The 115,783-nt window shown below is 32.4% G+C and overlaps 2 protein-coding genes and 1 long non-coding RNA gene across 17 annotated transcripts; 1 reads left to right on the top strand and 2 right to left on the bottom strand.

Annotated features, from left to right (window-relative positions):
- Window positions 1–36,842: 36,842 nt before the first annotated feature.
- LOC127240924 (SNF2 domain-containing protein CLASSY 4-like) lies at window positions 36,843–102,059 on the bottom strand. Of its 13 annotated transcripts, none has more exons than XM_051259780.1 (3): window positions 101,946–102,059; window positions 100,669–100,835; window positions 36,843–38,261 (listed from the first exon to the last, which is right to left on the bottom strand). In XM_051259780.1, the coding sequence occupies exon 3, from the start codon at window positions 37,576–37,578 to the stop codon at window positions 36,997–36,999; it is 582 nt and encodes a 193-aa protein (XP_051115737.1). In that variant the 5' UTR covers window positions 37,579–38,261; window positions 100,669–100,835; window positions 101,946–102,059; the 3' UTR covers window positions 36,843–36,996. The 13 variants fall into 13 exon arrangements, with proteins under 13 accessions (XP_051115737.1, XP_051115738.1, XP_051115735.1 ...); XM_051259781.1 differs by lacking the exon at window positions 100,669–100,835 and adding an exon at window positions 49,719–49,885 and having other exon boundaries at window positions 101,737–102,048; XM_051259778.1 differs by having other exon boundaries at window positions 101,737–102,048.
- Window positions 63,778–77,517, bottom strand: LOC127240925 (uncharacterized). Its single transcript, XM_051259793.1, has 4 exons — window positions 77,410–77,517; window positions 76,940–77,069; window positions 75,748–75,913; window positions 63,778–65,556 (listed from the first exon to the last, which is right to left on the bottom strand). The coding sequence occupies exons 1-4, from the start codon at window positions 77,415–77,417 to the stop codon at window positions 65,363–65,365; spliced, it is 498 nt and encodes a 165-aa protein (XP_051115750.1). The 5' UTR covers window positions 77,418–77,517; the 3' UTR covers window positions 63,778–65,362.
- Window positions 102,060–104,987: 2,928 nt separating the features above from the next.
- Window positions 104,988–112,155, top strand: LOC127240865 (uncharacterized). Of its 3 annotated transcripts, none has more exons than XR_007836396.1 (4): window positions 104,988–105,386; window positions 107,361–107,449; window positions 109,568–109,703; window positions 112,061–112,155. It is a non-coding gene; the product is annotated as an uncharacterized LOC127240865 (long non-coding RNA). The 3 variants fall into 3 exon arrangements; XR_007836395.1 differs by lacking the exon at window positions 112,061–112,155 and adding an exon at window positions 109,786–109,997; XR_007836394.1 differs by lacking the exon at window positions 112,061–112,155 and having other exon boundaries at window positions 109,568–109,995.
- Window positions 112,156–115,783: the final 3,628 nt, after the last annotated feature.

A 115,783-nucleotide genomic window follows, 5' to 3' on the forward strand; every position in this document is an offset into this window, starting at 1 on the left:
GAAACTTGGAGATGTCAAATCGTTTTGGCCCGTCATCTCCATCACCACTGTTTCTGCTGGTCCGTGGAGCTTTCAAGCGCTGTGCCTTTGAGACTGCACTCTCCTGCTCCAATCTGTGTTCTTCGACTATACAGATTTCCGACAGCCTCCTCCGCTTCGTGATCCACAGGCGCGCTGTCCTCTGCAGTGTCAACTATTTTGTCGTTTTTCAGTTTTCGGCTCTTTTTCAGAGTGAAGTCTTCATCGCCAGACAGCTCATCCACAACATAAATTATCGAACCTTTGGTAACAGTATCCACTGAATTGGAGGGCCTATCCGAAGGGCTGTCAGAATTATTCTGGTTGGTGTGGTCATAAGAAAGTTTGCATGGTCGACGTGGCCTATAAGAATGGCGGCTGTGAAGCGACTAGCAATGGATTGTGAAAACCAAAGAATGGACAATGCGAGTGTGGGCATGAAGGATCCGAATTTTAAACTATTCGACAATTATCCTCTTGCAGGTGTCGGGGCAGCTACAGAGAGTGTCTCGAGTTTTAAACTATTTGGTGTGACGGCATCTACTACTGTTTCGGGCAACAATGGTGTTGAGACACCTCTGGAAAATTGCCCGAGTTTCAAAGTCTTTGGTACGGATGTAGCTACTGATGCTTATGGGGGCATGAAGGGGCCTGTGGAAAATGGGTTGGGTTTTCGACTGTTTGGGGTGACGACACCAATTGTTGCAGACAACAATTCTCTTGGGGGGATGAATGTACCCATAGAAAATGGGTCCGGTTTTAAGCTGTTTGGCGTGAAGGCCATGCAAATCAATCCTCGGCTACCTATATAGGACAGGCCATGGTTTTGGCCGGTGTGTCCTTCATTTTGAGCTGCTTGGAGCTCTTCATCGACCTGCAGTTCATGGAAGTTCAAAATTTCAGTATCAAATAAAAGATTAAAACTGCATATTTAGTGAAGATATTGTTCACAGGAGGCATTCAATAACAAATGGGAACTAACAGAATTATTGGAACCTTATCATAAAATCCAGTTGTCTTGGGAAGTTCATCTCCTGTTTCAGGTTGGTCATCCCATCATGTCGTGTCAAGAACATGACGGCTCTCCATTTCTGAATCTACAACCATGTTGGAGAAATCATAATGTTACATTTTTCCTCCCTTGAAGTTTTTATTGATAAGCAAACCAAAAAGAAAAAAGGTAAATATAAAAACATCACCACTTCCAAATATATGCTTGATCATTGCAGACATCTTATTTTGTGTTTCTTCAGTCAGTACAGGTGCTGCCTCCAGCAACGGCACATCTCTTACAGGCTCAACCCGCTCGAGCATTGGTGGTGTCAGGTTGTCATGTGCCACCTCATCCCTGTCGAGCAGCTCAATGCTCATCAGTCCAATAGAGATTTTTCTCTCGACCACATCTCGGCTGCACTAACCCTTCCAATGCCCCTGAAGGAATCTCCAGTATATCCAGTGTTATCTCCGACAGAAGAACTCTACCAATCCTTAGTGAAGGAGACGCCAATTCCCTTCTCTCATCTCTTAGTAAGATGGCTCCGTCATTCCCCTCAGCCTCGACGGAGAATACCTTCACTCGTCTCTAATCAAATTAACTCCGTTGTACATTCCCATGGTTGATACTGAGCTAATGATGTTGTGTTCGTTCAAATGTATCATTCTTTTTAGCTAATTTGAACTCAATTGGAATGTTCTCAATGCATACTTTAATTATAATCATTGCAAAATTTAGAAAGTAGTGAGATAAAAAAATAATTTTCTTTATGGGAATAGTGGTGTTGGGCATTTTATTTAGTAATAAATAAATTATAACAGAGAATTTTTGTAAAACTAATTATGCTAGCATTCTATTTTGTTTTTATATAAATAATGGTTATGACATTTAGTTTTATAAGGGATGATTGCGAAAAAGAACAAACAAAAAAAAAAAAAAAAAAAAAGAAAGCAAAATACAATATAGACAAATGTGCACTAACTTTATAAATTAAATAAAATAAAAAATGACATCAAGAGTATATTTATATAGAAATTTGGAACAAAAATTAATTAAAATTTAATTTTATACTTACAAAACATATAAATTGGAAGTCAATTCAAATTCTTCACAAAAGACAAATAGAATATTTGACATAGGAATATTCTTAACTTTAATTTATACCAAACATATATCTAATAGACCTAATAAGTTATCTGATTCATATAAAAGCTATGACAAAAAAAAAATATTTAATCTTTGTCTACATAAGACTAAGTTAGGCAAATAATAAATATCTAAACTAACTTGATAAATTTTCACAGTATATTACTAAAAAACAAATATTTGTATTTTCTCTTCAAATAACATCGCAATGTATTCTTTTTGACAATGCTATACTAATTGAATGCAAAACTTCAACCCGATACAAATATTCAAATATAGATATATTTGATGTTCAATAATCTCCTTAAATAATTAGTCCCCACCCATTACAATAGGTGCGTTAAACCCATCGAAAGCAATATTATTTCAAGAAATTGTAAATAAAAATAAATATTTAAAAAATAAAGAAAATAAAAAATCTTACCATTTTGTAGAAATTGAAATCTTACCAAATAATAAGAATTTGTTTTGTCTTTCTCTGACCTTCAAACTTGCCTCAAGAATACTACATATATAGAGTATTTTAAAACATCGAGTTGATAAAAATAACATTAACAATTCATAAAATATTTCCTTTATTTCCAAAATATCATTGATTTGAGTTTTTTGTTAAGCATAGAAAAAAACTAATTGAATAACAATGACAAAATTTCATGAATATATTGAAACAATTTGTAGAAATTGTCCAGCCTATCTTGTTTCTATATAGCAACTCTCTCCCATGTAAAACATGTAGAAGCAAAGTGAGAATACCAAGTTTTAGTAAATCTCAACAATGGTTTCAAAAGAAAAATAAAAATTTTAATATGCATCTTGAATCAAGATTAAGGATTTCTTAAAACCCTTCTCCTCCCTTCTCTTTTTATGATCTCAAACTAATTTTTTCTGCAAATTATGAAAATTCCATTATAGAATTCTTTTTTTTTTCTTAAGATTTATTAGGGCATACCCTTTTTTTCGTCAATTTTGATACTACAAAACTAATCCAACTAAATGCTCTTACCCTATGTCCTCAAAACTAATGCAATTAAAGCAGTTTTGATGTTTTGAACATCATCATCCTTATAACTTACCAAAACCCACAATTAATGAAAATGGAACTCTAAACTTCAGTTATGATCACTCTGGACAAATTGTCAAAAACTGGAATCAATCTAGTAGGCATAAAGAAATGAAACATAAAGCTAATCTTTCCAGACATATATATCACCAAAATGAATGCAAAAAAGTCATTGTTTTATAAATGATGAACATATGCTTTAATGCTAGAAGTTGTTGCAAAGTCAAGAGAAAGATGTAATGATTGAAATCAAGAGAGCAATATGTTTCTTTTATTTTCTGATTAAATTTTTGGATATTAAATAAGTTTTCCTCGAGAAAATATCATCATCGAATCTAATTTTTAATTAAAGTTTATAACCTAATAATTATTTAAAAATTCAAAATTTGTTAATATTTATAAAATAGCAAACAAAAAAAAAAACTTCAAAAAAAAAAGTACATATGCCACGAATTATTGATTTAGTGCAATAATTGCAACTATAATTATTACAAGTCATTTCTTAACAATGATTTTTTATCATCACCATCTAATAATTAATTATTTTATAAAATGATATGTTCTGATTGAGAAAAAACAGAAAGACATATATGAAAAATGAACCAACCATCGAAAAAAACTACATCATGGACCATATTTTAAGAAATTGCAAAGAAAAATAAGAGTTTTTTCACTGAACCCAAAATATTTGGACACACTTTCAAATTAATATTATAAAAATACCATGTGTAAATGTATTTACACAAATTATATAATATATTATATCTAATAAAAAAAATCAATAATTCAATATAAAATATTATATTTTATTTTACTATGCACTTTGTTCTATCTAACATTAAAAATGCATCAAACACAAAACAAACACACTCAAATATACCAAACAAAAAAGAAAATACTTACAGTTTTGTAAAAATTGGACAAAGGATAATTAATTCCTTTCTTCTTCAGTTTCCAAAATTGCATCGATTAAATTTCACAAATGTTAGATTTATATGTAATCATGGAACATTTATTTTTTATTTTTATTTTAGTGTTTATTTTTATCCATGTTCGACTATGTCTATAAATAGGTCTTTGCTTTATTATTAATGCAATTAATTATTTTCCTCTCAAATTTTTATATGATATGAGAGCCAATAGATCAAAATTATGTTTGTCGACTTCTGGCCATCACTGACTCTCACCTCCAGCACCACTGTGTTCCTCGTCGTCCGGCGACCTTCCCAGAAAAATCTCGCCCATCAGCGGTGCATGTAGGTCATATGCGCCGCTCAACTCTCACGCTACCAGAACTTTGACCGGTGCGTGAGAGCCACCCCAACATCAATCGCCGCCATCTTTTGTTTGCCACCTCATCTCGTCCTCCTCTACATCATACTGTCATTGGATTTTATTTTTGTGACAATTTTATTTTTTGGAATTTTCTGTCATATTTCTGTAATCTACCGGTTGTTGTATTATATCAGAGGAGTATTGTTACTGTCATCATCAAGGTCATGCCATTCAGAATTATCATGTTAGACCACTTCCGACTGCGTGAAATATTCGGTCTTCTTATCACCCTCCATCTGCAACCCTTCATAATATCATGACTCTCACGCATCAAGTTCTTGCTTTATGTTTCTCTCATGTCATGGCCATTTCATGTAGTCCTTTGATTTTGGTTGTTGCAATCATATGACACTTACACTTGGTCTCTTGACTAGTGCATACTTTGTGTCATCTTCATCACCTATACAGACTACTAATAGGAGCCGCATGGATATCACTCATTCAGGATCTGTATCTTTACAATTTACTCATCTTCCTGATACTTATTGCATTCTCTAGTTGACTCTAAATCATGTATCAATTGACCAATTAATTGACTAGAGACTTACTGTTACTTTCTCTTCTACATGTGTGCAGGTTCATGATCAATGTACGAGCCAAATTTTTGAGACAGGTCTAAAGGTAGGTCATCGATTTCTGGTACAATCTTTGAAAATTGCTCTCCGTAATTTTTCTGTTGTTGCTACTAATACTCCCTTTACTATCCTTCATTCCCCTAGTCTTGTTCATGCATCTTCATCTTACATTCTATCTCTGTTTAGTAAAGGTCATTTCGGTTCTACTAGTTTTGAGTCATTTGACTGCTTACACTGTCGTTTGGAAAATTAATCAGCCTCATCCTTTTCAGAAATATGTTGATCGTAAGTAAACTATTTTCTTTGGTTCATTTTGATAGTTCGAGTCCTTCACTTGTTCCATATATAAGTGAGTGTCATTATTATGTCATATTCATAGATGATTACTCCCACTTTATATGGATATATTTTTTGAAACACATCAAAATTACCTCAAATATGGTATCCTCCGTCCATTCAGTGGTGTTGTTTTTATCCTTATTCCTTTGCATGAACGTTTCAAATTGGAACCTCGAGCATGTTTACATTGTCTTCTCGGTTATGGGATAGTGCACAAAGGTTATAGGATTTGGGATTTGATCTCTAAATGGTTGTGTATCTATCATCATTTACATTTTGAGAGAGTGTAATACTTTCTATCATGTCTAAATTCCATGTCTTATCTCTTTTTGGTTCACCTTCATTCATGTCATATCTCATCGACCACATCAAGTCACCCACCTCCTCATTCGCATGATTATCATTATTTTTTGCCATGCTAACTCTACATGAGCCTAGTTCATCTCACGAAGCAAATTATGATCTGTTGTGCCGAAAAATGATGTCTCAACAATTGCAAACTTTAGAGAAGACTCATTCATAGGTCTTTGTTGATTTACCTTCAGAGAAAACACCTATTGGCTGCAAATAGATTTTCAATATTAAAACTATGTTTGATGGGTCAGTTGAGCGTTACAAGGCTCGTTTAGTTGTGAAAGGCTAATAATAGGAACATGACGTTAATTACGAGGAAACCTTTGCTCTAGCGGCACGTCTTACCTCTTTTCGTTGTTTAATTGTAATTGCAGTTGTTCGTAAGTGGTCTGTTTTGCAGTTAGACGTCAAGAATGACCTTCTCCATGGTGATCTCTTTGAGAATGTTTATATGGCATTGTCAGTTGGTTCTCCACCTTCTTCTAAAGTATTCAAGTTACAATGTGCTCTTTATGGCTTGATACAGACTCCTAGTGCTTGGTTTTCCAAGTTAAGTTCAGCTCTTCTTCAGTTTGGCATCACTTCTAGTTCGCACGACTCTGCCATTTGTTCAACGAAGTATTTATGGTATCATTGTGTTACTTCTCTATGTTGATGATATGATCCTCATTGGGGATGATTAGTCTAGCATATTTCATTTACAAATAACTACCTCTGGAAGCATTTTTATATGAAAAGTCTTGTCCACCTTTGGTATTTCTTGGGTCTTGAGTTTTTTGATGGTCCTAATGTATTACATGTCTCAAACTATGTATGCTTTTGATATGTTGTATCGTTCCAGTCTCACTAATTTCTAGATAGATTTGACACCCCTCGATGTTGGATGTTTTCTTACATCAATGGATGGGACTCTTCTTGAAGAGTTTTCTCTTTATCGCCAACTTATTGGCATATTGATTTACTTGAAAGTCACTTATTCTAATATTGCTTACACTGTCCATCTGGCTAGTCAATTCATGTATGCACCTCGCACTACTCACTACTCTGTCGTTCTGAATATTCTTCGTTGTGTTAAGGGAACACTATTGCATAAATTAAACCTCTCAAATCAGTCTCTCTTAACTTTATCTCGTTACTCTGATGCTGATTGGGCAACTGATCCTACGGATCGTCGCCCCACCGCTGGTTTTTGCTTCTTTATTGATGATTCTTTTGTCTTCTGGTTTATAAAAAAACAAATAGTTGTCTCTCATTCCAGCACTAAATTTTAATATCGTGCCTTTGCTGATGCTACTTTTCAGCTCTTGTGGTTTTGTTGATTACTTGATGACCTTGGAGTACTGCAGTCATCTCTTATTCCTTTGCATTGCGACAATAGAAGTATTATCTTGATTTTTCACAATGATATTTTTCACGAGTGCACCAAATACATCGAGATATATTGACATCTAGTTAATCATCATATTACTTATGAAAACGTCAAGTTATGCCCCGTATATTCCAACGATCAAACTGCAGATGTTTTTACCAAGTCACATTGTAATACCTCCGGAGTTGGATCGGTGCTAGGCTAACTCCCGTGGATGAGCCGGTGCCAGGCCACCTGAAATTGAATATTAATTAAATAGATTGAATAGACTACTCATGTAAAAAATGTACACATTCCTTTTCGGGAGCCGTATTGACGATGGGTGACCCACTAAGAAGTCTCATAAGGTGCATGTTAGTGAGGATAGAAGTACGCTGAAATGACTCGTGTTGACCTGTGGGGCCAGTCTATGATCTGGCATGCCTGGCTTTGCGGGGCTTACGAGCCGGGGTGTCACAATTGGTATCAAAGCTTACTTGTAACTGCCCAAAGGCATCCGTGACACAATTCCCGTCATCTATAAAGATATCTGCCAAGTTGCATCCCTAAGCCGCAGTCGAATACACATATGTTGGAGAGTCAAGTAGCTCGTCTCGGAGGAGATCAGAGAGTTGCATGTTGTCGAATCTATCTCAATAGATAGTGGCATCAGTCCTTGATCAATCGCTATCCAAAATCCAGTCTGAATCGCTGTCAGCTCTGCCAAAGTTTTCGTCGCCTACGGAATCAGGGTCTAAAACACGATAAGTATTGCTCTTGCCGAATCTCGGATAATATCTGCCGCTCCGAGATTGCCAAGCGAATCACCATCTGTTTTAAGCTTGAACCATCCCGGAGACGATGCCTCCCAATGCACCATAATCGGAGGCCAAGGAATCACAGCGGGATATGAAAATCCAAGCCCATCAGCTTTATTAAAATCGCTCTCCTAATGTCGACATAGAATAATCCTAGCACACCAAAGAGTCAGCAAGTGTGAATGAATCCGCCAGATGATCCTCTCGGAAGACACGCAAAGCCCCCTGTTCTTTGCATCGTTCCTAGCAATCCAAATGAACCATAGTATCAACAACAGAACATAAGCTCTAATACTCTGAGAATGTGCCGAAGAAAGCCTCCATGAGGACACAAATAAATGCAGTGTATGTATCTCCGGCAAAGATAGCCTGAAAAGCACCGCAAAATGCTCCAACACTCCAGGCAATCGCCAAACCAATAAAAAGATATGGAATAATCTCCACCTGTATATGACAACAATGGCATCATGATGCAATCGAGACCCCATAGTGCTGAAGGATCTCGTCCGTCGGAATCTGTCACTGAAATAATCTCAATAGTAATACTGAAATCGTCGCAGTCAGGATACGTGACCATAATATCCCCATAGAGGCCTAGCGGTTGATAGATCATTGGGGTGCAACATGGATGTTGCATTCTTAAGTGGGGGAGGATGTAATACACCCAAAGTTGGGCTGGTGCTAGCCCAACTCCCGTGGATGAGCCGGTGCCAGGCCATCCATCCAAGATTGAATAGTAAATTAATTGGTTAAATATACTACTCATGTTAGCAATGTGCATATTTTTTTTCAGAAGCCCTACTGAAAGAACTCTAGAGTTAAGCGTGTTTATCTTAGAGTAATTTAAGGATGGGTGACCCCCTGAAAAGTCTCCCAGGGTGCACGTGAGTAAGGACAGAACTCTGCTAGAATGACTCGTGTTGACTTGTAGGCCACTCTATGATCCGGGCAAGCCCGGCTTTGCGGGGCATGCGGGCCGGGGTGACACACACATTATCTTGCTTGGTTTTTTTCTCTCTTACACAAACTCAAGTTGACATTTACGGCTTGGAATATTTATTTGTTTATCTTATTATTCATTTTTATCCATTTTAGACTATGCCTATAAATAGGCATTGGATTTCTTTTTGATGTACTTAATTATTTTCCTCCAAAAATATTACAGTAATGAGAACAACACTTCATGTAACCTTTAATTTCCTATGATCTAGTTTATTATAAAGGTTTTTCCATCTTCACCAATTTTGGTTTTTAAGTTTGGCAAATTATTTTAAGTTTTAGTCAAACTTGGGGTGTATTGAAATAAACTTAAATGCATATATATACATATGTGTGTGTAAAGGCTAGATCTAGTCAAATAACAGTTAATGCATAAAAACATCAAAAAGAGAAAAGGAAAACATATACAAAAAATATATTGAAAATGAAACATCATATTTAGTTTTTATTCAACGCTCCAAATAATAGATGTAAAGTATGAATAACAATACCAACAATGTACAAAGCAAAAAGAAAATACATGTATAAAAATAGATTGAAAAAGAAAAACAGCCTTGTGTTTAGATGCCACTGTGCAACTAATGGATCTAAAAAAATCTAAAACATAAAATCTTTAAACTCTCAACTACTTAATTATCCGGAATTAGTTTTGAGTTTTTTCCAACATCAAGTATATAGAAAAAATATCAAGTGTATCGAAAATTGAGATGCAGTTGAATCGTACCTAAAAAGTAAATGAATGGCAATATCAACAAGGAATCAAATCTAGACTAGTCAATTCTCCAAATTAATTTTTAGTTTTTGTCCAACCTCAAGTATATAAAAAATCTTGAATACATCAAAAGCATAGATCCGGTCGAACAGTAGCTAAACGTTGAATGAATAACAATACCATTAGTATATCAAAGGAGAAATGAAAATGCATGAATAAAAATAGATTGAAAAAGCAGCATAACCTTGTGTTTAGATGCCACTCTGAGAATAATAGATCACAAATGCGTAATCTCCAAATTCTCGACTACTTAATTTTCTGAAATAATTTTGAGTTTTGTCCAACTTTTAGTTGAATCGTACCTAAAAACTAAATGAATATTAATATCAACAACGTATTGAGTTCTCAATTACGCAATTTTCCAAATTAATTAGGAGTTTTTGTCCAACCTTAAGTATATCGAAAAAAATCTTGAGTATATCAAAAACTTAGATCCGGTTGAATCAAAGCTAGAAATTGAATGAATAACAATACCGACAATGTATCAAATGAGAGATGAAAATGCATGTATAAGAATAGATTGTAACAAAAACATAAATTTAATTTTAAATTCCACTCTCCAAATAATGGATCTAAAATGTGAAATCTCCAATTTCTCGACTACTTAATTATCCGAAATAATTTTGATTTTTATCCAACCTTGAGTATATTGAAAATATCTTGACCTCATAAAAAACATAGATCCAACTAAATCATACCTAAAAACTAGATGAATAGCAATATCAACAATGCTTTTAATTTTTACCATCTTAATTCTCCAAATTAATTTTGAGGTTTTATCCAACCTCGAGTATTTCGGAAAAAAAATAAAAATTGATTACATAGAAGACCTAGATTTAGTCGAATCGTACCAAAGAATTGAATGAATAAAAATTCTAACAATGTACAAAGCAACAAGTAAAATGCATGTATAAGAATAAATAAAGAAAAAAACATAGACGTGTTTAGATGCCACTCTGCAAATAATGGATCTAAAACGATCTAAAACATAAAATCTTTAAATTTTTGACTACTTAATTCTCCGGAATTAGTTTTTAGTTTTTTCCAACCTCAAGTACATTGAAAAAATCTCGAGTGTATCAAAAAGTGAGATGCAGTTAAGTCGTACCTAAAAAGTAAATAAATGGAAATATCAATAATGAATCTAATCTAGACTTGTCAATTCTCCAAATTAATTTTTAGTTTTTGTCCGACCTCAAGTATATAAAAAAAATCTTGAGTATATAAAAAACATAAATCTAGTCGAATAGTAGCTAAAACTTAATGAATAACAAAAACCATTAGTATATCAAATGAGAAATGAAAACGCATGAACAAGAATAGATTGAAAGAGCAACATAAGCTTCTGTTTAGATGCCACTCTACGACTAATGGATCACAAATGCGTAATCTCCAAATTCTCGACTTCTTAATTCTCCGAAATAATTTTTAGTTTCGTCCAACTTTGAGTATATTGAACAATTCTCGAGTGTATCAAAAACTTATATCCAGTTGAATTGTACCTAAAAACTAAATGAATAGTAATATCAACAATGTATTGAGTTCTCAATAACGTAATTCTCCAAATTAGTTTGGAGTTTTTGTCCAACCTCAAGTATATCGAAAAGAATCTTGAGTATATCAAAAACTTAGATCCGGTTGAATTGTAGCTAAAAATTTTATGAATCACAATACCGACAATGTATCAAACCAGAGACGAAAATTCATGTATGAGAATAGATTGTAACAGAAACATAACTTCATTTTTAAATTCCACTCTCCAAATAATGGATCTAAAATGTGAAATCTCCAATTTCTTGACTACTTAATTATCCGAAATTATTTTGATTTTTGTCCAACCTTGAGTATATTGAAAATATCTTGACGTCATAAAAAACTTAGATCCAACTGAATCATACCTAAAAACTAAATGAATAGTAATATCAACAATGCTTTTAATTTTCGCATTAATTTTGAGGTTTTATCCAACTTCGAGTATATTGAAAAAAAATCTTGATTGCATAAAAAACTTAGATTTAGTCGAATTGTAGCAAAGAATTGAATAAATAACAATACCACCAATGTACAAAGCAAAAAGGAAAATGCATGTATAAGAGTAGATTGAAAAAGAAACTTAGAATTGTGTTTAGAATCCACTATGCAAATAATGGAGCTAAAACGATCTGAATCATAAAATCTTTAAATACTCGACTACTTAATTCTCCGGAATTAGTTTTTAGTTTTGTCCAACCTCAAGTACATTGAAAAAATCTTGAGTGTATCGAAAAGTGAAATGCAGGTAAGTCGTACCTAAAAAGTAAATGAATGAAAATATCAACAATGAATCTAATCTAGACTTGTCAATTCTCCAAATTGATTTTTAGTTTTTGTCCGAATAGTAGCTAAAAGTTTAATGAATAACAATACCATTAGTATATCAAATGAGAAATGAAAATGCATGAATAAGAATAAATTTAAAAAGCAACATAACCTTGTGTTTAGATGCCACTCTGCAAATAATGGATCACAAATGCGTAATCTCCAAATTCTTGACTTCTTAATTCTCCGAAATAATTTTGAGTTTTGTCCATCTTTGAGTATATTGAACAATTCTTGAGTGTATCAAAAACTTAAATCCAGTTGCATCGTACCTAAAAACTAAATGAATAATAATATCAACAACGTATTGAGTTCTCAATTACGCAATTCTCCAAATTAGTTTGGAGTTTTTGTCCAACCTCAAGTATATCGAAAAAAATCTTGAGTATATCAAAAACTTAGATCCGGTTGAATCGTAGCTAAAAAATGAATGAAACCAGAAACAAAAATGCATGTATAAGAATATATTAAAACAGAAACATAACTTTATTTTTAAATTCCACTCTACAAATAATGGATCTAAAATGTGAAATCTCCAATTTCTCGACTACTTAATTATCCGAAATAATTTTGATTTTTGTCCAACCTTGAGTATATTGAAAATATCTTGACCTCATAAAAAACATAGATCCAACTGAATCATACCTAAAAACTAGATGAATAGCAATATCAACAATGCTTTTAATTCTTGCCATCTTAATTCTCCAAATTAATTTTGTGGTTTTATCCAACCTCGAGTATTTCGAAAAAAAAAAACTTGATTACATCAAAAAGTTAGATCTAGTCGAATCGTAGTGAAGAATTGAATAAATAACAATACTAACAATGTACAAAGCAAAAAGGAAAATGCATGTATAAGAATAGATTGAAAAAGAAACATAACATAGTGTTTAGAAGCCACTCTGCATATCATGGATCTAAATAGATCTAAAACATAAAATCTTGAAATTCTCGAGTACTTAATTCTCCGGAATTAGTTTTGAGTTTTTTCCAACCTCAAGTATATTGAAAAAATCTCGAGTGTATTGAAAAGCGAGATGCAGTTGAGTCGTACCTAAAATGTAAATGAATGTAAATATCAACAATGAATCAAATCTAGCTTAGTCAATTCTCCGAATTAATTTTTAGTTTATGTCTGACCTCGAGTATTTAAGAAAAATCTTGTCTATAAAAAACATAGATCCGGTCGAATAGTAGCTAAAAGTTGAATGAATAACAATACCATAAGTATATCAAATGAGAAATGAAAACGCATGAATAAGAGTAGATTGAAAAAGAAACATAACCTTGTGTTTAGACGTCACTTTGCGAATAATGGATCACAAATGTGAAATCTCCAAATTCTCGACTTCTTAATTCTTCGAAATAATTTTGAGTTTTGTCCAACTTTGAGTATATTGAACAATTCTCTATTGTATCTAAAGTTTAGATCTATTTGAATCGTACCTAAAAACTAAATTTAAAACAAGATAAAATAAACTAAATAGAACTTTTATTAGAAACGAAAAAATCCAAGAACACAGTAGTAACACAAAAGCACAAACTATTGTAGCTCAGATTTTACAAGGTATACTCTTATAGATGAAGAGCAACCAAAAACAGTAGTACAACGGTCGACGGCTAACGGACACCCACCAAAAACCTAGTCTACAACCCCAAAGCTAGAAACCCTAACACTCTGTTGGAAAAGAATTTGATTTAAGGAGAATTGAACCGTAGAAATCCTCACCAAACACTCCCCTAGGCACACAAAAGAATGACCACTCCATTCAATTGTAAATCAGCCAGAAAGAACCAACTTCGAACACAAGGCAACTCGAGAATAGAGATTTGCTAGAGGGAGACAAAATTTTAGAGAGAGAGAGAGATTTCAGCAGTTGCACATCTATACTTCTGTATAATGAGGGACAACACTATATATATAACTCCAGATGAACGGCTCAGATGTGATCCCTAAAATGAATGGTTGGGATTTACTCCTGAGGAGACAGGGGTCAGCAACAGTTGGTTGGGCCATCTGAACTGGGTCAGAGATGCAGGTCGCGCACCAAACAGACACTGGAGTGGGTCGGAAAGGCTGGAGGAAAATTCGGCCAAAATAAATCCCAACAATAATTTAATTCATTAAAATTAAGGATTATTAATTTACCTAAATCACAACTATGAAAAATCACAAGATCAAATTAACAATAAATAAGTATATTGTGACACCCCGGCTCGCAAGCTATGCGAAGCCAAGCATGTCACCATCGTAGACTGGCCCCACATGTTAACACGAGTCCTTCCAGCGCGCTTAATTCTAGATTTCTTTCAGTAAGACTTCCGAAAAGGAATGTGCACATTGTTGACATGAGTAGTCTATTCAATCCATTTTTAATCTATATTCAACCTTGGATGGCCTGGCACCGGCTTATCCGTGGGAGTTGGTCTAGCACCTCCCCAACTCCGGGTATTACATATACAATGCAGGAAATATAAGAGGCACTTTCTTTTGTATCTACTTTTACGCTATGCAACATTTAGTATACATATATTTATGTTAAAAATCTCAAACTCAAACTCAACATCTTCATTTTCTTTTAACATAAAATTCAAAATTTATTTTTCATAAGGATCATTATATTTGTTAAAGATATGAAAAGAATTAATTATTGATAGATGAACCATTTTAAGGTGTGTCTTGAATTTTGTTGTGAAGTTCTAAATTTTATATTTTGAGATGAAAATAGTTAGTGTATGTATATTTTGAATAAAAAATAGAGATTGTATACTATATATATTCCATTTAATAAGAGTACATTGGAAAGTACGAAAATAAGTTTTATAAAAATAAGTAAACAAACACTAAATTGTCCATTATTTTAAAATTTACCCATTTTGGATTTTTTCAACATTCTTGGCCCAACCCAATTCAATCTGTAGTACCGACTTTGAACATTCATAATAAAATTTCTATATAATTATCTACAGAGAGTGAACTTGCACATTTCTCAAATCTTGAATAGAGTAATTGAGAGTTCAAAGATTGAATTTCTACCTCTAAGTATTTGGAGAGTCGCATTCAAACTCAAGGTGATGACTATTTTCAATATATTATCATATTCTTCATTTTCTCTTTTGATAGATTGTTGATGCAATTATCATTTGGTTTTAACTAAAGTGCGAGTAAACCTACTTTTTCGATGCACTTGAGGTTAGATTTTATGACACACTCTAGGTTCGAGAAAAAGCTCAAACCTCTTCCCTTCTCATTATCCCATAGAAAATTTAGTCATATGTTTGTCATAATCTAAAATAAACTTATAGGAATACTATTTTGTTTAATTATATAAATCAAACCACACACATGTCCTAAATCTATAATTGGGTCATAAGGAATTAATAGATTTTACATTCTACATCTATTATTTGGAGAGCCGAATCTAGACTTAAGGTGATGTTTGTTTTTTAATCTATCCTCATATTCCTTCTCTCTTTCTCTTTTGATAAATTTTCGATGTTGTTAATCATTTAGATTTAACTACAATGAGATTGAATTTCCATTTTTGAAACACTTTCGATTCTTTCGATACACTCGAAGTTTGACAAAAACTTGAAATTTTTTATCTCCTTCTCGATAAGATGATATTGTGGATTTCCAATCAAAATTTATAACTAAGTGATATAATATTTTGTTTTTCCCTCTCTATAATTGAGTAATCAAGAATTCGGAGATGTAGCATTTTAAATCCATTATTTGGTGAGTGGCATCTAAAGTAAAGGTTATGTTTTTTTTATCAATCTATTCTTATATGCACTCTCTCTGTTATTACTGTTATTCATTCATTTTTTTAAGCTACACTTCAACTAGATTTGGGTTTCCGATACACTCGAAGTTTTATGATACACTCGATCTTCATAGAAAAATCAAAATTATTTCTTCTGATTTGATACACTAAAAGTTTTATCAATATATTTGAGGTTCGATAAAAACTCAAAATTATTTATCTTTTTCTCAGCCAAATGATGTTATCATATATTGGTCGTATTTTAAATAAATCTATATACTATCATTCATTCCTTTATAAATTTGAGTAGTTAAATCTAAACTCAAGGTGATTTTTATTATATTTTCTATCTGTTATCATAGTTGTTCTACTTCCTTTTCCGGCGCATTGTCAGATGTGAACATTTCTCAAATCTAATTGAGTGGTCATGAGAATTCAAAGTTATCATACTTTATATTTGCTCAATTTTTCTTCTTTGAGATGAAAAATATATTTGGATGTAATCTTTTGGATAAAAAATAGAGACAAAATAAGATATGCATATATATAATACATGGAAATGTGTGAAAATGACTTAAACAATATAAGTAAACAAACAATTAATAATACAATGATTTTAAAATTTTAGCCATTTTGAATTTATTCAATGTTCTTAAGCCAGACTCCACTCAATTAATAGTATCGTCTTGTCCCGTAAGGGATGGCCTGATGGTGAAGGCGTTGGACTTGTGACCGTGAGGTCATGGGTTCAAACTGCCGACGCCTCAGGTCACCTGCCACACATGGTTCGCCTAGTGCGACTTTCCCATCGGGTCTGGTTTGCAGGGTATTAGGTTCGGCCGGGGGTTTACCCAGTGCGCACTTTCGGGTATAAAGTGAATCATGTACATTTCTTAAATCTAGAAGTGAGTAGTTGAGAATTTGGACTGGATCTACTTTTTTGATAACGAATTATTCTGCTCCTTTATATAAAGAAGACATACATGTTTTAAATCAAGAATTTAGAAGTCAAGTATTAAGAGATTTCAGATTCTACATCTATTATTTGGCGAGCCGAACCTAAACTCAAGGCGACCTTCATGTTGTTAACTTTCAACACTCAAGCATATTAAATGGAATATAAAGGGAATATTTAGATGTTCATTTAATATTTTCATATTTCTCGAGGAGTATGAATTTTTTCATACTTTATATAAATTGTTCATCATGATGACATACATGGCTTGCAGTAAGACTATTGGTATTTTGTTACGAAGAATTCAATTATTTTTAACCATCTATACCTTATTATATAAGATAATCACCAATCAATGAATTACCAAGGACTGAAAAGAGCATCATTGGTGCTCAAAGTGAACAAAGTTGGTTGTATATGTTGTGTAACTTTCCCATGTCCCACGTCGGAAGTGTGATTAAAAAGTGGGGCATTGGCTCCTATAAATGGACCCCTTTGGGTCCTATTTTAAAACACGACAACAAACTTTTTTCCTTTAGTAACTAGAGAGAGTTAAATTGAGATTTGGTGAGTTGTTGTGAAGAGAGTTTTACAATTAACTCAATCACATTGTTTGGGTAGAGGTAGGTGGTACCATTTTAATTATTTCATTATTACTAAGTATAATCTTGAATGCAACTCCCAAGATCTATTTTATATTCTTCCATATGCATTATATGTTATGTTAATGGGTATTATCCAATAATCATCATTTCAGTTGCATGATGTCCCCCCTCATTTTGATTGCTTACACTAGAAATTGTAAATCCTTGAACGGATGACAATATGGTTCTAATATATGGTACATCTAATTTGTACTTTAATATTTTGATTGGGGCTTGGTGTTAAAATACTTGAAATCTAAACTGAAGCTACTATTGTTGGTTATCAAAATGTAAATTTTGAATTTATATTTAATTTTTTATAATTTTTTTTTGAAAAAAATTAAAATATTAAGTCGGTCAGGTCTACATTGGGGTCCAAATCTTGATCTAACTTTAGAATTATAATTTTAAATGTCCATACAGATATGCTCAATATTCTTCTGGTTTTCTCGGATCTATCTCGGGTCTGATCAAATTATAGTCAAACTTAAAGAAAATTTTGGATTTAAATATTTGTATTCAGTTTAAGTTCTGTATTTATTCATACTTGATTTATATACTACCAATTAATATAGTATTTTGAAAAAGAATACATTGTATTTTTATGTAGGAATTATTTCAAGGGAAAATACAAATATTTTTTCTTTTAGTAATATATTGTGAAAATTTGTAAAATAATTTTAGATATTTATTATTTATGTAGCTTAATTTTATGAGGACAAAGAATAAATATTGTTTTGTAAATAATATGTGGTTGCTTTTATATGAAATCTGATCTGATAACTTGTTCCGCCTATCAGATATATGCTTCGTATAAATTAAAATTAGAATATTCCTATGACAAAATATTCTATTCCTTGGTGGTGTATTGGAAGGGTTCGTGCAGCAGAGATGAGGATCGAGAGAAATATCTCTATTGAAGTGATGAGCATGGGGCTGCTCGACAGGGATGAAGTGGCACATGACTACCCGACACCAACGATGTTCGAGTGCGTTGAGCCTGTGAGATATGTGCCGTTTCTGGAGGTGGAACCTGTAGTGACTGAAGATACACTAAATAAGATATCTGCAATGATTAAGCATATATATGGAAGCAGTAATGTTTTCTTTACTTGTTTGTTCGCTTATTAGTGAAAACTTCAAGGGAGAAAAATATAACGTTAGGATTTCTCCAACATGGTGAAACATATCTTCAATAAATATGCATTTGTAATCTTTTATTTGATACTCAAATTGAATTTCCATGAGATGCAGGTCGATGGAGGGCTCCAGGCAGCTCAAAATGAAGGACGCACCTACAAAAAACATGACCTGTCCTATATGGGTAGCCAAGGATTGATTTGCACGTCCTGTGGTCATTTGGAGCTTGATGCATACCAGGTTTTGAGTAAATGGGTAATTGCTTTCGCCTTTATAGGTGGACAACTTGTTTCGATAGGTTAGAACAAGTAGATGATCAAGAAGGCAATGGTTGACTAAAGAAAATTCTAACATTTGAAAATTATCACTGATTGACAATCACATATAGTCTCTTTATTCAGGGACAGAAACTGAAAATGAGAGAAAAATATTGCAGAAGAAAGGCAGTATGCGTAAAATGCAGTCTTTGGTGATAGTTTAATCCATTGTAAAAAATAAATAAAAATCAAAGCATACTTCATTTGATTAAGGCCAAAATCTATGCTAGGCATAATTTTTTAGCACATTTCATGGCTTTGACTTGGACTAGCATTAGTTTAGGATTAATTCTTATTGTTTTTTTTTTCATTTCTTATCTTATTTGGTTGTATATAAATAGGTGTTAATTCATTGTTTGTATCATCACTTGAAGAAGTATAGCAATACAAAGTCCTTTGAGTTATTCTCTAGCCATGTTTGCTTTCTCGTTTATTTTTTGGATTTTGCCTTCATTCAGAAGGAGATTTAAATGAAATTTTGGAGTATTTGAGGAATTGCGCTCATACTTATGCTCCAATTTTTGGCGATGAGTGTATAGTCCATGAACTAGACTGCCACTCCAATCAGGATTGTTGAGATATTTTAGATTTAAATTTAATTTAATATTTGTTTAAATTAGTTTTGATTGGTCTATTTTAGATTTGGTAAATTTAGATTACAATTTGATTTTATCCATAGGTTGAGTTGTTCTGATTACAGTTTGTCGAGTCTCTTCCAAACTATATATAGGCTCTCCAATACGTGTCTCCCCTTGAAATTGACGATTTGGAACGAGATTCGGGGGATAGTTTCAGCAGCAGCAGTGCCGATAGGCCCTCTAATTCGATGGCTTCAGCTGAAGAAGTAACTGGTATAGATGGAGATTCAGTGGATGCTGCCAGCGGAGGCGTTGCTGATACCCCCTGATGTATCAGAAGAGTGCAAAGGAGTCAGAGAATTGCGGAATGCTGTCTGCAGAGGATCAATATGCACTCTGTGGAGGCTTCAGGTCAGTGCAGAATCGGAACGGAAGGCTGCAGTGAACTCCCCTCAGAGGAAGACAAAGAAGCGGAGGAGGCTGTCTGAGATTTGTGAAATTGAATAACACAGATTGGAGCAGGCGGGTACAGTCTCAAAAGCACAGCATTTGAAAGCTCCACGGACTGGGACAAACAGCCGTGATGGAGATGACATCCCTTATTGGCTTAAGGAGATGACGAAGTTCATGACAGGGGCCAAAACGACTTGACATCTCCAAGTTCCTAGAAGAATCCATTCTCGTACCACCATCTGGGACAATGCATACAGGTGAAGCTGAAGACTGCTCTGCTATTCCGAAGAAGTTCAGGTTTGAAGACCATTTTGTTTCAATAGAGAATAACTGATTCGACACTGACTGAGAACTAATACAGCACTATTTTAATTCAGAAAACAATATGACAACTAGCGTTGCATTCACAGCCTGCAGGCTGTTCACGTGGATGAGGAGGAGGAAGACACTCAGGAGCGCAGATGTGCTCCAGGGCTGCATGAATAGACATTCGAAGGTGATAAAGGATTGTATTATCACTACTGTCAACATATGGCGATTCATCCGAAGGATATACTTCCTCCATGGGAAGTATATATCGATTGCTTCCTTTACAGAACTAAAATCAGAAAATCAGCCAACTGTTGTTAACATAAAAATTTGTTCCTTTTAATTTATCTGTTCTCCCTAATTTATGACTTCTTTCTCGTTTTGCAGGCAATCAAAGCTCATCGTGCACTGGGAAAGAAGAAGAAGCAGGAGAATGGGGAGGGTCTGCATCTCGGCGCCATTAATTTCCCAGTAGCGGATGCAGCTGAGGTAAGCTGCTGGACAAGCGGCTCAGTTTGGAGCATCAAGGCTGGTGTACAAGAAACTATGTACGAACACCAGCGAGAAGGACTTGAGTTACCCACCGGAAGAACTTGGCGGGGAGTACTGATATTAGCTACAATCTTTTTGAGAAGTTAACGGTGCAGAAGCACATGGAGGAAACAAATGCAGGCAAGGAGGGGCAGAGGACAGGTGCTGAACAGAACTTGCAAGTTCTAAGGTCGACAGTTCTTGAGATGCCTGGACTAGTGATTCTTGATGAAGGCCATACTCCTCGTAACCACACAAGTAAGATTTGGACTGCACTAGTTCAGCTCAAGAGAGAAAAGCGTGTCATATTTTCCGGGATGCCATTCCGAAACAACTTCGAAGAGCTGTTCAACACCCTGAAGATCGTAAGGCCGACAGTGGAAGGAAAGATTAAGCAGGATCGGACATTTGCTGAAAATTCAGAATTCAGATAAGAAAGCCCAAAGCTCTCGGCCTGCTTTGCAACCTGAAGCAATCAATCATACAATGGAGAGGCTTAAAGTCTCCATGTCACCGTTTGTGCACGTGCACAAGGGAGCTGTCCTGCAAAAGAATCTCCCAGATTAAGAGACTGTGTCATCCTCCTGAAACCAAATGGATTGCAAAGAATCTGATGGACAGGTCGGAAGGGCAATAGTTAAGGAAAACGCTAAAGAGTGAATTTGAATTTTCTTTGGTATCTGTTCATCCTTACCTCACCCAGAATTACAAGTAGCAAGTCAACCAATGGAATTGATATGCAAGCAGTCAAGGAGTCAAAGCTCATTCCTGGCGAAGGAGTCAAAACAAAATTCATCCTCGACTTTGTCCGCCTCAGTATGATGCTGAATGAAAAACTGCTCATCTTCAGCCAATAAATTCCGCCCTTGGAACTGATCAAAGAGCATCTGACCGCGACCTTTCAGTGGAACACCGGGAAGGAAATTATGATGCTGGAAGGAAAGCTACAGAAGAAGCAACACCAGAATGTGTTCAAGGCATTCAATGATTCAGAAAATGATTAAAAAATCTTGCAGGTGCCAACGAGGTGCTGCTCTGAGGGCATAAGTCTGGTTTGGGCTTCCAGGGTCATTCTGCTGGAATCCTTCAGTCAAAAAGCAAAAAACGTTTGTCCATACCTACCATCTAATGACTGCTGGAATGTTTGAGGCCGACAAATATTGCCGTCAACAGGCTATTAGAATTCGTCTTCTGCTCTTCTTCGAACGAGAAGGATATATCAAAGCAGCTGATGCCGGAGATTGAGGACAGGATTCTGGAATTTATGATCCAGCACCCGAAGACAAAAGATATATTTGAAAAGGTCATCCACCAACCGAAGAACGATGACTTGATCCAGTCCATGGACGTCAGAGGTTGAGAATATTCCCAGGAGTATAAAGGTACTTATTGAGTTAAAAAGATTGATGAGTTGATTGATCGTTTTTGTTTGGGAATTGTTTGGTCGAATTGTTGCAAGAAACAGAATGTGATGGGATTTATAGTTTTTTAAGAAGTTTGGAATTTATTTTTCTTCCCTCTTATCATTTGGAAGTTTTAGCTTGTTCTATGCCATAAACAAAATATGATCTATTGCCGTCCATATAGGTTTTCGATGATTTTGAAATGTAGAAACATGTAGTATGGGTTGTGATTTATATAGATTTATGATGAATTTTGGAAGTTTTTAATTTTTTTTTTTTTTAATCGTAGTTTTAATTTGAAATTGCTCTAGGTTTGTACTAAATGTGTGATTGGATAGATTAAGTTAAAAGATTTTAAGAATATTCTCTTAATATTTTGATAGTGATTTTTGTATCATTGTACTTTGTGATCCTTCTATTATATAAATAACCACTGAAATCTTGAAAATGACTATTATCTTTTAGTTGTCTGTTATGTTTTTGTACAATACTTTTAGTGATTTGAAAAAGGTAATGTATTGCAAATGGAAAAAGAGATGATGCATAGATAAAGAGGAGATGATGAATTGGGTAAAATAGAGTTTTAGTGAAATGAGTATTCGTAAGGAAATATTTTTGACCTAATCAATTGGTGATTTGTGTTTTTCTTTTTTTTTTTTTTTTGGAATAATAATTTGAAGGCGATGATTTGTAAAATTCAAATAGTGTGTTTTTAAAGAAATTTGTGAGAGTTTAACAGTAAAAATTAAAAAAAGAGATTTAGAAATTGTTGATTAATATAAATATCATGAAAACAGAAATTAAGAAATCATCCATTTCTCATATTAGAATGATCTTATTCAAACAAACAAGGAAATATGACAATTAGTCTACATAACAATGATGCAGAGATAGATAAAGAGAATTGAATGCTTCAAAAAATATTGGCAATCTTACTACAAAGTACAAAGTTTGCACGACTCATCATTTGTATAAGATATCACGAATTCATACTGCTTGACAGCATGCAATAATAATATTAAATATATAACATATCAATCTTTTCTTTAAGTCCCATTCAATATACTTGAGTCAAAATAGTTATCAATTTCAATTCTTCTTAACAACATGATAATGTATACGAACATTCTTTCAGAAAAAATAAAATTATACTCTCTAATCACAAAATCCCTATGGACAACACAGACAAAACAATGTATTCAAGATTCCTTAAAACACTTTTTGTACTTTCACTTTTATGATTTGACACTATAGTTTTCGCAGAATATAAATGTAATAACAAAATTTCAAAAACAGAAGTGCATCATTTCTAATTTCAATTTTCCAAAGCAATCCAATCAAAGTAGTTGTTTAATGCTCCGAACATTCTTTAATTTTCACACCAATATATTAATCTAAGTAAACAGAGTTGTAGAAAAACAATCCAATGAAAACATTTCATCATTTTGAATATTCTTTAACTTATACAACAAACAAATTAAATCATACCTGAATTTCTGTTAGACGTCAGAACTTGAAACTAACTTATCCATTTAATTTTTCACATTAACCGAAAAAATCCGTGCAAGATGTCAGGGAAAGCATAAATAACAATGACTTTCATTTATTATATATAATTATTGAATTTAACATATCCAACAAAAAAGGATTTCTATTAGACATAAGCAATCCATTGAATATTTCACATATACCGAAAAATCCGTGCAAGATGTCAGGGAAAGAATGGATAACGATGACTTTTATTTATTATATATAATGATTGAATTTAACATATCCAACAAAAAAATAAAATCGTAACTGGATTTCTGTTAGACATAAGCAGTTGGAACTAACTTATCCATTTAATATTTTGCATACACCCAAAAAATACGAGCAAGATGTCAGGGAAATAATGGATGACAATGAATTTTATTTATTATATATAATTATTAATTTTAATATATACAAAAAAAAGATTTAAATCATATCTAGATTTATGTTAGACATAAGAAGTTGGAATTAACTTATCTATTGAATTTTTCAGATACACAACAAAAAAAATCGTTATAAGATGTTAGGAAAAGCATAAATAACAATAAATTTTATTTATTATATATAATGATTGAATTTAACATATCCAACAAAAAAATTAAATCATAACTGGATTTCTGTTAGACATAAGCAGTTGGAACTAACTTATCCATTTAATATTTCACATATACCGAAAAACCCGTGCAAGATGTCAAGGAAAGAATGGATAACGATGAATTTTATTTATTATATATAACGATTGAATTTAACTTATCCAGAAAAAAGAATTAAATCGTACCTGGATTTCTATTAGACGTCAGAAATTGGAACTAACTTATCCATTGAATTTTTCACATTCACCGAGAAAATCCGTGGAAGATGTCATGGTAAGAATGGATAACAATGACTTTTATTTATTATATATAATGATTGAATTTAACTTATCCAACAAAAATAATAAAATAATACCTGGATTTCTGTTAGACGTCAGAAGTTGAAACTATTTCATACATTAAATTTTTCACATGCACCAAAAAACTCCGTGCAAGAGGTCAGAGAATAAATGGATAACAATAAATTTTGTTTACAATATATAATGATTGAATTTAATATATTCAACAAAAATAATTAAATCATACCTAGAGTTATGTTAGACGTCAAAAGTTGGAATTAACTTATCCATTGGATTTTTCACATACCCAAAATAAATCCGTGCAAGATGTCAGGTAAAGAATGAATAACAATGAAATTTATTTATTATATATAATGATTGAATTTAACTTATCCAACAAAAGGTATTAAATTACACTTAGATTTCTGTCAGACGTCATAAGTTGCAACTAAAGAATCCATTGAATTTTTCACATACACCAAAAAAATTCATGCAAGATGTCAGCGAAAGAATGGATAACAATTACTTTTATTTATTATATATAATGATTGAATTTAACTTATCCAACAATAAGAAATAAATCATACCTGGATTTCTGTTAAACGTCAGAGGTTGAAACTATTTTATGCATTGAATTTTTCGTATACACCCAAAAAATCCGTGCAAGATGTCGGGAAAATAATGGATGACAATGAATTTTATTTATTATATATAATTATTGAATTTAATATATACAACAAAAAGATTTAAATCATACCTAGACATAAGAAGTTAGAATTAACTTATCCATTGAATTTTTCAGAGACACAACAAAAAAATAGTTATAAGATGTCAGGAAAAACATAAATAACAATGACTTTTACTTATTATATAAAATGATTGAATTAAACTTATCTAACAAAAAGATTTAAATCATACCTAGATTTCTGTTTAACATGAGTGGAACTAACTTATCCATTGAATTTTTCACATACACCAAAAAAATCCGTGCAAGATGTCAGGGAAATAATGGATGACAACGAATTTTATTTATTATATATAATGATTAAATTTAATATATACAACAAAAAGATTTAAATCGTACCTTGATTTCTATTAGACATCAGAAGTTTGAATTTTTCACATACACCAAAAAAACATCCATGCAAAATGTGAGGTAAAGACAATGAATTTTATTTATTATACATAAATATTGAATTTAACTTATCCAACAAAAAGTATTAAATAATATCTAGATTTATGTTAGACATTAGAAGTTGGAACTAACTTATCAATTGATTTTTTCACATACACCGAAAAAATCCGTGCAAAATGTCAGGGAAAGAATGGACAACAATGATTTTTATTTATTATATTTAATAATTGAATTTAACTTATCCAACAAAAAGAATAAAATCGTACCTGGGTTTCTGTTAGACGTCAAAATTTGAAACTAATTTATCCATTGAATTTTTCACATACACTGAAAAAAACCGTGCAAGATGTCAGGGATAGAATGGATAACAATGACTTTTATCTATTATATATAATGATTTAATTTAGATTATCCAACTAAAAGAATAAAATCATACATGGATTTCTGTTGGACGTCAAAAGTTGGAACTATTTTATACATTGAATTTTTTACATACACCAAAAAAACTCCGTGCAAGAGATCAGAGAATAAATGGATAACAATAAAAATTTTTTTATAATATATAATGATTGAATTTAATATATTCAAAAAAAAATAATCAAATCATACCTAGAGTTATGTTAGACGTCAAAAGTTGGAACTAACTTATCCATTTAATTCTTCACAAACACAAAAAAAATCCGTGCAAGATGTTAGGGAAAGAATAGATAACAATGAATTTTATTTATTATATATAGTGATTATTTTTGTTAGACATGAAAAGATAGAACAAACTTATCCATTGAATTTTTCAGATACACCAAAAAATCCGTTCAAGATGCCAGGTAAACAATGGATAACAATGAATTTTATTTATTATATATAATGATTGAATTTATATTATCCAACAAAAAGTATTAAATTATACTTAGATTTATGTTAGACGTCATAAGTTTCAACTAACTTATCCATTAAATTTTTCACATACACCAAAAAAATCTGTGCAAGATGTCATGGAAATAATGGATAACAGTTACTTTTATTTATTATATATAATGATTGAATTTGACTTATCCAACAAAAGGAAGTATGGAACTATTTTATGCATTGAATTTTTCGCATACACCAAAAAAGTCTGTGCAAGATATCATAGAAAAATGGATAATAACGAATTTTATTAATAATATATAATGATTGAATTTAATATATTCAACAAAAAGAATTAAATCATACCTAGATTTATGTTAGACGTCAGAAATTTGAACTAACTTATCCGATTAATTCTTCACATACACCAAAAAAAAAAAATCCGTGCAAAATGTCAGATAAAGAATGAATAACAATGAATCTTGTTTATTATATATAATGATTTAACTTCTCCAACAAAAAGTATTAAATTATAACTAGATTTTTGTTAGATGTCAGAAGTTGAAACTAACTTATCCATTGAATTTTTCATATTCACTGAAAAAATCCGTGCAAGATTTCAGGGATAGAATAGATAACAATGACTTTTATCTATTATATATAATATGTAATGATTGAATTTAACTTATCCAACAAAAAGAATAAAATCATACCTGGATTTCTGTTGGATGTTAGAAGTTGGAACTATTTTATACATTGAATTTTTCAAATACACCAAAAAACTCCGTGGAAGAGGTCAGAGAATAAATGGACAACAATAATTTTTTTTACAATATATAATGATTGAATTTAATATATACAACAAAAATAATTAAATCATACCTAGAGTTATGTTAGACGTCAAAAGTTGGAACTTACTTATCCATTGAATTTTTCGCATACACATAAAAAAATCCATGTAAGATGTCAGCGAATGAATAGATAACAATGAATTTTATTTATTATATATAGTGATTGAATATAATATATCCAACAAAAATATTTAAATCATACCTAGATTTTTGTTAGACATCAAAAGTTGGAACTAACTTATCCATTGAATTTTTTAACTTACACCAAAATAATCCGTGCAAGATGCCAGGTAAAGAATGGATAACAATGAATTTTATTTATTATATATAGTGATTAAATTTAACTTATCCAACAAAAAGTATTAAATTATACTTATATTTTTGTTAGACGTCATTAGTTGCAACTAATTTAATTCATTGAATTTTTCACAAGCACCAAAAAAATCTGTGCTAGATGTCAGGAAATTAATACATAACAATTACTTTTATTTATTATATATAAGGATTAAATTTGACTTATCCAAAAAAAAAAAGAAGTATGGAACTATTTTATGCATTGAATTTTTCGCATACACCAAAAAAGTCCGTGCAAGATGTCATAGAAAAATGGATAACAATGAATTTTATTTTTAATATATAATGATTGAATTTCATATATTCAACAAAAAGAATTAAATCATATCTAGATTTATGTTAGACGTCATAAATTTGAACTAACTTATCCAATTACTTCTTCACATACACCAAAAAAAATCCGTGCAAAATGTCAAGTAAATATTGAATAAAAATGAATCTTGTTTATTATATATAATTATAGAATTTAACATATGCAACAAAAAGTATTAAATCATAACTAGATTTCTGTTAGAGGTTAGAAGTTGGAACTAACTTATCCATTAAATTTTTCACTGAAAAAATCCGTGCAAGATTTTAGGGATAGAATGGATAACAATGACTTTTATCTATTATATATAATGATTGAATTTAACTTATACAACAAAAAGAATAAAATCATACCTGGATTTCTGTTGGACGTAAGAAGTTGGAACTATTTTATACATTGAATTTTTCACATACACAAAAAAACTCTGTGCAAGAGGTCAAAGAATAAATGGATAACAATAAATTTTATTTACGATATATAATAATTGAATTTAATATATTCAACAAAAATAATTAAATCATACGTAGAGTTATGTTAGACGTCAAAAGTTGGAACTTACTTATCCATTGAATTTTTCACATACACATAAAAAAATCCGTGTAAGATGTCAGCGAATGAATATATAACAATGAATTTTATTTATTATATATAGCGATTGAATATAATATATCCAACAAAAATATTTAAATCATACATAGATTTTTGTTAGACATCAAAAGTTGGAACTAACTTATCCATTGAATTTTTAACATACACCAAAATAATCCGTGCAAGATGCCAGGTAAAGAATGGATAACAATGAATTTTATTTATTATATATAGTGATTGAATTTAACTTATCCAACAAAAAGTATTAAATTATACATTGATTTTTCTTAGACATCATTAGTTGCAACTAACTTATTCATTGTATTTTTCACAAACACCAAAAAAATGTGTAAAAGATGTCAAAGAAATAATGGATAACAATTACTTTTATTTATTATATATAATGATTGAATTTGACTTATCCAACAAAAAGAAGTATGGAACTATTTTATGCATTGAATTTTTCGCATACACCAAAAAAGTCTGTGCAAGATGTCAGAGAAAAATGGATAACAATGGATTTTGATTTATAATATATAATGATTGAATTTAATATATTCAACAAAAAGAATTAAATCATACCTAGATTTATGTAAGACGTCATAAATTTGAACAAACTTATCCAATTAATTCTTCACATACAACAAAAAAAATCCGTGCAAAATGTAAGTAAAGAATGAATAACATTGAATCTTGTTTAATATATATAATTATAGAATTTAACTTATCCAACAAAAAGTATTAAAGAATAACTAGATTTTTGTTAGATGTGACAAGTTGAAACTAACTTATCCTTCCATTGAATTTTTCATATTCACTGAAAAAATCCATACAAAATTTCAGGGATAGAATGGATAACAATGACTTTTATCTATTATATATAAAGATTGAATTTAACTTATCCAACAAACAGAATAAAATCATACCTGGATTTCTGTTGGACGTCAGAAGTTGGAACTATTTTATACATGGAATTTTTCACATACACCAAAAAACTCCGTGCAAGAGATCAGAGAATAAATGGATAACAATAAATTCTTTTTATAATATATAATGATTGAATTTAATATATTCAAAAAAAAATAATCAAATCATACCTAGAGTTATGTTAGACGTCAAAAGTTGGAACTAACTTATTCATTTAATTTTACACAAACACAAAAAAAATCCGTGCAAGATGTTAGGGAAAGAATAGATAACAATGAATTTTATTTATTATATATAGTGATTATTTTTGTTAAACATCAAAAGATAGAGCAAACTTATCCATTGAATTTTTCAGATACAACAAAATATCCGTTCAAGAGGCCAGGTAAACAATGGATAACAATGAATTTTATTTATTATATATAATGATTGAATTTATATTATTCAACAAAAAGTATTAAATTATACTTAGATTTATGTTAGACGTCATAAGTTTCAACTAACTTATCCATTAAATTTTTCACATACACCAAAAAAATATGTGCAAGATGTCATGGAAATAATGGATAACAATTACTTTTATTTATTATATATAATGATTGAATTTGACTTCTCCAAAAAAAAAAAGTATGGAACTATTTTATACATTGAATTTTTCGCATACACCAAAAAAGTCCGTACAAGATGTAATAGAAAAATGGATAACAATGAATTTTATTTTTAATATATAATGATTGAATTTAATATATTCAACAAAAAGAATTAAATCATACCTAGATTTATGTTAGACGTCATAAATTTGAACTAACTTATCCAATTACTTCTTCATATACACCAAAAAAAATCCGTGCAAAATGTCAAGTAAAGAATGAATAACAATGAATCTTGTTTATTATATATAATTATAGAATTTAACTTATGCAACAAAAAGTATTAAATCATAACTAGATTTCTGTTAGATATTAGAAGTTGGAACTAACTTATCCATTAAATTTTTCACTGAAAAAATCCGTGCAAGATTTTAGGGATAGAATGGATAACAATGACTTTTATCTATTATATATAATGATTGAATTTAACTTATCCAGCAAAAAGAATAAAATCATACTTGGATTTCTGTTGGACGTCAGAAGTTGGAACTATTTTATATATTGAATTTTTCACATACACCAAAAAATTCTGTGCAAGAGGTCAGATAATAAATGGATAACAATAAATTTTGTTTACGATATATAATGATTGAATTTGATATATTCAAAAAAAATAATTAAATCATACATAGAGTTATGTTAGACGTCAAAAGTTGGAAATTACTTATCCATTGAATTATTCACATACACATAAAAAATTCCGTGTAAGATGTCAACGAATGAATAGATAACGATGAATTTTATATATTATATATAGTGATTGTATATAATATATCCAACAAAAATATTTAAATCATACCTAGATTTTTGTTAGACATCAAAAGTTGGAACTAACTTATCCATTGAATTTTTCACATACACCAAAAAAATCCGTGAAAGATGCCAGGTAAAGAATGGATAACAATGAATTTTATTTATTATATATAATGATTGAATTTAACTTATCCAACAAAGAGTATTAAATTATACTTTGATTTTTCTTAGACGTCATTAGTTGCAACTAACTTATTCATTGAATTTTTCACAAACACCAAAAAAATGTGTGAAAGATGTCAAAGAAATAATGGATAACAATTACTTTTATTTATTATATATAATGATTGAATTTGACTTATCCAACAAAAAGAAGTATAAACTATTTTATGCATTGAATTTTTCGCATACACCGAAAAAGTCCGTGCAAGATGTCAGAGAAAAATGGATAACAATGGATTTTGATTTATAATATATAATGATTGAATTTAATATATTCAACAAAAAGAATTAAATCATACCTAGATTTATGTTAGACGTCATAAATTTGAACTAACTTATCCAATTAATTCTTCACATACAACAAAGAAAATCCGTGCAAAATGTCAGGTAAAGAATGAATAACAATGAATCTTGTTTGTTATATATAATTATAGAAAATAACTTATGCAACAAAAAGCATTAAATCATAACTAGATTTCTGTTAGATGTCAGAAGTTGGAACTAACTTCTCCATTAAATTTTTCACATATACTGAAAAAATCCGTGCAAGATTTCAGGGATAGAATGGATAACAATGACTTTTAACTATTATATATAATGATTGAATTTAACTTATCCAACAAAAAGGATAAAGTCATATATGGATTTCTGTTGGACGTCAGAAGTTGGAACTATTTTATACATTGAATTTTTCACATACACCAAAAAACTTCATGCAAGAGGTCAGAGAATAATTGGATAACAATAAATTTTGTTTACAATATATAATGACTGAGTTTAATATATTCAACAAAAATAATTAAATCATACCTAGAGTTATGTTAGACATCAAAAGTTGGAACTTACTTATCCATTGAATTTTTCACATACTCATAAAAAAATCCATGCAAGATGTCAGTGAATGAATAGATAACAATGAATTTTATTTATTATATATAGTGATTGAATATAATATATCCAACAAAAATATTTAAATCATACCTAGATTTTTCTTAGACATCAAAAGTTGGAACTGACTTATCCACTGGATTTTTCACATACCCCAAATAAATTTGTACAAGATGTCAGGTAAAGAATGGATTTTATTTATTATGTATAATCATTGAATTTAACTTATACAACAAAAAGTATCAAATTATACTTAGATTTATGTTAGACGTCATTAGTTGCAACTAACTTATTCATTGAATTTTTCAATACACAAAAAAAATATGTGCCAGATGTCAGGGAAATAATGGATAACAATTACTTTTATTTATTATATATAGTGATTGAATTTAACTTATCCAACAAAAAGTATTAAATTATACTTTGATTTTTCTTAGACGTCATTAGTTGCAATTAACTTATTCATTGAATTTTTCACAAACACCAAAAAAATGTGTGAAACATGTCAAAGAAATAATGGATAACAATTACTTTTATTTATTATATATAATGATTGAATTTGACTTATCCAACAAAAAGAAGTATGGAACTATTTTATGCATTGAATTTTTCGCATACACCAAAAAAGTCCGTGCAAGATGTCAGAGAAAAATGGATAACAATGGATTTTGATTTATAATATATAATGATTGAATTTAATATATTCAACAAAAAGAATTAAATCAAACCTAGATTTATGTAAGACGTCATAAAGTTGAACTAACTTATCCAATTAATTCTTCACATACACCAAAAAACTCCGTGCAAGAGGTCAGAGAATAAATGGATAACAATAAATTTTGTTTACAATATATAATGATTGAATTTAATATATTCAACCAAAATAATTAAATCATACCTAGAGTTATGTTAGACGTCAAAAGTTGGAACTATTTTATCCATTGAATGTTTCACATACACATAATAAAATACGTGCAAGATGTCAGCGAATGAATAGATAAGAATGAATTTTATTTATTATATATAGTGATTGAATATAATATATCCAACAAAAATATTTATATCATACCTAGATTTTTGTTAGACATCAAAAGTTGGAACTAACTTATCCATTGAATTTTTCACATACACCAAAAAACTTCATGCAAGAGGTCAGAGAATAATTGGATAACAATAAATTTTGTTTACAATATATAATGACTGAATTTAATATATTCAGCAAAAATAATTAAATCATACCTAGAGTTATGTTAGACATCAAAAGTTGGAACTTACTTATCCATTGAATTTTTCACATACACATAAAAAAATCCATGCAAGATGTCAGTGAATGAATAGATAACAATGAATTTTATTTATTATATATAGTGATTGAATATAATATATCCAACAAAAATATTTATATCATACCTAGATTTTTATTAGACATCAAAAGTTGGAACTAACTTATCCATTGAATTTTTCACATACACCAAAAAACTTCATACAAGAGGTCAGAGAATAATTGGATAACAATAAATTTTGTTTACAATATATAATGACTGAATTTAATATATTCAACAAAAATAATTAAATCATACCTAGAGTTATGTTAGACATCAAAAGTTGGAACTTACTTATCCATTGAATTTTTCACATACACATAAAAAAATCCATGCAAGATGTCAGTGAATGAATAGATAACAATGAATTTTATTTATTATATATAGTGATTGGATATAATATATCCAACAAAAATATTTAAATCATACCTAGATTTTTCTTAGACATCAAAAATTGGAACTAACTTATCCACTGGATTTTTCACATACCCCAAATAAATTGGTACAAGATGTCAGGTAAAGAATGAATTTTATTTATTATATATAATCATTGAATTTAACTTATACAACAAAAAGTATCAAATTATACTTAGATTTATGTTAGACGTCATTAGTTGCAACTAACTTATTCATTGAATTTTTCAATACACCAAAAAAATATGTGCCAGATGTCAGGGAAATAATGGATAACAATTACTTTTATTTATTATATATGATGATTGAATTTGACTTATCCCACAAAAAGAAGTATGGAACTATTTTATGCATTGAATTTTTCGTATACACCAAAAAAGTCCGTGCTAGATGTCAGAGAAAATTGGATAACAATGAATTTTATTTATAATATATAATGATTGAATTTAATATATTCAACAAAAAGAATTAAATCATACCTAGATTTATGTTAGCGTCAGAAATTTGAACTAACTTATCCAATTAATTCTTCACATACACCAAAAAAAATCCTTGCAAAATGTCAGGTAAAGAATGAATAACAATGAATCTTGTTTATTATATATAATTATAGAATTTTACTTATCCAACAAGAAGTATTAAATAATAACTAGATTTTTGTTAGATGTCAGAAGTTGAAACTAACTTATCCATTGAATTTTTGAAAAAATCCGTGGAATCTGTCAGGGATAGAATGGATAACAATGACTTTTATCTATTATATATAATGATTGAATTTAACTTATCCAACAAAAAGAATAAAATCATACCTGGATTTCTGTTGGAACTAACTTATCTATTAAATTTTTCACATATACCAAAAAAATCCGTGCAAGATGTCAGGTAAAGAATGGATAATAATGAATTTTATTTATTATATATAATGATTGAATTTAACTTATCCAACAAAAAGTATTAAATTATAATTAGATTTTTGTGACGTCATTAGTTGCAATTAACTTATTCATTGAATTTTTCACATACACCAAAAAAATCCGTGCAAGATGTCAGAGAAAAATGGATAACAATGAATTTTATTTATAATATATAATGATTGAATTTAATATATTCAACAAAAAGAATTAAATCATACCTAGATTTATGTTAGACGTCAGAAATTTGAACTAACTTATCCAATTAATTCTTTACATACACCAAAAATATCCGTGCAAAATTTCAGGTAAAAAATGAATAACAATGAATCTGTCAGAAGTTGGAACTAACTTATCTATTGAATTTTTCACATACACTCAAAAAATTTGTGCAGGATGTCAGATAAAGAATGAATAACAATGAACTTTATTTATTATATATAATGATTGAATTCAACAAAAAGTATTAAATCATACCTAGATTTGTGTTATATGTCAGAAGTTCCATTGAATTTTTCAGATACACCAAAAAAATCCGTGCAAGATGTTAGGTAAAGAATTGATAACAATTAATTTTATTTATTATATATAATGATTGAATTTAACTTATCCAGCTAAAAGAATTAAATCATACCTGAATTTCTGTTATACGTCAGAAGTTGGAACTAATATATCCATTGAATTTCACATACACCGAAAAGATCCGTGCAAGATGGGAAAGAATGGACAACAATGACTTTTATTTATTATATATAATTATTGAATTTAACTTATCCAACAAAAAGAATTAAATCATAACTAGATTTCTGTTAGACGTCAGAAGTTGGAACTAATTTATCTATAGAATTTTTCACATATACTAAAAAATCCGTGCAAGATGTCAGGAAAAGAATGGATAAGAATGACTTTTATTTATTATATATAATGATTGAATTTATCTTATCCTACAAAAAGAATTAAATCATACATGGATTTCGGTTAGACCTGAGAAGTTGGAACTAACTCATGTATTCAATTTTTCACAAACACAAAAAAAAAATCCGTGCAAGATGTCAGGGAAAGAATGGACAACAATGACTTTTATATATTAGATAATGATTGAATTTAACTTATCCGACAAAAAGAATTAAATCATACTTGGATTTGTGTTTGACGTAAGAAGTTCGAACTTACTTATCCATTCAACTTTTCACATACACTAAAAAAATCCGTGCAAGATGTTAGGCAAAAAATGGATCACAACCATTTATGAGAAAATGTCAACGGTGTGTTTGTTCTGTTTTTTTTATTTTTTTATTTTTTTTTTGTGAATTATAGTATGCTGGTAAATATATATATAATTTTAAGAAAAAAAACTATATATTATTAAATACTTAAGTTTTTTCTTTTGGACTTTTTATTTGTAATATGGTTATTTTTATTATTTTTTCTTAAATTATATTTATGAGCCAAGACATAGAACGTAGTTACATAGAGTAAATCCAGAAGTTAACTTAATAGTTCCCATCCCTCAAAAAAGTTCATCAAAAAAAAAAAGAAAACACAATTTGATTTCCTGCCTTGCACTCTGTTCCAACTCTCTACTTTCACAAGATCATGTAGTATTTGTTAGAATTTGTTTCACACAACGGTAGCTTTGCTTTGTATGGAGTTGAGCACTAGTTCGCCCATTTCAACCCCGCCAACAAATTTCTCTGCAATCAGAACCAAATAATAATTACACATGAAAATCGAGGACAGAAAATAATAAGAGAGCGAACAACTGATGATTGATTGTGTTGTTCTTACAATTTGGGACCAGAATATATCGCCACTGCGATATCCTCTACTTAGAACATCCAACATGGATGTCGTTACGAGGAGTACGGCCTTCATCAAGAATCACTAGCTCAGGGATCTGAAGAAGTGTCGTCCTCAGAACTTCCAAGTTCTGTTCAGCACCGGTCCTCTGCCCCTCCACGTGCTTCTGCGCCGTTAACTTCTCCAGAAGATCATAGCTAATCTCCGAAAGGCCTCCCCCTCTCTTCCACGAATATATTTTGACCATGCGATATCAAAATATTAAGAAAACATTCTTAAAACCTTATAACTTAAGCTATCCAATCAAACACATTTAGTGCAAATATAGAGCAATTGCAAAATTAACAATCGGTCAAAATAATTAAAAAGGTTACAAAATTCATCATAAATCTTTACAAATCACAACCTATTCTACAAGTGTCTGCATTTTGACTCTTCGCCAGGAATGAGCTTTGATGCCTCGACTGCTTGCATATCAATTCGATTGGTTGGCACTTGCGACTTGCATTTTTGGGTGAGGTAAGGATGAACAGTTACCAACGAGAATCCAAATTCACTCTTAAATGGTTTCCTCAACAGTTCCTCTTCCAGCCTGTCGATCAGTCTCTTTTGCAATCCAGTCGGTTTCAGGAGGATTACAGAGTCTCTTAATCCAGGGAGATTATTTTGTAGGACAGTTCCCAAATGCAAGATGGAGACTTTAAGCCTCTCCACTACACGATTGGCTGCTCCGGGAAGTAAAGCAGGCCGAGAGCTTTGGGCTTTCTTGTCTGAATGCATAATTTCAGCGAATTTCCGATCCTGCTTAATCTTTCCTGCCACTGTCGGCCTTACGATCTTCAGGGTATTGAACAGCTCTTCGAAGTTGTTTTGGAACGGCATCCTGGACAATATGACACACTTTTCTGTCTTGAGCTGAACTAGGGATGTCCAAATCTTACTCCTGTTGTTTCTAGGAGTATGGCCTTCATCAAGAATCACTAGTTCAGGCATCGCAAGAAGTGTCGACCTTAGAACTTCCAAGTTCTCTTCAGCACCTGTCCTCGCCTACATTTTCTTCCTCCACGTGCTTCTTTGCCGTTAACTTCTCGAAAGAATTGTAGCTAATCCCCAAAAGGACTCCCCCCCCTCTTCCACGCATATATTATGACCATGCAGGTAGCCTCCATATCGCGGCATCTGATCTTTGGCCCTTTAAAGAGATGGTCAGCAGCCGCCCTCTCGTCGCCGATGAATGCTGGATTGTTCAGGTTGCGGAAATGAAACACAGCCCTCCACATTCTGAACTCTAATTCCCAAGTACATAGTATGTTTTGCTGGTATGATAATCATGGAAGACAGTTTGAAACATCTTTAGATACGTCTCAAGGAATACAATCGTCAGATGTGTCTTTCCAGTACCTGGTGCATGAGAAATGATGCATTCGCCCACCCCAGGTAGATTTGAGTTCTTTAACTCCGAAATATCAGTACTTCCTGCCAAGTTCTTCAAGAGGAACTCAAATCCTTCTTGCTGGTGTTCATAGATAGTTTCTCGTACACCAGCCTTGATGCTCCAAACAAAGCCGCTAGTCTAGCAGCATCACTACCGGGAGATAAATGGCGCCAAGATCCAGACCCTCCCGTTTCTCCTGCTTCTTCTTCCTGTTTTGCGGAGCATGTTGAGCTTTGATCACCTGCAAAAGGAGAAAGAAGAAGTCATATAAACAGGGGTAGCTGCACAAATTTTAAATCAACCTAAAATTGCACTCACCTAGTTTCGGATAACAGAATAGTGCAGAATTAGTGAGAATAGATATAAATTAAGTGGAACAATTTTGATGTTACCAACAGTTGGATGATTTTCGGATTTAGTTCTTTAGAGGAAGCAATTGATATATACTTACCCATGGAGGAAGTACATCCTTCGGATGAATCGTTACATGATCACAGTCGATACAATACAGTCCTGAGTGTCTATTCATGCAACCCTCGAGCACATCTGGGCTCCTGAGTGTCTTCCTCCTCCTCATCCACTTGAACAGCCTGCAGGCCGGGAATGCAGCGCTAGTTATCATATTTGCTTTCTGAATTAAAATAGTGCTGAATTAACTCTGAATCTGTGTCGAATCAATTATTCTCTGTTGAAACTAAATGACATACCTCACGGCTGGTAATCGTCCCCATTTCTTCCACAGCGCAGTTAAAGTTCAACTCTTCAATAAAAATCGCCCGCCTCCTTCGTCAACTCAGCTTCTCTCTGCTCCTCTTCTGTCAGTGGCACCACATCATCCTCAAAACTGAACTTCTTTAGAAGAGCAGGGTAGTCTTCAGCTTCGCCTGTATGCATTATCCCAGATGGTCGTCCGAGATGGATTCTTCTAGGAACTTGGAGATGTCAAATTGTTTTGGCCTCGTCTTCTTCTCTTTGGCCCTTGTTATGAACTTCGTCATTTCCTTAAGCCAATAGGGAATGTCATCTCCATCACTGCTGTTTCTGCTAGTCCGTGGAGCTTTTTGAAACGCTGTGCTTTTAAGATTTCTTCGACTTCACAAATTTCTGACCGCCTCCTCCACTTCGTCTTCCTCTGAGGAGAGTTCACTGCAGCCTTCCATTTTGGATTTCCAATTCCGTGCTGCTCTGAAGACTCCACAGGAGCGCCTTCCTCTGCTGCTCGTTATGCTGACACTATCCCCTGAATCTCCTTCCAAATCGCCAATTTCATGGCATTCTTCAAGGGGAGCCACGAATTTTAAATCAACCTAAAATTGCACTGACATACTTTCGGATGACAGAGTAGTGCAGAATTAGTGAGAATAGATAAATTAAATCGAACAATTTTGATGTTACCAACAGTTGGATGATATTCGGAGTTTAGTTCTTTAGAGGAAGCAATCGATATATACTTACCCACGGAGGAAGTACATTCTTCGGATGAATAGCCACATGTTGACTACCTCACGGAAGGTAATCATTTCCATTTCTTCCATAGCACAGTTAAAGTTCAACTCATCAATCGAATTGTCCACCTCCTTCATCAACTCAGCTTTTCTCTGCTCCACGTCTGTCAGTGGCACGACATCGTCCTCATAACTGAACTTCTTCGGAAGTGCATTGTCCCAGATGTCAACTCTTTCGTCATTTTTCACTTTTCGGCTCTTTGTCAGAGTGAAGTCTTCATTGCCAGACAGCTCATCCACAACATAAATTATCGAACCTTTGGTAACAGTATCCACCGAATTGGAGGGCCTATCGGAAGGGCTGTCAGAATTATCCTGGTTGGTGCGGCGATAAGAAAGTTTGCATGATCGACATGGCCAGCGACTAGCAATGGGAATTGTGAAAACCAAAGAATGGACAATGCTAGCGTGGGCATGAAGGCTCTGAATTTTAAACTATTTGGCAATGATCCTCTTGCAGGTGTTGGGGCAGCTACAGAGAGTGTCTCGAGTTTCAAACTATTTGGTGTGATGGCATCTACTACTGTTTCGGGCAACAATGGTGTTGAGAAAACTCTGGAAAATTGCTCGAGTTTGAAACTCTTTGGTACGGACGTAGCTACTGATGCTTATGGGGGCATGAAGGGGCCTCTGGAAAATGGGTTGGATTTTCGACTGTTTGGGGTGACGACACCAAATGTTGCAGACAACAGTTCTCTTGGGGGAATGAATGTACCCGAAGAAAATGGGTCGGGTTTTAAGCTGTTTGGCGTGAAGGCATGTATTGGCAGCAACAATGTGATGGAAAATGAGGAGGGGGTTTTAAGCTCTTTGGGGTGAATGTACCTTCTTCATCATCTACCTCTTCAAAGCTATCGAAAATGGAGTTGTCCACCTACAAAAGTGAAAAGCAATTGCAAATATGACGATGATTGCAGTTATTGAAATAGAAGCAGTATAGCTTCAAGAACATTATACTTACCACGAGCTCAAAACCTGGTATGCATCAAGCTGCACATGATCACGGGCCGTGCAAATCAATCCTCGGCTACCCATATATGACAGGCCATGGTTTCCGCCGGTGCGTCCTTCATTTTGAGCTGCTTGGCGTGCTTGTGTTGAAAGGCTTCAGCGTCAGAAATCCCAGGGAAACAATAGTGAAACTGCACTACCTTCCCGGCCAGGTATCTTAAACAGCACTGTTACATCTGCTTTGTCATTGGCTGTTGGTTGATGATTGTGTATTGATTCCAAAACTTCAGGTGTTAAAACTCCAGATCAAACTAATAGACAGAGTTCCAATGAAGGTAAAGTTATTCCCTCTGTGACTAGTCGAGGAGGCACAAAGGCCATCCCATCTCCTGTTGTTAATCCCTTGATGCCTCTCTCATCGCCCCTGTGGAATATGGCAACCCCATCTTGTGAGGGACTGCCATTGAGCAGGATGACCAAAAGCTCCACTTTCGATTATCAGGCTCTTTCACCCTTGAATCCGAGCCAAATTCCACCTATAAGGAATTATGTAGCACATTCCTCTGGGCCCTTGCAGGCTTCCTTTCCAGTACCCTGGCTTGCCTCGTCGCTAAGTTCTCCTTTTGATATCACTACTAGCTATCCTAATTTTACAATCATGGAGCCAGTAAAATTAACTCAAGCCAAGGAAACATTCTTGCCAATCGGCACGGGCACAAAGCACATCTCTCCCATTCCTGCTACGCTGACTGCACTAATCCTTCCAATGGACCACAGAGGAATTCCAGCATCTCCGGTGTTATTTCGGACAGAAGAACTCTACCAATCCTTAGTGAAGGAGACGTCAATTCCCTTCTCTCATCTCTTAGTAAGATGGCTTTGTCATTCCCCTCGAGCCTCGACCGAGAATACCTTCTCTCGTCTCTAATCATAATAACGCTGTTGTACATTCCCATTGATGATATTGAGCTCGTGATGTGTTGGTTCAAATGTATCATTCTGTTTAGCTAATTTGAACTCAATTGGAATGTTCTCAATGCATACTTTGACTATAATCAGTGCAGAATTTAAAGAATAGTGGAATATTTTTAATGCATACTTTTATTATAATCAGTGCAGAATATAGACAAATGTGCACTAAATAAAATGATCATTTTCATATAAAGTTAGTGCCCATCTATCTATATTGTATGTTGGTTCTAGATTTAATAAACATAAGTGTCCAAAAAATAAAATAAAGTTTTAGTTTAATTTAAATTGCGGCAGACATTCAACAAAAAAAAAATTAATTATATGGCCAGGAAAGATAAAGAAATTAATTAAGTATATAAAAATCCTATTTTATTTGTGACTTTAAATTCAATTTTAATATTATTTTACCCTCAAAACTATTTAGATAGGAAACATCAAAACTATTTTAATAAATCTCATACGTAACACCAATGGTTACAAAAGAAAAATAAAATTTTTAATATAGTTGTTAAATCAAGATTAAGGTTTCCTTAAAACCCTTCTCCCCCCTTCTCTTTTTATGATCTCAAACTAATTTTTTCTGCAAATTATGAAAATTCCATTATAGAATTTTTTTTTTCTTAAGATTTATTAGGGCATACCCTTTTTTTTTTTTTTTTTATACTACAAAACTAATCTAACCAAATGCTCTTATCCTATGGAACTCTAAACTTCAGTTATGATCACTCTAGAAAAATTGGCAAAAACTGGGATCAATCTAGTAGGCAAAAAGAAATCAAACATAAAGCTAATCTTCCCAGACATATAAATCACCAAAATGAATACGAAAAAAAATTGTCAAAGTCAAGAGAAAGCAAAAAAACCTAGCGATCTTTATTATACGTAATGATTGAAATCAAGAGAGCAATATGTTTCTTTTCCTTCCCGATTAAATTTTTGGATATTAAATAAGTTTTCCTCGGAGAAAATATCATCATCGAATCTAATTTTTAATTAAAATTTATAATCTAATAATTATTTTAAAATTCAAAATTTGTTAATATTTATAAAATAGAAAAAAAAAAAACTTCAAAAAACAAATACATACGCCACAAATTATTGATTTAGTGCAATAACTGCAACTATAATTATTACAAATGATATTTTCGGATTGAGAAAAACGAAAGACATATATGAAAAATGAAGCAACCATGGAAAACAATTACATCATGGACCATATTTTAAGAAATTGCAAAGAAAAATAACGAGTTTTTTTGCTGAACCCAAAATGTTTGGACATTCTTTCCAATTAATATTATAAAAACTACCATGTATAAATGTATTTACACAAATTACATAATATATTATATCTACTAAAAAAATCAATAATTCAATATAAAATATTATATTTTATATTACTGACGCACTTCCTTACATTTAACATTAAAAATGCATCAAACACAAAACAAACACACTCAAATATACCAAACAAAACAAAAAAATACTTACAGTTTTGTAATGGACAAAGGATGATGAATTCCTATCTTCTTCATGGCTTCTAAAAAAATTGCATAGGTTGAATAAATAGGTCTTTGCTTTATTATTAATGCAATTAATTATTTTTCTCTCAAATTTTTATATGACATGAGAGCCAATAGATCAAAATTATGTTCTCGACTTCCGGCCATCACCGACTCTCACCTCCGGCACCACTATGTTCCTCGTCGTTTGGCGACCCTTCTTCAGAAAAATCTCACCGATCAGCGGCGCACATGTAGGTCACATGCAATGGTCAACTCTCACGCTACCAGAAATTTGACCGGTGCGTGAGAACCACCTAGACATCAATCGCCGTTATCTTTTGTTTGCCGCCTCATCTCGTCCTCCCCTACATGATGCTGTCATTGGATTTTTTTTGGTGACAGTTTTATTTTTTGGATTTTTCTGTCATGTTTCTGTAATCTACCGGTTGTTGTATTATATCGGTGGAGTATTGTTACTGTCATCATCAAGGTCATGTCATTCAGAATTATCATGTTAGAGCACTTCGGAATACGTGAAATATTTGGTCTTTTTATCACCTTCTAGAATATCATGGCTCTCACGCATCAAGTTCTTACTTCTAGTTTCTCTCATGTCATGGCCATTTCATGTAGTCCTTTGATTTTGGTTGTTGCAATCATATGACACCTACACTTGGTCTCTTGATCGATGCGTACCTTGTGTCATCTTCATCACCTATACAGACTTTTAACGGGAGCCACATGGATATCACTAATTCAGAATCTGTATCTTTACAATTTACACATTTTCCTGATACTTACTGCATTCTCTAGTTGACTATAAATCATGTAACAGTTAACCAATTAATTGACTAGAGACTTACTGTTACTTTCTCCTCTACAGTTGTGCAAGTTCACGATCAATGTACGAGTCAAATTCTTAAGACAGGTCTAAAGGTGGGTCATCAATTTCTGGTACAATCTTTGAAAATTGCTCTCCGTAATTTTTTGTTGTTGCTACTCATACTTCCCTTATTATCCTTCCTTCCCCTAGTCTCTAGTGGCCCATTTGTCTTGGTCATGCATCTTCATCTAAAATTCAGTCTCTGTTTAGTAAAGGTCATTTGGGTTCTACTAGTTTTGAGTCATTTGACTGCTTACACTGTCGTTTGAAAATTTAATCAGTTTTATCCTTCTAAAAAATGTATCGATCGTAAGTAAACTATTTTCTTTGGTTCATTTTGATATTTTGAGTCCTTTTCTTGTTCCCTATATAAGTGAATGTCATTATTATGTTATATTTATAGATGATTACTCCCACTTTATATGGATATATTTTTTGAAACACATCAAAATTACCTCAAATATGATATCCCCGTCCATTCAGTGGTGTTGGTTTTATCCTTATTCCTCTGCGTGAACATTTCAAATTGGAACCTCGTGCATGTTTATATTGTCTTCTCGGTTATGGGATAGTGCCCAAAGGTAATAGGCTTTGCGATATGATCTCTAAATGGGTGCGTATTTATCATCATTTAAATTTTGAGATAGTGTAATACTTTCTATCATGTCTAAATTCCATGTCTTATCTCTTTTTGGTTCACCTTCATTCATGTCATATCTCATCGACCACATAAAGTAAGTCATACATCTACTCATTTACGTGATTATCATTATTTTCTGCTATGCTAACTCTATATGAGCCTAGTTCATTTAATGAAGCAAATTATGATCCGTTGTGGCGACAAATGACATCTCAACAATTGCAAACTTTGAGAAGACTCATTCATAGGTCTATGTTGATTTACCTCCAGAGAAAACACCCATTGGCTGCAAATGGATTTTCAATATTAAAACTATGTTTGATGGGTCAGTTGAGCATTACAAGGCTTGTTTAGTTGTGAAAGGATAATAATAGGAACATGAAATTAATTATGAGGAAACCTTTGCTCTGGTGGCACGTCTTACCTTTTTCGTTCTTTAATTGTAATTGCAATTGTTCGTAAGTGGTCTCTTTTGCAGTTAGACTTTAAGAATGACCTTCTCCATGGTGATCTCTTTGAGAATGTTTATATGGCATTGTCTGTTGGTTCTTTACCTTATTCTAAAGTTTTCAAATGATGACGTGCTCTTTATGGCTTAATACAGACTCCTAGTGCTTGGTTTTCCAAGTTAAGTTCAGCTTTTCCTTCAGTTTGGCATCACTTCTAGTTCGCACGACTCTGCTGTTTTTGTTCAACGAAGTATTTATGGTATCATTGTGTTACTTCTCTATGTTGATGACATGATCCTCATTGGGGATGATCACTCTACCATATTTGATTTACATAACTACCTTTGGAAGCATTTTGATATGAAAATTCTTCTCCACCTTCGGTATTTCTTGGATCTTGAGTTTCTTTATTGTCCTAATGTATATTACATGTCTCAAGCTAAGTATGATTTTGATATGTTGTATCGTTCCGGTCTCACCAATTGCAAGATAGATTTGACACCCCTCGATGTTGGATGTTGTCTTACATTAATGGATAGGACTCTTCTTGAAGAGCCTTCTCTTTATCGTCAGCTTATTGGGAGATTGATTAATTGACAGTCACTCATTCTAATATTGTTTACACTGTCCATCTGGTTAGTCAATTCATGTATGCACCTTGCACTACTCGCTACTCTGCAGTTCTGCGTATTCTTCGTTGTGTTAAGGGAACACTATTGCATATATTAAACTTCTCAAATCAGTATCTCGTAACTTTATTTGGTTACTCTGATGCTGATTGGGCAAGTTATCCTACGGATCATTGTCCCACCACTGGTTTTTGTTTCTTTATTGGTGATTCTTTTGTCTTCTGACGTAGAAAGAAACAAATAGTTGTATCTCATTCCAACACTAAATTCGAATATTATGCCCTTGTTGATGCTACTTCTTGACCTTAGAGTACCACAGTCATCTCTTATTTCTTTGCATTACGACAATAGAAGTGCTATTCTGATTTTTCACAATGATATTTTTCACGAGCGCACAAAATACATCGAGATTGATTGGAATCTTGTCAATCATCATATTACTTATGGAAACGTCAAGTTATGACCCGTATATTCCAACGATCAAACTACAGATATTTTTACCAAGTCACATTGTAATACCTCTGGAGTTGGATCGGTGCTAGAGCAACTTCCGTGGATAAGCTGGTGTCAGACCATCCAAAATTAAATACTAATTAAATGGATTGAATAGACAACTCATGTAAAGATTGTGCACATTCCTTTTCGGGAGCCGCATTGACGATGGGTGACCCACTGCGTGTTAGTGAGGACAGAAGCGCGCTCGAATGACTCGTTTTGACCTGTGGGGCCAGTCTATGATCCTGGCACGCCCAGCTTTGCGGGGCTTGTGAGCAAGGTGTCACAGTTGGTATCAGAGCCGACCTGTGATAGCCCAAAGTCGTTAACCTGACTGTTGAGAGGCCTAGAAGTTTTGTTTTATATATAGCAAAGGCTGCGCCCAAATTGGGCTGCCTACGTACCCGAATGGGATACAAGCTATACGTAGTTCTGCTGATACAAGCTATACAGTCCAAGCCAAGCAAGCAGACCAGACAAGCCTAGGTATGCCTAAGGCATCAACACCAACAAGCCTATCAAGTCTAAGTATAAGTCTCCTAAAGACAAGTAAGAAGGTGAAGCTTACTACCTGAAATGGAAAGTTGGGAGACCATCTGCATCCGCTCAAAAAAGGCATCAAGGGATATCTGTCGGGAGAAGTTTCCGTCCAATTAGAAGATAAACTGCTAAAGTCGCTAAGGCATCCGCCACACAGTTCCCCTCCATATATATACAAGACATCTGCCAAGTTGCATCCCTAAGTCACAGTCAAATACACATAAGGCATTGCTGGAGAGTCCAGTGGCTCGTCTCTAAGGAGATCAGAGAGATGCATATTGTCGAATCTGTCTCAATCCATAGTAGCATCAGTCCTTGACCAATCGCTATCCAAACTTTAGTTTGCATCGCCATCAGCTCTGCCAAAGTGTTTGTCGCATACAGAATCAGGGTCTGAAACACTATGAGTAATTCTCCTGCCGAATCTCGGATAATACTTGCCACTCCGGGATTGCCAAGCGAAGCACCATCTGTATTAAACTTGAACCATCCCGGAGACAAAGCCTCCCAATGCACCATAATCGGAAGCCAAGGAATCAGAGCGGGAGATCAAAATCCAAGCCCATTAGCTATATGAAAGTCACCCTCCCAATGTCGACGTAGAACAATCCTAGCATGCCAAAGAGTGTGCAAGTGTGAATGAATTTGCTAGATGATCCTCTCGGAAGACACGCGAAGCCCTCTATGCTTCGCATCGTTCCGAGCAATCCAAATGAACCATTGTATCAACAACGGAACATAAGCTCTAATACTCTGAGAATGTGCCGAAGAAAGCCTCCATGAGGACACAAATAGATACAGTGTATGTATCTCAAGCAAAGATAGCCTGAAAAGCGCCGCAAAATGCTCCAACAATCGCCAGGCAACCGCCGAACCAATAAAGAGATGTGGAATAGTCTCCACCTCTATATAACAACAATGACATCGTGATGCAATCGAGACCCCATAGTGCTGAAGGATCTTGTCCGTTAGAATCCATCGCCGAAATAATCTCCATAGGAATACGGACATCGTTGCAGTCAAGATATGTGACCATAGTATCCCCATAGAGGCTTAGCAATTGATAGATCAATAGGGTGCAACATGAACGTTGCGTTTTTACGTGGGGGAGGATGTAATACCCCCGAAGTTGGGCCTGTGCTAGCCCAACTTCCGTGGATGAGCCGGTGTCAGGCCATGCAAGATTGAATAGTAAATAAATTGGTTGAATATACTACTCATGTCAACAATGTGCATATTTCTTTTCAGAAGCCCTACAGAAAAAACTCTATAGAGTTAAGCGTGCTTATCTTAGAAGTAATTTAACGATGGGTGACCCCCTGAAAAGTCTACCAGGGTGCAGGTGAGTAAGGACAGAACTCTGCTAGAAGGACTCGTGTTGACTTGTGGGCTAGTCTATGATCTGGGCAATCCCGGCTTTGCGGGGCTTGCTCAGTTTTGTTCTCACTTACACAAACTCGAGTTGACATTTACGGCTTGGAATATTTATTTGTTCATCTTATTATTCATTTTTATCCATTTTAGACTATGCCTATAAATAGGCATTGGCTTTCGTTTTAATGTACTTAATTATTTTCCTACCAAAATATTACAGTAACGAGAACAACAATACATGTAACCTTTACTTTATTTCTATGATCTAGTTTATTATAAAGGTTTTTCCATCTTCACCAATTTTGGTTTTTAATTTTAGCAAATTATTTTAAGTTTTAGTCAAACTTGGGGTGTATTGATATAATCTTTAATATATATATATATATGTAAAGGCTAGATCTAATCAAATAACAGTTAATGTATAACAACATCAAAAGAGAAAAGGAAAACATATACAAAAAATATATTGAAAATGAAACATCACCTTGAGTTTTTATTCAATGCTCCAAATAATAGATATGAAGTATGAAATCTTTGAATTATCAACTACTTAATTAAGGATTTAAGTAACATATGACATAAACATTTGCACAAGAAAGAAAGAAAATAATTTTGAATTATCACTACAAGAAAATATCATTTTGTAACGAAGTCTTTTTGTCCCTAAATTCACTTTTTCCGTTACTAATGACATTAGAGAAGGAATTAGGGATGTAATTATATTAGCTATGTGAACTTTAGGGACGGAATTCCGTTACAAATATACAATTTGTTTTGTAGTGAATAGTCTGACCTTGAGTATATAAAAACCTTAGATCAAGTTGAATCGTAGCCTAAACTGAATGAATAACAATATCAACAATCAATCAAATGAGTAACAAGAATGCATATAAGAATAGATTGAAACAGCAACGTAACATTTCACTACAAAAAAAATAGTATATTCGTAACGAAATTCCGTCTCTAAAGTTTACGTAGCTAACGTAATTTCATCTTAAATTTTATCTCTATTGTCATTAGTAATGGAAAACATGGATTTAGAGACAAAAAAACCTCGTTACAAAAATAATATTTTCTTGTAGTGTTTGTATAGATTCTACTCTCCAATTGAATCATACCTAAAAACTAAATGAATAGCAATATAAACAATGCATTGAATTCTCACCATACCACTTCTCTGAGTTAATTTTGAGGTTTTATCCAACCTCGAGTATGTGAAAAAAATTCTTGATTACTTCAAAAACATTGATCTAGTCGAATTGTAGTGAATAATTGAATGAATAACAATACCAACAATGTACAAAGCAAAAAGGAAAATGCATGTATAAGAATAGATTGAAAAAGAAAAACAATCTTGTGTTGAGATGTCACTCTGCAAATAATGGATCTAAAACGATCTAAAACATAAAATCTTTAAACTCTCAACTACTTACTTAGCTGGATTTAGTTTTGAGTTTTTTCCACCCTCAAGTATATTGAAAAATCTCGAGTGTATCGAAAAGTTAGATGTAGTTGAGTCGTAGCTAAAAAGTAAATGAATGGAACTATCAACAATAAATTGAATCTAGACTAATCAATTCTCCAAATTAGTTTTTACTTTTTGTCCGACTTAAAGTATATAAAAAAAAATCTTGAGTATATCATAAACATAAATCCGGTCGAATAGTAGCTAAAAGTTGAATGAATAAAAATACCATAAGTATATCCAACGAGAAATGAAAACGCATGACTAAGAATAGATTGAGAAAGCAACATAACCTTGTGTTTAGATGACACTCTGCGAATAATTGATAACAAATGTGTAATCTCTGAATTCTCGACTTCTTAATTCTCCGAAATAATTTTGAGTTTTGTCCAACTTTGAGTATATTGAACAATTCTCAAGTGTATCAAAAACTTAGAGCCAGTTGAATCGTACCTAAAAACTAAATGAATAGTAATATCAACAATGTATCGAGTTCTCAATTATGCACTTTTTCAAATTAGTTTGGAGTTTTTATACAACCTCAAGTATATCGAAAAAAATCTTGAGTATATCAAAAACTTAGATCCAGTTAAATTGCAGCTAAAAATTGAATGAATAACAAAACCAACAATGTATGAAACCAGAAACAAAAATGCATGTATAAGAATAAATTGTAATAGAAACATAACTTTATTTTAAAATTCTACTCTTCAAAAAATGGATCTAAAATGTGACATCTCCAATTTCTCGAGTACTTAATTATCCAAAATTATTTTGATTTTTGTCCAACCTTGAGTATATTGGAAATATTTTGACCTCATCAAAAACTTAGATCCAAGTGAATCATACCAAAAAACTAAATGAATAGCAATATCAACAATGCTTTAAGTTCTTGCCATCTTAGTTCTCTGAATTAATTTTGAGGTTTTATCCAACCTCGAGTATACAAAAAAAAATCTTAATTACATCAAAATCTTAGATCTAGTCGAATCATCGCGAAGAATTGAATGAATAACAATATCAACAATGTCCAAAGCAAAAAGGAAAATGCATGTATAAGAATAGTTTGAAAAAGAAACATAACATTGTGTTTAGAAGCTACTATGCAAATAATCAATCTAAAACGATATAAAACATAAAATCTTTAAATTCTTGACTACTTAATTCTCCGGAATTGGTTTTTAGTTTTGTCCAGCGTCAAGTATATTGAAAAAATCTCGAGTGTATCGAAAAGTAAGATGTAGTTGAGTCGTACGTAAAAAGTAAATGAATGGCAATATAAACAATGACTCGAATCTAGACTAGTCAATTCTCTGAATTTATTTTTAGTTTTTGTCCGACCTCGAGTATATAAAAAAATCTTAAGTATATCAAAAACATAGATCCGGTCGGATAGTAGCTAAAAGTTGAATGAATAACAATAACATAAGTATATCCAAGTAGAATTGAAAATGCATGAAAAAGAATAGATTGAGAAAGCAACATAACCTTGTGTTTAGATGGCACTCTGTGAATAATGGATCACAAATGCGTAATCTCCAAATTCTCGACTTCTTAATACTCTGAAATAATTTTGAGTTTTGTCCAACTTTGAGTATATTGAACAATTCTCGAGTGTATCGAAAACTTAGATCAAGTTGAATCGTACGTAAAACTAAATGAATAGTAATATCAACAATGTATCGAGTTCTCAATTACGCAATTTTTCAAATTAGTTTGGAGTTTTTTACAACCTCAAGTATATCGAAAAAAATCTTGAGTATATCAAAAACTTAGATCCGGTTAAATTGCAGCTAAAAATTGAATGAATAACAAAAACAACAATGTATGAAACCAGAAATGAAAATACATGTATAAGAATTGATTTTAACAGAAACATAACTTTATTTTCAAATCCCACTTTTCAAATAATGGATCTAAAATGTGAAATCCCTAATTTCACGACTACTTAATTATCCGAAATAATTTTGATTTTTGTCCAGCCTTGAGTATATTGAAAATATCTTGACCTCATCGAAAACTTAGATCCAAGTGAATCATGCCTAAAAACTAAATGAATAGCAATATCAACATTGCTTTAAATTCTCGCCATCTTAATTATCCGAATTAATTTTGAGGTTTTATCCAACCTTGAGTATATCGAAAAAAATCTTGATTATATCAAAAACATAGATCTAGTCGAATCATCGTGAAGAATTGAATGAATAACAATATCAACAATGTCCAAAGCAAAAAGGAATATACATGTATAAGAATAGTTTAAAAAGAAACATAACATTGTGTTTACAAACTAGTCTGCAAATAATCAATCTAAAACGATCTAAAACATAAAATCTTTAAATTCTCGACTACTTAATTCTCCAGAATTAGTTTTTAGTTTTGTCCAGCCTCAAGTATATTGAAAAAATCTCGAGTCTATCGAAAAGTGAGATGCAATTGAGTCGTACCTAAAAAGTAAATGAATGGCAATATAAACAATGAATCGAATCTAGACAAGTCAATTCTCCAAATTAATTTTTAGTTTTTGTCCGACCTCGAGTATAGAAATAAAATCTTGAGTATATTAAAAACATAGATCCGTTTTGATAGTAGCTAAAATTTGAATATATAATAATACCATAAGTATATCCAAGGAGAAATGAAAACTCATGAATAAGAATAGATTGAGAAAGCAACATAACCTCGTGTTTAGATGCCACTCTGCGAATAATGGATCGCACACGCGTAATCTCCAAATTCTCGTCTTCTTAATTCTCCAAAATAATTTTGAGTTTTGTCCAACTTTGAGTATATTGAACAATTCTCGAGTATATCGAAAACTTAGATCCAGTTGAATCGTACCAAAAAAACTAAATAAATAGTGATGTCAACAATATATCGAGTTCTCAATTACCCAATTCTCCGAATTAGTTTGGATTTTTTGTCCAACCTCAAGTATATCGAAAAAAAATCTTGAGTATACGAAAAACTTAGATCCGGTGGAATTGTAGCTAAAAATTGAATGAATAGCAATACCAACAATGTATCAAACCAGAAACGAAAATGCATGTATAAGAATAGATTGTAACAGAAACATAACTTTATTTTGAAATTCCACTCTCCAAATAATGGATCTAAAATGTGAAATATCCAATTTCTCGACTACTTAATTATCCGAAATAATTTTGATTTTTGTCCAACCTTGAGTATATTGAAAATATCTTGACATCATCGAAATCTTATATCCAAGTGAATCATACCTAAAAACTAAATGAATAACAATATCATCAATGTTTTTAATTCTCGTCATCTTAATTCTCCGAATTAATTTTGAGGTTTTATCCAACCTCGAGTATATCGAAAAAAATCTTGATTACATCAAAAACTTAGATCTAGTTGAATCGTAAAGAAGAATTGAATAAATAACATTACCAATAATGTACAAAGCAAAAAGGAAAATACATGTATAAGAATAGATTGAAAAAGAAACATAGACTTGTGTTTAGATGCCACTCTGCAAATAATGGATCTAAAACGATCTAAGACATAGAATCTTTCAATTCTCGACTACCTATTTCTCCGGAATTAGTTTTTAGTTTTGTCCAACCTCAAGTACATTGAAAAAATCTTGAGTGTATCAAAAAGTAAGATGCAATTAACTCGTACCTAAAAAGTAAATGAATGTAAATATCAACAAAGAATCTAATCTAGACTAGTCAATTCTCCAAATTAAATTTTAGTTTTTGTCCGACCTCAAGTATATAAAAAAAAATTAAAAAAAATCTTTAGCATATAAAAAACATAAATTCGTTCAAATAGTAGTTAAAAGTTGAATGCATAACAATACCATTAGTATATCAAATGAGAAATGAAAACGCATGAATAAGAATAGACTGCAAAAGCAACATAACCTTGTGTTTAGATGCCACCCTGCGATAATAGATCACAAATGCGTAATCCAAATTCTCGAGTTCTTAATTCTCCGAAATAATTTTGAGTTTTGTCCAAATTTGAGTATATTGAACAATTCTCGAGTGTAACGAAAACTTAGATCCAGTTGAATCGTACCTAAAAACTAAATAAATAGTGATATCAACAATGTATCAAGTTCTCAATTATGCAATTCTCCGAATTAGTTTGGAGTTTTTGTCCAACAGCAAGGATATCGAAAAAAATCTTGAGTATATGAAAAACTTAGATCCGGTGGAATCGTAGCTAAAAATTGAATGAATAACAATACCAACAATGTATCAAACAAGAAACAAAAATGCTTGTATAAGAATATATTCTAACAGAAACATAAATTTATTTTTAAATTCGACTCTCCAAATAATGGATCTAAAATGTGAAATCTCGAATTTCTCGACTGCTAAATTATCTGAAATAATTTTGATTTTTGTCCAACCATTAGTATATTGAAAATATCTTGACCTCATCAAAAACTTAGATCCAAGTTAATCATACCTAAAAACTAAATGAATAGCAATATCAACAATATTTTTAACTCTCACCATCTTAATTCTCCGAATTAATTTTGAGGTTTTATCCAACCTCGAGTATATCGAAAAAAATCTTGATTAGATCAAAAACATAGATCTAGTCGAATCGTTGTGAAGAATTGAATGAATAACAATACCAACAATGTCCAAACCAAAAGGAAAATGCATGTATAAGAATAGACTGAAAAAGAAACATAACATTGTGGTTAGAAGCCACTCTACAAATAATCGATCTAAAACGATGTAAAACATAAAATCTTGAAATTCTCGACTACTTAATTCTCCGGAATTAGTATTTAGTTTTTTTTTTTTAACCTCAACTATATTGAAAAAATCTCAAGTGTATCGAAAAGTGAGATGAAGTTGAGTCGTACCTAAAAAGTAAATGAATGGCAATATCAACAATGAATCGAATCTAGACTAGTCAATTCTCTGAATTAATTTTTAGTTTATGTCCGACCTTGAGCATATAAAAAAAATCTTGAGTATATCAAAAACATAGATCCGGTCGGATATTAGCTAAAAGTTGAATGAATAACAATACCATAAGTATATCGAAGGAGAAATGAAAACGCATGAATAAGAATAGATTGAGAAAGCAACATAACCTTGTGTTTAGATGCCACTCTGCGAATAATGGATCACAAACGCGTAATCTCCATATTCTCGACTTCTTAATTCTCCAAAATAATTTTGAGTTTTGCCCAACTTTGAGTATATTGAACAACTCTCGAGTGTATCGAAAACTTAGATCCAGTTGAATCGTACCTAAAAACTAAATAAATAGTGATATCAACAATGTATCAAGTTCTCATTATGCAATTCTCCGAATTAGTTTGGAGTTTTTGTCCAACAGCAAGTATATCAAAAAAATCTTGAGTATATGAAAAACTTAGATCCGGTGGAATCGTAGCTAAAAATTGAATGAATAACAATACCAACAATGCATCAAACCAGAAACGAAAATGCATGCATAAGAACAGATTGTAACAGAAACGTAACTTTTTTAAAAAATTCCACTCTCCAAATAATGGAACTAAAATGTGAAATCTCCAATTTCTCGACTACTTAATTATCCGAAATAATTTTGATTTTTTTCCAACATTGAGTATATTGAAAATATCTTGACCTCATCAAAAACTTAGATCCAACTTAATCATACCTAAAAACTAAATGAATAGCAATATCAACAATGCTTTTATTATCGCCATCTCAATTCTCCGAATTAATATTTTGGATTTTTCTAACCATGAGTATATCGAAAAAAATCTTGATTATATCAAAAACTTAGATCTAGTCGAATCGTAGCAAAGAATTATATGAATAACAATACCAACAATGTACAAAGCAAAAGGAAAATGCATGTATAAGAATAGATTGAAAAAGAAACACAACATACTGTTTAGAAGCCACTCTGCAAATCATATATCTAAAATGATCTAAAACATAAAATCTTGAAATTCTTGACTACTTAATTCTCCGGAATTAGTTTTTAGTTTTTTCCAACCTCAAGTATATTGAAAAAATCTCGAGTGTATCGAAAAGTGAGATGCAATTGAGTCGTACCTAAAAAGTAAATGAATGGAAATATCAACAATGAATTGAATCTAGACTAGTCAATTCTCCAACTTAATTTTTAGTTTATGTCCGACCTCGAGTATATAAGAAAAATCTTGACTATCAAAAACATAGATCCGACCAAATAGTAGCTAAAATTTGAATGAATAACAATACCATAAGTATATCAAAGGAGAAATGAAAACGCATGAATAAGAGTAGATTGAAAAAGCAACATAACCTTGTGTTTAGATGCCACTGCGAATAATGGATCACAAATGCGAAATCTCCAAATTCTTGACTTCTTAATTCTCCGAAATAATTTTAAGTTTTGCCCAACTTTGAGTATATGGAACAATTCTCGAGTGTATCTAAAATTTAGATCCAGTTGAATCGTACCTAATAACTAAATCGAAAACAAGATTAAAGAAACTAAATAGAACTTTTATTAGAATAAAAAAAAACCCAAGAACACAGTAGGAACACAAAAGCACAAACTATTGTACCTCAGATTTTACGAGGTATACTCTTATAGATGAAGAGCAACCAAAAACAGTTTTGCAACGGTCGACGGCTAACGGACACCCACCGAAAACCTAGTCTACAACCCCAAAGCAAGAAACCCTAACACTCTATTATAAAACAAGTTGATTTAAGGAGAATTGAACTGTAGAAATCCTCACCAAACACTCCCCTAGGCACACAAAAGAATCACGTCTCCATTCAATGGTAAATCGGCCGGAAAGAACCAACTTCGAACACAAGGCAACCGGAGAAGAGAGACTTGCTAGATGTAGGCAAAATTTTAGAGAGAGAGATTTCAGCAGTGGCACATCTATACTTCTGTATAATGAGGGTTAATACTATATATATAACTCAAGATGGACAGCTCAGATGTGATCCCTAAAATGAATGGCCGGGATCCACTCCTGAGGAGACAGGGGTCAACCACATTTAGTTGGGCCATCTGAACTGGGTCGGAGATGCAGGTCGCGCACCAAACAGACACTGGAGTGGGTCGGAAAGGCCCGAGGGCAATTCGGCCCAAATAAATCCCAACATTAATTTTAGTCATAAAAATTAAGAATTATTAATTTACCTAAATCACAACTAAGAAAAATCACAAGATCAAATTAATAATAAATTAGAATACAATGCAAGAAATATAAGAGACACTTTCTTTTGTATCTATTTTTATGCTATGCAATATTTAGTATACATATATTTATGTTAAAAAATGGCAAATTCAACATGTCCATTTTCTTTTAACATAACATTTAAATTTAATTTTCATAAGGATCATTATATTTGTTAAAGATATAAAAATAATTAATTATTGATAGATGAACCATTTTAAGGTGTCTCGTGAATTTTGTTGTAAAGTTCTAAATTTTATATTTTGAGATGAAATTAGTGTATGTATATTTTAAATGAAAATTAGAGGTTGTATATGATATGTATATTCTTTTTAATAAGATTACATTGAAAAATGTGAAAATAAGTTTTAAAAGATAAGTAAGCAAACACTATAATCCATTATTTATAAATTTACCCATTTCGGGATTTTTCAACGTTTTTGGCCCAACCCAATTCAATTGGTAGTACCGACCTCGAACATAAATGGTAATAATAAAATTTCTATATAATTATCTACAGATAGTGACTCACATATCTCAAATCTTGAATTCAATAGTTGAGAGTTCGAAGATTGAAGCTCTACCTCTAAGCATTTGGAGAGTCGCATTCAAGCTCAACGTGATGTCTCTTTTTCAATATATTATCATATTCTTCAATTTCTCGTTTGATAGATTTTTTATGCAATTATCATTTGGTTTTAGCTAAAATGAGAGTGAACCTATTTTTTTATGCACTTGAGGTTTGGTTCTATGATACACTCTAGGTACGAGAAAAAGCTCAAACCTCTTTCTCTTATTATTATTCCATTGAAAATTCAGTCGTATGTTTGTCATAATCTAAAATAAATTCATAGAAATATTGTTCTTTTAATTATATAAAGAAAACCACACACATTTCCTAAATCTAGAATTGGCTCTTTAAGGAATTAAAAATTTTACTTTCTACATCTATTATTTGGAGAGCCGAATCTAAACTTAAGGCGATGTTTGTTTTTTACTCTATCATCATCTTCCTTCTCTCTTTCTCTTTTGATACATTGTTGGAGTTTTTAGTCATTTAGATTTAACTACAATTAGATTGAATTTCTATTTTGGAAACACTCGTGATTCTTTCGATACACTCGAAGTTTGACAAAAACTTGAAATTATTTATCTCCTTCTCAATAAGATGATATTGTGGATTTCTAATAAAAGTTTATAATAAAATGATATAATATTGTTTTTTTCCCACTCCTTAATTGAGTACTCGAGAATTCGGAGATCTCACTTTTTAAATCCATTATTTTCGTGAGTGGCATCTAAAGATGGCTTTTTGTCAATCTTTTCTTATATGCACTCTCTCATTTTCCTTTGATGCATTTTGGATACTGTTATTCATTCATTTTTTTAAGCTACACTTCAACTAGATCTAGGTTTTCGATACACTCAGAATTTTATCAATATACTCTAGGTTCGACAAAAACTCAAAATCATTTATCTCTTTCTCAGCCAAATGATGTTATCATACAGTGGCGGAACCAGAAATAGTACGTAGGAGGGGCTGAATGTTATAAAAATAAAAAAAAGGGGGCTGAATGTTATAAAAATAAAATAATTAAAATAATTAAAATATTTTTTAAAAGTTGAATATATATTAAATAGTGTAAAATTTACAAAGAAGCAATAACAAACTAAAGTCTTCTTGTATAAATGAAAATAAGAGGGGATTTTACTACAATAATAGAATAACGACTGTGAAGTATAATAAAGAAATCAACCAAACCTGAGACATTGCAACTCCAGCCAAAATGGAATCCAAATTCAGCTACGTAAACCAAAAAAAAATATTACTTATTCAACCCGACAAAAAAATATTACTTATTCAACCTGACAAAAGAATAAACTATAAAAAAAAAAAAAAGATACAGTACCTTAGTATTGTCACGATATTTGTATTCTTCGAGTAGCCATGTTTTGAAACTCTTGTAAAATTGCTTCAGTTTCAATAATTACAAAAAATTCCTTTTTCAAGATAACACACTAGACAATTGGTAAGATATTCATCTCCCATTATGTTCCGCAAATCATATTTGACAATATTCATTGCCGAGAAAGATCTTTCAACAATTGTGACCGGTAAAACTAATGCCAACTTGATCAGTCGATAAATCCAATAGACAGTACTCTTACAATTCATTTGAATCATCTATGTAAGATCTCCAATATCACAAAGGCCAATAAAAGTTGGTTCTGATCTCACATAACGTAGAAATGTTTGAAGTTGTGGTCTTAATTATGATAAATTATGCATAGAAAAATCCTTCAAATATAACTAAGCAAGAAGAATAATCTGGTCTTCATCAAAAGTAGCAAACAAATTGGTGGGATTAAGACATGCTATTCCCATCAACAGCTTCGAGTTTAATTAAGTGAACCGATGATTTATTTCTTGAGAGATAATATCGATCACCTAACATTGTTAAAAAAAAATAAAATTAATATTTCATAATATAAACTAATACTGCAATAATTTTTATAATAAATAAAGAAGAATAAAATACCTGTATGAAAGCGTCCACTCGAAAATAATGAAGATGTGTTTTTCTTTGGGCGTCAACAAGTATTCTCAATAGTCTGGGAATGATATCATTCATATCGGGGACAATTTCCATAACCCAAACAAAACTTAGTTACTTCATCCAAAAAGTCCTCCCAACCACTTGTTCTAAATTCTTGCAATTCATCATATGTTGGTTATATTTAAATAAAGCTATGTACTATCAGTTGTTCCTTTATAGAATTAATTTTGTATAAATTAATTTCTGAAGGATTGATTCGCAATTCTTTTACGAGAATTGGTCATTAGTGATTACTTGATAACCACTTGGGCACACTTTAAGAATAGCCAAATATATTTTGACTGCAATTAAATGTGGAGTGCGTCAAATGCTTTGACTACAATAATAATTTTTGGAAATATTACTTGTGCACAAGGCTGAGAGTAATATTTTTATGGCTCTTGAGGATGACAGTATGCGGTTAGGCGTGAGGGTGTTGTTTATCATTTTTAAAATATTAGCGCTGTTTGAATTATCATAAAGTCGACACTTTGTATGTCGAATTGTATAGAGTGGAATTACTCACATCCATTGGCCAAGAAACTGACATACAATATGTTTTTGGGAATGTTAAAGTCCACTAAATTGTCTTAGCATGAGACATCCAATTCCCTCCTAGTACAACGCTGAGAGCTGAATTCAATGTGGAAAGCTCACATTTAGAGGATTGGAACATACGTGATTTATTCATCTCAAAGAGTATGTTCGAACTTGCAAGAAAGTTCGGATGAGGTTTAGCCATATAAGTTTCAACTAACTTATCCATTGAATTTTTCACATACACAAAAAAAAATCTGTGCAAGATGTCACGGAAATAATGCATAACAATTATTTTTATTTATTATATATAATGATTGAATTTAACTTATGCAAGACGTCATTAGTTGCAACTAACTTATTCATTGAATTTTTTCCCATACACCAAAAAAATCCGTGCAAGATGTCAAATAAAAATGGATAACAATGAATAACAATGAATCTTGTTCATTATATATAATGATAGAATTTTACTTATCCAACAAAAAGTATTAAATAATAACTAGATTTTTGTTAGATGTCAGAAGTTGAAACTAACTTATCCATTGAATTTTTGAAAAAATCTGTGCAAGCTGTCAGGGATAGAATGGATAACAATGACTTTTATCTATTATATATAATGATTGAATTTAACTTATCCAACAAAAAGAATAAAATCATACCTGGATTTCTGTTAGACGTCAGAAGTTGGAACTATTTTATACATTAAATTTTTCACATACACCAAAAAACTCCGTGCAAGAGGTCAGAGAGTAAATGGATAACAATAAATTCTGTTTACAATATATAATGATTGAATTTAATATATTCAACAAAAATAATTAAATCATACCTAGAGTTATGTTAGACGTCAAAAGTTGGAACTTACTTATCCATTGAATTTTTCACATACACATAAAAAAAATCCGTGTAAGATGCCAGCGAATGAATAGATAACAATGAATTTTATTTATTATATATAGTGATTGAATATAATATATCCAACAAAAATATTGAAATCATACCTAGATTTTTGTTAGACATCAAAAGTTGGAACTAACTTATCCATTGAATTTTTCACATACACCAAAATAATCCGTGCAAGATGCCAGGTAAAGAATGAATAACAATGAATTTTATTTATTATATATAATGATTGAATTTAACTTATCGAACAAAAAGTATTAAATTATACTTAGATTTCTGTTAGACGTCATAAATTTCAACTAACTTATCCATTGAATTTTTCACATACACTAAAAAAATCTGTGCAAGATGTCACGGAAATAATGGATAACAATAACTTTTAGTTATTTTATATAATGATTAAATTTGACTTATCCAACAAAAACAAGTATGAAACTATTTTATGCATTAAATTTTCGTATACACGAAAAAAGTCCGTGGAAGATATCAGAGAAAAATGGATAACAATGAATTTTATTAATAATATATAATGATTGAATTTAATATATTCAACAACAAAAAAAATTAAATCATACTAGATTTATGTTAGACGTCAGAAATTTGAACTAACTTATCCAATTAATTCTTCACATACACCAAAAAAAAATCCGTGCAAAATGTCAGGTAAAGAATGAATAACAATGAATCTTGTTCACTATATATAATGATAGAATTTTACTTATCCAACAAAAAGTATTAAATAATAACTAGATTTTTGTTAGATGTCAGAAGTTGAAACTAACTTATCCATTGAATTTTTGAAAAAATCCGTGGAAGCTGTCAGGGATAGAATGGATAACAATGACTTTTATCTATTATATATAATGATTGAATTTAACTTATCGAACAAAAAGAATAAGATCATACCTGGATTTCTGTTAGACGTCAGAAGTTGGAACTATTTTATACATTAAATTTTTTACATACACCAAAAAACTCCGTGCAAGAGGTCAGAGAATAAATGAATAACAATAAATTCTGTTTACAATATATAATGATTGAATTTAATATATTCAACAAAAATAATTAAATCATACCTAGAGTTATGTTAGACGTCAAAAGTTGGAACTTACTTATCCATTGAATTTTTTACAAACACATAAAAAAATCCGTGCAAGATGCCAGCGAATGAATAGATAACAATGAATTTTATTTATTATATATAGTGATTGAATATAATATATCCAACAAAAATATTGAAATCATACCTAGATTTTTGTTAGACATCAAAAGTTGGAACTAACTTATCTATTGAATTTTTTACATACAGCAAAAAAATCCGTGCAAAATGTCAAGTAAAGTATGGATAACAATGAATTTTATTTATTATATATAATGATTGAATTTAACTTATCCAACAAAAAGTATTAAATTATAATTAGATTTCTGTTAGACGTCATTAGTTGCAACTAACTTATTCATTGAATTTTTTCACATACACCAAAAAAATCCGTGCAAGATGTCAAATAAAAATGGATAACAATGAATTTTATTTATTATATATAATGATTGAATTTAATATATTCAACAAAAAGAATTAAATCATACCTAGATTTATGTTAGACGTCAGAAATGTGAACTAACTTATCCTATTAATTCTTCATATACACCAAAAGTATCCGTGCAAAATTTCAGGTAAAAAATGAATAACAATGAATCTGTCAGAAGTTGGAACTAACTTATCTATTGAATTTTTCACATACACTCAAAAAATTTGTGCAGGATGTCAGGTAAAGAATGAATAACAATGAACTTTATTTATTATATATAATGATTGAATTCAAAAAGTATTAAATCATACCTAGATTTCTGTTATATGTCAGAAGTTCCATTGAATTTTTTAGATACACCAAAAAAATCCGTGCAAGATGTTAGGTAAAGAATTGATAACAATTAATTTTATTTATTATATATAATGATTGAATTTAACTTATCCAGCTAAAAGAATTAAATCATACCTGGATTTCTATTATACGTCAAAAGTTGGAACTAAGATATCCATTGAATTTTTCACATACACCGAAAAGATCCGTGCAACATGTCAGGGAAAGAATGGACAACAATGACTTTTATTTATTATATATAATTATTGAATTTAACTTATCCAACAAAAATACTTAAATCATAACTAGATTTCTGTTAGAAGTCAGAAGTTGGAACTAATTTATCTATAGAATTTTTCACATATACTAAAAAATCCGTGCAAGATGTCAGGAAAAGAATGGATAAGAATGACTTTTATTTATTATATATAATGATTGAATTTAACTTATCCTACAAAAAGAATTAAATCATACATGGATTTCGGTTAGACCTGAGAAGTTGGAACTAACTCATGTATTCAATTTTTCACATACACAAAAAAAATCCGTACAAGATGTCAGGGAAAGAATGGAAAACAATGACTTTTATTTATTAGATAATGATTGAATTTAACTTATCCAAAAAAAAGAATTAAATCATACTTGGATTTGTGTTTGACGTCAGAAGTTCGAACTTACTTATCCATTCAACTTTTCACATACACTAAAAAAATCCGTACAAGATGTTAGGCAAAAAATGGATTACAACTATTTATGAGAAAATGTCAACAGTGTGTTTGTTTTTTTTTTTTTTTTTTTTTTTTTTTTTGAATTATAGTATGCTCGTAAATATATATATATAATTTTAAGAAAAAAAACTATATATTATTAAATACTGGAGTTTTTTTCTTTTGGACTTTTTATTTGTAATATGGTTATTTTGATTATTTTTTCTTAAATTATAGTTTAATTTAATGTGATTTTTTGAGAAGAAAATATGTATTTGAAAAAAAAGTTAGGAAAGTTGCATAATAAAAATATTTATGAGCCAAGACATAGAACGTAGTTACGTAGAGTAAATCCAGAAGTTAACTTAATAGTTCCCATCCCTCAAAAAAGTTCAGCAAAAAAAAAAAGAAAACACAATTTGATTTCCTGCCTTGCACTCTGTTCCAACTCTCTACTTTCACAAGATCATGTAGTATTTGTTAGAATTTGTTTCACACAACGGTAGCTTTGCTTTGTATGGAGTTGAGCACTAGTTCGCCCATTTCAACCCCGCCAACAAATTTCTCTGCAATCAGAACCAAATAATAATTACACATGAAAATCGAGGACAGAAAATAATAAGAGAGCGAACAACTGATGATTGATTGTGTTGTTCTTACAATTTGGGACCAGAATATATCGCCACTGCGATATCCTCTACTTAGAACATCCAACATGGATGTCGTTACGAGGAGTACGGCCTTCATCAAGAATCACTAGCTCAGGGATCTGAAGAAGTGTCGTCCTCAGAACTTCCAAGTTCTGTTCAGCACCGGTCCTCTGCCCCTCCACGTGCTTCTGCGCCGTTAACTTCTCCAGAAGATCATAGCTAATCTCCGAAAGGCCTCCCCCTCTCTTCCACGAATATATTTTGACCATGCGATATCAAAATATTAAAAAAACATTCTTAAAACCTTATAACTTAAGCTATCCAATCAAACACATTTAGTGCAAATATAGAGCAATTGCAAATTAATAATCGGTCAAAATAATTAAAAAGGATACAAAATTCATCATAAATCTTTACAAATCACAACCTATTCTACACGTGTCTGCATTTTGACCCTTCGCCAGGAATGAGCTTTGATGCCTCGACTGCTTGCATATCAATTCGATTGGTTGGCACTTGCGACTTGCATTTGGGTGAGGTAAGGATGAACAGATACCATAGAGAATCCAAATTCACTCTTAAATGGTTTCCTTAACAGTTCCTGTTCCAGCCTGTCGATCAGTTTCTTTTGCATTCCAGTCGGTTTCAGGAGGATTACACAGTCTCTTAATCCAGGGAGATTCTTTTGTAGGACAGTTCCCAAACGTTAGATGGAGACTTTAAGCCTCTCCACTACACGATTGACTGCTCCGGGAAGTAAAGCAGGCCGAGAGATTTGGGCTTCCTTGTCTGAATGCATAATTTCAGCGAATTTCCGATCCTGCTTAATCTTTTCTGCCACTGTCGGCCTTACGATCTTCAGGGTATTGAACAGCTCTTCGAAGTTGTTTTGGAACGGCATCCTGGACAATATGACACACTTTTCTGTCTTGAGCTGAACTACGGATGTCCAAATTTTATTCCTGTTGTTTCGAGGAGTATGGCCTTCATCAAGAATCACTAGTTCAGGCATCTCAAGAAGTGTTGACCTCAGAACTTCCAAGTTCTCTTCAGCACCTGTCCTCGCCTACATTTGCTTCCTCCACGTGCTTCTTTGCCGTTAACTTCTCGAAACGATTGTAGCTAATCCCCAAAAGGACTCCCCCCCTCTTCCACGAATATATAATGACCATGCGGGTAGCCTCCATATCGCGGCATCTGATCTTCGGCCCTTTAAAGAGATGGTCAGCGGCCGCCCTCTCATTGCCGATGAATGCCGGATTGTTCAGGTTGCGGAAATGAAGCCCAGCCCTCCACATTCTGAACTCTGATTCCCAAGTACATAGTATGTTTGCTGGGATGATAATCATCGGAAGACAGTTTGAAACATCTTTAGATACGTCTCAAGGAATACAATCGTCAGATGTGTCTTTCCAGTACCTGGTGTATGAGAAATGATGCATTCACCCACCCCAGGTAGATTTGAGTTCTTTAACTCGGAAATATAAGTACTTCCTGCGAAGTTCTTCTAGAGGAACTCAAATCCTTCTTCTTGCTGGTGTTCATAGATAGTTTCTCGTACACCAGCCTTGATGCTCCAAACAAAGCCGCTAGTCCAGCAGCATCCACCACCGGGAGATAAATGGCGCCAAGATCCAGACCCTGCCCATTCTCCTGCTTCTTCTTCTGCCTGTTTTGCGGAGCATTTTGAGCTTTGATCACCTGCAAACGGAGAAAGAAGAAGACATATAAACAGGGGTAGCTGCACAAATTTTAAATCAACCTAAAATTGCACTCACCTAGTTTCGGATAACAGAATAGTGCAGAATTAGTGAGAATAGATATAAATTAAATGGAACAATTTTGATGTTACCAACAGTTGGATGATTTTCGGATTTTAGTTCTTTAGAGGAAGCAATTGATATATAATTACCCACTAAGGAAGTACATCCTTCGGATGAATCGCTACATGATCACAGTCGATACAATACAGTCCTGAGTGTCTATTCATTTAACCCTCGAGCACATCTGGGCTCCTGAGTGTCTTCCTCCTCCTCATCCACTTGAACAGCCTGCAGGCCGGGAATGCAACGCTAGTTATCATATTTGCTTTCTGAATTAAAATAGTGCTGAATTAACTCTGAATCTGTGTCGAATCAATTATTCTCTGTTGAAACTAAATGACATACCTCACGGTTGGTAATCGTCCCCATTTCTTCCACAGCGCAGTTAAAGTTCAACTCTTCAATAAAAATCGCCCGCCTCCTTCGTCAACTCAGCTTCTCTCTGCTCCTCTTCTGTCAGTGGCACCACATCATCCTCAAAACTGAACTTCTTTAGAAGAGCAGGGTAGTCTTCAGCTTCGCCTGTATGCATTATCCCAGATGGTGGTCCGAGATGGATTCTTCTAGGAACTTGGAGATTTCAAATTGTTTTTGCCTCGTCTTCTTCTCTTTGGCCCTTGTTATGAACTTCGTCATTTCCTTAAGCCAATAGGGAATGTCATCTCCATCACCGCTGTTTCTGCTAGTCCGTGGAGCTTTTCAAAACGCTGTGCTGTTAAGATTTCTTCGACTTCACAAATTTCTGACCGCCTCCTCCACTTCGTCTTCCTCTGAGGAGAGTTCACTGCAGCCTTCCATTTTGGATTTCCAATTCTGTGCTGCTCTGAAGACTCCACAGGAGCGCCTTCCTCTGCTGCTCGTGATGCTGACACTATCCCCTGAATCTCCTTCCAAATCGCCAATTTCATGGCATTCTTCAAGGGGAGCCATGAATTTTATATCAACCTAAAATTGCACTGACCTACTTTCGAATGACAGAGTAGTGCAGAATTAGTGAGAATAGATAAATTAAATTGAACAATTTTGACGTTACCAACAGTTGGATGATATTCGGAGTTTAGTTCTTTTGAGGAAGCAATCCATATATACTTACCCACGGAGGAAGTACGTTCGTCCGATGAATAGCCACATGTTGACTACCTCACGGCAGGTAATCGTTTCCATTTCTTCCATAGCACAGTTAAAGTTCAACTCATCAATCGAATCGTCCACCTCCTTCAACAACTCAGCTTTTCTCTGCTCTACGTCTGTCAGTGGCACGACTTCGTCCTCATAACTGAACTTCTTTGGAAGTGCATTGTCCCAGATGTCAACTCTTTCGTCGTTTTTCACTTTTCGGCTCTTTGTCAGAGTGAAGTCTTCATCGCCAGACAGCTCATCCACAACATAAATTATCGAACCTTTGGTAACAGTATCCACCGAATTGGAGGGCCTATCGGAAGGGCTGTCAGAATTATCCTGGTTGGTGCGGTGATAAGAAAGTTTGCATGATCGACGTGGCCTATAAGAACGGCGGCTGTGCAGCGACTAGCAATGGGAATTGTGAAAACCAAAGAATGGACAATGCTAGTGTGGGCATGAAGGCTCCGAATTTTAAACTATTCGGCAATGATCCTCTTGCAGGTGTTGGGGCAGCTACAGAGAGTGTCTCGAGTTTTAAACTATTTGGTGTGACGGCATCTACTACTGTTTCGGGCAACAATGGTGTTGAGACAACTCTGGAAAATTGCCCGAGTTTCAAACTCTTTGGTACGGACGTAGCTACTGATGCTTATGGGGGCATGAAGGGGCCTCTGGAAAATGGGTTGGATTTTCGACTGTTTGGGGTGACGACACCAAATGTTGCAGACAACAGTTCTCTTGAGGGAATGAATGTACCCGAAGAAAATGGGTCGGGTTTTAAGCTGTTTGGCGTGAAGGCATGTATTGGCAGCAACAATGTGATGGAAAATGAGGAGGGGGTTTTAAGCTCTTTGGGGTGAATGTACCTTCTTCATCATCTACCTCTTCAAAGCTATCGAAAATGGAGTTGTCCACCTACAAAAGCGAAAAGCAATTGCAAATATGACGATGATTGCAGTTATTGAAATAGAAGCAGTATAGCTTCAAGAACATTATACTTACCACGAGCTCAAAACCTGGTATGCATCAAGCTGCACATGATCACGGGCCGTGCAAATCAATCCTCAGCTACCCATATATGACAGGCCATGGTTTTCGCCGGTGCGTCCTTCATTTTGAGCTGCTTGGCGTGCTTGTGTTGAAAGGCTTCAGAATCAGAAATCCCAGGGAAACAATAGTGAAACTGCACTACCTTCGTGGCCAGGTATCTTATACAGCACTGTTACATCTGCTTTGTCATTGGCTGTTGGTTGATGATTGTGTATTGATTCCAAAACTTCAGGTATTAAAACTCCAGATCAAACTAATAGACAGAGCTCCAATGAAAGTAAAGTTATTCCCTCTGTGACTAGTCGAGGAGGCACAAAGGCCATCCCATCTACTGTTGTTAATCCCTTGATGCCTCTCTCATCGCCCTTGTGGAATACCCCATCTTGTGAGGGACTGCCATTGAGCAGCATGACCAAAAGCTCCACTTTCGATTATCAGGCTCTTTCACCCTTGAATCCGAGCCAAATTCCACCTATAAGGAATTATGTAGCACATTCCTATGGGCCCTTGCAGGCTTCCTTTCCAGTACCCTGGCTTGCCTCGTCGCTAAGTTCTCCTTTTGATATCACTACTAGCTATCCTAATTTTACAATCATGGAGCCAGTAAAATTAACTCCAGCCAAGGAAACATTCTTGCCAATCAGCACGGGCACAAAGCACATCTCTCCCATTCCTGCTACACTGACTGCACCAATCCTTCCAATGCACCACAGAGAAATTCCAGCATCTCCGGTGTTATTTCGGACAGAAGAACTCTACCAATCCTTAGTGAAGGAGACGTCAATTCCCTTCTCTCATCTCTTAGTAAGATGGCTCTGTCATTCCCCTCGAGCCTCGACCGAGAATACCTTCTCTCGTCTCTAATCATAGTAACTCCATTGTATATTCCCATTGTTGATACTGAGCTCGTGATGTGTTGGTTCAAATGTATCATTCTTTTTAGCTAATTTGAACTCAATTGGAATGTTCTCAATGCATACTTTGATTATAATCAGTGCAGAATTTAAAGAATAGTGGAATATTTTTAATGCATACTTTTATTATAATTAGTGCATAATATAGGCAAATGTGCACTAAATAAAATGATTTATTTTCATATAAAGTTAGTGCCCATTTGTCTATATTGTACGTTGGTTCTAGATTTAATAAACATAAGTGTCCAAAAAATAATTTAAATTGTGCCAGACATTCATAAAAAAAAAAAAAAAAAAAAAAAAAAGAAGATTAATCATATGGCCAGGAAAGATAAAGAAATTAATTAAGTATATAAAAATCCTATTTTATTTGTGGCTTTAAATTCAATTTTAATATTATTTTACCCTCAAAACTATTTAGATAGGAAACATCAAAATCAAATCAAATCACAAGTAAACACACCCTAAAATTCATCTATCAAATAGATAAATAAAATTTCATGAATATAAATGAATAAATAAATTTATAGTATGCTATTTTAACAAAATTTCATGAATATATGGAAACAATTTGTGAAAATTGTCAAGCCTATCTTGTTTCTATATAGCAACTCCCTCCCATGTAAAACATGTAGAAGCAAAGTGAGAATACCAAGTTTTAATAAATCTCATATGTAACAACAATGGTTTCAAAAGAAAAATAAAAATTTTAATATAGCTCTTAAATCAAGATTAAGGTTTCCTTAAAACCCTTCTCCCCCCTTCTCTTTTAATGATCTCAAACTAATTTTTTCTGCAAATTATGAAAATTCCATTATAGAAATTTTTTTTTCTTAAGATTTATTAGGGCATACCCTTTTTTCTTTGATACTACAAAACTAATCTAACCAAATGCTCTTACCCTATGTCCGCGAAACTATTGCAATTAAAGCAGTTTTGATGTTTTGAACATCATCATCCTTGTAACTTACCAAAACCCACAAATAATGAAAATAGAACTCTAACCTTCAGTTATGATCACTCTAGAAAAATTGTCAAAAACTGGGATCAATCTAGTAGGCAAAAAGAAATCAAACATAAAGCTAATCTTTCCGGACATATATATATCACCAAAATGAATACAATTTGTCATTGTTTTATAAACGATGAACATATTCTTTCAATGCTAGAAGTGGTTGCGAAGTCAAGAGAAAGAAAAAAAACCTAGCGATCTTTATTATATGTAATGATTGAAATCAAGAGAGCAGTATGTTTCTTTTCTTTTCCGATTAAATTTTTGGATATTAAATAAGTTTTTCTCGATAAAATATCATCATCGAATCTAATTTTTAATTAAAATTTATAATCTAATAATTATTTTAAAATTCAAAATTTGTTAATATTTATAAAATAGCAAAAAAAAAAACTTCGAAAAAACAAATACATACCCCACAAATTATTGATTTAGTGCAATAACTGCAACTATAATTATTACAAATGATATTTTCAGATTGAGAAAAAAGAAAGACATATATGAAAAATGAACCAACCATGGAAAACAATTACATCATGGACCATATTTTAAGAAATTGCAAAGAAAAATAACGAGTTTTTTCGCTGAACCCAAAATGTTTGGACACTTTTTCCAATTAATATTATAAAAATTACCATGTATAAATGTATTTACACAAATTACATAATATATTATATCTACTAAAAAAATCAATAATTCAATATAAAATATTATATTTTATATTACTGATGCACTTCCTTACATTTAACATTAAAAATGCATCAAACACAAAACAAACACACTCAAATATACCAAACAAAACAAAAAAATACTTACAGTTTTGTAATGGACAAGGATGATCCTGTCTTCTTCAGTTTAAAAAATGGCTTCTAAAAAAATTGCATAGGTTGAATAAATTTCACAAATGTTAGATTTTTGTGTAATCATTGGAACATATCAAAAAGTTAGATGTAGTTGAGTCGTAGCTAAAAAGTAAATGAATGGAAATATCAACAATAAATTGAATCTAGACTAATCAATTCTCCAAATTAGTTTTTACTTTTTGCCCGACTTAAAGTATATAAAAAAAAATCTTGAGTATATCATAAACATAAATCCGGTCGAATAGTAGCTAAAAGTTGAATGAATAACAATACCATAAGTATATCCAAGGAGAAATGAAAACACATGAATAAGAATAGATTGAGAAAGCAACATAACCTTGTGTTTAGATGGCACTCTGCGAATAATGGATAACAAATGTGTAATCTCTGAATTCTCGACTTCTTAATTCTCCGAAATAATTTTGATTTTTGTCCAACTTTGAGTATATTGAACAATTCTCGAGTGTATCAAAAACTTAGAGCCAGTTGAATCGTACCTAAAAACTAAATAACTAGTAATATCAACAATGAATCGAGTTCTAAATTATGCACTTTTTCAAATTAGTTTGGAGTTTTTATACAACCTCAAGTATATCGAAAAAAATCTTGAGTATATCAAAAACTTAGATCCAATTAAATTGCAGCTAAAAATTGAATGAATAACAAAACCAACAATGTATGAAACCAGAAATAAAAATGCATGTATAAGAATAGATTGTAATAGAAACATAACTTTATTTTTAAATTCTACTCTTCAAAAAATGGATCTAAAATGTGACATCTCCAATTTCTCGAGTACTTAATTATCCAAAATTATTTTGATTTTTGTCCAACCTTGAGTATATTGGAAATATTTTGACCTTATCAAAAACTTAGATCCAAGTGAATCATACCTAAAAACTAAATGAATAGCAATATCAAAAATGCTTTAAGTTCTTGCCATCTTAGTTCTCTGAATTAATTTTGAGGTTTTATCCAACCTCGAGTATATCAAAAAAAATCTTAATTACATCAAAATCTTAGATCTAGTCGACTCATCGTGAAGAATTGAATGAATAACAATATCAACAATGTCCAAAGCAAAAAGGAAAATGCATGTATAAGAATAGTTTGAAAAAGAAACATAACATTGTGTTTAGAAGCTACTATGCAAATAATCAATCTAAAACGATCTAAAACATAAAATCTTTAAATTCTCGACTACTTAATTCTCCGGAATTGGTTTTTAGTATTGTCCAGCCTCAAGTATATTGAAAAAATCTCGAGTGTATCGAAAAGTAAGATGCAGTTGAGTCATACATAAAAAGTAAATGAATGGCAATATAAACAATGAATCGAATCTAGACTAGTCAATTCTCCGAATTTATTTTTAGTTTTTGTCAGACCTCGAGTATATAAAAAAAATCTTAAGTATATCAAAAACATAGATCCGGTCGGATAGTAGCTAAAAGTTGAATGAATAACAATAACATAAGTATATCCAAGTAGAAATGAAAATGCATGAAAAAGAATAGATTGAGAAAGCAACATAACCTTGTGTTTAGATGGCACTCTGCGAAAAATGGATCACAAATGCGTAATCTCCAAATTCTCGACTTCTTAATACTTTGAAATAATTTTGAGTTTTGTCCAACTTTGAGTATATTGAACAATTCTCGAGTGTATCGAAAACTTAGATCAAGTTGAATCGTACGTAAAACTAAATGAATAGTAATATCAACAATGTATCGAGTTCTCAATTACGCAATTTTTCAAATTAGTTTGGAGTTTTTTACAACCTCAAGTATATCGAAAAAAATCTTGAGTATATCAAAAACTTAGATCCGGTTAAATTGCAGCTAAAAATTGAATGAATAACAAAAACAACAATGTATGAAACCAGAAATACATGTATAAGAATAGATTTTAACAGAAACATAACTTTATTTTTAAATTACACTTTTCAAATAATGGATCTAAAATGTGAAATCCCTAATTTCACGACTACTTAATTATCCAAAATAATTTTGATTTTTGTCCAGCCTTGAGTATATTGAAAATATCTTGACCTCATCAAAAACTTAGATCCAAGTGAATCATGCCTAAAAACTAAATGAATAGCAATATCAACATTGCTTTAAATTCTCGCCATCTTAATTCTCCGAATTAATTTTGAGGTTTTATCCAACCTTGAGTATATTGAAAAAAATCTTGATTATATCAAAAACATAGATCTAGTCGAATCATCATGAAGAATTGAATGAATAACAATATCAACAATGTCCAAAGCAAAAAGGAATATACATGTATAAGAATAGTTTAAAAAGAAACATAACATTGTGTTTACAAACTACTCTGCAAATACTCAATCTAAAACGATCTAAAACATAAAATCTTTAAATTCTCGACTACTTAATTCTCCAGAATTAGTTTTTAGTTTTGTCCAGCCTCAAGTATATTGAAAAAATCTCGAGCCTATCGAAAAGTGAGATGCAGTTGAGTCGTACCTAAAAAGTAAATGAATGGCAATATAAGCAATGAATCGAATCTAGACAAGTCAATTCTCCGAATTAATTTTTAGTTTTTGTCCGACCTCGAGTATATAAATAAAATCTTGAGTATATTAAAAACATAGATCCGGTTTGATAGTAGCTAAAATTTGAATATATAATAATACCATAAGTATATCCAAGGAGAAATGAAAACGCATGAATAAGAATAGATTGAGAAAGCAACATAACCTCGTGTTTAGATGCCACTCTGCGAATAATGGATCACAAACGCGTAATCTCCAAATTCTCGACTTCTTAATTCTCCAAAATAATTTTGAGTTTTGTCCAAGTTTGAGTATATTGAACAATTTTCGAGTATATCGAAAACTTAGATCCAGTTGAATCGTACCAAAAAACTAAATAAATAGTGATATCAACAATATATCGAGTTCTCAATTACCCAATTCTCCGAATTAGTTTGGATTTTTTGTCCAACCTCAAGTATATCGAAAAAAATCTTGAGTATATGAAAAACTTAGATCCGGTGGAATCGTAGCTAAAAATTGAATGAATAACAATACCAATAATGTATCAAACCAAAAACGAAAATGCATGTATAAGAATAGATTGTAACAGAAACATAACTTTATTTTGAAATTCCACTCTCCAAATAATGGATCTAAAATGTGAAGTATCCAATTTCTCGACTACTTAATTATCCGAAATAATTTTGATTTTTGTCTAACCTTGAGTATATTGAAAATATCTTGACATCATCAAAATCTTAGATCCAAGTGAATCATACCTAAAAACTAAATGAATAACAATATCAACAATGCTTTTAATTCTCGTCATCTTAATTCTCCGAAATTTTTAGGTTTTATCCAACCTCTAGTATATCAAAAAAAATCTTGATTACATCAAAAACTTAGATCTAGTTGAATCATAAAGAAGAATTGAATAAATAACATTACCAACAATGTACAAAGCAAAAAGGAAAATACATGTATAAGAATAGTTTAAAAAGAAACATAACATTGTGTTTACAAACTACTCTGCAAATACTCAATCTAAAACGATCTAAGACATAGAATCTTTCAATTCTCGACTATCTAATTCTCCGGAATTAGTTTTTAGTTTTGTCCAATCTCAAGTACATTGAAAAAATCTTGAGTGTATCGAAAAGTAAGATGCAATTAACTCGTACCTAAAAAGTAAATGAATGTAAATATCAACAAAGAATCTAATCTAGACTAGTAAATTCTCCAAATTAAATTTTAGTTTTTGTCCGACCTCAAGTATATAAAAAAAAAATCTTGAGCATATAAAAAACATAAATTCGTTCAAATAGTAGTTAAAAGTTGAATGCATAACAATACCATTAGTATATCAAATGAGAAATGAAAACGCATGAATAAGAATAGACTGCAAAAGCAACATAACCTTGTGTTTAGATGCCACTCTGCGAATAATAGATCACAAATGCGTAATCTCCAAATTCTCGAGTTCTTAATTCTCCGAAATAATTTTGAGTTTTGTCCAAATTTGAGTATATTGAACAATTCTCAAGTGTAACGAAAACTTAGATCCAGTTGAATCGTACCTAAAAACTAAATAAATAGTGATATCAACAATGTATCAAGTTCTCAATTATGCAATTCTCCGAATTAGTTTGGAGTTTTTGTCCAACAGCAAGTATATCGAAAAAAATCTTGAGTATATGAAAAACTTAGATCCGGTGGAATCGTAGCTAAAAATTGAATGAATAACAATACCAACAATGTATCAAACAAGAAAAAAAATGCTTGTATAAGAATATATTCTAACAGAAACATAAATTTATTTTTAAATTCGACTCTCCAAATTATGGATCTAAAATGTGAAATCTCGAATTTCTCGACTGCTTAATTATCTGAAATAATTTTGATTTTTGTCCAACCTTTAGTATATTGAAAATATCTTGACCTCATCAAAAACTTAGATCCAAGTTAATCATACCTAAAAACTAAATGAATAGCAATATCAACAATATTTTTAACTCTCACCATCTTAATTCTCCGAATTAATTTTGAGGTTTTATCCAACCTCGAGTATATCGAAAAAATCTTGATTACATCAAAAACATAGATCTAGTCGAATCGTCATGAAGAATTGAATGAATAAAAATACCAACAATGTCCAAACCAAAAGGAAAATGCATGTATAAGAATAGATTGAAAAGAAACATAACATTGTGGTTAGAAGCCACTCTACAAATAATCGATCTAAAACGATGTAAAACATAAAATCTTGAAATTCTCGACTACTTAATTCTCCGGAATTAGTATTTAGTTTTTTTTTTAACCTCAACTATATTGAAAAAATCTCAAGTGTATCGAAAAGTGAGATGAAGTTGAGTCGTACCTAAAAAGTAAATGAATGGCAATATCAACAATGAATCGAATCTAGACTAGTCAATTCTCTGAATTAATTTTTGGTTTATGTCCGACCTTGAGCATATAAAAAAAATCTTGAGTATATCAAAAACATAGATCCGGTCGGATATTAGCTAAAACTTGAATGAATAACAATACCATAAGTATATCGAAGGAGAAATGAAAACGCATGAATAAGAATAGATTGAGAAAGCAACATAACCTTGTGTTAGATGCCACTCTGCGAATAATGGATCACAAACGCGTAATCTCCATATTCTCGACTTCTTAATTCTCCAAAATAATTTTGAGCTTTGTCCAACTTTGAGTATATTGAACAATTCTCGAGTGTATCGGAAATTTAGATCCAGTTGAATCGTACCTAAAAACTAAATAAATAGTGATATCAACAATGTATCAAGTTCTCATTATGCAATTCTCCGAATTAGTTTGGAAGTTTTGTCCAACAGCAAGTATATCAAAAAAAATCTTGAGTATATGAAAAACTTAGATCCGGTGGAATCGTAGCTAAAAATTGAATGAATATCAATACCAACAATGCATCAAACCAGAAACGAAAATGCATGCATAAGAACAGATTGTAACAGAAACATAACTTTTTTAAAAAATTCCACTCTCCAAATAATGGATCTAAAATGTGAAATCTCCAATTTCTCGACTACTTAATTATCCGAAATAATTTTGATTTTTTTCCAACCTTGAGTATATTGAAAATATCTTGACCTCATCAAAAACTTAGATCCAACTTAATCATACCTAAAAACTAAATGAATAGCAATATCAACAATGCTTTTATTCTCGCCATCTCAATTCTCCGAATTAATATTTTAGATTTTTCTAACCATGAGTATATCGAAAAAAATCTTGATTATATCAAAAACATAGATCTAGTCGAATCGTAGCGAAGAATTATATGAATAACAATACCAACAATGTACAAAGCAAAAGGAAAATGCATGTATAAGAATAGATTGAAAAAGAAACACAACATACTGTTTAGAAGCCACTCTGCAAATCATATATCTAAAACGATCTAAAACATAAAATCTTGAAATTCCTGACTACTTAATTCTCCGGAATTAGTTTTGAGTTTTTTCCAACCTCAAGTATATTGAAAAAATCTCGAGTGTATCGAAATGTGAGATGCAATTGAGTCGTAACTAAAAAGTAAATGAATGGAAATATCAACAATGAATTGAATCTAGACTAGTCAATTCTCTCCAACTTAATTTTTAGTTTATGTCCGACCTCGAGTATATAAGAAAAATCTTGACTATAAAAAACATAGATCCGACCAAATAGTAGCTAAAATTTGAATGAATAACAATACCATAAGTATATCAAAGGAGAAATGAAAACGCATGAATAAGAGTAGATTGAAAAAGCAACATAACCTTGTGTTTATATGCCACTGCGAATAATGGATCACAAATGCGAAATCTCCAAATTCTTGACTTCTTAATTCTCCGAAATAATTTTAAGTTTTGTCCACCTTTGAGTATATGGAACAGTTCTCGAGTGTATCTAAAATTTAGATCCAGTTGAATCGTACCTTAAAACTAAATCGAAAACAAGATTAAAGAAACTAAATAGAACTTTTATTAGAATAAAAAAACCCAAGAACACAGTAGGAACACAAAAGCACAAACTATTGAACCTCAGATTTTACAAGGTATACTCATAGATGAAGAGCAACCAAAAACAGTTATGCAACGGTCGACGGCTAACGGACACCCACCGAAAACCTAGTCTACAACCCCAAAGCAAGAAACCCTAACACTCTATTATAAAACAAGTTGATTTAAGGAGAATTGAACCGTAGAAATCCTCACCAAACACTCCCCTACGCACACAAAAGAATCACCTCTCCATTCAATGGTAAATCGGCCGGAAAGAACCAACTTCGAACACAAGGCAACTGGAGAAGAGAGACTTGCTAGATGTAGACGAAATTTTAGAGAGAGAGATTTCAGCAGTGGCACATCTATACTTCTTTACAATGAGGGTTAATACTATATATATAACTCAAGATGGACAGCTCAGATGTGATCCCTAAAATGAATGGCCGGGATTCACTCCTGAGGGGACAGGGGTCAACCACATTTAGTTGGGCCATCTGAACTGGGTCGGAGATGCAGGTCGCGCACCAAACAGACACTGGAGTGGGTCGGAAAGGCCGGAGGGCAATTCGGCCCAAATAAATCCCAACATTAATTTTAGTCATGAAAATTAAGAATTATTAATTTACCTAAATCACAACTAAGAAAAATCACAAGATCAAATTAATAATAAATTAGAATACAATGCAAGAAATATAAGAGGCACTTTCTGTTGTATCTATTTTTATGCTATGCAATATTTAGTATACATATATTTATGTAAAAAATGGCAAATTCAACATGTCCATTTTCTTTTAACATAACATTTAAATTTAATTTTCATAAGGATCATTATATTTGTTAAAGATATAAAAAGAATTAATTATTGATAGATGAACCATTTTAAGGTGTCTCGTGAATTTTGTTGTAAAGTTCTAAATTCTATATTTTGAGATGAAATTAGTGTATGTACATTTTAAATGAAAATTTGAGGTTGTATATGATATGTATATTCTTTTTAATAAGATTACATTTTAAAATGTGAAAATAATTTTTAAAAGATAAGTAAACAAACACTATAATCCATTATTTATAAATTTACCCATTTCGGGATTTTTCAACGTTTTTGGCCCAACCCAATTCAATTGGTAGTACCGACCTCGAACATAAATGGTAATAATAAAATTTCTATATAATTATCTACAGATAGTGAACTTTCACATATCTCAAATCTTGAATTCAATAGTTGAGAGTTCGAAGATTGAAGCTCTACCTCTAAGCATTTGGAGAGTCGCATTCAAGCTCAACGTGATGTCTCTTTTTCAATATATTATCATATTATTCAATTTCTCGTTTGATAGATTTTTTATGCAATTATCATTTGGTTTTAGCTAAAATAATAGTGAACCTATTTTTTTATGCACTTGAGGTTTGGTTCTATGATACACTCTAGGTTCGAGAAAAAGCTCAAACCTCTTTCACTTATCATTATTCCATTGAAAATTCAGTCGTATGTTTGTCATAATCTAAAATAAATTCAGAGAAATATTTTTTTTTAATTATATAAAGAAAACCACACACATTTCCTAAATTTAGAATTGGCTCATAAGGAATTAAAAATTCTACTTTCTACATCTATTATTTGGAGAGCCGAATCTAAACTTAAGGCGATGTTTGATTTTTACTCTATCATCATCTTCCTTCTCTCTTTCTCTTTTCATACATTGTTGAAGTTTTTAGTCATTTAGATTTAACTACAATTAGATTGAATTTCCATTTTGGAAACACTCACGATTCTTTCGATACACTCGAAGTTTGACAAAAACTTGAAATTATTTATCTCCTTCTCGATAAGATGATATTGTGGATTTCTAATAAAAGTTTATAATAAAATGATATAATATTGTTTTTCTCCCTCTCCATAATTGAGTACTCGAGAATTCGGAGATCTCACTTTTTAAATCCATTATTTTCGTGAGTGGCATCTAAAGATGGCTTTTTGTCAATCTTTTCTTATATGCACTCTCTCATTTTCCTTTGATGCATTTTGGATACTGTTATTCATTCATTTTTTTAAGCTACATTTCAACTAGATCTAGGTTTTCGATACACTCAGAATTTTATCAATATACTCTAGGTTCGACAAAAACTCAAAATCATTTATCTCTTTCTCAGCCAAATGATGTTATCATACAGTGGCGGAACCAGAAATAGTACGTAGGAGGGGCTGAATGTTATAAAAATAAAAAAAAAGGGGGCTGAATGTTATAAAAATAAAATAATTAAAATAATTAAAATATTTTTTAAAAGTTGAATATATATTAAATAGTGTAAAATTTACAAAGAAGCAATAACAAACTAAAGTCTTCTTGTATAAATGAAAATAAGAGGGGATTTTACTACAATAATAGAATAACGACTGTGAAGTATAATAAAGAAATCAACCAAACCTGAGACATTGCAACTCCAGCCAAAATGGAATCCAAATTCAGCTACGTAAACCAAAAAAAAATATTACTTATTCAACCTGACAAAAAAATAAACTATAAAAAAAAAAAAGATACAGTACCTTAGTTTTGTCACGATATTTGTATTCTTCGAGTAGCCATGTTTTGAAACTCTTGTAAAATTGCTTCAGTTTCAATAATTACAAAAAATTCCTTTTTCAAGATAACACACTAGACAATTGGTAAGATATTCATCTCCCATTATGTTCCGCAAATCATTTTTGACAATATTCATTGCTGAGAAAGATCTTTCAACAATCGTGACCGGTAAAACTAATGCCAACTTGATCAGTCGATAAATCCAATAGAAAGTACTCTTACAATTCATTTGAATCATCTGTGTAAGATCTCCAATATCAAAAAGGCCAATAAAATTTGGTTCTGATCTCACATAACGTAGAAATGTTTGAAGTTGTGGTCTTAATTATGATAAATTATGCATAGAAAAATCCTTCGAATATAACTAAGCAAGATGAATAATCTGGTCATCATCAAAAGTAGCAAACAAATTGGTGGGATTAAGACATGCTATTCCCATCAACAGCTTCGAGTTTAATTAAGTGAACCGATGATTTATTTCTTGAGAGATAATATCGATCACCTAACATTGTAAAAAAAAATAAAATTAATATTTCATAATATAAACTAATACTGCAATAATTTTTATAATAAATAAAGAAGAATAAAATACCTGTATGAAAGTGTCCACCCGAAAATAATGAAAATGTGTTTTTCTTTGGACGTCAACAAGTATTCTCAATAGTTCGGGAATGATATCATTCATATCGGGGACAATTTCCATGACCCAAACAAAACTTAGTTACTTCATCCAAAAAGTCCTCCCAACCACTTGTTCTAAATTCTTGCAATTCATCGTATGTTGGTTATATTTAAATAAAGCTATGTACTATCATTTGTTCCTTTATAGAATTAATTTTGTATAAATTAATTTCTGAATGATTGATTCGCAATTCTTTTACGAGAATTGGTCATTAGTGATTACTTGATAACCACTTGGGCACACTTTAAGAATAGTCAAATATATTTTGACTGCAATTAAATGTGGAGTGCGTCAAATGCTTTGACTACAATAATAATTTTTGGAAATATTTCTTGTGCACAAAGGCTGAGAGTAATATTTTTATGGCTCTTGAGGATGATAGTATGCGGTTAGGCGTGAGGGTGTTGTTTATCATTTGTAAAATGTTAGCGCTGTTTGAATTATTATAAAGTCGACACTTTGTATGTCGAATTGTATAGAGTGGAATTACTCACATCCATTGGCCAAGAAACTGACATACAATATGTTTATGGGAAGGTTAAAGTCCACTAAATTGTCTTAGCATGAGACATCCAATTCCCTCCTAGTACAATGCTGAGAGCTGAATTCAATGTGGAAAGCTCACACTTAGAGGATTGGAACGTGATTTATTCATCTCAAAGAGTATGTTCGAACTTGCAAGAAAGTTCGGTTGAGGTTTAGCCATATAAGTTTCAACTAACTTATCTATTGAATTTTTCACATACACCAAAAAAATCTGTGCAAGATGTCACGGAAATAATGGATAACAATTACTTTTATTTATTATATATAATGATTGAATTTGACTTATCCAACAAAAAGAAGTATGAAACTATTTTATGCATTAAATTTAATTTTTCGCATACACCAAAAAAGTCCGTGCAAGATATAGAGAAAAATGGATAACAAGGAATTTTATTAATAATATATAATGATTGAATTTAATATATTCAACAAAAAAAATTAAATCATACCTAGATTTATGTTACACGTCAGAATTTTGAACTAACTTATCCAATTAATTCTTCACATACACAAAAAAAATATCCGTGCAAAATGTCAGGTAAAGAATGAATAACAATGAATCTTGTTTATTATATATAATGATAGAATTTTACTTATCCAACAAAAAGTATTAGATAATAACTAGATTTTTGTTAGATGTCAGAAGTTGAAATAACTTATCCATTGAATTTTAGAAAAAATCCGTGCAAGCTGTCAGGGATAGAATGGATAACAATTACTTTTATCTATTATATATAATAATTGAATTTAACTTATCCAACAAAAAGAATAAAATCATACCTGGATTTCTGTTGGTCGTCAGAAGTTGGAACTTATGTATTAAATTTTTTGCATGCACCAAAAAAGTCCGTGCAAGATATCAGAGAAATATGGATAACAAGGAATTATATTAATAATATATAATGATTGAATTTAATATATTCAACGCAAAAATTAAATCATACTTAGATTTATGTTAGACGTCAGAAATTTGAACTAACTTATCCAATTAATTCTTCACATACACCAAAAAAAAAATCCGTTGCAAAATGTTAGGTAAAGAATAAATAACATGAATCTTGTTTATTATATATAATATTAGAATTTTACTTATCCAACAAAAAGTATTAAATAATAACTAGATTTTTGTTAGATGTCAGAAGTTGAAACTAACTTATCCATTGAATTTTTGAAAAAATCTGTGCAAGCTGTCAGGGATAGAATGGATAACAATGACTTTTATCTATTATATATAATGATTGAATTTAACTTATCCAACAAAAAGAATAAAATCATACCTGGATTTCTGTTGGACGTCAGAAGTTGGAACTATTTTATACATTAAATTTTTCACATACACCAAAAAAACTCCGTGCAAGAGGTCAGAGAATAAATGGATAACAATATTTTTTTTTTACAATATATAATGATTGAATTTAATATATTCAACAAAAATAATTAAATCATACATAGAGTTATGTTAGACGTCAAAAGTTGGAACTTACTTATCCATTGAATTTTTCACATACACATAAAAAAATCCGTGCAAGATGCCAGCGAATGAATAGATAACAATGAATTTTATTTATTATATATAGTGATTGAATATAATATATCCAACAAAAATATTTAAATCAAACCTAGATTTTTGTTAGACATCAAAAGTTGCACTACAAAAAAAATTGTATATTTGTAACAGAATTCTGTTCATAAAGTTCACGTAGCTAACGTAATTCCATCTCTAATTCCGTCTCTAATATCATTAGTAACTGAAAAAGTTGATTTAAGAACGAAAAAATCTCGTTACAAAATTGATATTTTTTTGTAGTGTTGGAACTAACTTATCCATTGAATTTTTCACATACACCAAAATAATCCGTGCAAGATGCCAGGTAAAGAATGGATAACAATGAATTTTATTTATTATATATGGTTATTGAATTTAACTTATCCAACAAAAAGTATTAAATTATACTTTGATTTTTCTTAGACGTCATTAGTTGCAACTAACTTATTCATTGAATTTTTTCACAAACACCAAAAAAATCTGTGAAAGATGTCAAAGAAATAATGGATAACAATTACTTTTATTTATTATATATAATGATTGAATTTGACTTATCCAACAAAAAGAAGTATGAAACTATTTTATGTATTGAATTTTTAGCATACACCAAAAAAGTCCGTGCAAGATAATAGAGACAAATGGATAACAAGGAATTTTATTAATAATATATAATGATTGAATTTAATATATTCAACAAAAAAAAAATTAAATCACACCTAGATTTATGTTACACGTCAGAATTTTGAACTAACTTATCCAATTAATTCTTCACATACACCAAAAAAAATCCGTGCAAAATGTCAGGTAAAGAATGAATAACAATGAATCTTGTTTATTATATATAATGATAGAATTTTACTTATCCAACAAAAAGTGTTAAATAATAACTAGATTTTTGTTAGATGTCAGAAGTTGAAACTAACTTATCCATTGAATTCTTAAAAAAATCTGTGCAAGCTGTCAGAGATAGAATGGATAACAATTGACTTTTATCTATTATATATAATGATTGAATTTAACTTATCCAACAAAAAGAATAAAATCATATTTGGATTTCTGTTAAACGTCAGAAGTTGAAAATATTTCATACATTAAATTTTTCACATACACGAAAAAACTCCGTGCAAGAGGTCAGAGAATAAATGGATAACAATAAATTTTGTTTAGAATATATAATGATTGAATTTAATATATTCAACAAAAATAATTAAATCATACCTAGAGTTATGTTAGACATCAAAAGTTGGAACTTACTTATCCATTAAATTTTTCACATACACATAAAAAAATCCCTACAAGATGTCAACGAATGAATAGATAACAATGAATTTTATTTATAATATATAGTGATTGAATATAATATATCCAACAAAAATATTTAAATCATACATAGATTTTTGTTAGACATCAAAAGTTGGAACTAACTTATCCATTGAATTTTACACATACACCAGCAAGATGTCAGGTAAAGAATGGATAACAATTAATTTTATTTATTATATATAATGATTGAATTTTACTTATCCAAAAAAAAGTATTAAATTATACTTAGATTTCTGTTAGACGTCATTAGTTGCAACTAACTTATTCATTGAATTTTTCACATACACCAAAAAAATCTGTGCCAGATGTCAGGGAAATAATTGATAACAATTACTTTTATTTATTATATATGATGATTGAATTTGACTTATCCCACAAAAAGAAGTATGGAACTATTTTATGCATTGAATTTTTCGTATACACCAAAAAAATCCATGCAAGATGTCAGAGAAAAATGGATAACAATGAATTTTATTTATAATATATAATGATTGAATTTAATATATTCAACAAAAAGAATTAAATCATACATATATTTATGTTAGACGTCAGAAATTTGAACTAACTTATCAAATTAATTCTTCACATACACCAAAAATATCCGTGCAAAATTTCAGGTAAAAAATGAATAACAATAAATCTGTCAGAAGTCGGAACTAACTTATCTATTGAATTTTTCACATACACTCAAAAAATTTGTGCAGGATGTCAAGTAAAGAATGAATAACAATGACTTTTATTTATTATATATAATTATTGAATTTAACTTATCCAACAAAAAGAATTAAATCATAACTAGATTTCTGTTAGACGTCAGAAGTTGGAACTAATTTATCTATAGAATTTTTCACATATACTAAAAAATCCGTGCAAGATGTCAGGAAAAGAATGGATAAGAATGACTTTTATTTATTATATATGATGATTGAATTTAACTTATCCTACAAAAAGAATTAAATCATACATGGATTTCGGTTAGACCTGAGAAGTTGGAACTAACTCATGTATTCAATTTTTCACATAGACAGAAAAAATCCGTACAAGATGTCAGGGAAAGAATGGACAACAATGACTTTTATTTATTAGATAATGATTGAATTTAACTTATCCAACACAAAAAATTAAATCATACTTGGATTTGTGTTTGACGTCAGAAGTTCGAACTTACTTATCCATTCAACTTTTCACATACACTAAAAAAAATTCGTGCAAGATGTTAGGCAAAAAATGGATTACAACCATTTATGAGAAAATGTCAACGGTGTGTTTGTTCTGTTTTTTTTTTTTTTGAATTATAGTATGCGCGTAAATATATATATAATTTTAAGAAAAAAAACTATATATTATTAAATACTTAAGTTTTTTTCTTTTGGACTTTTTATTTGTAATATGGTTATTTTGATTATTTTTTCTTAAATTATAGTTTAATTTAATGCGATTTTTTGAGAAGAAAATATGTATTTGAAAAAAAAGTTAGGAAAGTTGCATAATAAAAGTATTTATGAGCCAAGACATAGAACGTAGTTACGCTAGAGTAAATCCAGAAGTTAACTTAATAGTTCCCATCCCTCAAAAAAGTTCAGCAAAAAAAAAAAAGAAAACACAATTTGATTTCCTGCCTTGCACTCTTTTCCAACTCTCTACTTTCACAAGATCATGTAGTATTTGTTAGAATTTGTTTCACACAACGGTAGCTTTGCTTTGTATGGAGTTGAGCACTAGTTCGCCCATTTCAACCCCACCAACAAAATTCTCTGCAATCAGAACCAAATAATAATTACACATGAAAATCGAGGACAGAAAATAATAAGAGAGCGAACAACTGATGATTGATTGTGTTGTTCTTACAATTTGGGACCAGAATATATCGCCACTGCGATATCCTCTACTTTGAACATCCAACATGGATGTCGTTACGAGGAGTACGGCCTTCATCAAGAATCACTAGCTCAGGGATCTAAAGAAGTGTCGTCCTCAGAACTTCCAAGTTCTGTTCAGCACCTGTCCTCTGCCCCTCCACGTGCTTCTGCGCCGTTAACTTCTCGAAAAGTTCATAGCTAATCTCCGAAAGGCCTCCCCCTCTCTTCCACGAATATATTTTGACCATGCGGATAGCCTCCATATCCCGGCATCTGATTCTCGGCCCTTTAAAGAGATGGTCAGCAGCCGCCCTCTCGTCGCCGATGAATGCTGGATTGTTCAGGTTGCGGAAATGAAACCTAGCCTTTCACATTCTGAACCCTTGACATTGTTTGGTAAATGGTAAAATTCAATTATTGTATGTAATAAACAAAAGCTCAGTGTTGACCATTCTTTCCCTGGCATCTTGCACGGAATTTTGAGATGTATGTGAAAAATTCAATGGATAAGTTAGTCCCTACTTCTAACGTCAAACAAAATTCGAGGTATGATTCGATTCTTTTTGTTGGATAAGTTAAAGAGTAAGATGGATGAACTGTGATTGGTTGTCTGCAATTCTTTCAGTTAGATTAGTTTAGTCAGTGAAAATTAAATTTCTTTTTTGCACATCCAATATTTGATGCATACATTACTTCCCAATTTCGAGAACTTTTAACTGCTAACTGAAAGGTAGGGTTTCATTCATTTCTTTGACTTGGATAAGTTGAATAATGTTTAGAACAACAAATAACTACTTTTATTGGATTGGTTTGAAAATTTGAAATTAGAAATGATGTATTTTTGTTTTTGGAATTTTGTTATTGCAGTCATATTGCCCAATAACATTTTGCATGAAATCATACAAGTTAAAAGGAGAAAAGGGTTTCAATGAATATTAAATTTGGATTCCAAAGGATACTATGTTTTCAATATAAATTTTGGGATCAAAGAGTATAGTAGTTGTTTTTTTTTTTTTTTTGAAAGATTTTTTTTGTGGTTATCATGTTGTTAAGGGGAATTCGAATTGATAAGTATTTGAATCAAGTATATTGAATGAAAAGTACGAAGATAATATCAAAATATTGTACTTTTAATATTTTTATTGCATGCAGTCAAATACTATGAAGACTAATTGATTTCTAAATCTATTTAAATATCTGTGCCTCAATGTTATGTAGATTAATTAGTTTTTAAATCTCTTTAAAAAAAACAAAGTATTTTTTTTTAAAAAAAATCATCACCTTCAAATTATTATTCCATAAAAAAACTAAAAATAAAAATAAAAAAAAAAACACAAATTACCAAGTAAATACGGAAATATTTCTTTAACGATTCTCATTTCACTAACACTCGTTTTAGTCAATTCTTCATGTCCTCTTAATGGATGCATCATCTCTTTTTCCATTCTAATTGTCTTTTTCAGATCACTAAATAACAAAAGTATTGTTTGTACAAAAAACTTTAACAAGAGACAACTAAAAGATAAAAAGTATTTCAAAATTTTGTTATATATAATATACTTATCTAATAGAACGATAACAAAGCACAATGACAAACAATCAATATCAAAATATTAAGAAAACATTCTTAAAATCTTATAACTTAATCTATCCAATAAAACACATTTAGTGCAAATATAAAGCAATTGCAAATTAACAATCGGTCGAAATAATTAAAAACGTTACAAAATTCATTATAAATCTTTACAAATCACAACCTATTCTACACGTGTCTGCATTTTGACCCTTCGCCAGGAATGAGCTTTGATGCCCCTCGACTGCTTGCATATCAATTCGATTGGTTGGCACTTGCGACTTGCATTTTTGGGTGAGGTAAGAATGAACAGATACCAAAGAGAATCCAAATTCACTCTTAAATGGTTTCCTTAACAGTTCCTCTTCCAGCCTGTCGATCAGTTTCTTTTGCAATCCAGTCGGTTTCAGGAGGATTATACAGTCTCTTAATCCAGGGAGATTCTTTTGTAGGACAGTTCCCAAACGGTAGATGGAGACTTTAAGCCTCTCCACTACACGATTGACTGCTCCGGGAAGTAAAGCAGGCCGAGAGCATTTGGGCTTTCTTGTCTGAATGCATAATTTCAGTGAATCTCCGATCCTGCTTAATCTTTCCTGCCACTGTCGGCCTTACGATCTTCAGGGTATTGAACAGCTCTTCGAAGTTGTTTTGGAACGGCATCCTGGACAATATGACACACTTTTCTGTCTTGAGCTGAACTAGGGATGTCCAAATCTTATGCCTGTTGTTTCGAGGAGTATGGCCTTCATCAAGAATCACTAGTTCAGGCATCTCAAGAAGTGTTGACCTCAGAACTTCCAAGTTCTCTTCAGCACCTGTCCTCGCCTACATTTGCTTCCTCCACGTGCTTCTTTGCCGTTAACTTCTCGAAACGATTGTAGCTAATCCCCAAAAGGACTCCCCCCCTCTTCCACGAATATATTACGACCATGCGGGTAGCCTCCATATCGCGGCATCTGATCTTCGGCCCTTTAAAGAGATGGTCAGCAGCCGCCCTCTCATTGCCGATGAATGCCGGATTGTTCAGGTTGCGGAAATGAAGCCCAGCCCTCCACATTCTGAACTCTGATTCCCAAGTACATAGTATGTTTGCTGGGATGATAATCATCGGAAGACAGTTTGAAACATTTTTAGATACGTCTCAAGGAATACAATCATCAGATGTGTCTTTCCAGTACCTGGTGTATGAGAAATGATGCATTCACCCACCCCAGGTAGATTTGAGTTCTTTAACTCGGAAATATCAGTACTTCCTGCCAAGTTCTTCTAGAGGAACTCAAATCCTTCTTGCTGGTGTTCATAGATAGTTTCTCGTACGCCAGCCTTGATGCTCCAAACAAAGCCGCTAGTCCAGCAGCATCCACTACCGGGAGATAAATGGCGCCAAGATCCAGACCCTGCCCATTCTCCTGCTTCTTCTTCTCCCTGTTTTGCGGAGCATTTTGAGCTTTGATCACCTGCAAACGGAGAAAGAAGAAGACATATAAACAGGGGTAGCTGCACAAATTTTAAATCAACCTAAAATTGCACTGACCTAGTTTCGGATAACAGAATAGTGCAGAATTAGTGAGAATAGATATAAATTAAATGGAACACTTTTGATGTTACCAACAGTTGGATGATTTTCGGATTTTAGTTCTTTAGAGGAAGCAATTGATATATAATTACCCACTAAGGAAGTACATCCTTCGGATGAATCGCTACATGATCACAGTCGATACAATACAGTCCTGAGTGTCTATTCATTCAACCCTCGAGCACATCTGGGCTCCTGAGTGTCTTCCTCCTCCTCATCCACTTGAACAGCCTGCAGGCCGGGAATGCAACGCTAGTTATCATATTTGCTTTCTGAATTAAAATAGTGCTGAATTAACTCTGAATCTGTGTCGAATCAATTATTCTCTGTTGAAACTAAATGACATACCTCACGGCTGGTAATCGTCCCCATTTCTTCCACAGCTCAGTTAAAGTTCAACTCTTCAATAAAAATCGCCCCGCCTCCTTCGTCAACTCAGCTTCTCTCTGCTCCTCTTCTGTCAGTGGCACCACATCATCCTCAAAACTGAACTTCTTTAGAAGAGCAGGGTAGTCTTCAGCTTCGCCTGTATGCATTATCTCAGATGGTGGTCCGAGAATGGATTCTTCTAGGAACTTGGAGATGTTGAATTGTTTTGGCCTCGTCTTCTTCTCTTTGGCCCTTGTTATGAACTTGGTCATTTCCTTAAGCCAATAGGGAATGTCATCTCCATCACCGCTGTTTCTGCTAGTCCGTGGAGCTTTTCAAAACGCTGTGCTGTTAAGATTTCTTCGACTTCACAATTTCTGACCGCCTCCTCCACTTCGTCTTCCTCTGAGGAGAGTTCACTGCAGCCTTCCATTTTGGATTTCCAATTCTGTGCTGCTCTGAAGACTCCACAGGAGCGCCTTCCTCTGCTGCTCGTGATGCTGACACTATCCCCTGAATCTCCTTCCAAATCGCCAATTTCATGGCATTCTTCAAGGGGAGCCACGAATTTTAAATCAACCTAAAATTGCACTGACCTACTTTCGGATGACAGAGTAGTGCAGAATTAGTGAGAATAGATAAATTAAACCGAACAATTTTGATGTTACCAACAGTTGGATGATATTGGGAGTTTAGTTTTTTAGAGGAAGCAATCGATATATACTTACCCACGGAGGAAGTACATTCGTCAGATGAATAGCCACATGTTGACTACCTCACGGCAGGTAATCGTTTCCATTTCTTCCATAGCACAGTTAAAGTTCAACTCATCAATCGAATCGTCCACCTCCTTCATCAACTCAGCTTTTCTCTGCTCCACGTCTGTCAGTGGCACGACATCGTCCTCATAACTGAACTTCTTCGGAAGTGCATTGTCCCAGATGTCAACTCTTTCGTATTTTTCACTTTTCGGCTCTTTGTCAGAGTGAAGTCTTCATTGCCAGACAGCTCATCCACAACATAAATTATCGAACCTTTGGTAACAGTATCCACCGAATTGGAGGGCCTATGTCAGAATTATCCTGGTTGGTGCGGCGATAAGAAAGTTTGCATGATCGACATGGCCAGCGACTAGCAATGGGAATTGTGAAAACCAAAGAATGGACAATGCTAGCGTGGGCATGAAGGCTCTGAATTTTAAACTATTTGGCAATGATCCTCTTGCAGGTGTTGGGGCAGCTACAGAGAGTGTCTCGAGTTTAAAACTATTTGGTGTGACGGCATCTACTACTGTTTCGGGCAACAATGGTGTTGAGAAAACTCTGGAAAATTGCTCGAGTTTGAAACTCTTTGGTACGGACGTAGCTACTGATGCTTATGGGGGCATGAAGGGGCCTCTGGAAAATGGGTTGGATTTTCGACTGTTTGGGGTGACGACACCAAATGTTGCAGACAACAGTTCTCTTGGGGGAATGAATGTACCCGAAGAAAATGGGTCGGGTTTTAAGCTGTTTGGCGTGAAGGCATGTATTGGCAGCAACAATGTGATGGAAAATGAGGAGGGGGTTTTAAGCTCTTTGGGGTGAATGTACCTTCTTCATCATCTACCCCTTCAAAGCTATCGAAAATGGAGTTGTCCACCTACAAAAGCGAAAAGCAATTGCAAATATGACGATGATTGCAGTTATTGAAATAGAAGCAGTATAGCTTCAAGAACATTATACTTACCACGAGCTGAAAACCTGGTATGCATCAAGCTGCACATGATCACGGGCCGGGCAAATCAATCCTCGGCTACCCATATATGACAGGCCATGGTTTCCGCCGGTGCGTCCTTCATTTTGAGCTGCTTGGCGTGCTTGTGTTGAAAGGCTTCAGCGTCAGAAATCCCAGGGAAACAATAGTGAAACTGCACTACCTTCCCGGCCAGGTATCTTAAACAGCACTGTTACATCTGCTTTGTCATTGGCTGTTGGTTGATGATTGTGTATTGATTCCAAAACTTCAGGTGTTAAAACTCCAGATCAAACTAATAGACAGAGTTCCAATGAAAGTAAAGTTATTCCCTCTGTGACTAGTCGAGGAGGCACAAAGGCCATCCCATCTCCTGTTGTTAATCCCTTGATGCCTCTCTCATCGCCCCTGTGGAATATGGCAACCCCATCTTGTGAGGGACTGCCATTGAGCAGCATGACCAAAAGCTCCACTTTCGATTATCAGGCTCTTTCACCCTTGAATCCGAGCCAAATTCCACCTATAAGGAATTATGTAGCACATTCCTCTGGGCCCTTGCAGGCTTCCTTTCCAGTACCCTGGCTTGCCTCGTCGCTAAGTTCTCCTTTTGATATCACTACTAGCTATCCTAATTTTACAATCATGGAGCCAGTAAAATTAACTCAAGCCAAGGAAACATTCTTGCCAATTGGCACGGGCACAAAGCACATCTCTCCCATTCCTGCTACGCTGACTGCACTAATCCTTCCAATGGACCACAGAGGAATTCCAGCATCTCCGGTGTTATTTCGGACAGAAGAACTCTACCAATCCTTAGTGAAGGAGACGTCAATTCCCTTCTCTCATCTCTTAGTAAGATGGCTTTGTCATTCCCCTCGAGCCTCGACCGAGAATACCTTCTCTCGTCTCTAATCATAGTAACTCCGTTGTACATTCCCATTGTTGATACTGATCTCGTGATGTGTTGGTTCAAATGTATCATTCTTTTTAGCTAATTTGAACTCAATTAAAATGTTCTCAATGCATACTTTGATTATAATCAGTGCAGAATTTAAAGAATAGTGAAATATTTTTAATGCATACTTTTATTATAATCAGTGCAGAATATAGACAAATGTGCACTAAATAAAATGATCATTTTCATATAAAGTTAGTACCCATTTGTCTATATTGTATGTTGGTTCTAGATTTAATAAACATAAGTGTCCAAAAAATAAAATAAAGTTTTAGTTTAATTGAAATTGTGCCAAGACATTCATAAAAAAAAAAAATTAATCATATGGCCAGGAAAGATAAAGAAATTAATTAAGTATATAAAAATTCTATTTATTTGTGACTTTAAATTCAATTTTAATATTATTTTACCCTCAAAACTATTTAGATAGGAAACATCAAAATCAAATCAAATCACAAGTAAACACACCCTAAAATTCATCTATCAAATAGATAAATAAAATTTCATGAATATAAATGAATAAATAAATTTATAGTATGCTATTTTAACAAAATTTCATGAATATATGGAAACAATTTGTGAAAATTGTCAAGCCTATCTTGTTTCTATATAGCAACTCCCTCCCATGTAAAACATGTAGAAGCAAAGTGAGAATACCAAGTTTTAATAAATCTCATATGTAACAACAATGGTTTCAAAAGAAAAATAAAAATTTTAATATAGCTCTTAAATCAAGATTAAGGTTTCCTTAAAACCCTTCTCCCCCCTTCTCTTTTAATGATCTCAAACTAATTTTTTCTGCAAATTATGAAAATTCCATTATAGAAATTTTTTTTTCTTAAGATTTATTAGGGCATACCCTTTTTTCTTTGATACTACAAAACTAATCTAACCAAATGCTCTTACCCTATGTCCGCGAAACTATTGCAATTAAAGCAGTTTTGATGTTTTGAACATCATCATCCTTATAACTTACCAAAACCCACAAATAATGAAAATGGAATTCTAAACTTCAGTTATGATCACTCTAGAAAAATTGTCAAAAACTGGGATCAATCTAGTAGGCAAAAAGAAATCAAACATAAAGCTAATCTTTCCGGACATATATATATCACCAAAATGAATACGAAAAAAAATTGTCATTGTTTTATAAACGATGAACATATTCTTTCAATGCTAGAAGTGGTTGCGAAGTCAAGAGAAAGAAAAAAAACCTAGCGATCTTTATTATATGTAACGATTGAAATCGAGAGAGCAATATGTTTCTTTTCTTTTCCGATTAAATTTTTGGATATTAAATAAGTTTTTCTCGATAAAATATCATCATCGAATCTAATTTTTAATTAAAATTTATAATCTAATAATTATTTTAAAATTCAAAATTTGTTAATATTTATAAAATAGCAAAAAAAAAAAAAACTTAAAAAAACAAATACATACGCCACAAATTATTGATTTAGTGCAATAACTGCAACTATAATTATTACCAATGATATTTTCAGATTGAGAAAAAAGAAAGACATATATGAAAAATGAACCAACCATGGAAAACAATTACATCATAGACCATATTTTAAGAAATTGCAAAGAAAAATAACGAGTTTTTTCGCTGAACCCAAAATGTTTGGACACTTTTTCCAATTAATATTATAAAAATTACCATGTATAAATGTATTTACACAAATTACATAATATATTATATCTACTAAAAAAATCAATAATTCAATATAAAATATTATATTTTATATTACTGATGCACTTCCTTACATTTAACATTAAAAATGCATCAAACACAAAGCAAACACACTCAAATATACCAAATAAAACAAAAAAATACTTACAGTTTTTGTAATGGACAAAGGATGATGAATTCCTGTCTTCTTCAGTTTAAAAAATGGCTTCTAAAAAAATTGCATAGGTTGAATAAATTTCACAAATGTTAGATTTTTGTGTAATCATTGGAACATTTATTTTTTTTAATTTTATTATTTATTTTTATCCATGTTGGACTATGTCTATAAATAGGTATTTGCTTTATTATTAATGCAATTAATTATTTCTCTCAAATTTTTATATGACATGAGAGCCAATAGATCAAAATTATGTTCTCGACTTCCGTCCATCACCGACTCTCACCTCCAGCACCACTATGTTCCTCGTCATTTGGCGACCCTTCTTCAGAAAAATCTCACCGATCAGCGGCGCACATGTAGGTCACATGCGATGGTCAACTCTCACGCTACCAGAACTTTGACCGGTGCGTGAGAACCACCCAGACATCAATCGCCGTTATCTTTTGTTTGCCGCCTCATCTCATCCTCCACTACATGATGCTGTCATTGGATTTTTTTGGTGACAGTTTTATTTTTTGGATTTTTCTATCTTGTTTATGTAATCTACCGGTTGTTGTATTATATCGGTGGAGTATTGATACTGTCATCATCAAGGTCATGTCATTCAAAATTATCATGTTAGAGCACTTCGGAATGCGTGAAATATTTGGTCTTTTTATCACCCTCTAGAATATCATGGCTCTCACGCATCAAGTTCTTACTTCTAGTTTCTCTCATGTCATGGCCATTTCATGTAGTCCTTTGATTTTTGTTGTCGCAATCATATGACACCTATACTTGGTCTCCTGATTGATGCGTACCTTGTGTCATCTTCATCACCTAAACAGACTACTAATGGGAGTCACATGGATATCACTAATTCAGAATCTGTATCTTTACAATTTACACATCTTTCTGATACTTATTGCATCCTCTAGTTGACTATAAATCATGTATCAGTTAACCAATTAATTGACTAGAGACTTACTGTTACTTTCTCCTCTACAGATGTGCAAGTTCACGATAAATGTACGAGTCAGATTCTTAAGACAGGTCTAAAGGTGGGTCATCGATTTCTGGTACAATCTTTGAAAATTGCTCTCCGTAATTTTTTTGTTGTTGCTACTCATACTCCCCTTATTATCCTTCCTTCCCCTAGTCTCTAGTGGCCCGTTCGTCATGCATCTTCATCTAAAATTCAGTCTCTGTTTAGTAAAGGTCATTTGGGTTCTACTAGTTTTGAGTCATTTGACTGCTTACACTGTCGTTTGGAAAATTATTCAGTTTTATTCTTTTCAAAAATGTATCGATCGTAAGTAAACTATTTTCTTCGGTTCATTTTGATATTTTGAGTCATTCTCTTGTTCCCTATATAAGTGAGTGTCATTATTATGTCATATTTATAGATGATTACTTCCACTTTATATGGATATATTTTTTGAAACACATCAAAATTACCTCAAATATGATATCCCCCGTCCATTCAGTGGTGTTGGTTTTATCCTTATTACTCTGCGTGAACATTTCAAATTGGAACCTCGTGCATCTTTATATTGTCTTCTCGGTTATGGGATAGTGCCCAAAGGTAATAGGCTTTGAGATATGATCTCTAAATGGTTGCTTATATATCATCATTTACATTTTGAGATAGTGTAATACTTTCTATCATGTCTAAATTCCATGTCTTATCTCTTTTTGGTTCACCTTCATTCATGTCATATCTCATCGACCACATAAAGTAAGTCATACACCTACTCATTTACGTGATTATCATTATTTTCTACTATGCTAACACTATATGAACCTAGTTCATTTAATGAAGCAAATTATGATCCGTTGTTGCGAAAAATGACATCTCAACAATTGCAAACTTTGAGAAGACTCATTCATAGGTCTTTGTTGATTTACCTAAAGAGGAAACACCTATTGGCTGCAAATGGATTTTCAATATTAAAACTATGTTTGATGGGTCAATTGAGCGTTACAAGGCTTGTTTAGTTGTGAAAGGATAATAATAGGAACATGACATTAATTATGAGAAAACCTTTGCTCTGGTGGCACGTCTTACCTTTTTTCGTTCTTTAATTGTAATTGCATTTGTTCGTAAGTGGTCTCTTTTGCAGTTAGACGTCAAGAATGACCTTCTCCATGGTGATCTCTTTGAGAATGTTTATATGGTATTTTCTGTTGGTTCTTTACCTTATTCTAAAGTTTTCAAGTTATGACGTGCTCTTTATGGCTTAATACAGACTCCTAGTGCTTGGTTTTCCAAGTTAAGTTCAGCTTTTTCTTCGATTTGGCATCACTTCTAGTTCGCACGACTCTGTTGTTTTTGTTCAACGAAGTATTTATGGTATCATTGTGTTACTTCTCTATGTTGATGACATGATCCTCATTGGGGATGATCAGTCTACCGTATTTGATTTACATAACTACCTTTGGAAGTATTTTGATATGAAAACTCTTGTCCACCTTCGGTATTTCTTGGGCCTTGAGTTTTTTGATTGTCCTAATGTATATTACATGTCTCAAGCTAAGAATGATTTAGATATGTTGTATCGTTCTGGTCTCACCAATTGCAAGATAGATTTGACACCCCTCGATGTTGGATGTTGTCTTACATTAATGGATAGGACTCTTCTTGAAGAGCCTTCTCTTTATCGTCAGCTTATTGGGAGATTGATTTAATTGACAGTCACTCATTCTAATATTGTTTACACTGTCCATTTGGTTAGTCAATTCATGTATGCACCTTGCACTACTCGCTACTCTGTAGTTCTGCGTATTCTTCGTTGTGTTAAGGGAACACTATTGCATAGATTAAACTTCTCAAATCAGTATCTCGTAACTTTATTTGGTTACTCTGATGCTGATTGGGCAAGTTATCCTACAGATCGTTGTCCCACCACTGGTTTTTGTTTCTTTCTTGGTGATTCTTTTGTCTTCTGACGTAGAAAGAAACAAATAGTTGTATCTCATTCCAACACTAAATTCAAATATTGTGCCCTTGTTGATGCTACTTGTTGACCTTAGAGTACCGCAATCATCTTTTATTTCTTTGCATTGCGACTATAGAAGTGCTATTCTGATTTTTCACAATGATATTTTTCACGATTGCACAAAATACATCGAGATTGATTGGAATCTTGTTAATCATCATATTACTTATGGAAACGTCAAGTTATGCCCCGTATATTCCAACGATCAAACTGCAGATATATTTACCAAGTCATATTGTAATACCTCCGGAGTTGGATTGGTGCTAGGCCAACTTCCATGGATGAGCCGGTGCCAGACCATCCAAAATTAAGTACTAATTAAATGGATTGAATAGAAAACTCATGGAAAAATTGTGCACATTCCTTTTCGGAAGCCGTATTGACGATGGGTGACGTACTAAGAAGTCTCCCAGGGTGCGTGTTAGTGAGGACAGAAGCGCGCTCGAATGACTCGTTTTAACCTGTGGGGCCAGTCTATGATCCTGGCATGCCCGGCTTTGCGGGGCTTGCGAGCCAGGGTGTCACAGTTGGTATCAGAGCCGACCTGTGATAGCCCAAAGTCGTTAACCTGACTGTTTAGAGGCCTAGAAGTTTTTATATATATATAGCAAAGGTTGCGCCCAAATTAGGCTGCCTACGTACCCGAATGGGATCAAGCCATACGTAGTTCTGCTGATACAAGCTATACAGTCCAAGCCAAGCAAGCAGACCAGACAAGCCTAGGTATGCCTAAGGCATCAACACCAACAAGCCTATCAAGTCTAAGCATAAGTGTCCCAAAGACAAGTAAGAAGGTGAAGCCTGCTATCTGAAATGGAAAGTGGGGAGACTGTCTGCATCCTCTCAAAAGAAGCCTCTACTCGATGAAGGAATATTTGTCGGGAGAAGTGTTCGTCCAATTAGTACATAAACTGCTAAAGTTTCTAAGGCAACCGTGACACAGTTCCCCTCACATATATAAAATATCTGCCAAGTCGCATCCCTAAGCCGCAGTCAAATACACATAAAGCATTGTTGGAGAGTCCAGTGGCTCGTCTCTGAGGAGGTCAGAGAGATGCATATTTTCGAATCTGTCTCAATCCATAGTGGAATCAGTCCTTGATCAATCGCTATCCAAACTTTAGTTTGCATCGCCATCAGCTCTGCCAAAGTGTTTGTCGCCTACAGAATCAGGGTCTGAAACATTATGAGTAAATCTCCTGCCGAATCTCGGATAATACTTGCCACTCCGGGATTGCCAAGCGAAGCACCATCTATGTTAAGCTTGAACCATCCCGGAGACAAAGCCTCCCAATGCACCATAATCGGAAGCCAAGGAGTCAGAGCGGGATATCAAAATCCAAGCCCATCAGCTATATGAAAGTCACCCTCCCAATGTCGACGTAGAAGAATCCTAGCACGCCAAAGAGTCTGCAAGTGTGAATGAATCTGCTAGATGATACTCTCTGAAGACACGTGAAGCCCTCTATGCTTCGCATCGTTCCGAGCAATCCAAATGAATCATAGTATCAACAACGGAACATAAACTCTAATACTCTGAGTATGTGTCGAAGAAAGCCTCCATAAGGACTCAAATAGATACAGTGTATGTATCTCCAGCAAAGATAGCCTGAAAAGTGCCGCAAAATGCTCCAACAATTGCCAGGCAACCGCCGAACCAATAAAGAGATGTGGAATAGTCTCCACCTCTATATAACAACAATGACATCGTGATGCAATCGAGACCCCATAGTGCTGAAGGATCTTGTCCGTTGTAATCCATCGCCGAAATAATCTCCATAGGAATACTGACATCGTTGCAGTCAGGATATGTGACCATAGTATCCCCATAGAGGCTTAGCAATTGATAGATCAATAGGGTGCAACATGAACGTTGCATTTTTATGTGGGGGAGGATGTAATACCCCCGAAGTTGGGCCTGTGCTAGCCCAACTTCCGTGGATGAGCCGGTGTCAGGCCATGCAAGATTGAATAGTAAATAAATTGGTTGAATATACTACTCATGTCAACAATGTACATATTTCTTTTCAAAAGCCCTACAGAAAAAACTCTAGAGTTAAGCGTGCTTATCTTAGAAGTAATTTGACAATAGGTGACCCCCTGAAAAGTCTATCAGGGTGCACATGAGTAACGACAGAACTCTGCTAGAAGGACTCATGTTGACATGTGGACTAGTCTATAATTCGGGCAATCCCGGCTTTGCGGGGCTTGCTCAGTTTTGTTCTCTCTTACACAAACTCGAGTTGACATTTACGGCTTGGAATATTTATTTGTTCATCTTATTATTCATTTTTATCCATTTTAGACTATGCCTATAAATAGGCATTGGCTTTAGTTTTAATGTACTTAATTATTTTCCTCCCAAAATATTACAGTAATGAGAACAACAATTCATCTAACCTTTACTTTATTTCTATGATCTAGTTTATTATAAAGGTTTTTCCATCTTCACCAATTTTGGTTTTTAATTTTGGCAAATTATTTTAAGTTTTAGTCAAACTTGGGGTGTATTAATATAATCTTTAATATATATATCTATATATATATATATGTAAAGGCTAGATCTAATCAAATAACAGTTAATGCATAACAATATCAAAAGAGAAAAGGAAAACACATACAAAAAATATATTGAAAATGAAACATCACCATGAGTTTTTATTCAATGCTCCAAATAATAGATGTGAAGTATGAAATCTTTGAATTATCGACTACTTAATTAAGGATTTAAGAAACATATGACATAAACATTTGCGCAAGAAAAAGAGAAAATAATTTTGAATTATCACTACAAGAAAATATCATTTTGTAACGAAGTTTTTTTGTCCCTAAATTCACTTTTTCCGTTACTAATGACATTAGAGAAGGAATTAGGGATGTAATTATATTAGCTACGTGAACTTTAAGGATGGAATTCCGTTACAAATATACAATTTTTTTTGTAGTGTATAGTCCGACGTTGAGTATATAAAAACCTTAGATCAAGTTGAATTGTAGCCTAAAACTGAATTAATAACAATATCAACAATTAATCAAATGAGTAACAAGAATGCATATAAGAATAGATTGAAAAAGCAACGTAACATTTCACTACAAAAAAATAGTATATTCGTAACGGAATTCCGTCTCTAAAGTTTACGTAGCTAACGTAATTTCATCTTAAATTTTATCTCTATTGTCAATAGTAATGGAAAACGTGGATTTAGAGAAAAAAAAAAAAAAAAACCTCGTTACAAAAGTAATATTTTATTGTAGTGTTTGTATAGATTCTACTCTCCAATTGAATCATACCTAAAAACTAAATGAATAGCAATATAAACAATGCATTGAATTCTCACCATATCACTTTTCTGAATTAATTTTGAGGTTTTATCCAACCTCGAGTATGTGAAAAAAATTATTGATTACTTCAAAAACATAGATCTAGTCGAATTGTAGTGAATAATTGAATGAATAACAATACCAACAATGTACAAAGCAAAAAGGAAAAAGCATGTATTAGAATAGATTGAAAAAGAAAAACAACCTTGTGTTTAGATGTCACTCTGCAAATAATGGATCTAAAACATAAAATCTTTAAACTCTCAACTACTTACTTATCTGGATTTAGTTTTGAGTTTTTTCCACCCTCAAGTATATTGAAAAATCTTGAGTGTATCGAAAAGTTAGATGTAGTTGAGTCGTAGCTAAAAAGTAAATGAATGGAAATATCAACAATAAATTGAATCTAGACTAGTCAATTCTTCAAATTAGTTTTTACTTTTTGTCCGACTTCAAGTATATAAAAAAAACATCTTGAGTGTATCATAAACATAAATCTGGTCGAATAGTAGCTAAAAGTTGAATGAATAACAATACCAGAAGTATATCCAAGGAGAAATGAAAACACATGAATAAGAATAGATTGAGAAAGCAACATAACCTTGTGTTTAGATGGCACTCTGCGAATAATGGATAACAAATGTGTAATCTCTGAATTCTCGACTTCTTAATTCTCCGAAAAAATTTTGACTTTTGTCCAACTTTGAGTATATTGAACAATTCTCGAGTGTATCGAAAACTTAGAGCCAGTTGAATCGTACCTAAAAACTAAATGAATAGTAATATCAACAATGTATCGAGTTCTCAATTATGCACTTTTTCAAATTAGTTTGGAGTTTTTATACAACCGCAAGTATATCAAGAAAAATCTTGAGTATATCAAAAACTTAGATCCAGTTAAATTGCAGCTAAAAATTGAATGAATAACAAAACCAACAATGTATGAAACCAGAAACAAAAATGTATGTATAAGAATATATTGTAATAGAAACATAACTTTATTTTTAAATTCTACTCTTCAAACAATGGATCTAAAATGTAACATCTCCAATTTCTCGAGTACTTAATTATCCAAAATTATTTTGATTTTTGTCCAACCTTGAGTATATTGGAAATATTTTGACCTCATCAAAAACTTATATCCAAGTGAATCATACCTAAAAACTAAATGAATAGCAATATCAACAGTGCTTTAAGTTTTTGCCATCTTAATTCTCTGAATTACTTTTCAGGTTTTATCCAACCTCGAGTATATCGAGAAAAATCTTAATTACATCAAAATCTTAGATCTAGTCGAGTCATCGCGAAGAATTGAATGAATAACAATATCAACAATGTCCAAAGCAAAAAGGAAAATGCATGTATAAGAATAGTTTGAAAAAAAAAACATAACATTGTGTTTAGAAGCTACTCTGCAAATAATCAATCTAAAACGATCTAATACATAAAATCTTTAAATTTTCGACTACTTAATTCTCCGGAATTAGTTTTTAGTTTTGTCCAGCCTCAAGTATATTGAAAAAATCTCGAGTGTATCGAAATGTGAGATGCAATTGAATCGTACCTAAAAACTAAATCGAAAACAAGATTAAAGAAACTAAATAGAACTTTTATTAGAATGAAAAAAACCAAGAACACAGTAGGAACACAAAAGCACAAACTATTGTACCTCAGATTTTACAAGGTATAATCTTATAGATGAAGAGCAACCAAAAACAGTTATGCAACGGTCGACGGCTAACGGACACCCACCGAAAACCTAGTCTACAACCCCAAAGCAAGAAACCCTAACACTCTATTATTAAACAAGTTGATTTAAGGAGAATTGAACCGTAGAAATCCTCACTAAACACTCCCCTAGGCACACAAAAGAATCACCTCTCCATTCAATGGTAAATCGGCCGGAAAGAACCAACTTCGAACACAAGGCAACTGGAGAAGAGAGACTTGCTAGATGTAGACGAAATTTTAGAGAGAGAAATTTCAGCAGTGGCACATCTATACTTCTGTATAATGAGGGATAATACTATATATATAACTCAAGATGGACGGCTCAGATGTGATCCCTAAAATGAATGGCCGGGATTCACTCCTGAGGAGACAGGGGTCAACCACATTTAGTTGGGCCATCTGAACTGGGTTGGAGATGCAGGTCGTGCACCAAACAGACACTGGAGTGGGTCGGAAAGGCCGGAGGGCAATTCGGCCAAAATAAATCCCAACATTAATTTTAGTCATGGAAATTAAGAATTATTAATTTACCTAAATCACAACTAAGAAAAATCACAAGATCAAATTAATAATAAATTAGAATACAATGCAAGAAATATAAGAGGCACTTTCTTTTGTATCTATTTTTATGCTATGCAATATTTAGTATACATATATTTATGTTAAAAATGGCAAATTCAACATCTCCATTTTCTTTTAACATAACATTTAAATTTAATTTTCATAAGGATCATTATATTTGTTAAAGACATAAAAAGAATTAATTATTGATACATGAACCATTTTAAGGTGTCTCGTGAATTTTGTTGTAAAGTTCTAAATTTTATATTTTGAGATGAAATTAGTGGGGAAAATTGCAAAAAATATCCCACACGTATATCTCATTATCACTTTTGTCCTATATTTATCTCTCTGACAAAATATATCCCACATGTTTTCAAAAGTCGCTATTTCTATCCTTTGACCGCGCGTGGCCGCGCGTGATTGCGCGTAAGGACGCGTGGTGTGAATTTCACGCGCAAGAAAAGGACATAAATAACGACTTTTGTAAACATGTGGGATATATTTTGCCAGGGAGATAAATACAGGACAAAAGTGATAATAGGGTATAAGTGTGGGATATTTTTTGCAATTTACTCAAAATTAGTGTATGTATATTTTAAATGAAAATTAGAGGTTGTATATGATATGTAAACAAACACTATAATCCATTATTTATAAATTTACCCATTTCGGGATTTTTCAACGTTTTTGGCCCAACCCAATTCAATTGGTAGTACCGACCTCGAACATAAATGGTAATAATAAAATTTCTATATAATTATCTACAGATAGTAAACTTGCACATATCTCAAATCTTGAATTGAGTAGTTGAGAGTTCGAAGATTGAAGTTCTACCTCTAAGCATTTGGAGAGTCGCATTCAAGCTCAACGTGATGTCTCTTTTTCAATATATTATCATATTCTTCAATTTATCGTTTGATAGATTTTTTATGCAATTATCATTTGGTTTTAGCTAAAACGAACCTATTTTTTTATGCACTTGAGGTTTGGTTCTATGATACACTCTAGGTTCGAGAAAAAGCTCAAACCTCTTTCTCCTATCATTATTCCATTGAAAATTCAGTAGTATATTTGTCATAATCTAAAATAAATTTATAGAAATTTTTTTTTTAATTATATAAGAAAACCACACACATTTCCTAAATCTAGAATTGGGTCATAAGGAATTAAAAATTTTACTTTCTACATATATTATTTGGAGAGCCGAATCTAAACTTAAGGCGATGTTTGTTTTTTACTCTATCATCATCTTCCTTCTCTCTTTCTCTTTTGATACATTGTTGAAGTTTTTAGTCATTTAGATTTAACTACAATTAGATTGAATTTCCATTTTTGAAACACTCGTGATTCTTTCGATACACTCGAAGTTTGACAAAAACTTGAAATTATTTATCTCCTTCTCGATAAGATGATATTGTGGATTTCTAATCAAATTTTATAATAAAATGATATAATATTGTTTTTTTCCCTCTCCATAATTGAGTACTCGAGAATTCGGAGATCTCACTTTTTAAATCCATTAATATCGTGAGTGGCATCTAAAGATGGCTTTTTGGCAATCTTTTCTTATATGCACTCTCTCATTTTCCTTTGATGCATTTTGGATATTGTTATTCATTCATTTTTTTAAGCTACACTTCAACTAGATCTAGGTTTTCGATACACTCAAAGTTTTATCAATATACTCTAGGTTCGACCAAAACTCAAAATCATTTATCTCTTTCTCAGCCAAATGATGTTATCATACAGTGGCGGAACCAGAAATAGTGCGTAGGAGAGGCTGAATGTTATAAAAATAAAAAAAGGGGGCTGAATGTTATAAAAATAAAATAATTAAAATATTTTTTAAAAGTTGAATATATATTAAATAGTGTAAAATTTACAAAGAAGCAATAACAAACTAAAGTCTTCTTGTATAAATGAAAATAAGAGGGTATTTTACTACAATAATAGAATAACGACTGTGAAGTATAATAAAGAAATCAACCAAACCTGAGATATTGCAACTCCAGCCAAAATGGAATCCAAATTCAGCTAAGTAAACCCAAAAAAAAATATTACTTATTCAACCCGACAAAAAAATATTACTTACTCAACCTGACAAAAAAATAAACTATAAAAAAAAAAAGATACATTACCTTAGTATTGTCGCGATATTTGTATTCTTCGAGTAGCCATGTTTTGAAACTCTTGTAAAATTGCTTCAGTTTCAATAATTACAAAAATTCCTTTTTCAAGATAACACACTAGACAATTGGTAAGATATTTATCTCCCCCTTATGTCACTACTAAAAAATTGCTCTTTTGTAGCACTTATTGTTCGCAACAATAACTCTGTAACAAAAAGTACTTTTAGTTACCAAAAATATTGTAATAAAAAATATTATGTTTAGTCAACTTTTATTTTTTATTTGTTTCAATAATTCAACCGTAACAATCACAATGATAACGAAATATCGCTGTAAATACATTTGTTACGCCTGTAAACCGTAACTAAATGATAATTATGATAATTATAAATTAAAATATAAAAAAATTAATAAAATTATTTTTAAAAAAATTTAAAAAATAATAATAAAAGTATTTTACAGTTAGGGTTTTAACCAAAATTGAATCGATCTCAATTTCTCTCGCCTAACTCTCCTTCTATTATCGAACCCTCGTCGAAGCAAGCTCCGCCGTCTCCGGCGGTGAACTTCCGTTCACCAGGTCCGGTCCACTGCCAGTCCCCACATCCTATCCTAGCCCCCGCTTCTATCTCTTGCCTCATTATCTATCTCGTGTCTATATGGTAGGTCGAGTCCGTTTAGTTACCATCGCAAGCTTGTGGTCGTTCTCTGACCATTTGCTACAGGTAATGGCATCCCATCTTCGGCCCCCTAGGTTTACCATCAGCCATTGCTTAGATTAAGCTATTCCCCGCTCAATCTCAGGTTGTCCCCATTGTTCTCCCTGTTTCATGGTTATCTCTCTTCTTCATTGTCGATGGTTTCTCGATGTGGGGGTGGAGATGGATCAATTTTGGTAACATGTGGCTTATCTTTTTCTGTGTTCTTTCTTGATTATTGTGGATTCTTCATTGTTTGATTGTGGCTCGGTGTGATTTCAATTTCTGCTCTATTTGGTGGTGTTTTGTTTCGATGCTTCTGTGTTGGTATTGTAGTTGGTTTGTGTATGGTTTGTCATTATAGAAAGAGGTGTTCTAGCCATTGATGAATCATAAGGTTCACCTCGACCAAGCTTTGCCAATTTGTTCTAACCTCCACCACGCACACAAGCAGTTCAACTAGTTGCATGTTTGAAATCGTGTGTTTGTTTGCTATTTTGTGGTTAGAAGAATGCTACAAAACTGTGTTTTGTTAATTGAGGTTAATAAATGGATGAATAAGATGAAGAGGATGATAACACTCTTGATTTTGAAAGATAATTGAATTTGTGAATTAACATATTTGGTTTTTTAGTGTTGTTTAATCAATCCATCTATGAATCTAGGTCTTGAATATGTAGTTCAATGCTCTCAATGTACTATACACTATAGTGTGAGTGAAAGAAATCTAGATAAAACGAAGAGTTTACTTGCAGTGTTTATTTAGCACTAAAGTAAAACTATTGGGCATCAATTTTGAAATAAAAACTGCTTTTCTTTTAATTTGATTTTCTAAATCTTGATGGGGGTTAGAGATTAAAACATAAGATTGGAATGAAGAATTACTGTTTTATGGGGGGCATATTTTAGAATTATGTTGCTGCTGGTAAGTGAAGGTTATTCATATTTGTGTAATTGTGTTATTACGGTATATAGTTGGAGGAAATAAAGTAGTTGTTGTTCCTTGCTCGCTAATATCAACATCGTGTGCAACCTCACTCAACCTCTCTCTTTTCTTAACAATCATGGCCATGATAGATGATCATAAGTTCATCAGCTTACCTCTGATCCAAAAACTGAATTATTTAGCACACAATTAGAGGTATACGGTGTATGTATATACATATACATATGTAATGGGTTTCTATGTACGTATGTATCTGTATTCATTAAAATGGTAGCATATATAGCGATCTATATCTATGTAACTAGCAACGATATTTATTGGATTATGAATGAGCTTCATGGAAATCATCACTTCCTCTTGTATCAATGAAGATATCATTTTGAAACTTTCTTTTCATGTTCTAAAATAAGCTTTTCTTTCTGATGTCCCACTATGTCATAATGTTCATAAGCTTATACTCTTGTCTGATTGTTAGATTTTGTTCTTTTTTAATGACTAATCACTGCGTTTCTGTGAGCCCTATGTTTTATTAATTGAAAAACCTTGGGCAATGTTCTGGCAACTTCTCTGTATTTGATTGATTATTGTATCTTATGTGGTTAGATTATTCCTTTGATGAATGAGGTACTCCATCCTCCGGTAGCATGATGGCAGTTGGTTTCGTCCTCCGTATATTTATACTTTTGTCTTATATCCTTACCATTTTGTCCCCCATGTTTTACTATCAATTGAATCGTAAGTTCACGCATCATCATGATTATTATTGTTTATTATTTGACCATGTTTGCTTGTTTGAACTAGTTTATGTAGGCAACCAATACTTATAGTAGTCTTTGTTTTGATCACTTGTTCATCATATCAAGCCTTACAAATCTTTAGTTTATTATAAGATAGATATTGGATTTACTTTTTGTGTAGAATTTGCTTATGCCTGGTATCAAACTTACATTTCAAATAGTTTGCAATGGAACAATTGTAAGGACAAAGATATGAAGGGTTTATATTTGTTCTCCCACAATCTAGAAAACTTGCCAATACGAATGGTCATAGGAATTTAGTCATACTACCTTCAAGAGATTTTCCTACATGGAAAATATCTAAACCAATTACGTATATACATACAGCTGTACATATAAGCATTGCAATAAAGTTATACATATATATATGTAAATACTTCACTCTATTCCTGCTGAATCATGTTCCCCTCTCTCTTTTCCTCTTTCAGACTTGTGAGTTAAGGGGCAAAAGGGAAAGGAGAAAGGACAAGTTGTACGACACTGCTACCATAACATACCAATCTAGGTGATCCGACAGGTACTTCTTAAGAAGATTTCTTTTTTTTAATAGTTGGTTTAATTTGGTATTCGCTTATTTTTCTTTATTTAATACTTCTGAAAAAATAACATATTGTTCTTAGTGTCCTCTATTTTTGTTTGGTTCTTTTTTTTATCACGGATAATTTTATATTCAAGTGAAATAATTGATGCTATGGTTTGGTAGAATGAAACAAGCCCATTACATTATATTGATGAAAAATTATAATTTGGTCAATGTTTCTTTGAGTTTCCTATTTCAAGGAGTTTAAGAATAATTAATCGGTGAGGCACTTATAAAGAATTACATGTTTGTAGCCTTAAGATGTTGGATGCTTCTTTGATTGCAATTTACTGTAATTGTTTTGCTTTTGGATATCTTTCATGATGGCCCCTTCTCTTCTTGTGATTTGTCCAGTCCCACAGTTTCCCTTTTTGCACTTTGGCCTCCAAGAATGAAGACATAACTTGTGTAGAGTACAAAATTCTTCGTGACATTGAAATCTTAATATTTGTTCTGTGTGTTGTGTGTGTTTTAAGTTTAGATAAGTTTTGATTGTGGAAATTTCAAATTCTCATCTGCTTTGGTACACCTGCTTAGGTACATTGGTAGCAATTTTTTTTTTTTTTTGAGCTATCTAGATATATGTCTTAATCATGGTTGCCAACGAAATAAATATCAATCAAAATGGAATGTGATTTTCTTTTGGTTTGGTCCCACCATGTTTATTGATTTATATATGCATATTCATCCCACTTCAAAGTGCAGAGAAGAATTGCAAGTGGTGATTAATTTCTTTCTTTTTACTGTTATACACAAAAGTGATATAGATATTATCAATATTTATCTATATATCCAATGTCAAAGCTAGGTTGGGGTTAAACTAACTTATTGAATCGAATTATCATCCAACCGCCAGTCTTGGTCCTATCAACAATAAAATCTTTGTAATCCACAACAACTGCCACAATCAAACTTATTTATGCCGCATCATCTGCAGCCTACAATATTTATACATAGATTGTTAGATAAGGTTGTCCTAATGAATAAGCTATTTCAAGAATATATATTATGATGATGGTGTGTTTAAAGGGTTAGTTAACTACTAACCATAGAGGTAGGTTTTCTGCTTCTTGCTTGCTTTGTTGTGTGCAATAGATTTTGGTTTCTTTGGATTAGACTCAGTTCAACTTAAGTGGGAAAGAGATGATGAAGAAGAGAGAAGATGGAGCAGTTTTAGTTGCATGCTGGTTCAGTAAATATTATTGTTGGAGGTTGTTCTCTACTTGATTATATTATATTAATATAGTCGTAATTATGTAACTACTATATTGTTAATTGCGTCTAGTTAGTCTAAATTAGCATGTTGCCATTAATTGTTAAATTGCAATTTTTGTTACTACAATATTGATTATCTTTGTTATTGTTGTTTGTTTAAATTATATTAGGATAAGTGCTCATTGATTAATTATTTTGCTAGATAGATTAGTCTTGTTTTCATTTATATTAGTGTAGGGGCTGTTCGTGGATATTTATTTTATTATTTGGCGTAACTTAATAGTGGTAAGTAGTTGGATGGCACATATTGGGATTGAGATTGGTATTGGATGGCATCGGAAAATTTGTTGGCATCTGCTGATATTGTTGTAGGGACTTTAATTCGGGTATCAAGTAGTTGTATGGTCGAATTTTCTATGTAGAGCTTGATTGGTGGTTATTTGTTGCCATAGGAGATGTTATCTTATTTTTCTTGCTGAAGGATTTTCCCCGTATTGTATAATTTTAGTTGTACGGACTGATACAAATTATGATTGTGGTGGTTTATAAATGTTGTTTTATCAGTGTTGGGAGAGTTGTTTCGTAGTTTATTGTTGTGTGGTTTATCTTCCTAATGTTTGGTGGTCAGTCTTCTTGACTAATGCTTTCGGTTGTAGACATTGCTATATTCATATTTAAGATAGTGTCCATAGATCAAACTAAAGGATAACTTTTATTTTATTATGAAGTTTCCATTGCTATCATTTACTTGATGTATTTATATCTTTTATTATATTCATTCATGTTGCTTAGAGATATTATATTTCCTAATATTGGCTTTGGTTCTACATTTTTATATAGGTGATACCCTAGCCATTGTCAAGGCATTTTTTACCGCTGTTACAGTCCCGATGACCGTACTTATTCTCCCAAGTAATGCCGGAGTGAAATGCTCGATGAGGTACTCGACGAAGAAAACATCAAGTGGACTTACAAGGTTGTACAATTTCTTTAAAAATGTTTATTCTTTTGGGAATTAAATTATTTTAGTTGCTGATATAATTCTTATATATCATTAGAAACACATTGCAGTTGGTTGACCGATTGCTTTATTTGTGATTTTGCACTCGATGAGCTTGGTCGTTCATAGTTGTGTTTGTTAGTCGACCTTAGGATTGTATTTCAATTTGATACCATATTTATTTATTTCACGTATTACTTTTGGATATGGGGATCAAGTGTTAGCAAGTTGTTAGTTGGTTGTTATGGTGTATGGCATGGTGACTTTTGAAGATGTTTTAAAGTACGGTTAATGTCTAGTATTCTATTTTTGACATGAACATAAATATTGTTGGATTGATGTCATTGTGCATTTATGAATAAGGATTTCAGATTAATTACGATAATATTATGTTTTAAATTATTTGTGATGCAAATTGATCAATAAAAAATTTAGCAATTGGATTTTATTCGTGGCGACAAAATCCTTATTTGAGACAGACATTGTTTGTAGCAGATTTTTTATTACGGACAATGGCTGGTACAAAAAGTGTTGTACATTTGCATTAAATTTCTACCGAATTTTTCGTTGCGGAAAAATTTCGTAACAAACAGTTCTCTGAGAGGACACTACTTTTGTAACGCAATTTTTTGTTACGGACAAAATTGCAACAAAAAGTTTTCTAGCAAGATTCATATTTGTACCGCATTTTTCGTTTCGAAAATATGTCCTAACAAATAGTTCTCTGACAGGATTTAACTTTTCTTCCGAATATTTTGTTACGGACATATGTTGTTCAAAAAACATGATCTATGTTTTGTTACGTACAAAAAACACAACAAATACAATAATCACGTGCTTATTTTGAGGGTTGACCGCCACTTATTTGTTACGGAATTTGTTGCAACCTAGACTTTTTGTACAGCGATTTTTCGTAGCGGTCAAAATCCGTAACAGAGTTAACACAAAAGGCTATTTTACACAAAAATTGGATTTTCATTACAGATTTTTGACCGCTACAAAAAGTCATTTTTTTGGTAGTGTGTTCCGCAAATCATTTTTTACAATATTCATTGCCGAGAAAGATCTTTCAACAATCGTGACCGGTAAAACTAATGCCAACTTGATCAGTCGATAAATCCAATAGAAAGTACTCTTACAATTCATTTGAATCATCTGTGTAAGATCTTCAATATCACAAATGCCAATAAAAGCTGGTTCTGATCTCACATAACGTAGAAATGTTTGAAGTTGTGGTCTTAATTATGATAAATTATGCATAGAAAAATCCTTCGAATATAACTAAGCAAGATGAATAATCTGGTCATCATCAAAAGTAGCAAACAAATTGGTGGGATTAAGACATGCTATTCCCATCAACAGCTTCGAGTTTGATTAAGTGAACCGATGATTTATTTCTTGAGAGATAATATCGATCACCTAACATTGTAAAAAAAAAAATTAATATTTCATAATATAAACTAATACTACAATAATTTTAATAATAAATAAAGAAGAATAAAATACCTGTATGAAAGCGTCCACCCGAAAATAATGAAGATGTGTTTTTCTTTGGGCGTCAACAAGTATTCTCAATAGTCCGGGAATGATATCATTCATATCGGGGACAATTTCCATGACCCAAACAAAACTTAGTTACTTCATCCAAAAAGTCCTCCCAACCACTTGTTCCACATTCTTGCAATTCATCGTATGTTGGTTATATTTAAATAAAGCTATGTACTATCATTTGTTCCTTTATAGAATTAATTTTGTATAAATTAATTTATGAAGGATTGATTCGCAATTCTTTTACGAGAATTGGTCATTAGTGATTACTTGATAACCACTTGGGCACACTTTAAGAATAGTCAAATATATTTTGACTGCAATTAAATGTGGAGTGCTTCGAATGCTTTGACTACAATAATAATTTTTGGAAATATTACTTGTGCACAAGGCTGAGAGTAATATTTTTATGGCTCTTGAGGATGACAGTATGCGGTTAGGCGTGAGGGTGTTGTTTATCATTTGTAAAATGCTAGCGCTGTTTGAATTATCATAAAGTCGACACTTTGTATGTCGAATTGTATAGAGTGGAATCACTCACATCCATTGGCCAAGAAACTGACATACAATATGTTTTCGGGATGGTTAAAGTCCACTAAATTGTCTTAGCATGAGACATCCAATTCCCTCCTAGTACAATGCTGAGAGCTGAATTCAATGCGGAAAGCTCACGTTTAGAGGATTGGAACACACGTGATTTATTCATCTCAAAGAGTGTGTTCGAACTTGCAAGAAAGTTCGGTTGAGGTTTAGCCTAATAATTTCTTTGAAAAATCGTCATGCAGGGGCGAGACTAAAGCAATTACCTATATGAACATGAAGTTGTGCCGCTTCAAGAAATGCTACGGATTCGGCTTTCGATATGTTCGTGAATAGATTGGGACACATGGCTTGTAAAGTGTCAAATGTAAATTGTTGGGAAAATAAAACTTTTGTGTATATTATCTTCATGTATTCAGTATGAGTTGATAGGTTCAATCCTTGGGACTCCTAGATTCTCGAATGCTTGGAATGTGTAATGTAATAAGATGGAAATTCAATCGTGGCGATATTTTCATTTATGCATTAGCTTGTTGTGTATGTTGAAAAGTTTGAGAATAAATCATAGATAACGACAAAGTGGGGGAGGATTATTGTTGGTTATTTTGTTGTTGTTGGATTTATTTGAAGATAAGGAATGTTGTTTCGAGCTATTTTTAGGGAAGGGTCGCATGGGGTCCATGCTCGAGAAAGCCTATACGATATTTAACAAAGTGTGAAATAATATGATGAAGGTGAAAATTATGTTACATATTGTTTGAAAATTATTATTTTCAATATTGAAATCAAATTAATTAATTCGTGCATTTAACCTTCAGCAATTCAAATTTAATCCATTTTAAATTTGAATTGATGACTTTAATGAATAGATTGAATCTTTTCAATTTAAAATTAAAGTTGCATATTTTTATAAAAAGATTGTGTCTGTTGGATTTAAAATTCAAGTTCAAATCTTTTCACTCCCAAGTCTATTAATATATTCTTATCTTGACATAATTGAGAGAGAAAAGTAGAGTAAACACAGTGAAAGAAAGTCTTTTCTTTCTTCAGGGTTCTAGAAAATATATTTTTAATACGCAAATAATCTCCCAACATTTTATTTGCTCGATGTTTTTGACTAAAATTCGAGTGTTGCTTTGTTTTATCCACGTACGAATTTTGTGTAACATGGGCGTTAATAGGGTCAAAATATCGTATAAGGAAAGCGAACGTGACTCAAATATATCCAAGATCATGTATACCCTGCAGAATTCAATTTCATCAAATTTTCATTCTATCCAGAATATTTATCCAACAATAAATAGGGTTGTGATCCCAGGTCTAGGCACAACATCCATTACTCTGCATATCTGTTGTTCGTGGTAGTAATGGCAGAAATCCTGACGGAGGGGTTGCGCTATAAGCTTGAAGAACACAAAACATTGTTTGCGTATCCGAATCCGCCAATGCTAATGTAATCGGGTCAGGTTTATTTTGCTTTTTTTTTATCTCAATTATTTCAAACTACGGATCCTGGCTTAGGGTTTAATTCCTTTCCAACATTTTTCACATAGATCGACAAAATCTGTGCAAGATGTCATGGAAAGGATGGCCAACAATTAGCTTTTATTTATTATATATAATGATTTAATTTTACCATTTACCAAACAATGTCAAGGGTATGTTTGTTCTGCTTTTGAATTATTGTAAGTATATATAGTTTTAAGAAAAAAATATCTAGTTATTAAATACTAAGTTTGTCTCTCTTTTTCGTCTTGTCGTTTGTATTATGTTTATTTTTATTATTTTTGTTTAAACAATAGTTTAATTTGATGTGATTTTGTGAGAAGGAAAACAAGTATTTGGATAAAAAATTATGAAAGTTGCATAATAAAAAAGACTTATGACTCAAGACATAGAACGTAGAGTAAATCCACAAGTTAATTTAATAGTTCCCACCCCTCAGTAAACTTCAGCCAAAAATAAAACACAATCCGATTTCCTGCTACTCAGTCCCAAATCTCATTTGTGTACATTCACAAGACCATGTAGTGTTGGCAGAATCTGTTTCACACAGCATCGGTAGCTTTGCTTTCTATAGAGTTGAACACTAGTTCTCCCATTTCCTTCCCCCAACTAATTTCTGTGCAATCAGCACCAAATAATAATGACACAATAAAATCGAGGATAGAAAATAATAAGAGAGTGAGCAACTGATGATTGATTGTGTTAGTTACCATTCCGGATGAGAATATATCGCAAATGCGATATCCTCTAGAATATCCAAGGCGGCTACTTCAATTCTTTGGGTGGCCTTTTCCTCACCCAGTACATACTTATAAAGGATGGCAGCATTATTCGAACCAATACATGGTTCTGCTCCTAACATTGGAACTTAAACTAATGAATTGTTGGCACAACAATGCATATACTACATGCATACTTACATTCAGGACAAAGATAATCCACTGGCAGCGGTGCATAGTGCTGCCATGCTTTTGAAGTAAGGACTGGGTGAGGAAAAGGCCGCCCAAAGAATTGAGGTAGCCGTCTTGGATATTCTAGATAGAAGATATCGTAGTGGTAATATATTCTCGTCCGGAATGTTAAAGACAACACAATCATTCATCAGTTGCTCGCTCTCTTATTATTTTATGTCCTCGACTTTCATGTGTAATTATTATTTGGTGCTGATTCCACAAAAATTAGTTTGTGGGGTGGAAATGGGTGAACTAGTGCTCAACTCCGTAGAAAGCAAAGCTACCGATGCTGTGTGAAACAGATTCTGCTAACACTACATGATCTTGTGAATGTAGATCCACATAAGAGTTGGAACAGAGTGCAAGGCAGGAAATCAGATTGTGTTTTGTTAGACGATCGGAATGACCATCTCACCGAAATGGTTAATCTGTTAGGAATATGCGTCATTAATTACTTTCTAACATACGGGAGTCTTACGGCTCTGATTCCATGTTAGATGATCGGAATAACCATCTCACCTAAAAGCTTAAGTTGGTAGGGATAAGCATCATTAATTATTTTTCTAAAATATGGGAGTCCCCAACATGTTTTATTTATTGCCCAATTTTACTGAAGGATTGGAACTATTACGTTAACTTCTGGATTTACTCCCCGTTCATAAATTTTTTTATTATGCAACTTTCATAATTTTTTTTTTTTGGGTAAACTGTTTTTTTAGTCCCGTAACTGGACCCCCTTATCATTTTATTCTCGTAAGTGGAGCCTGTCACAAACTAGTCCTATAAGTGAAAAATTTTCGCTGTTTTAGTCCTCCGGCACCGGAGATGCCCGCGTGGCTCGCCTGAGGTGACGTGTCCGCCAGGTCGCGGTCACGTGGATTTTTTTATTTTTTTTCATTTTTTTAAAACTTATTTTAAATTTATTTTTAATTTTATTTGTATTTTTTTTATTTGGTCCAATTAAAAAAATGAAAAAAAATAATAATAAATCCACGTGTCCGCCGGGTGTCGCTGACCTGGTAGGACACCTGGCGGACACGTCACCTCTGGCGAGCCACGTGGGCGTCTCCGGCGCCAGAGAACAAAAACAGCGAAAAAATTTTCACTTATGGAACTAGTTTGCGACAGACTCTATCCAATTACGGAACTAAAAAAACAGTTTGCCTCTTTTTTTTTTCTTTTTTTTTTTTCCAAATACATGTTTTCTTCTCACATAAATTGAACTATTGTTTAAACAAAAATAACAAAAATAACTATAATACAAATGAAAAGATGAAAAAAGAGACAAACTTAAGTATTTAATAATTATATATTTTTTCTTAAAACTATATATAGTTATGTGGAGACTACTGTAATGCAAAAGCAGAAAAAAACATATCCTTGACATAAATGGTATAATTCAATAATTGTATGTAATAAATAAAAGCTCAGTGTTGACCATTCTTTCTCTGACTTTTTGCATGAATTTTTTGGGTGTATGTGAATTTAGTGGATAAGTTAGTCTCAACT

This window comes from Andrographis paniculata, unplaced genomic scaffold (genome assembly GCF_009805555.1).
Source record: "Andrographis paniculata isolate CXL003 unplaced genomic scaffold, ASM980555v1 Contig80END, whole genome shotgun sequence".
Taxonomy (NCBI): Eukaryota; Viridiplantae; Streptophyta; class Magnoliopsida; order Lamiales; family Acanthaceae; genus Andrographis; species Andrographis paniculata.

What these genes read in the sequence shown, in the direction of transcription:
- LOC127240924 (XM_051259780.1), bottom strand. Translation starts at nt 37,578, where the DNA reads ATGCCTGAACTAGTGATTCTTGATGAAGGCCATACTCCTAGAAACAAC.
- LOC127240925 (XM_051259793.1), bottom strand. An exon ending in CAGTGGCATATAAACACAAG is followed by an intron (nt 75,914 to 76,939) that starts GTTATGTTGCTT and finishes CTATTTATTTAG; the next exon opens with TTTTTAGGTACGATTCAACT. An exon ending in AGAGTGGCATCTAACACAAG is followed by an intron (nt 65,557 to 75,747) that starts GTTATGTTGCTT and finishes CTCCGTTTGCAG; the next exon opens with GTGATCAAAGCTCAAAATGC.